Source organism: Vigna angularis, chromosome 4 (assembly GCF_016808095.1).
Source record: "Vigna angularis cultivar LongXiaoDou No.4 chromosome 4, ASM1680809v1, whole genome shotgun sequence".
In the NCBI taxonomy this organism is placed as follows: domain Eukaryota; kingdom Viridiplantae; phylum Streptophyta; class Magnoliopsida; order Fabales; family Fabaceae; genus Vigna; species Vigna angularis.
In genome coordinates this window covers 31174737-31318915 of record NC_068973.1, presented here as the reverse complement: position 1 = coordinate 31318915, position 144179 = coordinate 31174737, and the positions used below count along the sequence as shown (strand labels likewise).

At 32.4% G+C, this 144179-nt stretch overlaps 11 protein-coding genes across 18 annotated transcripts; 4 read left to right on the top strand and 7 right to left on the bottom strand.

Moving 5' to 3' along the window:
• Positions 1-4841: 4841 nt before the first annotated feature.
• On the bottom strand, positions 4842-11231 carry LOC108331742 (oxysterol-binding protein-related protein 1C). 2 transcript variants are annotated; one of them, XM_017566645.2, is made up of 10 exons: positions 10274-11231; positions 9836-10192; positions 8883-8982; positions 8137-8585; positions 7784-7939; positions 6728-6895; positions 6518-6658; positions 6041-6271; positions 5630-5743; positions 4842-5191 (listed from the first exon to the last, which is right to left on the bottom strand). In XM_017566645.2, exons 1-10 carry the CDS (start codon positions 10733-10735, stop codon positions 5003-5005), a joined length of 2367 nt encoding a protein of 788 aa, XP_017422134.1. In that variant the 5' UTR covers positions 10736-11231; the 3' UTR covers positions 4842-5002. The 2 variants fall into 2 exon arrangements, with proteins under 2 accessions (XP_017422134.1, XP_017422135.1); XM_017566646.2 differs by having other exon boundaries at positions 8137-8582.
• Positions 11232-26325: 15094 nt separating this feature from the next.
• LOC108330460 (uncharacterized) lies at positions 26326-27357 on the top strand. The gene is made up of 3 exons (XM_017564940.1): positions 26326-26593; positions 26747-26968; positions 27011-27357. Exons 1-3 carry the CDS (start codon positions 26326-26328, stop codon positions 27355-27357), a joined length of 837 nt encoding a protein of 278 aa, XP_017420429.1.
• A 16637-nt stretch (positions 27358-43994) lies between these two features.
• On the bottom strand, positions 43995-49322 carry LOC108330832 (biotin--protein ligase 1, chloroplastic). Of its 4 annotated transcripts, none has more exons than XM_017565403.2 (10): positions 49117-49315; positions 48742-49000; positions 48502-48563; positions 48248-48396; positions 47773-47893; positions 47424-47579; positions 46336-46381; positions 44874-44940; positions 44541-44617; positions 43995-44293 (listed from the first exon to the last, which is right to left on the bottom strand). In XM_017565403.2, the coding sequence occupies exons 1-10, from the start codon at positions 49238-49240 to the stop codon at positions 44251-44253; spliced, it is 1104 nt and encodes a 367-aa protein (XP_017420892.1). In that variant the 5' UTR covers positions 49241-49315; the 3' UTR covers positions 43995-44250. The 4 variants fall into 4 exon arrangements, with proteins under 4 accessions (XP_017420892.1, XP_017420893.1, XP_052733015.1 ...); XM_017565404.2 differs by having other exon boundaries at positions 49138-49310; XM_052877055.1 differs by having other exon boundaries at positions 49101-49233.
• A 2156-nt stretch (positions 49323-51478) lies between these two features.
• LOC108329914 (histone-lysine N-methyltransferase ASHR1) lies at positions 51479-59206 on the top strand. Of its 2 annotated transcripts, XM_017564296.2 has the most exons (15): positions 51479-51660; positions 51759-51913; positions 52056-52190; positions 53047-53101; positions 53214-53332; positions 53535-53623; positions 53707-53788; positions 54766-54826; positions 55059-55159; positions 55270-55360; positions 55568-55690; positions 55869-55975; positions 56515-56584; positions 56971-57034; positions 58760-59206. In XM_017564296.2, the coding sequence occupies exons 1-15, from the start codon at positions 51486-51488 to the stop codon at positions 58920-58922; spliced, it is 1590 nt and encodes a 529-aa protein (XP_017419785.2). In that variant the 5' UTR covers positions 51479-51485; the 3' UTR covers positions 58923-59206. The 2 variants fall into 2 exon arrangements, with proteins under 2 accessions (XP_017419785.2, XP_017419786.2); XM_017564297.2 differs by lacking the exon at positions 54766-54826 and having other exon boundaries at positions 51480-51660; positions 55055-55159.
• A 3509-nt stretch (positions 59207-62715) lies between these two features.
• LOC108330458 (serine/threonine-protein kinase MPS1) lies at positions 62716-66297 on the bottom strand. Of its 2 annotated transcripts, none has more exons than XM_052876665.1 (6): positions 66127-66297; positions 65852-66049; positions 64734-65773; positions 64310-64510; positions 63940-64101; positions 62716-63696 (listed from the first exon to the last, which is right to left on the bottom strand). In XM_052876665.1, the coding sequence occupies exons 1-6, from the start codon at positions 66209-66211 to the stop codon at positions 63121-63123; spliced, it is 2262 nt and encodes a 753-aa protein (XP_052732625.1). In that variant the 5' UTR covers positions 66212-66297; the 3' UTR covers positions 62716-63120. The 2 variants fall into 2 exon arrangements, with proteins under 2 accessions (XP_052732625.1, XP_017420428.2); XM_017564939.2 differs by having other exon boundaries at positions 64734-65710.
• Positions 66298-72097: 5800 nt separating this feature from the next.
• Positions 72098-74223, top strand: LOC108330871 (uncharacterized). The gene is made up of 2 exons (XM_017565456.2): positions 72098-72990; positions 73347-74223. Exons 1-2 carry the CDS (start codon positions 72318-72320, stop codon positions 73949-73951), a joined length of 1278 nt encoding a protein of 425 aa, XP_017420945.1. The 5' UTR covers positions 72098-72317; the 3' UTR covers positions 73952-74223.
• A 1291-nt stretch (positions 74224-75514) lies between these two features.
• LOC108331068 (pentatricopeptide repeat-containing protein At4g08210) lies at positions 75515-80223 on the bottom strand. 2 transcript variants are annotated; one of them, XM_052875809.1, is made up of 5 exons: positions 77687-80223; positions 77519-77573; positions 77302-77370; positions 76032-76790; positions 75515-75816 (listed from the first exon to the last, which is right to left on the bottom strand). In XM_052875809.1, the coding sequence occupies exon 1, from the start codon at positions 80072-80074 to the stop codon at positions 77996-77998; it is 2079 nt and encodes a 692-aa protein (XP_052731769.1). In that variant the 5' UTR covers positions 80075-80223; the 3' UTR covers positions 75515-75816; positions 76032-76790; positions 77302-77370; positions 77519-77573; positions 77687-77995. The 2 variants fall into 2 exon arrangements, with proteins under 2 accessions (XP_052731769.1, XP_052731768.1); XM_052875808.1 differs by having other exon boundaries at positions 75515-76790.
• Positions 80224-89513: 9290 nt separating this feature from the next.
• On the bottom strand, positions 89514-92282 carry LOC108330738 (ubiquitin-fold modifier 1). The gene is made up of 4 exons (XM_017565262.2): positions 92111-92282; positions 91920-92017; positions 90246-90278; positions 89514-89741 (listed from the first exon to the last, which is right to left on the bottom strand). The coding sequence occupies exons 1-4, from the start codon at positions 92176-92178 to the stop codon at positions 89677-89679; spliced, it is 264 nt and encodes an 87-aa protein (XP_017420751.1). The 5' UTR covers positions 92179-92282; the 3' UTR covers positions 89514-89676.
• Positions 92283-100199: 7917 nt separating this feature from the next.
• Positions 100200-102914, top strand: LOC108330581 (auxin transporter-like protein 3). The gene is made up of 8 exons (XM_017565071.2): positions 100200-100568; positions 100665-100850; positions 100939-101051; positions 101140-101323; positions 101446-101543; positions 101754-101961; positions 102096-102353; positions 102474-102914. The coding sequence occupies exons 1-8, from the start codon at positions 100413-100415 to the stop codon at positions 102666-102668; spliced, it is 1398 nt and encodes a 465-aa protein (XP_017420560.2). The 5' UTR covers positions 100200-100412; the 3' UTR covers positions 102669-102914.
• A 17222-nt stretch (positions 102915-120136) lies between these two features.
• Positions 120137-121173, bottom strand: LOC108330696 (glycine-rich protein 2). The gene has a single exon (XM_017565205.2). It carries the CDS (start codon positions 120973-120975, stop codon positions 120409-120411), a length of 567 nt encoding a protein of 188 aa, XP_017420694.1. The 5' UTR covers positions 120976-121173; the 3' UTR covers positions 120137-120408.
• Positions 121174-124719: 3546 nt separating this feature from the next.
• On the bottom strand, positions 124720-125507 carry LOC108330697 (uncharacterized). Its single transcript, XM_017565206.2, has one exon. It carries the CDS (start codon positions 125257-125259, stop codon positions 124963-124965), a length of 297 nt encoding a protein of 98 aa, XP_017420695.1. The 5' UTR covers positions 125260-125507; the 3' UTR covers positions 124720-124962.
• Between the last annotated feature and the right edge of the window lie 18672 nt (positions 125508-144179).

The window sequence follows — 144179 nt, the reverse complement described above, 5'->3', positions numbered from 1 at the left end:
TCGATCTCGCTTCCCAACGACACCAATGTTCCCTATCAAAAAGGTTGTCAACTCAAATACAAGAAAAAACACAGGACAACAGCTACAGCAACAAAATAATTAAATTTCAATATCATGTTATGTGTGACCAAACATTATTTATTATTGCATACTTCTCGGCTTATCATATACTGTATATCTATTCACTCTACACTACAATAAGGTTTTGTACCTTCTTTTTTCTATTCTTTTCACTCCTTTCATTATTGTTGTTTTCTACGCAAGGAAAGAAAATACCGTCGGAATTATTCTTTAAAAGTTCAATCCATGCAAATATGTATTGATTTAACAATGGCTAACCAAAATCATCATAATTTTTTTGGGTATTCGAAGATATTTTAATAAGAAATAAAGAAAAAAATCTTACAATTTGTTGAGACTTTGTTTGAGTTTACAAAATTTAACCCTTTGTTTCTACCTCGTAGTCCAAAACAATTAACCAATAAATGATAATGAGATTGGATAGAAATAAGTTTTATCATCTCGAAAAAACACTCATCTTCATCTTCAATACTTAATGAATATAAATCATTTGTTTCATTTTCATCTTCACTAGATAACGGTTATATCTTTATTGGAGCTTGTATTTGTTTTTTTAATGTTTTAATGTCAATTAATTAACTTTTATAATAAAAATAAAAATCATAACACAAAAAATATTACATTATCAAATAATATCAAAATGACATATTCTTGTTTCTTTAATAAAAAATATTATATAAATTTCAATTTAGAATACTAAATAATAATTGAATAAAAGTGAAATGATTATATAAAATATTATATAATTATACATAAATAAAATTTCATAACAATCAAAGTATCTATAATTTCACAAGCTTTAATAAAACAAAATTGAATAAGTTGAAAAATATTTTCAAAAAATTATATAAAAATATATATTTAAGTTTAATAATATTTCAAATGTTTATTTAATTTCTTTCTCTAAATTCTAATAAAATACTCTTTTATACATTAATAAATATTATAATTCATCACTCACAGATAATTTAGATATAAATATTTCATCCTAATGAACTTCACTTCAATACCATAACATATTATATTATAATAAATGAAGTAAAATATCTTTATATAATTAAGATAAATAAATTATATTTATGAGAAGAGTCAAAAAAATAATAATAAAATTATCAAAATAATATTTTACATGATAAAAATAAACAAAAAATAAAAAATAAGTAAAATTGATTAAATGTGTATCTTATAAACAATTTGATACACTATTTAACCAAATAGCACAAAGAATATATATATATATATATATATAATAAGATGGAAAGTACCTTTAAAGATCTTAGCAAATTTTATAAAAATCGAATTAATCAAAAGTTGAAAGATAATGAAAATTATTTTAACAAAATAAATTTAAATAATTTTTTAAATGAAATAAAAATTAAGGATCATATAAAAAAATATATGTTTTCTATATTACCTAGGAAATGAATTATTTACACAGTTGAATATTTGAAATTATGATATAAAAATATTTAATTATTGAAATTAATAATACATCATTTAAAGAAAAAAAGATAATCAAGATTGTATAAAAAAAATAGCTTAGAAATATTAATTAATTATTTGGATATAAAACAAACCAAACAATTAATATAAATGAAAAATGATGTGTAGCTAAAGAGAGAAAAACATTACAAAACTAAATATATACAAGTGTTTTAAGTTACTTAATGAATTATTAATACTTTTTTAAATTTAAATAGAGATGATATGAAGAACAAAATACATATTGAAAAAATATTAAAACGGAACAAAATAGATATGTATATATATAATTTTTCTATACTCAATTAAAAAAAATATATTAGACCATACGATTATTTATGTAAAAACGAGAATAATGCTTAAGGCTTAAAGTGAAACAATAATTTTATAAACTTAAATTAAACTCTACAGGTGTTTTAAACTTTATTACCATTTTTATAGTTTTATGAACTGGTATAATAATAATATAAACTTCTCAAGAACTGAAATTTTCACCTAGTGAAGCAATGACAAGAAAAAGAACATGCTCCAAACCTTAGAGACCAGAAAAGTCATATGTCGGGAAATTATGTACATTAGATTATATTTTGGAGTAAATTGTCGTAGTCAAATGTCTCAGACCCTCCACAAAAAAGTACAATACGAATATGAATGTATAAGGGAAATTTTTAACCTTTTCTCTTTTGATTTCGTCTGGAAGGAAGCTTATGGTGTTAATTGGGCTACATGAGCGTATTCATGACGTCACAGTGACACTCTTGTTTTTATCAAAATTAAAAGTTTGGGTTAAGTACTCATAACCTAAAATATAAGTTAATTAACAAAAATCTTTCATCCAAAAAAAGCAATTACTGTCTTCTTATATCACATACCAAAAATAACACTCTTGTTATGAAAAATGATTCTTTTACACCCATATATTTTTACATTTTTAATATTATCTTTTCTTATATTTTACTTTCTTTTAAAAAAACATAATTTATTTTTTTATAATTATTTTATTGTATGTAAAATAAATGTAAAAATGTGCTATATACTAGGATGATGTCTGATTAGGGGCCAACTTTAGACCCACATAACCATTACACTGCATTCATCCACAAAAGGGTCATTTCCTTAATTATATTTTACTAACATTTATGGGAAAATTTGCTTCTGATTAGTATTTTATTTAGTGTTTTGTTATCTATCTAGAAGTATACGTACATTTTTCGGTTACTTGTGTAATACATTTTATAATAACAAAATACATATCTTTTTTTCGTCATCATCTTTGACAGTTTTATTTATTACTATTACTTTTACCTTTGTGTTATAGTAATTCTTATTTATATATTTTTTGTTGTCTAAATATATGACAACTGTATCAAGTGGAATAATAAAATTACACTGAATAATAAAATTCATTTTCTAAATAATTCTTGCAATGCAAATACATTCCTAATTTAGACCAACACTCGTTATTTCATGGAAAGTTTGAGTTAATATTAGTAATGATATCAAACGAACAAGTTCAACTTCTCGGGAAAAGAATACCTTATCTGTGTTCTATTTGTACAATCAACATTTCATATTAATTGAGAAAAAGAAAATGAGTATATTCAAATACATAATGGAGTGAATTGTACTATCAAATGTTAAGAGTAAATTAATAGTAAAATATAAATTGGAATGTAGAAGAAAATGGAAGAAATATTAAAGTAGTGATACTCATCAATCAGTATCTAGTGTCGTGTTATTGGGCCTACTTGCTCTTATTATTTCCCCCGTTGTTGTACTAGTGTCCTGTACGTAATTACGAACCCAATTTTGGTCCATAAAATATTGTACATACCACACTGGGCCGAAATTCTAGGAATATCAAATTATTGTGAGAAATTATGTTGTATATTGTTTTTACATCATAGCAAAAATAAGAGATACGAGGAGAAGAGAGAAGTATAATTAAATTTATCTCGAAAGAAAAATAGAAAGTCATTTTATAAAGGAAGATTTTAAGAGAAAAAAAAGAGAATGTTTTTAAAACCTTGGGGAATATTCCATATTTACACAAACATTTACAGTTAAGAGATTGAATTGAGTTAATTTCATGTTACTGAGATCAAAATTATTTTTAATGATTGTGAAACTGAATTAATTATTTAAAAGATAAGTTAATGGCTTTTTATTTTCGAACTATATTCATGTTAAAACACTCTGGAGAGCTAATATAATGACCTTCATATCCTTGGAAGATTGAAATAAGGGTTCACTGAAAAAGAGAGTCAAAAAGGAAAATATCGATTAATAAAAGAGTTTCTTAAAGTAAAATCATTGATGTTTGAAATTTAGCTTTAAAAATATCTTATTTGAAGAACTTTCTTAAAACCCTCTTTTTAGTTTGAGACATGTACGATATTGTAGGAAGTGGGATTTTGTCTTGTCAGTGTAAATTGACTGGGACATAAACTCTGACAAGCACATAGGCCATCAGCATTATAAATTTGTAATGAACAATTTCAGCACAGGTCGCAATCTAACTTATCAGATTAAAAACTGTCCAACAAAAGCTGTCCATAAACTTTGTCTAAGTTGAAGGTGTCACCGGAGAACAGGTCCCATCTGTAAAAGTGCAGCACTGTTTCCCTTCGTCTACATATCTTTTCATTAAATTAGGTATCCTGCATTATTGTTTTATTTTAAATGCAGTTTCTCACTCCTACCAAAAATTTAAAAGCTTTGGGGCTTATTTATTCTAAAATTTTGATATTGATTAAACATAAATAAGGTGTCTGTAAAGTAATTTTAACCACAATTATATTGAATCGTGTTCACAGCGGAAGTGGTCATGTTTATTATTTACCAAAACAGCAATTAAGGGCACTAACTAAATAGCATGCATGGTCCATATATTATTATTATTGTTATTAATTATTGCCCCCGACTACCGTATCATATTCATTGATGGCTCGTTTATATAACTTCTTAAAAGATGAAACATTGTATAGTTTCCGGAAGAGTATAGAAAGTTAATAGGAATTCATAATCCTAAAGACACTGATGTTGGCTTTTGAAAATGGAGAAAGAGGTCATAAGTGATGGTTTATGATCTTCATGGACCACCTTTTCGTGATTTTGGCAAGCATTATAGTGTGATTAGGTGATTTATGCTTTAAGTTCTGCTTGCAATATAAGCTGGGGACATTTAGTTCTATACAGTTGTCCGAGTTGCAAAATTTTGATTCATTAATGCGTTACTGTGGATATGATAATATTACGTATGTTCCAAGTAACAAGGATTTCTGAAAATAAAAAAGAATTACATTATTACTGGCTCATATTTTCATCTGATTGGGTTACATGAATTTTTCATGGGTGCACATGACAGCGAACTGGCTCGCAGAAATTAGACACCCATCAGTAAAAAAATTGGGAAGAAAAAGAGAAAAAAAATGAAGAACTAAAATGTAATTTGACCTTCGTCAGAAATATGATCGGAAGAAGGAATTTGGCCAAAGATGTCAGGGCAGGAGTCCCAGATTCCTCTTTGTCGGGACTCCCAGTATCCTCCTACGTAACGGTATGTCCCGCTCGCCTTATCCTTCGCAAACCACCGTGGTTTCCAACCACTCTCTTGCATCTTCCGAGCCTGAATCACATTCAAACAATCAATCACTACCAAATAAGGATATCATAATAATATCTTATAGCCTTTCGTTTACTCTAATTTCCTGCCCACAAAGGCAACTTGACAATAATGAACATGTGATTTAGAGCTGATTGAGGAGGTATACTCAAAACTAGCAAAAATGGTAAACTGACCCCCTCTTAATCTCTTGTTTGATAATTTCTTACGAAGAGTTCTTGCCTAAACTAGAAAAAAGAAGGAAACAAATGATTGAAAAAAAAAATAGAAAAATTGTTCTGCACTCAGGACAACTAAAAACAAGTTGAACACAACCTACTTGAACTCTTTCACAAAGGGTGTTAGAATCATAAAAAGAAAACTAACGAGATCCCTCTAATTACGAGGCTGCAGGTGAAACCATAAAACCAAATGTTACAGTAGGTAAAATGAAGTTGGCACCTGGCGCTGCCGCTGCTCTAGCCGTAACTTTTCTGAATTTGCCATGTCATACTCCCCATTTTCCAAATACCTTTGGTCTGGCCTTAACCTTGAATCTGTAGGTGGCAACTTCTCCTATATAAAACCAAAAGGTAAACTAACAATCAATGTCTAACAAACGAAAAAAACACAAACAAACACAGATACACAACAATGTGCACAGTGAGATATGGGACTATTTTGTTCCTTCTCTTGGTCATACTTCGTGTTTGTAGAGAAAAAGTTAGTTTCCCCTTGTTATTGAAAAAACCAAGTGAACTCCAGTTAAAGCATACACAACTAAGCACTACTAGCAGCGAATAATACAGTGTTTTTCCTGGATTAGTACAAAGAGTGGTAACATAAAAAGAGAGTGTGGTAAACAAAACAGACCTTCAAACCAGGGGTCAGTTCGTTTAGTGTGATGGCAAAGCGAGTGAAGTTATATCTAGTGGGAATCTTGGGAGCCTTGCTTCGCTTCCAGAGCAAACGGGCATCTGACAAAGATTCATGACCTTTCCCTTTCCCGGTGTAGTCTCCATTAACGTAATACATGCTTTCATCCCATTTTCCAAACAAAGTTGATACAGTTTTTCCGTTCCTATCTTGAATGATACCATGAACCTAGAGAAACAGATAAATCACAATGAGAGACAACCCTCTGCAAAAAGTTTCATATATCTATAGTGAGAGGATAGATGAAAAGTCCAGTTAATAACCAAGACCTCACTATTTTCCTTAAAGAAAAATGACCGTACTGGTAAGACAACTAGGTTTTATACAAACCAAAGAGGAATGAAAATTTAATACCAAAGCTAAAGCATATGTTAAATGTGAAAAAATAGAATCCATGCAACAGATATGGAGCACCTGGTGAGGATTTCGATCAATTATAGATTGTTCCTTGAATTTCAGTTTACACGAGTACTCTTGGTTTCCCTGTATACGCATTGTACCATAGTGATCACAGTATAGTTTTCCCAATATGAGATTGTATATTGATGTAGTAACCTGAAAGAACAAGTCCGTTCAGAACTAGAACCAGAGCAGGATAGCAGTTGAACCAGATAATATATATACCTTACTCCACTGGAAAACTTCCCCATCATCAAATTCCAAAGTCAAAATACCAACAGGGTCAAGCTGAATTGATCGCCCCCAAAATTTGCTCTTTAGGTTGCTATCTCCCCAAAATTTCCAACCTGTACCCTCACAGTGACATGCTACAATCATAGGGTGATGACTGACCTGAGGGGAAGCAGAAATATTAAAAATTTATAATAGGTGACATAAATTAAAAAAATCCCAAGTGTGTCCCTTTTGTCGGACACCAAAATCTAAATTGCATTGTACTCATAGGATTCCATGGAACTAATGCACCCACGTTACATCTCTTATTCATGAAATAAATGATGCAGTTTTTAAAATTATGGTACTCCGTATGGGGAAAGCTGATCCTTTCTTAATTCAAAGCCATTGTCTGAAAGAAATTCAAATGAGTGGTTGGTACATACAATTTCATCAAATAAACCATTCAAATAACTAAGATTAAGACCACAAAAAGGGAAAAATGTACACACAGTAATTATCATGTTTGATACTTTGCTGGACCCACTTAACAAATATGTAAATTGGGTTGGAATATAAAGGAATGCTAAAGGGAGAATAGAAATTATCGTGGTTTTATGCAAATAACTACCCAAGTACTTGGAAACTTGCCCTCAAAAGCTAACTTAAATACCCAAGTCGATTGTGGGACTTCTTAGACACCCCATATACCCAAGTTCCTATCATAGCGCCGCCCCTAAAAGCTTATGTCATTGGAACTTTCAGGTACGACACTTCACTCAACTTCCTTTGGTCAAAACCCATGTGGACCCTTTATAGGTAGCCCTTTCTAAGACACGGTCTACCTCTTATGCCAATTATAAGTGCTCAAGAAGAGAAATTCATCCTCAAAAGCTAACTATTAAGGGAGAAGAATCAAGAACTCAAATACTACACGGGAGCATCCCGTGCTACCCGACGTACGACTTATTAGTCATCCCAAAACACCCAAGTTCCTATTAGATAACTTTGCTTAAGTTAAAAATGGGTAATTTGTTAATCACTTTACGGCAGAAGATTAGATCATACCTTCTCTGAGAAAAACCGAAGGCCTTTATCCGGATAGTGAGCCTCATATGTTTCCCCAAGTAATGGATTAAATGGTTTGCAAATTCTTCCTTCTGTTGCAGCATAGCCAGATACAGCAAAAGCCGCAACATAGAGAATCCTCATGAGGCTATTACCCTGGCATGGCATTTCCAATTGGTTAAAAGTGGTCAAAATGCGCCCAATATTGCATTGAACTAGCCAAAACCAAGAAAATGGAACTCAACACAACCCTGAAAATTTTCTCATATCAAATGAAACAATTATATTTAAGCACTCAGATTTGCCTTAATAGTACAGAGAAATAGAGATCTGTTAGTCAGATTCGGACTTACCCTTCTTCCCCATTCATATGCTTGGTCCAAGAGATATGAGTACTCCATTTCCTCAAAACACTTTTGTAGGGAGGAAAGAGGCTCGTTAAAATAAACAGGAAGGCAAACTTTTGTTAGATCCTTCCCTATATTATCCTTAATCATTGACCACAGACTGACTCCTTTCTCTTTTTCTACAGGGTCTGGCAATTTCTTACGCCGTTTAACACGAGGGTAATTGGTTCCAACATATCTAATCGAAGGATCTATGTCATCCTCTGATTCAAATGCATAGAACCCTTCATCATCTGAAGAGAAGGATGACATTCTATAATCAGACCCATTACTTTTAAAAGAACTGGACGACAGAATATCACGAGTATCAAAAAAGGCATTGTCATCATCGTCAGTTTCTTCCTCAGCAGCATCATTTCGATCATTGTCATCTTCAGATTCACTTCCTGTTCCTTCTAAATTAAAAATAGGAAAACAAATAAAAGTATAAAAGGCTTAGTTAGGGCATAACAATTGGTTAGCAGGTATGAGAAATATGCACTACAATTCGTTAATTTATAAACAACTATTTGATAAAACTTTAGAGAGAGCGAGCGATGGGGAGAATTTAGAAAAAAGCAATGGAAAGGAGGGGGCATCTTGTATCATAGATAGATAGAGATAGTAGACATAAATAATTCATGTTTGAAGAAAATGCATCACTAGAACAATGAGACATCTACACAAACGTGCTGCAAATGGAGAAGTCTTACCACTAAATTTTTCTTGCGCTAATCTTGAGGAAGCCTCTTCATCATTCCACTGTCTTTGGCTCTCATCAACTACTGTATTCTCCAGATCAACCTTTTCTGTCTACAATAATACAACATAGACTAAAGTTTACTAACACACGTGAAGATAAAAGATTTATAAAAATAAACCATCCATGTGCAAATTCAAATTGCAAATGAAACAATTTTGTTAAACAGCACAGAAACAGTGAATAACTTAATGGACTTAAATTGATAACTGCAACCCCTTATAATGCATTATTTGATAGACTTAATTAGAAAATATGTGAATAAAAGCATTCATCCTGTGAAGAACCTACCCAGTTCTTCACCCATGACACAATATAATTCCGGGTCACATTTTCTTAAAAGAAACTATGTTTACATTCACGAAGGCTACTTGCAGGACCCAAAACCTTAATCCATTCATATATATCTAGTCAGTTCAGAACACTTTAAAATTTGTAACAGCCTCATTTTAACTTGTATTAAGAGAAAGAAAAATGAACACGAGATGCATGCATATATCTCGAGAGGGTAACTCACTACAGCTCGTACAAATCTATTCAAGGAGCGTTCAATATGAACTTATATGTAGTAAGTTAGTAAGTTGAAGGTATAAATTTACGCCAGGATTCTGGTATGCATAACAAGGTCAGTAAAAGTCACAGAACAGCGAAAAGATCTTTGAAACTTTCATATACACTACCGACTAACCATAACCTACTTCTCCGATCAAATATTTATACTTTGGAGATAATACGATAACAAATTACACAACCTCAACTAACTATGTTACGGAGAATAGATTCACATTCCGAAGCGATAGAGTACACAATATTTACTTTGTATATCGTACACCAATTTATGGTATTCAACTTTCGACTGCACTACTTTGAATTGTTACGAAGTATTGGAGTTTTGATTAGACGTACCTCCAATTGGCGCAGAGTGTCGATGAGAATTGAGTGCTTCTGCTTAAGCAGCACAAGCTGGCTTTGCAGCGCCGCAAACTCAGTCCTCATGATTTGCTCACTGTCCTGAATAGTCCCCTCGCTCACTCCCTCTTCCATTAGCCGAAGTCTCAGTTTCTCCGTCGAAACAGTTACATTGTCCAACGGAGCCATCAACTCGCTGTTCGACATCCGCGGGAACATGTCCTTCACCGCCTGCAACGCCTCCGTCCACGACACGCGATCTTCATGCGTATCCGCCCTCAGGTGGAGCCTCTTCGTTCCCGTGAAGACCGAGAAGCGCTTGTCATCCGATTTGCTCTCGCGAATAGTCGAAACCTGCAAACTCAAGGCAAATAAATCTCGTCGAAATCCCTAATAATTGAAATTAAGTAAGGGAGGAGTAGAGCTAGGTCCTGCCTTGAGATGGATTTCCCCGAACGGCTTTCGCACGTGCTGGCAGGGATAGGAATTGCGGTTGCGAGTGATCCTGCGCATGGATTCTTCACCGATAACCATGGAGCCTTTCTCGGTTTCGGGATTCACGACGATCTTATCTGGTCCGTGAATCTTATAGTAGGAGAGAACGCCGTCTTGGAGTACAAACCATCGCGGTCGCCATCCTTTGCCGTAATTCACCCATTTGTACAGTACTCCGGAGATTCCGTTGCCAACGAGGTCGTTGATCTTCACGTCCACAGGCTGCTCCCGCTGACTCCCGCTGTGGCTGTGGCTGTGGCTGTGCTTGTGGCTGTGCCGCGGAGCCGAATCGGATCTCACGGCGGCGGCGGCAGGGAGAGGCGGCATAGGGAAGTCCGTGAAGGAGGGTTTCACTGGCGATGCCTGGTCGGAAATGGCGGACACGCAGCAGAAAGGATGCATGTAGAAGATTAATATCGATATCACTGCGGCGAAAGCGTTCTTAGATGGCGGCTGCGGCGGTGGACGACAGCGGTACGGATTGGGTGGAGGTTCATACTAAGGGCGATTAGGCAATCAGTAGTAGAAAGGGGTGAAGTAATTTGCTTGAGGCAAGAGGAAGATAAAAACGGTTATGAGGAGATTAGAAGTAAAATAGTGAAATAATAATAGTAATAAAAATAATAATAATAGAAATAAAAAATATAAATGAATAAAAGAAATATGTGAAGTGTGAAATGAAGAGGCAAGGTGAAAGTGAGGATTAGAATATTGGAATCAGAATTAGAATATTAAATAAATGAAGAGTGATGAATATTGGAGAAGTTAAGTGATATGTTTCTGAATGGAGAAGTTAAGGTGGGAGATGAGTAATGAAAGAGAGAAGGGTTTTTCCCGGTGAGATGAGGTGGCAGCAGGATATGTAGAGAGATAGAGAGAGACGAAAAACCGCTGGTCTTGGAATTGGATGCCTTGGCTAAAGTTTTTAAATATTATGAGGAGGTTAGTTGAGAGGTGTGATCTGCGATCATGATTGACTCTTCTCAAACACCTTTTCCCTCTGGATCCAGGGGTAATGATTGTCTGCAACGAGGATACAGGGGATAAGATGCCGCCGGCTTCATCTGCGGCTGACACGTGGACATTGACAGAAGGATTTGTGGAAGTTGATGAGTGGAAAAAATGCGTTGGAGTAAAGGAGTATGGCTTGCACGTTTTGGAGGGAATTAAATTCAGATTTAGATAACAGAAAAATGAAAAGAAAAGGGTGCCTCTGCCCAATCAAACCTTCAACATTTTCACTTTTTTAAAAAACAACATAAAATCTGGCCCAGCTACCAGACACCAGTATGAGCATGATATTGGTACGGCCATTTGTTTAAGTTTTGCAGGATATACACATAAAATATTAAAAGAAAAAACAAAAAGAAATCGATAATGACATAATGAAATTTGAATTATTGTGTGTTTATTGTTTGAGTGCAGAAGTATGAGAGATGGAAGAAAAGAGAAAAGGGTGAGACAGAGAGAATGGATTGATGATTTTAACAGTGAGAGGAAGTAGGAATAGGGGTAGGGATAGGAGAAGAGAAGAGAAAAGAAACAGAGTTGTATTGTATTGTATGAGGAAGGTACAGCATGAAAGATAGGTGATAGCCAACCTCCGCTTCAGGAAGTACTGCACCGTGAACCATGTCTTGTCAATGTCCACTATGCTCAATCTTCACCAACTAAACCTTTTTATCATATACTTCCTCTACAGATCAAAAATCACAAAACCAACCATACTTTTTATTTTATTATATTTATAAAAACAACAACATAATTAATTATATTTACTTACTCCAATTATAAAACAATCCTTATTTTTATATGATTTTTATACTTTCAATTTTTCCATCCTAGTAAACACAGAGAGTCTTATATTAATGAAAAAAGTGATAAATTAATATATCCAATTTCTTACTTATCCCGTGTTTAAAGGTAGGAAAAACAACTAACAAGACCAAGTCTAAAATTTAAATCAGGAGAAAGGAGAAAAATTAGAAATGAGTTTCTGAAACTTAAAATTGTCTTTTTTTTTCTCTTATTATTTTTTAGAAAACAGAGAAAAACACTATTTCAATAAAGATAAAGGAAATGAGTTCACTGAGTGTTTAATTTAGAGATGTAAATATGTTTTTTAACTGTATTAATGTATGTCTAATTAGATATGTTTTCTCTTGAATGGATACATTAATATCTCTTTGTTGGTAATTTTTTTATGATGTACAAACTGCTGGTTAGATAATAGGTTTATTTTACATTAAATATACAAGTCTTAACCACATAGGAGTACCATTTTCACAGAAAACATGTGCAACTTTCTTTTTCTATTTTTTATTTTTATTTTGTGTAAACGGATTCTCATATGTATAGGAAAAAAATGTTTAAATTACAAAACAAAAATTAATTTGCTGACAGTATTTTCTTTTCCTATATACTAAATATTGGTATCCAAATTTCATTGTATAAGATAAAAATTTAACTTTTATAATAAATAAATAAATTTAAATATATTAGTTATGTTATAATGATAGTAATGCATAGTAAATCATAGTTAATTTCTTAACAAACAACTGAATTGTGGTATATCATTTATATATAATTTTTTCATCAAAATTATCTCAATACGTGCACTAAGCTTAGAAACATAAAATTCCAACATTAGTTTTCTTCTAGTAGAGGATGATGAAGCTCCACCCTCTAAGATGTCCCAAAACAACTTTTTCATTAAATATAGATGCAGGTGTATTGCAAATCTGTGACACACCGCGTGGAGAGAGTCAGACATACATATTATGATTGCTTTGCATGATAAATTCATTCCAACCATGTAACTTCTACTTTCTATCATTACAAATTTAAGAAGTATAACTTGGATACACCTGTGCAATTTGTTTCATCCCACAAACTAATATGGTACAGTTTCTCAAAAAGTTTATAACATATAAAGAAACAAAGAGTCTCAACTTATTTCATACCTTATTTCTACAACAACTTTATGCTAATTTTTTATAGCTCAACATAATATTGAAAATAATACATTCATTTAAACCTAACTTTATGATCATCAGTTCAGATACTAACATTAATTATTTCAATTGAATTTTTTATTCATCATTTGCTGTAATGTTTTTTTATGGGTTGAATGGATCTAATAATTTTCTATTTTTGAATATTTAATGCATTTGAACTTAAAATTATTGACTATTTTGAAACAATAATTGAGCTCTTGATTATAAAATATATGTTAGTGTTTCTATTATTTTATTATGTTTAAATGGACTTGTGTTGGGAACATCCCATGGACACATCTTTAAAAATAATGATTTTAAATTTAAAATTATTATAAAACAATATTATTTTATTACATGGGTTAGATTATTAGATTTAAATATTAAAATTGATTTTATTTATGTTGCTTAAATTTTTATTTTTATTTTTACATTTTAAAATTCAAAATATGTTTTAGACCTTAAACAGCCTATTTCATCATTGTAAGATTGATCTGAACCAAATTTTATGGTTTCCTTTTAAAAGATGAACAAGTACAAATTAGTATCAAATTTTCATTTGACTCGTAAGTGGTTTATTTTGTTAGATTTATGCTTATTGTCCTTTTATTTATTTTATCAGTGTTAACATATATTCTAATTTTAAAATATAAAAGGACAGAAATATTAAACTTATTTAATCTAAAAGTAATATATATATATTTACTTGAAACATACAAGATTAAATGTACAAATAATTTTTTTTAAAAGAAATATAACAATCAAGGTACGATGACATTTTCAATCTAAAAATTTCCTTTATGTGCCTAATATTTTGTTTCTAAGCCAATTTAATTTTTTACATGTTATCCTCAACTTTAAAAACTTGAAGATGAGGAAGATTATAGCATCTAGGTCATGGTAGGTTCATAGTGTACCCTTTTTCTTCTTCAAAGTATATAAAGTAAATTGATTGATCTCATGTGACATGATATATTCATGCGCTGACATGACAAGTTTAATAGGAACACTTTTTTTTAGGAAGAGTTTATAGAAACATATGAAACACAGTTTAGATTCTTTAAATATGCTATACTTTACAGAAATAAAACTATAATTAAAAAAAAAAACAAAATGCACTCGAATGCATAATCTTATAATGTAAAAAGAAAGTATTTAATAATTATCAATTAAAGAATAATACCTTGGTATTTAAGACTTGAAGTTTTTTAGACAGTTAAGTACATGAACATAGAAAATCAATGAATGATTTGAAAAAATTTCCATAATCAGTCAAAAAGACTATGTGTGACCAAAATATCTCAATTTGTATAATGCTGGGAAAAAAACAATTGCATAAAAACAGGTTGCTAATTATAGATTGAAGATACAGCTACAGATAGTTCTAATTTAGACCAACCAAAATAAATATTTAGTGAAAACTTTAGGACTGAAGAAAAAAAAAACAATATTTGTTGAAAAATTCGGAGATGAATATTAGAGTTCAATGAATATAGGTTGATAATTGTTAATGGTACTTTAAGTATTCATTAAGATGAATATACATTTTAAAGAATATATATAATTTAGTTGTTCATAAGAAGAATGCAAAATATTATAAAATTTAACTTTCGTTTAAATTTATGAAATTAAAATAGATTATTTTTATTTTAACATATAGTAAATTTAAATTTATTTTTTAGAAAAAAAAATTATTTACACTACTATTTTATGATGTAATTTTACTAAGATTATATGTTAAGATCACTTTCATTTGAGGTAATATTTTAACGAATATTTTTAAGATATATTTAATATTTTAATAATTCATGAATATACTTAATTATACATGTGGAAATGTGATTATTGTAAGATCCTTGAAAATATTTGTAAGTTAGATACTAGATAAAAAAAAAATTAAAAAAAAAATAGTAAATAGTAAATTGTGAATAGTAAATTGTGAATAGTAAAAAGTGAATAGTAAAAAGAAAAAAAAAAATTATTTTTGGAAAGGATAAGTATTACACGTAGCTTTGAGATCAGAATTCACCAATTTGCAAATAAAAAATTATTTTTGTAATAGTAAAATGAATAAAAAAATGAATAGTACAAATGAATAGTAAAAATGAATAGTAAATTTTTTTTACTATAAATAGCCAAGGGGGGAGGCTGAAAATTTACACCAAAGAACTTAGAAAAATGTTGAGAGAAGAGAGTTGGAAGAATTTCTAATTGCAAAGGGGATATTCTGGAAGTTTTCAGAGAGCGAGGAGATTAAGTCTGTAATAGAGGTAAGGGAAGCCACTCCTATACTTTGCTTTTCTCTAATCCTAAATCTTGAATATGTAGTATTTTGTTGCTGTATGGTCTTGAATTTTGAATGAGAACATTTATTTGTTTCTTTTGTATTTTTGGAAGGACGAGAAGTTGTCTAACCGGCTCTGCCAGATTCAACTTCTTGTTTCCCCAAAGCTTTGGTTGTTTCTTATATCTTTATATGGTATTTTTGGAAGGACGAGAAGTTGTCTAACCGGCTCTGCCAGATTCAACTTCTTGTTTCCCCAAAACTTTGGTTGTTTCTTATATCTTTATATTGTATTTTTGGAAGGACGAGAAGTTGTCTAACCGGCTCTGCCAGATTCAACTTCTTGTTTCCCCAAAGCTTTTGTTGTTTTTTTTTATATCTTTATATTGTATTTTTGGAAGGATGTGAAGTTGTCTAACCGGCTCTGCCAGATTCAACTTCTTGTTTCCCCAGAAATTTTATTGTGTTATCTATTCTTTTTATTTCATCTTTGTGGAAGGATGAGAAGTTGTCTAACCGGCTCTGCCAGATTCAACTTCTTGTTTCCCCTGAATTTTTATATTAATATTATTTTGATGGTAAGGGCAACTAATTATTTTTGTATGAATTTATAAATATACGAATGTTGAACTGGTGTTCTCTTGCGAAACTGTTTTATGACTTTTATTATATTGGGTGTTATAACTGAAACTGTTAAATTGTACATGTTATGATGTGATGAATTTATTGAATGAGTTTGTTGGCTGAAATTGATCTTGTTGGAAGGTCTGGAGTAAGAGTTCTGTAATAGCTTATATATGAGTATTAAATAGATATACAGATACTGTTTGAGGTTGTTTTGAGAGGAAGTAAAAATATTAAAATTAGACATTTTAGATTTAGAGCATAAGACAACAAGGTAGATAAATTAAATAAATAAATTGATTAATTATTGAGGGTCTCCCTTTGTTGGTAGGATAGAGGAACCTTAAAAACCTGAGTTGGCACATCCCTGATCATAGAGCAGCCCTGGCCTGGTCCAGTCAGTTGTGACTAGTCATATGTGCTGGCGTCGAAGGTGAGTTTGATGCGTTCAGACATCTGGGTCCTCTCCGGTGACCAATTGGGGTAAAGAAAAAATCTCTACTAGGATGAAAATAAAATAAAACAAGTTGATTGTAGATGCATAATATTATCATGGTAAAAATTTCATATATATTTTATTTATCATTACATTGAGCCCAGACTTTAATATGTAGTTTCTACGATATGTTGATATATTTTGGTTGATCCATGATCTTTGTTTGGTGAAAATATGTTAAATTATACTCGTTATGGGCAAAATGAGTTTATAATATGAAGCATGATATATGGAAATATGTTTAATTTATTGATACCAAAACAGGTTATTATGAATTCATGATTAAAGAATGAACATGATTGAGTTAGGTGGATAAGAGGGTATGAATTGTTGGTTTTATGAAATGTTGGAGTGGATATGAGAAATCATTAATTATGAAATGATGTTTACTACCGGGAGTAGTATGTTCGAGTTATACCATGAGAGTTTGGTATGAGCAATGTAACACGTGAGGTTTATGAAAGCAGGCAGAAAGTGGTCTGACCATAAGGCTTTGACATAAACATATGATTCGTAAGTTATATAGAAGCAGGCAGAGAGGGGTCTGACCATAAGGCTTCAGAAAGTAAGACATAGTATATAAGTGAGGCTTAAGGAAGCAGGCAGAGAGCGGTCTGACCATAAGGCTTCATGAGTAAGCATGGTACACTTGTAAGATTTATGGAAATGGGAAAGATGATTTTGATAATGATGAATTAATGACATCGGAATAATGATATTTTATCAATTGTAGAAATACATGATTATAATATTGTTATTACAAGTTTAATGATTTTATGATATGGTTGGCTTACCCTTATTTGTTTGTACTATGATCATATAACTCATGTTATATGTGATTAGATAATGTTGCAGATGCGGTTGAAAAAGCTTAGAGATGAGAGAGATGCGGGAAAAACTTTCAGGGATTTTTGTAAAAAGAATAAATTTGTATTGGGAAGATTATGTTGTGTAAAACTTATAAGTTGAAATTTCAATGGTGAAGACTATATTGTTTAAAGTTTGAAAGTTTGGTATTGTACTTTGGAGTAATTGAAATAAAGTTTGATTATTTATATGAGATATCAAATTAATTTAGTCTCTACTATCAGTAATACCCTTTAAAATATTAGGGTGTTACATTTTGGTATCAGAGCAATGGTTTTCGAAAATATTTTGGGACTCTGGGGAGTGAAATTATTATTCTTAGTAAAATATCAATTGAGTTGATTCTTGTTTTATTGGAAACTAGACTCAAAGAGCTTCAATTTGACTACTCATACGCATATTTTGGACTTCGGGAAGGGGTCTAACTGAGCTGGGGGAAACGTGACAGTTTTACTATCCAGGGGCTAGCGTCCAACCTTAATTTTAGGTGTATTTTTACAAGTTGCAACTTTTTGGAGTGAGTAGGTTGTGTTCTGCACTAGGAGAACATTTTGGGACCCTTTGGAGACTTTCCTTCCATGTTTTAGGGCTGGAAAATGGTTTAGGATGGTCCATTGGTTGTTTATTATTGTTAAGTGCCAAGTGCATGGTTCCTTAGTTGTATAAGGCATCTTCTTTTAATTCCAAATCAGATTTGGAGTTTTGGAGGAGAGTATAGAGGTCCTTAGTGGGAGGTGAACGAAATCCTAAGTGTCCTAAGTGTCCTAAGTGTGGAGGCTGACTTGGTCTAGCAAGGAGGAGAGGAGTTGCTCTTTTTGAAGAAGAGTTTAAGGTGTTTTAGTCTTCATGAGGTAAGGGAAGCAATCTCAACTTAATTTCTAGAATTTTGTAGTTAGAAATATGGTTCCAATTGCTTGACTTTGATGAAGGGGAGCTAATCCTTTCTTGTTATGATCATGAATACGAATATGAATATGTTAAAAATTTGGTAATGGTAGTTATCTATTGACTTGTGTAAAATTTGGTTTTCATGATTATAATTTCTTATTTTCGAGTTACTGTGGTGATAAATTTCTTTTAATTGTTTTCACCGTTGGATTTAGCTAAAATTTTAATATGTGAATCCTAAGACATATTACTAAACTTTGACTGTTCGGATTTGAAAATAGAAGTCTGTACTTGGAGAAATAAATCCTATAAGTTTGAGTAAATTAGTTACCCCTGTAGTTACTAAGTTGTCTCAGTAAAATATAGAATTCTGACCTATTTGACCGTTAGATCAACCTCAAAATTTGATATCGAACCCCTAAGACATATTAATACATTGTGACCGATCGGATTTGCAATTGAAGGTCTATGCTTAGAGAAAGAAATTTCGAAAATTTGACATATTTGATGAACAATGTAATTCTGTTCTTAAGTTATAATGGTAACAATTTCATATATATTCCATTTACCGTTAGATTGAGCCCAAACGTTAGTATGGAGTTCATAAGACATATTAGGTGATCTTGACCGTTCAGATTTGGAATTAGTTGTCTGTTCTTAGAGGAATTCATTCCGTATTTTGAGTTTAACCGAGAACCACTTAAATTTCTGTCTCTGAGTTACCTCGGTAAAACCTTCATATCTACTTAGTTAACCGTTAGATTTACCTGAAACTTTAGTATGAGGTTTCTAAAATATAGGAACATACTTCGACCGTTCGGATTTTAGATCGGAGGTACCGAGTTAGAGATATTAATTTTGTAACTTCTCAGGGATCTCAATATTGCTTAATTTATGTTTTTGGATCATTTATAAAAAAATTGATGATTTCTGCCTCATTAACTGTTGGATTGGACTGAAAAGCTTACCATATGATCTAAACATGTTGTTGAATATGATTAGTTTTGGATGAGTTGTGGTTGATTATGAATAATTTGTTGAAATAATGTAAATGATGTTGGTTTGCGCTACCTTGGTAAGTAGGCGAGTAGATGTTGGGTCTGCGTTACTTTGGTAAGTAAGCAGGGTGATTTACACTACTTTGATAAGTAGGCAGGATGAGATGATGAATGAAGAGATAAAGAGAATGACATAAATCGGGCTACTTTGAAAAGTAGGCAGATTAACTATGTGCTACTTTGTAAGTAGACAGTATTGTCTTGCTGCGCTACTTTGGTAAGTAGGCAGAAGATCTTGTTTTATGCTACTTTGGTAAGTAGGCGAATTAATTATACCGTACTGCTTTGGTAAGTAGACAATAATGTCTTGCTATGCTGCTTTGATAAGTAGACAATATTGTCTTGCGGTGCTACTTTGATAAGTAGAGAGAATAACTTGGTTTGTACTACTTTGGTAAGTAGGTCGGATGAGGTGAAGTTGTAACACTTTGATAAGTGGAATAGTAAAATTGTTGAGCAATGATATTGTGATAATATGTTGAGTGGGTGTGCTTAACTGTATTGAATACTGTGGATGTATTATTAACGGATTGTGAATGGATTGTATGCTTGTTTCAGTTAGCTCACCCTATTGTTTGTGTTTGTGTATGTGAATGCAATGATCGTATAATGTGTCATATTATACGGGAGCATAAACTATTTCAGATGAATTAGCATATGGTTCTAGACTTGCTTAGAAGATGAGAAATCTGTGAAAAAAAAAAAAGAGACATGGGGGATTTCTAAATAAATATATTTTTAAATTTCAAACTGTGTGGAATTTTAAATTTAAGAAGTTTATGAACTGTGTGAAATTTTATTTTAGAAGACTTGTGTTATAATACAACACTTAATATTTTGTTGGTGTTGAAAATTGTTAAAGAAAAGTAATATATGCATTTTTGTGGAAAAATAAATTGTAACACTTAAATCGGGGTGTTACACTATTGGGTATCAGAGCAATGGTTTTCGAAAATCCATATCTCTTTTGTAAGTAATCTTTTGTTAAATAGTCTTTGTTTAAATAAATAATTTTCGAGGACGAAAATAATTGTTGTTGGGGAGATTGTAAGATCCTTGAAAATATTTGTAAGTTAGATACTAGATAAAAAAAAATTAAAAAAAAAAATAGTAAATAGTAAATTGTGAATAGTAAATTGTGAATAGTAAAAAGTGAATAGTAAAAAGAAAAAAAAAATTATTTTTGGAAAGGATAAGTATTACACGTAGCTTTGAGATCAGAATTCACCAATTTGCAAATAAAAAATTATTTTTGTAATAGTAAAATGAATAAAAAAATGAATAGTACAAATGAATAGTAAAAATGAATAGTAAATTTTTTTTACTATAAATAGCCAAGGGGGGAGGCTGAAAATTTACACCAAAGAACTTAGAAAAATGTTGAGAGAAGAGAGTTGGAAGAATTTCTAATTGCAAAGGGGATATTCTGGAAGTTTTCAGAGAGCGAGGAGATTAAGTCTGTAATAGAGGTAAGGGAAGCCACTCCTATACTTTGCTTTTCTCTAATCCTAAATCTTGAATATGTAGTATTTTGTTGCTGTATGGTCTTGAATTTTGAATGAGAACATTTATTTGTTTCTTTTGTATTTTTGGAAGGACGAGAAGTTGTCTAACCGGCTCTGCCAGATTCAACTTCTTGTTTCCCCAAAGCTTTGGTTGTTTCTTATATCTTTATATGGTATTTTTGGAAGGACGAGAAGTTGTCTAACCGGCTCTGCCAGATTCAACTTCTTGTTTCCCCAAAACTTTGGTTGTTTCTTATATCTTTATATTGTATTTTTGGAAGGACGAGAAGTTGTCTAACCGGCTCTGCCAGATTCAACTTCTTGTTTCCCCAAAGCTTTTGTTGTTTTTTTTTATATCTTTATATTGTATTTTTGGAAGGATGTGAAGTTGTCTAACCGGCTCTGCCAGATTCAACTTCTTGTTTCCCCAGAAATTTTATTGTGTTATCTATTCTTTTTATTTCATCTTTGTGGAAGGATGAGAAGTTGTCTAACCGGCTCTGCCAGATTCAACTTCTTGTTTCCCCTGAATTTTTATATTAATATTATTTTGATGGTAAGGGCAACTAATTATTTTTGTATGAATTTATAAATATACGAATGTTGAACTGGTGTTCTCTTGCGAAACTGTTTTATGACTTTTATTATATTGGGTGTTATAACTGAAACTGTTAAATTGTACATGTTATGATGTGATGAATTTATTGAATGAGTTTGTTGGCTGAAATTGATCTTGTTGGAAGGTCTGGAGTAAGAGTTCTGTAATAGCTTATATATGAGTATTAAATAGATATACAGATACTGTTTGAGGTTGTTTTGAGAGGAAGTAAAAATATTAAAATTAGACATTTTAGATTTAGAGCATAAGACAACAAGGTAGATAAATTAAATAAATAAATTGATTAATTATTGAGGGTCTCCCTTTGTTGGTAGGATAGAGGAACCTTAAAAACCTGAGTTGGCACATCCCTGATCATAGAGCAGCCCTGGCCTGGTCCAGTCAGTTGTGACTAGTCATATGTGCTGGCGTCGAAGGTGAGTTTGATGCGTTCAAACATCTGGGTCCTCTCCGGTGACCAATTGGGGTAAAGAAAAAATCTCTACTAGGATGAAAATAAAATAAAACAAGTTGATTGTAGATGCATAATATTATCATGGTAAAAATTTCATATATATTTTATTTATCATTACATTGAGCCCAGACTTTAATATGTAGTTTCTACGATATGTTGATATATTTTGGTTGATCCATGATCTTTGTTTGGTGAAAATATGTTAAATTATACTCGTTATGGGCAAAATGAGTTTATAATATGAAGCATGATATATGGAAATATGTTTAATTTATTGATACCAAAACAGGTTATTATGAATTCATGATTAAAGAATGAACATGATTGAGTTAGGTGGATAAGAGGGTATGAATTGTTGGTTTTATGAAATGTTGGAGTGGATATGAGAAATCATTAATTATGAAATGATGTTTACTACCGGGAGTAGTATGTTCGAGTTATACCATGAGAGTTTGGTATGAGCAATGTAACACGTGAGGTTTATGAAAGCAGGCAGAAAGTGGTCTGACCATAAGGCTTTGACATAAACATATGATTCGTAAGTTATATAGAAGCAGGCAGAGAGGGGTCTGACCATAAGGCTTCAGAAAGTAAGACATAGTATATAAGTGAGGCTTAAGGAAGCAGGCAGAGAGCGGTCTGACCATAAGGCTTCATGAGTAAGCATGGTACACTTGTAAGATTTATGGAAATGGGAAAGATGATTTTGATAATGATGAATTAATGACATCGGAATAATGATATTTTATCAATTGTAGAAATACATGATTATAATATTGTTATTACAAGTTTAATGATTTTATGATATGGTTGGCTTACCCTTATTTGTTTGTACTATGATCATATAACTCATGTTATATGTGATTAGATAATGTTGCAGATGCGGTTGAAAAAGCTTAGAGATGAGAGAGATGCGGGAAAAACTTTCAGGGATTTTTGTAAAAAGAATAAATTTGTATTGGGAAGATTATGTTGTGTAAAACTTATAAGTTGAAATTTCAATGGTGAAGACTATATTGTTTAAAGTTTGAAAGTTTGGTATTGTACTTTGGAGTAATTGAAATAAAGTTTGATTATTTATATGAGATATCAAATTAATTTAGTCTCTACTATCAGTAATACCCTTTAAAATATTAGGGTGTTACAATTATACAATAGAGACATACTTGATTGAAGTGAATTGTGAATTTTTATGGCATGCCATGAAAAGTCAATAATATTTAAGGATAATGTTAAGTCAATAATAATTAATCAATAACATTATTAATTATCAAAATAAAACTAATATCAATGTTACAAAACTAAATGATTGGTATAGACTATTTTACCATTCTTGTTTTTACCTAACATGCTTTACAAGTAACTCATCTAATCCTTAGTCTAATCTTCTTTAATTTCTTTTCAAACAAACAATTTCACCAGTACTTGTATAAAAGTCGTTTAATTCAATTATTGGATGTATATCAAATAGAAAGGAAAGATAATTAAGACTTATCAAAGTTTCTCTACAAATATTTATAAGAAAATAATTAATTAAATTTTATAATCGAATTATACACATACCATTTTAAAAAGTTAATCTAACCTTTTTTTTAAGTTGAGATACATAAAATTAAATTTTAGCTTATAAAAACAGAAAAAAAAAATCAAATGTGGTGTAAGTTATAAAAAATATTACACTATTTAATATCTTTCAATTAGATTATGTGTTTTTAAATCTCATGAAAGTTATTATTACACAAAAACTTTATAATAGTCTAAAATTATCTGATATTTTTTACACAAATCAAAATTAATGTAACGTATATGTATAAAATATACTAAAATATAAATTATTCAATCACTATTGCTGAATTTAATAAATTTTGACATAAATAACTTTAATGATGTAAAATTATATAATTTAAAATTATTGATGATGCAATATTTAACCTGTGTTTTTTTCACTCTTATTTCTCTTATTTTCATCATTTTTTATTTTTTTCAAATTCACCAAAATATAATTTATACAGATTTTAAAATAAAATTAGACTTAATTTTTTTTCAGACACCTAGTTGATGACTACAAACTGATTGTCAAATTTCTTTTCGTGAGAGCAATAACTTGAATGATGTTAATGATGGACAATTATTTATATGATAACTTATAATTATTATTATTATCATTCTAATTATTGACGTGCATGTGGTAAAGTTTATCCAACGTATTTTATTTATTAATTAAATATATGTGAGAAACTCATACATTAAATACTGCAGAAAGTATACAGCAATTTAAACATAAGTTATCTCAATGAATTTTTTTTTTCTATTATTCGTTGCATCGTAATTTTATTATTTTATTGATAGATATATGCTTTGGTCATTTTGAAAGAGTTATAACAATGAGATCAATATATAATAATAATGTAAATTAAATGTGCAAAAAATACTTTGCAGCTACACATTTAAATTTAGGAATTATAAGTTATGATTGGGTCTTATGTTATTTATGAAAAAATGAACATAAATTTGAAAAAATATTCTATCACAGCTGCTCTGATTGCTAAGGTATGTTTGGTATGGCAACAATGTGGGTCAGTAGCACAAGTTAGTTACAACAAATGATTGTCGTTGCAAAAACGTCATTAATTAAAGTTATAATTGTTGTGTGAAACCTTAATTATTGCAACAACAATGCAAAAATGTCAAAAGATAGCAAACTGTATATTCACAGTATCACAACTTTCTTTGTTACAACGTTGTTATCATAGCATAAACCATCTTTTTCATTCAAATAACTGACTTCTCTAATACATTTCCCTTTTTTTTCATATAAATAGCATTATTATTGTAACTTAACTCAATTCATTGTTTATCCACTATCTCAATTAATTATTAAACTTTCCTTTCTTTATTTATTTAATATATTTTTCCCTATTATTCATCTATCTATCTAGACTAACATGGTCCATTCATTATAAGTCAGTTTAAAACTATGCTTTAAGTTCTTTTAATAAAAATTATTTTTATAGATTATGAATAGTATTTCAATTATCATTAAATACAACATTTTATTATCACATTCCAAAATATTTAATATTTCAAAAATATTAACTGGTTATATTTTTCTGTCAATATTAATTAATATTATTTCCGGATCAAAGAAAGTTAAATTAGTTTTTAGTTGAAGTTAATGCGACTTTTTTTATTTTATTTATATCTATCGAGATTTGTTTTTTTAATTTAGATTAGAATTATTTGTTTGACATTGTCGAGAAAATTATTTTTTATTTACTTTTTGTCGATAAAAAAAAATTCATTGAGCTAAGATTGACAAAAATATCCTATTGAATAATGCGTATAAGAAAAATATATGCAAAAAATACACTAAAAAATCTCAATAACCTTCAAGTGAAAAAAAGAGTATGATATCCGTTAAGAAAATAGGTATAAAATGATTTTTTTTAATATTGACTAATAAATCATGACTAATATTAATTCGGAAATAATATTATCTTAATTAATAAATAAAAAAAGTAACAATATTAGCAAAAATAATCATAATTGACTTCACTTTTAAGGATTCTTTTATAAAAAAAATCTATATTGTTTTAATTTGGACCGAGTCAATGATATTTCAAACGAGGTTAAGCAATAATAAACTAGTTATAGTTAAACAAAAACATCTTAAATTAAGATAAGTGAACAATATTCTAATCTTAACTAATCAATAACACGGTATCTGATGTTAAGTTAATAAAATAATATAAAAATATAAATAAGAGAAAATATATCACGAAATCTTTTTATAATTTAAAATATTCAAATCATTTTCATAAATTTATTGAATTTCATATTCTTAAAAAAATCAGTCTAACTTCGCAAGTATTGAAGTTTGTTGTAATTCAAACTTACTGTTTTATTCGGTTTCCTGTTGTACTGTTACTGTTTTATCAGTCACGGTATCTCATGTATATAAACATTGTTTTCTTCTGTTATAAAATAATACAGTCACTTCATTCATTATGTTTAGTGCATAGCTTCCTCTCTACCTTCTATTCTCTATTCTATTAGTGGTATCCAGAGCCAGGTTGCAGAAACTTGGGGGTGTGCATTTTCAATCTTTCTTCACGGTGTCACTGCGGTGGCTGAAGGGTGTGGTTAAGACGGCTGAAGGTGGTCAAGAAGACAGTTCTTGGACAAGAAAAGAGAAGGTGTCATGGCTGATATTCCTCCCGCAAGCTTTCCTGTTCTCACAGATAAAAATTGGAACAGGTGGAGTGCACAGATGAAGGTATTGTTTCACTATCAAGGTGTCAGTGCGATTGTGGAAGAGAGGGGATGTGAACCTGATCTTGGTGGCATAGAGGAACAAAAGGAGGAGCTTAGGAGGAAAGATGATAAAGCTCTGTTTATCATCCATCAATGTGTGGACGACGTGCATTTTGAAAAGATTCAGAATGCAGCCACAACAAGAGAGGCTTGGGGTATATTGGTAAGATGCTATACCGGAGGAGAAAAGGTTAAAAAAGTGAAGCTTCAATAGTTAAGAAGGCAGTACGAGCACTTGTTGATGGATGATGGAGATAAAGTGAGTGAGTTTTTCAACAAAATATTGTCAATCGTTAATCAAATGAAAGGTTGTGGAGAAACGACTACAAACCTTATGTTGATTGAGAAAATCATGAGATCACTACCACAGAAGTGTGATCACATTGTGGTAGCAATCGAAGAGTCAAGAGACCTGGAAAAACTCAAGGTAGAAGAACTCCAAAGCTCATTAGAGGCGCATGAGATGAGAATGAGTGAAAGAAATCCTATTAAACTCAACGAGCAGGCGCTGAAAGTTCAACATTCTAAGAGTAATGAGAAAAATAATTTCAAGAAATGGAAATGGAAATCAGGAAAAGGAAAATGGAAGAAAGAAAGTAGCAGTGCAGAAGAACCAGATGAAAGATCTGATTCTGTAGAAAAGAAGAATCCTGAGAAGAGCTCGAAGAAGAAAGATGGAAGAAACATTGAGTGTTTTAACTGCCATAAATTCGGGCACTTTGCATATGAATGCTTCTCAGGGAAAGGGAAGAAAAAGAATAAGTTTCAAAGCAAAGAGGCTCATCTTGCACAGGAAGAATCAGATTCAAAGCCACTAATCCTGATGGCAATGACAACTACTGAAGGTATGAAGTCATTTGATAAAGGTTGGTATCTTGACTCAGGTTGCTCGAATCACATGACGTGCAATAGAGAGTAGCTGGTTAATTTTGATAATACAAAGAAGAGCAAAGTCAGATTTGCAGACGACAGCACACTAATGGTTGAAGGAATGAGTGATGTGATAATCAACAGGAAGAACGGTTCGCAAGCTTTAATCTCCAGCGTGTTGTTCGTGCCTGGTATGAAATGCAATCTTCTCAGCATTGGACAACTGGTTGAAAAGGGATACACGGTGATCATGGGAAATCATGATCAAGTTGAGTTGTTTGACAGTAATAGAAGGCTGATCTTGACCAGCAAAATTTCGAAGAATAGGATGTTTCAAGTAAGGTTAGATGTAGTAGAAAACTTGCAATGTTTGTCTACTGCCAAGATTGAAGAGAGTTGGTTGTGGCATCAGCGTCTCAGTCATTTAAATTTTAGAGACATGCAGAAACTTGAAGAAAAGGATATGGTTTCAGGTATACCCTGCATTTCTTTACAAGTTTATGCATGCAAGTCTTGTTTGGTAGGCAAGCAATCCAGGAATCTTTCAAGTCAAAGATAAAGATGCGTTCAAGAGAGTGTCTAGAAGTAGTACACTCAGATATTTGTGGCCCGCTTGAAGTTCCATCATTGGCAGGAAGCAAATATTTCATTGTTTTCGTGGATGAGTTTAGCAGAATGAGTTGGGTGTATACTATCAAGACAAAAGGTGAAGCGCTGGAGGTTTTCAAGAGATATGTGACTTGTGTAGAAAGAGAGAGTGGCAAGACTCTGAAGGTCTTAAGAACTGATGGTGGAGGGGAGTTTACCTCACGTGCGTTTGAAGAGATCTGTAAGAGCAAAGGCGTAACACATGAGGTTACTGCACCGTATACGCCCCAGCATAATGCTTTGGTTGAAAGGAGAAACCAGAACATTATGAACATGGCCAAATGTCTCCTCAAAGAGAAGAACTTGCCACGGAACTTGTGGGCTGAGGTTGTGTCGACAGCTGTTTATCTCCTTAACAGGTGTCCCACTAAGCGCGTTGAAGGAAGAGCGCCACTTGAAGTTTGGATAGGAACAAAGCCATTCGTGAAGCATTTGAAAGTTTTTGGTTCACTGGCGTTTGTTCATATCCCAGATCAGAAGCGGACCAAGTTGGAAGACAAGGGCGAGCCCATGGTGTTCGTAGGGTATCATGCTACTGGGGCATACAAGTTATATGATCCGATGAAACAGAAGATGATCATCAGCAGAGATGCGATTGTTTTGGAGAAGGAATCCTTGGCTTGGAATCATATGCATGCAAGCCCGGAGAAGACGCTGGTGCATGGAGTTACTGATGATCAGAAGCAAGAAAGGGCTGAGGTTGTTTCTGACAATAATACTGATTTGAGGGATGCATCTCAAAGACCAAGAAGACAAATAATAAAGCCATCCAGATTCTCTGATTTTGAAACTTATTCTGATGCAGTGATTGATGAAGAAGGGAGTTTGATTCACATAGCGCTCATGGCTGGAGCAGAACCAGTAGATGTGGATGATGCATTGAAACAATCGGTGTGGAGAAATGCCATGATAGAGGAACTCCACTCAATTGAGAAAAACAACACGTGAAGGCTGGTAGATCTTCCACCTGGAAACGAAGCATTAGTGTTAAGTGGGTGTTTAAGAAGAAGTTAAACCCAGATGGCACCGTTTTCAAATACAAAGCGCGACTTGTGGCCAGGGGATTCCTGCAAAGGAAAGGAGTCGATTTTGATGAGGTGTTTGCACCTGTAGCGAGACTAGAAACCATATGCCTGGTTGTGGCAATTGCATGTGCAAACAGATGGCTGATTTTCCAGTTGGATGTTAAATCCGCGTTTCTACACGGGACGTTAGAAGAAGAGGTTTATGTTCAGCAACCTCCTAGGTTCAGAGAGAAGAATAAGGAGGAGAAGGTATACAAATTACAAAAGGCATTGTATGGTCTACGACAGACACCCAGAGCCTGAAATAAGAAGATTGATTCATCTTTGACTCTTCACGGGTTTGAGAAATGCATAGTGGAACATGGAGTCTACGTGAAAAGGAATTCAGAAGGTAACATGTTGATTGTTTGTTTGTATGTCGACGATCTTTTGGTGACAGGATCGAAGATGGAGGATATAGACAAATTCAAGGAGATAATGAAGAACGACTTTGAGATGACGGACATAGGAGAACTTAACTATTTCCTGGGAATGGAGTTTACTCGTTCAGCAAGAGGGCTTGTTATGCATCAGCAAAAATATGTAAAGGAGCTGCTGGAAAGGTTTAAGATTCATCAATGCAACGCTACCCGAAGCCCTTTAGAAGTGAATGAACAGTTGAGAAAGGATGAAGCTGAAGAGGAGGTAAATGAAACAAGATTCAAGCAGATAGTAGGATCCTTGCGATATCTGTGTAACAGCAGATCAGACTTGACATTTTGTGTAGGTCTGATAAGTAGATTTATGTGCAAACCCAAGAAGAGTCATATGAATGCTGCTAAACGCATCCTGAGATACATCAAAGGCACGTCAACTGATGGCATATTGTTTCCTTATGGGAGTCAGGATAATGAGTTAAAACTCACAGGGTTTTGTGATTCAAACTACGGAGGTGATACTGTGGAGAGGAAAAGCACCTCCGGTTTTATCTATTTCATTAATGGAGCATCAATCTCGTGGTCATCTAAGAAACAATCAGTTGTTACACTGTCGAGTTGCGAAGCAGAGTATATCGCTGGGTGTTATGCTGCTTTCCAAGGAGTTTGGCTCAAGGAGTTGCTTGTTGAGATGAAAATTGAAATGGAGAGCCCAGTAAAGCTGGAAATGGACAATACTTCTGCTATCAATCTAGCCAGAAATTCGGTGAATCACGGGAGGAGTAAACATATAGAAGTGAAATTTCACTTCCTCAGAGACATGGTAAGTAAGGGGAAAATTGAAATTTCACATTGTAGAACTGAAAAACAATGGGTTGATCTGTTAACCAAAGCACTGGCTGGTGACAGGTTCGAATTTCTGAAATGAGAAGTTGGTGTGGTTTCTCTTAGTTAGTTTGAATTAAGGAAGAATATTAAAGTTTGTTGTAATTCAAGCTTACTGTTTTGTTCGATTTTCTATTATATTGTTACTGTTTTATCAGTCACAATATCTCATGTATATAAACATTGTTTTATTGACTTCATTCATTCTGTTTAGTGCATACCTTCTTCTTTACCTTCTATTCTCTGTTCTATTAGCAAGATCCTTTCAATATTTCTTTGGAAAATGAATTCTAAAACCTTTCGCAATTTACTTGTATGTTTATCAATGTCATTCTTTAATTTAACCCAAAAACCCACCTGTCAAATCCCAGTTAATGCACCTAAAACCCTGCTCAGACCATTTAAAACTCACTCCCAAACTCTGCAAACTGACGCCAGGTGTCAAGAATGGAACATTCTAAAATCAGTAGTGGAAGACAGGTGTCCGTATGAGAGTGCACGTCCGTTTTACCTTGGGAAGAAAAATGATTTTTCTAAAAACCTTCTTCCCACTCTCTGCATGCACCCTTCTTCTTCCTGAAAAACTGACTTTTCATTTCCTCCTCCTTCTCTCTAGAAACCTCTTCCTTCTCTCTACTGAAACTTACCCTTTCTCTTCTCCGTTCATCATTCAGAAACCATAGAAGTGCTCCCGACGCCGTAAGCTTCAATTTGGACCGAACAGTTTCAGAATCTGAAGCTGGTAAGTTTCTTCCCTAAGTTGTTCGTTCTTAGGTTTCCTGCAAAAAAAACAAGAATGGAACATTCTAAAACAGGTGTCAAGAATGGAACATTCTAAAATCAGTAGTGGAAGACAGGTGTCCGTATGAGAGTGCACGTCCGTTTTACCTTGGGAAGAAAAATGATTTTTCTAAAAACCTTCTTCCCACTCTCTGCATGCACCCTTCTTCTTCCTGAAAAACTGACTTTTCATTTCCTCCTCCTTCTCTCTAGAAACCTCTTCCTTCTCTCTACTGAAACTTACCCTTTCTCTTCTCCGTTCATCATTCAGAAACCATAGAAGTGCTCCCGACGCCGTAAGCTTCAATTTGGACCGAACAGTTTCAGAATCTGAAGCTGGTAAGTTTCTTCCCTAAGTTGTTCGTTCTTAGGTTTCCTGCAAAAAAAACAAAGTTTTGGCTGCATGCAAGGGTGTAGTCTAAGTACTTCGATTTTCTTGTGGTTAGATTTGATTGAAAGAGTTAAGTGACCATTGAGGGTAGAAAACGTTAGTTGGACGAGCCACAAATCTTGCGTTTAGGACAATTTGCTCACGAATCCAGGTAAGGGAAGCTTATTTGATTTAATTCGTATGTTGTGCTTTGTATGAACGTTCGTTTAAGTTGATTGCATGAATATGAAGCATACTGGTTGATATGTATGATGATGTTTGAAATGTATAAATGTGAATATGAGTTATCACTATGAAGTATGAATTATTAATGTGGAATTCTGTAAAGTATGTAAATTGATACTTGATATGAAGTTATAAGATATGAACTGTTATGTTGAAATGTGAGTTGAAAAATAGATGAAAAATCTGAATATGACATTCTCACTATGACAATGTACGTTCGTTATTGAACGGTCATTTACCGTTCGGTTTTCTAGTAAACTGTTTAAAATGGAATTCTTTCATTTGGAAAGATCTCTGGTCGAGAACGAGCGTCCTCCTGTAAAATACTAGGTTTGAACGATCGGCTCAGCCTAGTGGTATCCGGATGTCTGAAATAAAATAATAATATACTTATACCCTCGTACTTTAAAAGAAAAATTTGTAACGCTCGGTCTTATACTTAGCGTTCAAAATAAGTAGCGCTCGGTCTTATACCTAGCGTTCGTAATAAGAAGTGCTCGGTCCTACACTTAGCGTTCGTCCTAAGTAGTGCTCGGTCTTATACCAAGCGCTCGTATTATCGTATAATCAACCTTGATAAAATAGCGTTCGTTCAACTGTAATAATATATATTTCCATGTTCGGTCATTTACTGGCATTGGATTTCTGTGGGTGAATTAATTAAAATATAGTCTTTAATCCATTGTTTTTTCTCTGCATTGGATATGGTCTAAGACCTTCTTACTCGACTTATTTCTTAAGAATTGATTTAACTCAAGAGAGTTAGTTCATTTAACTAACTCATGTGGTAATTACCGTTCGTCACAGATTGCTCTAGTTTACTCAGTTCACTTCTTAAATTTAAAAGATATTCTCTTAGTCTTCTTCTGTACCGAACGGGAGAATCGTTGATCTCACTATTATCGTTCGTCCTCGTTCTTCAGAGGGCTGAACGTTCGTTATTTCATGTCCTTGTAACTAATGATGAAAATAGTAATAAAGTAAAGGATTATAAAGGGTGAACATTATTTGGAAAGAATATACGATTATGGAATTTGAACGAGCGTTCCGGGGAGGAACGACTCATGTATTGAATATTGGAATTGGTAAAGTATGACTGTGGTTATGCTAATGCTGGTAGTTCATCCTGATGTTCCGTGAGTACTCGTCCTCACGTAGAGGGGGTAGGTCATGTGTGGGAACGGCAGGAGGTCCTAGTCCTTAGGGGTACTTTGGATAGGGCTAACCTCGAGTGGCAGCTGTTAAGTGTATCCCAGTTACTACATCACTCGGGTGCAAGAACGCCTGTAGCTACACGGATTCATACAGTCCGGACAGTCCGTCTAGTGATAGATTTTGTATGATTATACATGTTGAACTATATGCTTGGGTGTTGTTTGGAATGTTTAATTTAAATGTTGATGTATGAATTAAATTACATAAGCTTACCCTTCGTTTTTCCTTGTGTTGTCTCTCGTCCTTGTACGTCCGTCCTGTCATTGCAATGATCATCCGTGTGGATGTGAGCAGAAGGCGAGACATTACTAGAAGACGTTATTGAAGAGGAGAATCTGGTAGACGTGGAAGTTAAAGCCGAGCCTTAGAGCTTTCGTTTAATTTTTAGATGTTAGCTTTTTAGTTTTTGAACGTTCGGTTATTTGATTTTGTAAAAACCGTTCGTCCTGAACTTCTATTATTTCTGAATTACTGTATGGAATTCTGTATTTAAAGCCTTTTGGTTTATGAACTCTAATTTTTAGTGTAAGACTGCACTGTGTGACTGTTAATTGTAATTAATTCTATCATATGATGATTACTGTATTTTGGGATGTTACATTACGCCTTACAGCAAACATTAACACTAATGGTATTTTCATAAAACAAATAATCGCAACTTTTTGAAAAAACAATAGGTTATCATATGAAACTATAAATTATTTTAAAAATTTTGGAAACATTATTTCTTGCTTTTAACAAAATAATATAATTGTAAAATTGTAATAAATAATGATTTAATTATGTATTAAGTCTTCCATTAACGTGAGAACTTTTAGTTGAATTCTTAATAAATTTTTTCTATCAACTGAATACTCAATAAATTTATACTTTTTCAATTGAGTCCTGCTGTTAAAAATTTCTAAGAGCATGATGTGGTTGACGTAATTCTTATTTTGTCATGTCACATTTCTTAACTGTTGTCACATGTCATAATATGACAATATAATAATTCCATTAGCTACTTAATTTAATAGGAATATTTAACATTAAAAACTCAATTGAAAAATATAAATTTATTGAGTAATTAATGAACTATAAAAATTTATTAAATAAATTTATTAAGTATTTAATGAACTATAAAAATTTATTATAAGACTCAATTAAAAGTTTTTAAATTTATAAGGATTTAAAATATAATTAAATTTAAATAATAATATTTTTATATTTAACATAATTTTATGTTCATGATTTGAATTTGACATATGAGGGTATTTGATAAAAAAGTTATTAACACTAAACCAAAAATATTATCGAATTTTTCTTAAAATAAAAATATCTTACGAAGGAACAAGCATTTATTTTTTATTTTGGCATTTGCTACCTTTGGATGAAGCAGTCACGCCTACCTGTTCCTCTTTCTATCTTCCTCGTTTGTGAAACGTTCACTACAAGACCAAACACCTAACGACCTAGTTTTATAAAACTAAATAAATAAATAAATACTTCTTTCAGCCGAATGTGTCAACCCTCCATCTCTAAACAATCTCCAATTTGGATAATTTGAATACTCTCTCTCTCTCTCTCTCTCTCTATATATATATATATATATATATATATATATATATATATATATATATATATATATATATATATATATATATATATATATATATATATATATATATATATAATATCACTTAAAATAAATGAGTTTTTATAAAATTAAATAAAAAAAATAGACGAAAAAAAAGGTGTTTTTTTAAAGAAATTGTTTCTATCAACCGCTTTATACTAACTTCTAAGTCACATGAGGGTGGTGGAATCTTATATATGTGTTAAACTTTTTAATTTTGATGGTATTAACTATCTTTTTTAACATCTTAAATATGTTTCTTACGACAAAAAGAATAAATAAAGGTAATCCATGTCGATAAAGGAGTAACAATCTACAAATACAAAACTCTTAATTAAATCTTTAGCAGCAGTTTGTATTAATATATAAAGAAAGATAAAGAATAAAATGATTCTCTATAAATATTTTTTATGAACATAATGATTATAAAAGTTAGAAAACATACGTGCTCAAATAGAAAGTGATGAATTATAAAAATTATTAACGACAAACAAACCTTCTCATAAGTAAAATAGACCAAATTATTTATATATTAAACTCTTTTCTAAGTTAGATGAACTCATTTATCTATAAGCTAAATATAACTATAGCTATTTATGTGAAAAATATAAAAAAAGACTAACTAAATAATAATGCAATAACTTAATAGCAATCACAAATATTAGGTAATACTTCACATGATAACCATTGTTAATCAAATCTCTGCTTATAATAAACAAACATTGCTATTAAATAATTCACAATATATAGAAGATAAGGTAAACCTTTATCATCTTTAATATAAAACTATTTATTATTTTCATTCTTTTAGGAATTTAATTGGAAAAAAATCAATAAAAAAATACGAATAAGGTATTTTTGTGTCAAAAGTATGTTAATGTTTAATTTTTTTTAATACTAATATTTTTCTATTATAAATTATGTTTAAGAAAAAAAATGTTTCCATTTTTTTTATTACTAATATATCTTTATTAAATTAATTAGAAAATTATAATTATGAAAAAAAGGACTTCAATTTTTTTAATACTATGTCTCCATTAAATTAATTATAACTTTATGGGTTGATAATAAAATTTAATTAAGTTATTAGTGTTTATTAATTTTTATTTCTATTAATAATTATATTTAATGAGTTAAAACTTTTTTCAATAAATTATAATTTTGTTTAGGAAAAAGAGAATGATTAATTATTTTATTCTCTTAGAATAAATTTTGATTTATATTTTCTTTTTTTATCTTTATGTTACTTTTGTTCTACTGATTTCACTTAGAGTGGTGTTCCCTGCACCTCACCTGTCTCGCTCTACACCTTCCAATTCACGATTTTTCCCTTCTTCATTTAATAAAATAATTTTTACAACTCTTCCACCCTTTTATCTTCTCATCTCCTCTTTGTCGCATTTCATCTCTGAAACCCTACACTCCTTTTCTTTCTCTCTTTACTGGCGCTTCTCCCTTCCTCCCCTCCTCCCTCATTTTTTACCATTTCTTTTTAAGGTTATCAAGTCAGGCATATGGAAAACTACTACTCCGCCATTGCAGTGTTTTTTCTTTGAGGCATTTTGAAGGCAATTAGAATGTTTTGTTAAAGGTGAGCTTTTTTTGAAACAGGTTATAAGGGCGGGGTGCCAAAGAGAGGCGATGGGGTTAACGCCGTTTGCCACATCAAACAAAAGTTAACGCCGTTCAATTTTAAGGACTAACAGTAATAATTTCAAAACTATGAGAACTAAAAACAATCAAAGTTTCGAGTAGGGACTAAACCTAAAATTGTGTGATACTTAAGGGACGAAAAACATATTTAACCCTAATTCTGCCACTGCTTCACTTATTATAGCAAGTGAAATATAAATGGTTTAAAATGTTATTATAAAAAGTTATTTTTCTACTAGTGTCGTTTTTTGTTAGTATGTTTTTCTTTCTATTTATATTGTTTTTGTTTTTATTTTATTTGTTGAATTTGTATTAGGATTAGAAATACATTTTTTGTGTGGTTTTGTTTTTGGGTATTTTTCCGTTCATGAGTTTCAAAAGTTTTTTATATATTTTAACGAGGAAGTAGAGTTTTTACTTGGGTTGAATTACATAATTATTTACTAAGTTAGAATTTAATCTTTTGTAGATATTGAAGATGAAATCTTTAATAAAATAAATAATGAATATAAGTTGGAATTGAAAAAACAAATTAGCTTTATGTGAAAAAAAAATAATTACGACGATTGAATATATAATTTTACATTAAAAAAATTCAAAAAGTAAATTTAAATAAAATGTCTCGTTTTTAAGTTTGTGTTAGACTTTCCACACCCTTAAGCTTTCTTCTATTACACCATCACAGTTTGATAGATATACTATTATTGAGATAATTTGATAATTTATTATTAATATGATAAATTTTAATTTATGCTATTATTCAACATTAACTCTATACTTTATTCAGTCTCTTTAACTCATTTTGATACTTACGAAAAGAATCCGCACTCTTTTTTGTGTGTGAAGGGAACATATATGTTCTTTTTAAAGCATATAAATATCAGAACTTCACTTGTTTTTATTTAGGTTGTGTGTCGAAAGGAACAATCATAACTATATCGATCGTTTATAATTATTGTTATTAAGGTAAGCATAAAATATCATGATATGAAAATAAATCACTGTTACTGTCATTTGAACATATATATCACAAAATTGGAACTAAAGGTAAAAGTTTAGGATATCTGAATAAACTATTAGCTGTATAAGATGCAAGTTTTCAGCACATTTAACTCAATATTCAAATCAATCCAAGGTCTCATCATACCATTCCAACCTGCAAGCAACAACCCACAATTAAGCAAAAGTTATGATAGAAGTTTTGTAAAGGTGAACTAAAAACAAAATATTGTCCCAACATTAATACTAAAAAAATGGACTCGTCATACAAAAAAAAAAAGTATCCAACAAAATTCTTATAAGTTGGTTCAACGTCTCATGTTATATTGAATGTGAAACTTTATTTGTCATTTTCACACGCATGTGATTCAATAAATCGCATTTAATTCAAATATATGCATAACTAACATCAAAATTTATTTAATGTGGTGTACATAATTTCAATTCAATTTATATAGACAAATGAAAACAAATTTAAAATAGAATCATAAGTTATCTGTAAATATTTCAATTACACAATTTTAATTCTATTAAAACTCCCATCTAAAAAGACCTGAATTATCTACAAACTTCTTTTCTTTGTAGAATCATTTGTTCTATAAAATTAAAAGGTAAACTAATTATTCAATTAATCATATAAACCATAATCAACATATGATTAAACATACATTAAGTCTATTAAAAGCCACGCATATCATTTTGAAAGACTAATATTAAATTGAAATAAAAAAAAAACATTTATTATTTGGTTTATTTATCAATTTATACTCTTTGATACAAGACCTATATATCAAATTTAGAGTATTATATGTTTAATTAAGTATTGATAACTCTTTCGCCTCAACTTAATATATACGTTTTCATTGGCTCTCATCACAAAATACATACGTCTATACGATACGACTATGTGTAGCATTAGAGTTTAAATATACCATAAAATCATTTACCATACATGTATACATCATTATAGTAATATCACTTCCGTTATTATTCACAATATCATTCAATAATACTAAATTCACACACACAAAAAAGAAGATATACTAGAAAGATAATCAAAGGGAGAGAAATTTAAAGTGTCTCAAGTTTCAGTTCATTTCAGTTTAGACAAAAAAAAAAATTAGTAAAGAAATTTTGTTTAAGAGTTAGATAAATAATAATTTCAAAAGAATAAAGAGAAAAAATAACAAAATGTATAGACAAATGAAAGAGCATTAAAAATAACTATAAACTAGGGTTATAAATAGCCCTCAAAAACATATTAGGAGGTAAATATTTATTTAGTGGATCGACAATATAAGACAAATTTATGTATATTTAATGGACTATATCTTTTATGAAAATCTATTTATTTTAAATTCATTTTTAATAACTAATTTGACCGAGTGTTTAACAACTATTGCATACATACACTTAAGAATTAAATTGTAAAATAATTCTAGAGGGTTTGATTGATCTCTCTTATAATCTTCTATTTATAAAAATAAATTGATACGTTAGACACCATATAATCATGATGATAAATAGGATAATCCTAGACATAATATAATAATGATAAATAGAATAACCTTAAAGACACTATAATCATCATAAATAAGATAACTCTTGACACAATATAATGATGATAAAATAGGATAAATATCCTAACAGATACATATGACTATATTACTCATAATACCTTATGAATTTGACAAATTTAATTGAATGAGATGTGATAGTTTTTTAAGAATAATTTCATGAGATAATGGTGTTGAACTAACATATAAATGCACTTCTCCACACAATTATAGTCAAAATACCCTATTTAAATGGATGGAGATCTTATGGGTGGCAAGAGTCTCTTATTTTTTTTAAACAATGCATTATGTATTCGACCATTTTAAATAATTATGCATAAAACTTTTTGATGGTATTAAACCGGTATCTTTAACCTTTTAATTATAATATATTATTAATTAATTTATCTTAAATTAAGAGTGAAAAACAGAATTATTAATTAATTTATCTTAAATTAAGAGTGAAAAACAGAAGTTTTTTCAGAGGAATAACGAAGCCATTAATTTTTGTAATAGCATGAGTGTAGGAAGATCTAGAAAGAGAAATGCAAACACAAATAAATGATAAAGGTTAGAGAGAAATATGCTTTAAGGTGTACCCAGGCGCAGAGGATCACAGACAAGTCGTTTTCTTTATGGAAGACATTGACCAAAGGCTCACTCAATGCACTGCATTCATGATATGATGACACGTGGCAGTCTCATGTCATTCTCCAGTGTCTGTACTGTATCTGTTTAACAAGTCATATTAAAGATTATTCATGTGCTTTTACTACTTAAAGCTGCTAGTCATTTTTGAACTTTCACCACCTAATAATATTATATTGAATTTTAAACCCCACTAATTTCAATTAAACCAGTCACAAAGGACACTGTTATTGTCATTATCACTAATCATTGTAACGAAATTCAAATCTTTAATTATCATGGTTTCACTTCACCGACTTCTACCTAAAGACGTAACAAGAATCGTTCATATATTTTATCGCTCAAAAGAATTTCCGTTTTAATTAGAATCGAAAGTAGATAAAATGATAAAATATTTGTGGGAGAATGATTACATGTGATGTTATAAAGTGAATGGGTGAAGAAGTTAAAACAGTAAAACGAAAAAGAGGTTAAGGTGCATAGGCGTACGTTTGGGTTTGTTCTGTTGTGTGTTATATTTTATGATTCGGGGTTGTGAGAGAGAGTAGGACAAGAACAATGGTGTTTGGTGGGTGGTGCAGGAGAGCTGCGTACGATGTTGTGTTCAGAAGACATAAAGCAAAGGAGAAAAAGGAAGAAGGGCCATATCCATGAAGATTGAAACAGTGTCGTCCTCAATTTTTGTGTTGTGTTCATTGCAGATTTCATTTTGTACCCCATGCCACCTACTTCACCTACCCTCAACTTACCTTATTTCCCTTCTCTCTTCTTCTCCTGTACCTTTCACACTCATCATTTCATTCCCAGTCAAACAATAAAAAACCATCATATCATAATTACAAAATAAACTATTTTATTTTTTTTATTTATTTAAAGTTCATTTCAACATTATGATGGAAGCAAGCATAACTAAATATCCATGAAATCTTTAAAAGTTTGTGCCTTGTTTAGTCAAGAATGAAAATAAATTGGAGGAAATGAAAACATGTTGTATTATTCATCAAAGTGGGGAAATTTCACACAGAAAAAAGATACAGCCGCAGCCGTAGCAGCAGCCTTTGTCAATTCCAGTGACGGAAATTATGTGGATTTAGAATAATTCTTCACATATTCCTTATCGTACTGAGAAAAAAATCAGTCAAGTTTGACTAAGTTATTCGGATACCACGCTATCCAATAGTTTTGGAATAAACAATGTATAGTTTATATAATCGAGTGTTAAATATCTTTTTAGTTGCGAGAGATTCCTTTTAGTTATTTTTTACTTTAATTTTGTTATTTTGGTTTCTATATTACTTTTTCTTTTCCTTGATTCTTCCGTCTCTACCAAGCAATGTCATGCATGATTAGTACAGAAAACAGAGTTCATATTTTATTTATATTATTTATTTTCTTTTCTTTCCACCACACACCCCAAATCAGGGGCTATACTTAAGACTTTTTTCATAATTAAAAGCCATAAACGTGGGCATAAAGGTAGGAAGGGTGAATATTTGGGTGAGAAGAAAAAATGCATGTGATATTCATCAGCAATTTTACCAATGGTATGAGGAAATAAATAAGTATTGGTGTGAAAAAAGACACGTTATGCAGAGTGGGTTTGTGTGATCTGAGAATGTCCCTCACAAGCATCCAGAAACAATAGTTTCATGTGACGAAATGGTCCAAAATGGTGTAATGTGCAAAAGCCTGTCACACTTCGTCTACCAAATATAACTGCACATTTGAATTCAATTTTGTATCACTCCTTGGACCCACTTTTCATTAGTAATATTCGTAAGACCCATTTTTCATTCCATCGTCGTTGCTTACTTGGGAGCATGTCTATGCCACATCTCAAGCTTACGATTTTCAATATACTTTGTATCACTTTTCGTCTACTGTTCTTTTAGCCCTCTTTGCCTTATCCCAATTCTATTACTTGGCTTTAATGATTCAGTTAATCATATCTACTTCGATAACGGCAAGATCATATTGTGGGTGATATAGAATATATGCATTTTTTTTACGTAAGATTAGACATGTGTTGAACCATGCTTAAGCTTAATAAAGTTAAAGCGTGGCTAAGAATTGGATTATAGTAATATATAATAAGTTGAGTAGTGTCTTATTTGGCGTCATAGTTGGATTGTTAGGATAAACTTTTCTCTGTTGAAGTCACAAGTGGTTTGGCCCACCAAGCCTGCTTCCCCATGTGATCATGCAAAGGATCTACGACTAATCTTCTTTTCGTCTCTTTTTCCATTAATCATATGCAATTATGATTCATGAATTTACTTACATGCTGCAGGCCCTGCCTGTGATCTCAACCCATATCCCTTTCCCTCTTCTCATGCTTCTCTCCCCCTTTCACTTTATTCAACTTCCTTTCATCCATTAGTGCCACCAATTCTCCTTCTTCACTGTCAAATTCCTACTTTCTATTATTCTCTAACCTTCCCAATCATTTCAAATTTCTCACTTCAGTTTTAAATACATTTGGTCACGGCTTGGTTAGTCAAACTGTACCGACTGACCAGCAAAATTGATTTTCTGATCTTAAATTTGAACTGAATAATGTATAAAAGACTCAAATAAGCCTCATACTTTTTCTGTACAATATTTGTGGTAGATATCATATAGATAAGATGAGTTTTCTGTATATAAATAGTTAAAAATTTTAATTTATAAATTGATTTTGTGAAATGTAAAATTTATTTTTTATTATAATATCAGAGTTATTCACATAAAAGAATATATTAGAAAAAACATATTATTCAACTAAAATAAAATAAATTTTTAATATATAAGTGGGTATAAATTTTTTCATTCAAGGTATTATTTTTCGACAGTAATCTTGTTCGAAATAATGTCTGGTATTAAACGCTTTACATATTTAGAACATTGGTTTATGAAGTTACTAGATTCGAGTCTGATAAAATTTAAAAAGACTAGAATTAACGGTTTTTTTTTTCTTGGAAATCTAAATTCAAGCTTACCATTGCCATATTTTTTAGAACTAAAAACATTCTGCAGACACTTCTTTACTTGAAATTTAATTGACAACTACATCTGTCACAGAGAAAGTTGTAAAGAGATATAAAAAGGTTGGATAAATATGGTATGATTATGTCAAGAAGGTAAAAAACCGTATAGGGGGCAATTTTCAATTGTGCGACTTTCACTTTGTGAACTGTTTAACCATTTTCATTCATATAATGATTGCCGAAGACACAATCCACATTCCATAGCATAGGTGTGGATCTAGACTAATTATTCGAAAATCAAACCAACCTGGAAAGCACAATACCATATTCACCTATAGACTTTCTTTTGTCCACGTATGTACACAGATATTCTTTTACATGCTCAGAATCTCCATTTTCCACAAGCTCTGATGAAAAGATTTCAATTCCAAACCTTTGGAATTGCGCCAAAAACCTTATTCCCGGGACAGCTAGTCTAAAATTAGGAGCGTCTGCACTGTTAATACTAATATTTTTATTACAAGTTTGAAGGTTAGTATATTACATATGGATGTGTGATCGTGACATATACCAAATTAGCAACTAATTTTCCTTAACCGGTGCTAAAAGAATTCCATGGGGCTCGAGAAGTGGTGACATGTAATAGATGCTAGCAATGGCATCGTAGAGACCAACACCCCGATTCACCTAAACGTGCTTTTTTGGTCCATGATTCACGTAAATGTTAAATAAGCCACGTTGGAAGAAGGCAGCAGCTTTGGTACTTATTGATATATTGTGGCAGATTGAGTTTTGAAAAGGAGAACAAAGAAAAGGCTGGAAGTTGTCACTAGCCTTTCAGCAATGACCAAGAGACGAAAATTGCGACTGGTAGCTTCTCTCACATGTCCTTTTGCTTCCCTCTGAGAATGACTCAACCTCCAATGATTTCTCACTGTGATGGAGACATTGGGAGTTGCATGGACATGCTTCATGCTTTATGGCCTTAACTCTCATATCGCCAAGGCATTTTGTAGAAAGTAAGGAAGTTTGTCCATGTGTTGCGGATGGTGTGGTGTCTTTCGTTCACTTACAGAAATACAAGCAAATAATGCCACCGATCCCGAAAGAGAAAGACCAAGTACACCTCAACCATTGAACGTGCCACTATAAAGTTCTTTCTTCGAACAAGCCCACCAAACACCCCACCAAAAAAACATGCTGAATATGATGGAAAATGGACCATTATGGATCACCAGCACAACATAAATGCAAATTCTCAACTATGACGACAAGTACTATGTGGTTACATGATACCCGTATGTGAGAAATAAACGCCATCATAAATGGGTAACCATTACTGTATAAAGGCAGTGGGAAAAGTACTGCATGTTTTTATAAGGAAAATAGATTTGGCATTATGGCGAATGAGTCCAATTTCAAAAAGCGACCGATTTTTGAAAGACAGACAGTCAACACATCTGATTAAGCATCTAATTCAAGCACACTTTATTTGGAAGCAAAGGCGATTATTGAGCACAAGTATGAATCATAGAAACGGTTTTTCTTTTTCCTTTTTCAAATCATTTTATAGCTGGCGATGAAGGACCACCATACTCCTTACAAATGATTGACTAAAGCAATCATGAACTAGGCCCTATTAAGAGAAGAAAAAAAAATTACTATTTTGGTTGCAACTGCATGATGTTTTTTTACGTGCCATGATGTATAGAAAGATCTAGTTTGACCGGACAAGGAAAGCGCATCACAAGTTTGACGGAAAATCACAAATACAAATGGGGTACAAAAGTTCTGAAGTTCTGAAGACAACATACATTAAACAAATATGGTTTATTGGAAAATTCTTAGCTCTAAAGACAAATCTTCGTAATAACATATACAAAGTTGTAGCCTCTTGTGAAATGTGTCAAGGAATCTTGTTCAGTCGAGTTTTCTTCTGACTAGTCCTTTGAAAAAGTCAAAGCTGAAACACAGTAGAAAACAATTTTCAATTTCAATTGATAATAATATCAGGTCATGCAATCACGTAATTTGAAACGTCAATTTCATTAATAAATGTGCCCGGTGAAATTTATCACTGTTTTTGATAACTACATGTGTGCTTCAAATTTCAAAAGCTCAAAGGCCTAAACTGTCGATTTTTTTTCCAGAAGCGTTTTTGTCACAACTTAATCATGCAGATAGAAGAAAATGGTATTTTGTTCCATTACCTATTACCATCAGGGTGGAGCTCACACATTTGATTGTCATCACCGACAGCTAATAAATATCCAGATGATGTCAAACCCTACGCATACAATAATAGAAAAATTACTTTACAGCAATATGACAACTGAGTTAAGCCATCAAAATTACCATTGGAAATGGTTGACAGATAATTTTCATATATTACAATCTTCCACTTGATCTAACAATTTCGTTTCTGAAAATTACTAACCCTTTCCACTAAATAATTAATCCATAAATTATTCATTCTCAAGGTACAAATTTTAAGTGTTCTCTAAGAACGGTAGTTCAGGAAGAATAGTTTTCATCTGACAAACCTGAATAGTTACGACGTGCTCGATCACTTTATCCCCATTCTTTTCTTGTACAACAACTCTCTGTCCACTGCACACAACATTTTTGAATATATAAATGACTGCACACCAATAAACCGTCCCACATTAATGCATAAAAAGGTTTTGTTTTTCCAATTAAAAGCTTAAACAAAATGAGGAATACTACAATATGTTTAACACTTCATTTCAGCTGCTAACTAAAATGAATAAATGAGTTTAGCTGTTAGTGTTATCTAAAGCACAAACTTTAACACGGACACCAGGCTCAAGATAGATGAAGACATTTCAACACAATTAAAGTTAAAAATTACAAGACACCAAGACATACAGATATATAATCTAAAAATGGTAATCAAGATTTGTGTATTATATTAAACTTCCTACATAATTTCCATCACAAAAACATAGCGAGAGAGATTTTTTTATATATTTTACATTCTATGTCGACTTTTCTGATTTTCTTTTCAAAAAGTATAAATATTTTATTTTCTTACAATACTAATGTTCTCAAAGTTTCCATCCCGAGGTATGTGTTGGCTGATGAGTTCAAGCTGAAAGAAAATAATATAAGTGGACCCTGGGAGTGTCAAACACACGTCATGTAAGTGTTAGGCAAGTGCTGATGCAGTAATGTCTTGCGTCTCAAACAAGAAGAGTGTTTCTGCTTTATGATCAGTATTATGACAATGTTACGGATTCCGATTCACACCTTCATGATTAAAATAGCCACAAAGTATCAAGAGTAAAAGGAAGTAAAACTTAAGTTTATGATGGTGATTAATTGCTAGTTCTAGTGATTTGAATTTCAAAGCAAAAGGATAAGAACAAAATGATGATAAAGAAGATAAATAGAGACATTTTATTCTTTTTTTCTGGGGGGACAGGTAGCAAATAAGAATTGAAGACCAAAAGTGACGAAATACAGAAAATAGAATGAATGCAGAGGTCCCTCATAATTCTATTGTGTAAAAAATAGTACTCTTGGACAAAGAATCATCAGAACTTCTATTTAAAGCTAAGGTGCAGTGGAGTCAAGGGCACTCTTCTATGTATAAATATTAATGATAATGACTTCAAGCTAATTATGCAGCCACACACAATGGAAACTAATTCACTGAATGCTAGGCTAATCACTAAACTTTCTTCAAAAAAATAGTCTACAGAGTAACGATGATTCTCTGATTTTACCAAAGGCAGAGAAACAGGGAATTCAATCACCTAGTTGTTAGCATACTTCAATTTTGCTACCCTAACTTGTCCTTCAACTTTATCCATGCCAACAAGCATCACATTATTTGTCTTATAACTCAAGGCATTACCAAAAAAAAGATTCAAAGGCAATTACCAGAAAACCAGCCAATTCTCTCCTAAGTCTTGCAATGAATCCTTGCCAATAAAATAAAATAAATCAAAACTACAGGTGAGAATTTTTAAATTAAGTCACCTGTGCAACCATGTCTTAATATAGAGCTCCTCTAGGGTCTGAAATCCTGCATTTAACAAGATTTTTCAATCTCAATATTACCTAACTAATAATCAAAATATTCGGTAATGTAGAATAATGGGTGCTTAAAATACGGTAAGTTGAAGAAAAGTCTAAAGTCAGGAAACAGAGTAATGGCATTATTTTAACTTGAAAAACACTGTTTTGATTGTTTATTTTATTTTATGTGATATTATTTTGTTTTAATAAATGCCTATTTTCTCTTCCATGGATGTATGTGAGATCACATAGGAAACATTAAAGTGGTCCATCAATTAAAAGCGCCATTAGTTTTAGAATAGATCTTCACTGATAATGTTTTGTGAGTGTCTATCTCCCTTTTCATAGACATTCCCCAGAGACAGTCACATGAAAATCTAAGATGGAGGGATCCATTCTCATTAGTTTTGTTCTTCTAGGAGCCAATTTGATGTCACTTCAATAATGAATTTGTTGGCATAAGTTGCATTGAATTTGATGCATTTGTAAATGAAAAACAAACCTAAGGAAACCTTAGGATCATGTCGGGCCTAACTCTCTATGTCATGGGTACAATCCATTAAAAGAAACAGTAAATCTTCAAAAAGGGGAAAAAATACCCAGACAAAAGAAAAATAGAGGCTCATGGAGTTCTGCACTTGCAATGGTAAACCAGTAAATACTTCTCAACTATATGCATCACTGTTGCATCCTATTCCCTATGTATTACTCTCTTATCTCTTGTCTGTTTCTTTCCCACAATATAAATTTCCATAACTTTCTTCCCTTCATATGACTTGTAGTTTGATTAATTTGGATATAGAAAGGATAGACTTAGAAGTATAATCCATTGTGATCGGTGCACAAGGATGATAAGCATAATTCAATAAGTTGATTCAGATTGGTTAAATTATTTTATTCATCCATGGGTTTTTCAGAGAAAGAGCATGATAGAGGAATGAAAACAGGTACAAGATATTTACACAATAACCAGAATTGAGGTAAGATTTCAGAATTCAGATATGAAACCAAAAAGCAATATCAAACAAATCACTTAACTAGTACAGTACCTTGATTCACAAATAAACCATAAAACTCCTCAAATTTGTTAAAAAAGGCTGCTAGAATATCTTCTCTTTGAAATTGGTAAGCTCCTGTAGACAACTCTTTTAGAACTGTATTTAAGGACGTTGTTGGCTTCTCATTAATAACATTCAAGCCTATTCCTGTGAACACATGAGATTTGTTATGATCATCTTCATGAGCCTAAACTTTAAAATCATTTTACTCTTATCCAAATGACATTAAGGAAAATCAAATTCTCCACAGAAAACAAGGATTTCAATAGACAAAGTCAACTATTTAAGTACACGAGACAGAAGTTCAATCGGTCAATACTAGTCAAGAATAATTTATTACCTGCACTAACGTTGAACTTCTTTGATTTATATGTCGAGGTGCAAAGAATGCCTCCAACTTTAGAGCCATTTAAGTAAAGATCATTTGGCCACTTGATTTTAACATCTATGCTGGGTAACCCCTGGAATGGAAAGTGTTGGAATAAAACGTATCTAAGTGCGCACACAATCCCAAACAATTGGAGAACTTATTAACATTGTGATAAATCATGCATGTTGATTTGGAATACCGCCAAAAACAAAGTAAACAATATTCTTACTGCTGTTATTCGCAGAATCACATAAAGCACCATCAGACATCAGTCTCCACAAAAGAATTAAAATTTTCACTTTATTTAGTCAATAACATCTGCACATTTGTTTGTGCAAACATAAAATAAACCTACTTAAATTTTTTAACCTTGCTACAACATTCCCTTATCAAATTCACTACCAAGCCAGGTGTCAAGTCAGTACTTCGAAAGTAAACCACTTACATTTTTGTAACAGATATCCTTCACTGCCTCTGTGATAGCAAGGGAAACCACATACTGAACTAAAGGAACGACTCGTCCATCCTCCATTTGCAAAGTAAAAGAAAACATAAGGCAACCCGATGGAGATTCCCAGACATTCTTAGACCGACCTGAGAATTTAAGCGCTCAGGGCAGCTTTGACTTTAACTAAAATAGAAGTTGAAAATGACAGATAATCACACACAACAACACTAAATGTCGTATAAATATCAAACCTCGTCCCTTGGTCTGAACATCAGCGACACAAACTGAACCAATGGGAAGCTCACAAAAGTTTCTGAACAAAATAAGAGTGCCAGATTTAGGAAAATAAGTTCTTATAAATGAATATGGATGATTAGAAAATGCGAAAAAAGAAGATGACAATACATTATTTTAGGCACAACAAAGTCATTTTTCTGCTGCCAAAGCATTGTCTAAAACACCGAACAAAAGACTAAAACTGCAAAACATACTGTGAAACGATATCTTGTGTTGAAGTTAACTGAGGGGACCAGATGAGAAGCCTGCCAAATTGATTGGTGGAAAGAGAATCCATAAAGGAGTGAATTTTAAAAGACCGTTGCATAACAGCTTTATCTAGCTGCGAATGCAAAACGAGGGAGTATTCTCCATTCTCGGGGAGCTTGAGAGTGTTACTGGTTTTTATAGCTTTGGCAGTTTCATTCTCTGCCAATGATTTCCCACACAAAACCAGCAAACTGCAGTCCAAAGCTGATTAAAAACGGAGAAACAACAATTTCACTTTCAATATTCAGGCTTTACACGATGAAATTGTTAAGTGACAAGCGAATTAGTTAACTGATCATTGAACCTTGAACATAAACTACCATAACCCTTGAAGACCGAACCTGAAGACGCCATGAACGAAGATGTCGAAAAGCGGTGGTTGTAGAGCCTTCTTGTGGTGGCTGATAGCAACGACGCTGTCCACGAAGGGTTGCGCAACAGCATCAACGTTTCTTCTGATTTCAAAAAGCGTTACCCCAAGTCGGAAAAAACAAGGTGGTTCCTCTTCTATGACCGGTTGCAACTGCATGGTTCTGTTTTTTGCATTTCAGTCATCAAAACTTATGAAAATTGCAAGAATCCAACGTTCCCTCTATTACTGGATAAAATTAATCAATTGTTCTGAATTTCTTTTAAGACTATTTCTTACATATAATAGTGAAATATTGTATATATACACATATAGGACCTTTTATAAAATTTCACAAACGAAATATAGTAAATAGTCATTCTAATTTTTAAAAATATTATATTGTTGAGTTGAATTTAGAAAATCTGTAACTAAGAAATATTTAATAAATTATTGTATGTTTGCGCTCTCCTTTTATAAATAGTTATATTCAAAATTTTCAATAACTTTCAACTTACTAAAAAACTCAATTTTCATCCCTAAACTTTTTTCTCTTTATATTTTGCACTTTTACAGACAAATAATAAAAATAAAACAATAACATTGTTTGATTTTTTTTTTTTTAAATTGTTTATCTTACCTACTAGACTCTCTGGTTTATAAAAGAGAAAGAGAAAGAGCTATTTAAGTTATCAATAAGTAGTTTTACACTGAGACATTCTAACAGTGGGAGTCGATACCAATTATAATTTAACTATATATATATTTTTTTAATTCTTTAAAATATTTTTTAAAGATAAAATCATAACAAAATTTTATACTTACGTAAAAACATTATGTTAAATTTAATAATTAATTCTAACTATGATATCACAACAAATTTTAGAAACATTGACACTCAACCATTTTTTTTATGAAAATGAAATATAGAAAAATAATCATAAAAATGAATTGTTGTTCCCTTTAAACCTCAATTTGGGAACTTGTTTTGGTGTATTCAATAATCTCCCTTACTTAGGAATTGAGACTAATGACAATTTAAATATATTTTTGTCCTTCAATTTTTTAAAACAATTTAAGGTAAAATCATAATAAAACTTTAAGTTTCAAAACGAATAATATTTTGCATGTAATAATGGATCATAATAATGTTATATCAACAAACTTAAGGTGGTCAAAACATTTGTTTCGAGTATGTTGAGTAGTCTCACAACACTTAGGAATTGATATAAGATTAATTTAAATACACAATTTTTTTTCAATGACAAAATTATGACAAAGTTTTGAGCTTAAAAACGGACAAGATCTCAAATGTGAAAATTAATTATATGGATACTATTTCAATAGAGTTAAGATTGAAACATTGACACAATTTGTGAAAATGAAAACGAAGTCCTAAACACGAACCCTCGTCTCTTTAGCCTTCAATCAGGAGGAATGGAAAAGTGGTTTCAAAGATAAATACTCGTTTCACTTAGACCTTAAATGATGAGTTTGTTCTAATACTATTAAATACTCTCACATTGTTCAAAAGATTAAGGTTAGTGACAATTTTTGGATATAAATTTCTTATTCAAATCTTTGAATTGTCTTTTTAAGGTAAAACCACGACAGAATTATAAATTTCAAAAGAAACAATATCTCAAATATGATAATTGATACTATAGATGTTAACTCAACATGTTTAAGATAAAAAGAATTTTACAGATCAATTCAAAAGATGACTTTGAACCCAAATTAAATGTGGTCAATCCATTTTTTTGTCATAAATTGACTTGTATAATATGATTATACAACGATTAAATGATCATAGTCAACAAATGTAAAAGAAATACTTAAAGAAGATTTAATATTTGGATTTCATAAATTTTGTGAACCTTTGAGCATATTGCAGTAGTGGTACAAACCATGAAGATAAGTCCTTGGGCATGTTTTATCTCTAAAATATCATCGGATCTATTGCTGTATAAATATTCGCAAGCTTATATCTTTAAAGTTTGAGATAACTTTATTTATCTTCTTTACAATAAAATTATTTAGGATATTCATAATTTGATGATTTTTTTAACTCAATCTTATCGATCTAAGCTTATATTTGTCAATTTCTTTGGGAAAAAAAAAATCTAATTCGCTTATATATATATAATTTATGATAATCCAAATGATTTATGGTCAAGAATTTTTTTTATCCGTAATTTATTTAATAAACAAAATTTTATTGTTGTTTTGAACTTGGAGGGACGGGGCACGAAAAAGATTTATGCAAATAGTGTCAGAATAAGGAGTAATTAGCAATTTTGGAAATTTAAGAAAGGTTACCCGCGGAACGAGTTGCAGGTGATGAATAACCCGAACCCTCTAAACCAAAGGGAGGGGGAAAAGAAGAGCGCAGAGGTACCGTCCTTCCACCCAGCAATGGAGAATTTGCAAAGTGCTCTTAAAGATTATAGCTTATCAGTTTCCACCGTCCCAGAAAAGGGTCGTTCTCTCTTCGCTTCAAGGGATTTCTATCCAGGTCTCTCACTCTAGTTCCAACACCTTCTCTCGCTTCATTCATTACTTGTTTGAGTTGAATGAGTTTAATCAATGTCAAATGCGTCGCTGATGGTGCAGGGGATGTGATTATAGGCCAAGAACCTTACGTTTGTGTTCCAAACAACTCCTCACTTTCCACCCCCAAAAGGTGTGATGGATGTTTCATTACATCTGATGTCCTTAGAAGGTGCTCACGTTGCCATGTTGCATACTATTGCGGAACCGCATGTCAGGTCTTGTTCTTCTTCATCATCTCTTCTCCTTTCACTGATAGGTTCAGTTCCTACAAAGTTTGATTCTAAATAATGCTAATGGGGTTAATAATTTATTTGCTCTATCAGTGTAACTTTCGTTGAGTTTTTTAATGCTGTTCAGAGGTCAGAGTGGAAGCTGCATCGCCTTGAGTGTGAGGTCGTCTCAAGGCTTGACAAGGATAAGAGAAAATCTGTCACGCCATCCATACGGCTGATGGTGAGACTTTACCTACGGAGGAAGTTGCAAGATGATAAGGTATATAAAAAGTTAATATTTGAGTAATGTATTGGTGCACGAAAGTCAGAGCTGCTTGTTACATTATGAAATTTAAATCTTACCCCATTTTCGTTGTTGTATGGAATATGTCTGGGAAGTCAATACAAACATTTATTAATGCAATGTTATAAATGTGAAGTCTTTAACTGAGCTAAATGACTTTGTATGGTTCATGGACTCAGCCTCTCCTAATGGTTGTTGTTGTTACCAAAATGCAAATCTTATCGTTTTCAGTAAATTAAATGCTGATATCAGTTTTTCGAAACCTATTTTCTTTTTATATTTCCAAAGACCATTATATTTTGTGTGTATATATATATATATATATATATATATATATATATATATATATATATATATATATATATACCTGTCATTAACTTGTATTCTGGAAATATGCTTGATGCTCTTGTATTCTCCCTGGAAATGGAGGCCTTAGTTATGGGCTATATTATTCATTTAGCAATCACATTAGCTAATGTTACAATCCCAGAAGATTAACGTGTGGAGGAAGTTAGTTCAAATATGACTGGAGCTTGCTTCATTAGATACCAAAGAGAGTAATTATGGACTGTTATGCTTTATAAAGAATATGGTAGAATGTTAATATTCGTTGCTGACTATTCTGTGGGATACTTAACTTCCTGGTTTCTTTCATAATTTCTATATTCAGTTGTACTAATATGAATTTTCAACCTTGCCTTCAATGACTTATCCTTAAAATTATTTTCTGTGGCTATGAAATGTTTCTCCCGTTTATTCAGAAAGGATTTTTCAACCCTATTCAACATTGACCAGCTTTAAGAGAGAAATTTATTATTCGTTCTATTGCTAGGTCACCCCAAGCACTGCTATGGACAACTACAACTTGGTGGAGGCATTAGTGGCTCGTATCCTTTTTATTACTATTTTTACTGAAAGTGTATTGAAATGAATTTAGTTTTTTCTCCATTTTCGTACTTTTCATGATGATTGTTCTTTTTAACATTCACTTTCATGAAGACATGTCTGATATCACAGAGGAGCAGCTGGTGCTTTATGCACAGATGGCTAATCTTGTATATTCCATATTGAAATGGCCGGAAATCAATATAAAAGAGATTGCAGAAAATTTTTCTAAGGTCTTATGATGCTCCTATACCTAGATCATTTGATATAATTATTATAAACTGTTCTCATTTAAAATCACAAGCAGCACTCTCCATGACAAATAAAAAAGGTTTTGTTCATGTGGATTTAGACCTACTTGTTTTAGACATAAGATCCTGTTTGTGTGAATTTGATTCTGACGATGCCATTCTAAGCTCAGATCTAATCCTGCAGTTTGCATGTAATGCTCATACTATTTGTGACAATGAGTTAAGACCTGTGGGAACAGGATTGTATCCCGTAATTTCCATAATCAATCATAGGTAACCACTTATTCTACAGACTCGATATATGTATCTATTATCCTATTTGTTGGTCGTGTTCTAATCTTGGTTTTACCATATAGTTGTTTGCCCAATTCTGTGTTGGTTTTTGAGGGAAGGTCAGCATTGGTACGTGCTGTGCAACATATACCCGCAGGTACTGAGGTAAGTGTTTCTTTTCTAAATTATAAGTCAATTATAATTTGCAATACTTAGTTCATTGGTTTGTAGAGCAAGCAATGTCATTTGAGTATTATTTATAAAATCTCAAAACAAGCTTGGGCAGAAAATTGGGATTTTAAGCATTTTGTTTCATGTCTTTTAGCCTCTTATGTATTTCTGTGAACATAAACTTCATTCTTAGCTTTATATATTTTCTGTATGTCTCATATTATTGTTCTCTAAGTTGTGTCCACTTTTAACTGGATTTTTTTTTGGATAACTACATTTTGACTGTAGATGTAAATGGAAGCTAAACTATCATAGACAGAATTGTTATTTCTATTAATCCATTGAAAATTTAAGATATGTGGCTTTTCTATGTTAATTAATACTAAAACTCAAAACTCATGCAGCCGTTTTTTGGAGGAAAACTAGGCACCTTTAAGGTAATTTAGTCTTTCAAGATTTCCATGTAGGTGTGGTATCAATAAGATGGTCAGTTCAAATCAAAGATACAAACAAATGTGTGCATTTAAATAAATGGTTGATTTTATTTTGTTTTTTGATAAATGATAGGTTCAAATGGTTAATGATGATTGTTAGATATCTTAGATTATTAGATATCTTATATTTATCTTTTATTTTCAATTACTTATCTTCTGTTATTTTGTTATTATTTTTTAGTTTGTATTTTAGGCTTAGTGCATATTTCCTTCATTATAAATAAAGTATCCTATATGTATTTTCTACACAAAGAAAATTAATTTCATACATAGTTTTTCACTATATTCAATAATGATAACTTCAACCTAAATATGGGTAAAGTCAAAATTGTTGTCAAACTTTAAGTACCACTTCTGGCCCCAAATCCCAATTGTTTTGTTGAATCACCTTTAGCTTGCTCGAACATCAGACAACTTTGCCTTGACACTGCTTCCTGTTTTAATTTGTTATTTTTGCCACTATTTTATCTTGTGCAGAACTGGCACCTACTTAACTTCACAGTTCTTAATTATTTCCACAGTGAAGCAGCTGTTCAATGTTTGCTACTCTCTAACTCTGCTAAGTTTTCTGGACTAGAACATACATTTCTCTAATGGACTTGATTGACAGTTGCACCTCTTGTTTTTATCTTAAAAACTTTTTGGATGGGGTAGATGTCATGTCATATCCACTAGATGACGATAGTGTCAATTTAAAATTACTTGAAGATGTTGCATAATATATTCTTTTCCAGATCATGTTCAATACAATTTTCTGTGTTTTAAGGTAGTGATAAGTTATATAGAGACTGCTGGAAGCACAATAACTCGACAGAAGGCTCTCAAAGAGCAGTATCTATTCACTTGTACATGTCCCCGCTGTTCTAAAATGGTACTTGTTAAATTAATCTGGGATATATTTTTTTAGGCTTTCATGGCTTATTACATTTCCATAAAATTGGCATGCTTTTATTAGCTAATTCAGTCTCGTTAGTTTTGAAGGGCCAGAAAGATGATATACAAGAAAGTGAAATTTTAGAAGGATATAGATGCAAAAATGAAAAATGTGGTGGTTTCTTGCTTCGAACAACCGGTAGGTAACCCGTGGCTGTAATAAGTGTTCAAGTATCAGGAGGGGAACATTATAATGTTCTACTGATTTTGAAATATGATGGTACATTTGTACATCCTCCTCTTTATGAACAATACTTAGATCAAGGATAGACAACCAACCTTTAAGGTGCTTTTATGTCTTTCTTATCAATGACCTTGGTTTGTTTTTTATCTGCTAAAATTGAAGATGGGAAAGGATTTCAATGCCAAGGTTGCCAACTAGTTATGGGCAAGGAGGAGATAAAGGAAATTATAACTGAAATTGAATTGCTATCTGAAGAAGCAGCTTCTAAGTCTTCTTTCTCTTGCAGTATCCTTTAATGTTTCTATTAAAATATATATAATTGCCGTTGCGATTGCCTAAACTTTTCTCCTTTTGTATTCAAATATTTTTCTTTCTCTTTCTCTCCCTTGTGGTGGCCTTGATCCATGTGCACATAAAAGGGATTCCTAGTTGTTCATGATGTCAAATCCTTGACTGTATATAGGTTATCAAGAAGTTATTTCCATTTATAAAAAGATTGAGAAACTGCAAACAAAGCTCTATCATCCTTTCTCAATTAATTTGATGCAAACTCGAGAGAAGATTTTGAAGGTAAGCTCCTGCTTGTCGTTCTTATCTACTCTACTCTTTTTCCTTTATTAATATATCTTGCTCGATGATATTGATTATCAAACTCAACTTTGAAATACATGCTTTAATTAGTACAATTCTTATGGAGATTTCTTCAGTGAATGCAGATCTTATTTTTGACTTTTTAGTAGAAACAAATTCTCTTGCTCTTTTGTGGTCACTAAATTATATTACACACTAATCAATTAATATGGATTGATATGATTTATATTCTGTTTTGGATGACGCTGCACACAGTATACCACACTTCATGACAAAAGGAGCCTACCTCCTTCGTGTATATCCAAAGTTTGCTTAATTTATTAATAGACTCATTTAATAATTTATTAATTAAAACCTATGCCTGTCTTCTGCTTTTTTTTTTTTTTTATCATTGCATGAGGAGCATGTTTCCACATGAAAAAATGAAGACTGGACTGAAACAATAGTCCATTGAAGCAATACTTTATGTTTGAACTCCAGATAATAGATCTAAAATTTTGACAGTTTTTTGTCTGCAGTCATTAATGGAGCTGGAACACTGGACTGAAGCTTTAGCATATTGCAAATTGACCATTCCATTCTATGAAAGTATGTTATACCGGACTTGGTGGATTCACAGTAAATGACATAATAATGAGATTCTGTAGTTGCTCTTCAATTTTTTGTTTCCATTTTATTTTTCATTTATTCCGGTTGAATGAAAAGAAAAAGAATATTCTTACTTATTGTTAACAATAGTGACACATGGTACTCTGGAAGCAAAGCAAATAAAATCAAGGTTGTAATTTAGGTGTTAATACTAATATCCATTTCCTTGTCAATTTACATCAAGTCATCATGTTTGACACAAGGTTGTACATGGTACTCCCTAATACATTTCAATTCCATCAAGTCATCATGTTCTGATTGAAGAAAAGTTCATAATATGTTGCTAATACTAATATCCATTTCCTTGTCAATTTACTTTACTGCAGAAGTGTATCCATCTGTTCACCCTCTGCTTGGATTGCAATATTATACTTGTGGAAAACTAGAATGGTAAGCATCTGTTATCTGTTTAACTGAGGTTTTTGTTAAATTATTTTCCTTAGTGAAAGCATTTGTGTAAATAATATAGAAGTTTCTATATACATATGCATAACATGTTAGTTTTATCAAAATTCAGATTTTACTTAGGATGGGGATCAAAAGATTGTAATTAAATCGTAAGGCTTTACTAAAAGTGTAAAACTATGCTTAAACTTATATATATTCATACAAAATGATGGAAGCAAGGAAAATAACCTCTGAATCACATCAATCAATGAAATATGAAAATTCATAAGCTTATGAACACAACCCATAATTAGCCACATAGTTTTTTGTAAGAAATATAAGTTCATAACAAAGCACTATAAAGTCTAATTCTGTGAAACACTAGAAAATATCAAGTGTCCAACTCTTCCTAGACAACTAGTCTGCTATATGCTACCCCAATCAGGATGGTCATCCAGGAGCTTCAAAGTACAAACCCAACATAAGAGTGCACACCAAAGAGAAATTGAAGCTGCAAAGTGTCCAACTCTTGAAATATTGTATCGGGCATAAAAAATCTAATGAAATTTCCTCTATTAGCTTTCTTAGAGTTTCACTTAGTTTTACTAGCAGCCACCTTGTATCACTTTTGGTGTTTGAATTTTCTTGTTCATTTTTAGAGGTTTTAGGTTGGAATGTTCATCGGAAAGGTTTTAGAGGTTTTAGGTTGGAATTGTCTTGAGTGGATAACAAATCTCTAGAGAACGATTCCTTAAGAATGATTGGATGTGATCTCAATTGCCAAGGTCCAAGGGTAACATCCGAGATGCTTGTGAGTTTTGATTATATTCAAATCAATCTATTGCTTTGGTTGAAGTAGACGTTTTAACCACTGATATTATGACTGTTGTAAATACACGTTATTTGTAATGTTGAATTTATTTTTTGATCTAGTTTGAAAGAACAGCAGGAGCTAGGTTAAATATCTATTGAAATAACAAACTAGCAACGATATTACTTTCTTAGAGACTTGCTTCTACAGATTATTCTGTTTTGAAATTTAGAACTACAAATTACTTTAATCATTCATCACTCACCAATTGTAGTTACAATTGTCTTATGGTGGGGCGGTGTTATATTATCACATTACAGCTAATCACTTTGTTCGGGCATGTTGACCTCCAGTTGAAGTAAAGTAAATTTACCATCCCTCTTAAAAATAGGAAAGTGCAAATAATTGAATTACTAGTAAATTATCTTTAAGTTTTGTATACTTTCCGTTTAAAAGCGAGTACTCAATTGATTAAGATGTTAGTTTAAAGCCCGATTTGATGAATAATTCAAGAACTTGGTTAGCCTGTTAATTTATATTTGAAAACTAGTAAGTTAACTTAAATAAAAAAAATCCAGGCTCATTAGATTCTAAGTTAAGTAAAATTAATTGTTAAAGTAACCGAATTATAAAATAATACAAAAAGAAACAGAATTTTTTGTAGACAAATATTTTTTCAGGAATTATAACTTTCATTTCTTTATCTAAGTAATAAGTTCTTTAAAGGTAAAATATTATATTGAAAGTTAAAAATTGTGAATAGGCGTAACTAAAGAGTCCGAGGGTAGCATAAAATTAAGAAAAAATGAAGTTAGAAAAGTAAAGATATAAAACGGTAAGGATAAAAAAAGGCTATAAGCTAAAAAGGAAAAGAAATGTATTTTTGTTGTTGTATGAGCTTAATTGTTCTGAAATAGGTATTTGGGAGAGACAGAGGAAGCTGTTAAATCACTGACCAAGGCGGTGGATATACTACGGATTACTCATGGCACAAATACACGTTTCATGAAGGACCTCTTGATGAAGTTGGAAGAAGCCCGTGCTGAAGCCTCTTGCAAATGGTCCTCCATACACTGCTAGAATAACAACTTTCTCCTGCTGTTTGTACAAGCTACCAAATACATGGATGGCTTGCTTTCCCTTATTCCAATATTAATATTGACCAGAACGATACCTTCTAATGGAATGTTAATTTTGTATGTTGGGATGGGGGGAGTATACTGCTCCTTTTGTTTGTTGCAGTTTACTTTTTTCATTTGGAGAATCATATCGAATCTTCCACTCCCCCTTCACCCAATGTGCATTCTCCTGTAGCACCAAGAAATGTTTTTAGACATGAAAAGATGTGGAGTGGTTTTGGTAAATCTAGATGCGTAATTTGCTTATTTGAATACTGCGGAACCCGCACTTCTGTCTCAACATTATTTGCGCAAGATTTTTTGTTAAATTGATTCACTAACCCATTCTGAATTATAATACATACCTAGTAAAGGATAAGGATAATGATACTTTCACAACATTTTTTTGACAACATTTTAACATCATTTACGTGTCATTCTGTTATTGGTCCAAAATTATTTCGCAATCAATAATAATAATTATAAACACCAGCATGGATCAATTATGTAGATGATATTAAAATATTGTCAAAAACATATTGTCAAAGTATTATTATCTAAAGGTTAATGAGACGACAATGATTGTTATGTTAATTATGCGATTTGGATCTAGCGCTAGATTAGAGGATGCAATTTCTTTTATTTTGTCTTAACTACGTGACCACTTGTTTGGTAAATATTATCCTACTTGAACTTTCACACCAAAGTATCTTGCTACTCTAATAACGACACAAAAATCAATTGTAAGTGTTGAATATAGTAAAAAATATATGAGATTATGATAGGAATCTGGGTTAGAAGCCTAACACGCTCACTCTCTAATCACACTCTAAGAATCACACACAAGAATGAGTAAAGAAACATATGATATTCACAGCAAAAGAACCAAGAATACAATCTAGAATCCGGGAGCTTAACCTCCCTCACCAGGTTCAAAATCGGTCTATACAATGCAAGTAATAACTCCCTAACTGAAACTACAAAATAGGTGTCTTATATAGACATTTTCCCCGCCCCATTTTACTACTCAGCAGTTAGGTATTCTTCCTTATTTTTCTACTCTTTCTCTCCTTTCATATACTTTCCAAGTCCTAACATTACTCCCCGCTGCGGAACAACTTTGTCCTCAAGGTTGAAACCGGGAAGCTTGATCTCATGGCTCCTCTTCATTCTCATGTTAACCCCACTAGCTACTACCTTCCGATTTAGGTCTGGCGGCTTGGGTGGTGGCAATTCCTCCTCCAAGGACTTCCATTCTTCCTGCCTTCTATTAGCTTCCAGCATTATGGTCACCTCTTTAGCCAATGCTGGATCCCCTTGGATCACCACCTCCTTTTCTCCCTGCCTGAAGGCCATGGTAAGGTTCCCCCAATTGGTCGTTACTTCCCCCAATTTCATTAGCCATTCCACCCCTAATATCGCCTCTACTCCGCCTAGTTCGAAAAGATAAAACTGTTCTTCAACCTCAACCTTCCCCATTTTCAGTATTACCGCATGCATAGCCCATGGGTCCTCCTCTTCTGTCCATCCCCTAGGCTTACATGATACGGCCTCGTCGCCTCTACCTCCAAACCCAACTCCTCGACCACCCCTTGCGATATGAACTTGTGGCTTGCACCACTGTCGATCAATACGAGCACGATTCTCCCCTTTATCTCTCCTTGCAACTTCGTCTTCCTAGGCTGTGTTAATCCTCCTACAGAGAACGAGGAAAGTTCCATCTGCCTCTGGTCCATGTCCGCGTCAGTCTCTTCCATATCCTCCTCTTCATCCTCGCCCAATATCACCACTCGCAAGCTTCGTCTCATCAAGAACTCCGGGTAGGGTAAGTTTCTAACACCCCTCCCCTTGTTGTCCCTACCCCCGGTCATCCCAGTCTTGTCCGGCGTCCCGCCCTGGGGTCCTTCCCTCTTGACTGACCCGACGCTCTCCGCTCCCCTTGTCTTTCCCACACTACTCTGATTTGGTTCAACTCTCGCCACCGCACCTCCTCCGCCTACACTCCCGCCCCATTTGTTTAATTGTTGTTAATCGCTCAAAGACCGACCCTCTGTTTCGAACCCCAAACCTTATTACCAGCACATCCTTCAACCCTTCCCAGGATTGGTTCCTGGCCTTCGTTCTCCAGGCCCGGATCCAGTATCCTGCACTCCCTTTCATACTAATGTATGCTAATCGCACTTTCTCCTCCTCCAAGACGCCTTGCACTTTGAAATTTTTTTCCGCACGATTGATCCAATTAAGTGGATCAAAACCCTCGAAAAGGGGCAATTCTACCTGTTTTCGCCACCTACCGTGACTTTCGTCGCGCTCTTCGTCTCTCTCTCCCTCCACGTCGTCCCGACGATCCCTCCGAATGCCATTGACTGACCCTCGGCTCCCGTCGGAGTTCTCCATGACCCCCATCAGTTCTTGGATATCTTTGCGCATCGCTATACAATCTTGACGATTCGCCGCTGATTCCGCCTTCAAGCTGTCCACAACCATCTCAATATGTTTCAATCGTCTCTCCACCACGTTCATTCTTCCTTCAATTTGGTTCTCCAGAGCATGTAACTTCCCGTTCATCTTGTTCTCCCTCCGATTTGGATCCGACAGGTCGGACCACTTTGTTAGGAATCTGTGTTAGAAGCCTAACACGCTCACTCTCTAATCACACTTCAAGAATCACACACAAGAATGAGTAAAGAAACGTATGATATTCACAACAAAAGAACCAAGAATACAATCCAGAATCCGAGATCTTAACCTCCCTCACCAGGTTCAAAACCGGTCTATACAATGCAAGTAGTAACTCCCTAACTGAAACTACAAAATAGGTCTCTTATATAGACACTTTTTCCGCCCCATTTTACTACTCAACAGTTAGGTACTCTTCCTTATTTTTCTACTCTCTCTCCTTTCATATACTTTCCAAGTCCTAATAGATTAATTTTTTTTTATGTTAAATATGTTAATAGAGTATTCTATTTATAATATAATAAATATAGGTGAAGTATAAAATATAAATAAAAAAAAATAATAAACTAATTAAAGATAATAGATAAAGATAAGATATTTATCTAAAATATCTAATAATATAATATATGTAACACTCCCCTTAAAATTGTATGTACCAAATTTGTTACAAAAAGTAATTGATAAATATTTAGTGAAAATATCTACTTCTACACTTGGTGACACTAAGTTGTTAATAATTTGCGAAGACGACATAGAAAACAAAATATCAATCTAGAAAACTTTCCTAAGCAACAAATATAAGAGGTTGTTGAGAGCGCATAAGAACTCTAATAAAGGTGTCGTCAAAGGCACAATGGTCGCTTAACTGAAACAATCAAAACTATATGATTGTCAATCAAAACTAAAACTTCGTAACACAGATACAATGACAAAGGCAACAAAAATTTTAATATAAAAGAATCTAAAACTCTAGATAACATATTAAAAAATGGACTTTGAACTTAATTCAAACTCTTCAAAACCGACTTATAAAATAAAATTTGAATATATATATATATATATATATATATATATATATATATATATATATATATATATATATATATATATATATATATATATATATATATATATAAAAGTACTAAGATTATAAAAGTAATGATATTTAAGGCCCATTTCCTGTTAGCAACAAGTTGAAAACCCGTATTGAGTCTTCCATTTTTTAAGAATCCAATTTGACAAGTTCCATTTACTATTTTTTTCCAATGTACATTATTGTGTTGCATCAATAAAAGTTTTTAACAAAAATCTATACTCAATTCATTACTTTGGCGCTTTAGGAACACCTAACAAAATTTATACATGTCCTGTCCTAAATTCACTTGCTACACATTTTAACCCACTCTGAATAATGGGAAATACATACAATGCAACCTAGAAGACTACCAACCCACGAAAAGTCCAAGAAAATTACATCAATGAAAATACGAAGACTTCTTCACACCTGCACTTTAGGAAGGAAGATACAAGGAAAGAGAGAAAGCGATAAATGAGGTGAACGATGTTAAGAAAAATATACGAGATGGGAGTGTAAGGTGAGAAGAAAAGTAGAGCATGGAAAAACTGGGATTGGAGAAAAATAACGAAGGGACCAAAAGAATTAAGCACCCACTGACCATCGCACTAGCTTCCCTCATCACCTACTTGTTTCCAGTATTTCTCAAACGTTCATGCAGCTGAATACACATATCTGACATTTGGGACAGCAGTTTTAGTTGTTGATCTCGTGAATTTAGTGAGTGAGTTGTTTTGTCGACTGAATCACTTAGAAGCCGTTGGAGCTGACTACACAGTTCAGATACCTCTGGGTCATATGTACAAGTTTCAGAAATATGTTGTAGCAATTTACAGCTATTATTATCTTGGGGCATAGATGGATGAGATGGTACAGGTGGAACAAGAAAAGGATGTTCCAGTAGCTGAGGTATTCTCCACCTTTGATTGCGGTCCCATGTTAAACACCTCATCATAAGATCCAAAAGCCATGGGTTTGAAACTGGTTCATACGTAATTTCATGATGTGGATCTGTTATGACCTTGAATTTGGCCCAAAATGTCTTGTAATCAGAAAAAGGCGTTCTCCCATATACCATTTGATAAAGGATGCAACCCAGGGACCATATATCTGATGACCGGCCACACTTTATGATGTTTCCGTTCGCATCAGTCTCATTACACATAAATGCCTCTGGAGACATGTAACTAAGTGTACCCACCTATAAGAATTTAACACAGTATAAGTTCAAATATAATATTTATGGTTAGTTTGGCACCACCTTAAAATTGGGATAAAAGTTCAAAAAATTTCGTATAATCTGTTTTATTATATCAACTATATGCAATAATGCACACCATTTAACAATGCAAGATAGACCTGCATAATGAAGCAGACTAAAGCCTCAAGGTATGCATCTACCAAGTGGATCAAAAGTAGAGAAAGCGGTGGAAATAAGCATCACCTGTGAATCCCGTTGGATGTTGGTTGTGTCATTCATTATTGCTTTGGCTATACCAAAATCAATTAGTTTTAGGGAACCTTTGACAAGAAGGAAGTTAGCTGGCTTCAAGTCTGAGTGCACAATACGTTCCTCATGAATAGTGTTGACAGCTAGAAGAATTTGCTGCAAAAGGAGTCAAAAGAATAGCCTAAGCTAATTTACATCGACAGATATAAAAAAAATAATTCCAACTTCCACGGAAAGAAATTGATGAGTAAAAGAACAAGCAGTCCATAACCATATAATGGCAAGAACAGGTAACAAGTTTGAAAGAACATCATTTCAAATCTATGAAGTAATATTTACAAGGAGACATAGTAGATTTTTAAACCTGCCAATAAAATCGAAGCCAGTTCTCATCTATGGTCCGGTGGCTCCCATCCAGTTCCTTCCACTTCTGAGACAACATGTGAGCCAAATCAATTTCTCCATATTCAAGGACCATGTATATACATCCATCATCCTTGACCCGGCCATCTCTATTACTTAAAGAGCCTTTCATAACTTCCTCAAGCAATGCCTTGTCTGTCACCTAATCACAAAATTAACTGATTGAATAAAAGTAAAATACACCATAACATAAGTAAAAAAAACATTTTCCGTACACTACAAACACAAAAATCAGCTCAAAATAAAATCATTTTATCTTTATATAAAATCCAAGGGCACAAAAAATGAAGAGATATGAAGAAAAAATAGCTAAAAGCAAAAACAGTAAAGTATCCCGTCAGAAAAATGTCATTGACGAATAGTACCTCATAATCTATGAGCTGTATGATGTTATCCTTTCCTTTCAGCCTATTGAGATACTCGATCTCTTGACAAAACCCAAATGCAGTAGCATAATCACGACCCTTGAGCTTGATCTTTTTAAGGGCAAATATCCTACAGTCCGATGAAATCACTTTGTGTACCTCACTGCTTCCACCACTACCTATCTTGCCAAGACGTTGGTAAAGCTTTCCATTAACTTTAAAAAACAAATCAGGGTCATAAGTCCTCTTACGGGGAGCTGATGCACCTTTACTACTTCCAATCTTCTCTCGCTTTTCTACCTTAGAAGACTCCAACTTCACATCTGAACATGTGGTTGTGGATGTGGGAGGTAGTACCTGCGGTTGTATAGTGGCAACATCCACAGCCTCTTTCCCTTTACCATCATCCCAAGTATATTTAGAATTGCCAGATTCTTTCAAAACCCCCCCTTGTTGCTCCGTAGATCGACTGCTCTCCTTAGACACCAATTCTGCATCACCAATACCAAGATCAGAGGCCGGCACTTCAGCTTCTGCTCCCCGATCCACCAACACTCTGTTGGTTTCCTTTTGGAAAACATTTACTGATTTCACAACCCCTTCAGTTACAGGACGAGGATTAGCATTAACCTCCCCAAAAGGCTCAGCAGTCACATTTGAGCCACCGTCTAGATGCGAATGAGAATATCGTGTTGTTGAATTTAGCATAGGCGCCGAAGTTGAATGAACTGAGGTTGTTGTAGCACATGAAGGTCCCAAAACCGAAGAGTGGGTAGCTGGCTGACTCAAAAAGCTACTGAATTGCTGCAAATGATCCTGAGTAACCACACTTCTCTTTGGCAACACGGAACTCACTCCACTATCACATCTCAAACTCGCGTCAAAGCCAGCCTGCTGAACATCCCCCTTCTGGTTGCATCCTAGCAATGATGATGACGACGATGCTTCAATTTGGTTGCCTTCAACCCACTCCATTTCTGCGAATCCAAGCGAACCCATGTGAGACGATAAATTCTCCAACTCATTGGTGGCCTTAGCATCTGTAAAAAATAAATGTCGCCGGAAATAACAGTGACGTGTTCAAAATAGAAGAGGACCATTATATAATAGCACTTTACCCTGCGCAGTAGAATTTGTGTGAACTGAAAATTGATCTTTCTTCTGAACGTCTAGGTTTTGGGAAGGGACGAGGGCGTTGAGTGAGACATTGGAAGAAGCTTGTTCTTGAGAATTGGTGGGGTCGGAGGGTGTGTTAGATAGCTTTCGTTGTGGAAGTAGCGTGCGCCTTGGCCTTATGCTATTGGACTGCATTGAACCTGAAAAGGAGAAACCCTAAAATTGATATTTGAAATGAGTTGAATGAGTGAGTGCGGACTGAAAGGGGATTACGGACCGAGTGGACGGTGTCGTTTCAAGGCGGCTTGAACGTGGCGGAGGAAGTCCGGGGAGGAGGAATCCGGGTTAGGCTTCCCATCCATGGAGCAGTCTCCACCGCATTTCTATTCGCTTCTCCCTTCAATTCCCCAACAACACCCATTGCATTGAAATTCAATTTTTCCTTTCGCGCTCCTCCTTCTCTTCCATGGGCCCGCTAAAACAGCGTTCCTTTGGGCTTGTTACTAACCATCTAAAGTCGGGCCTGCTCAAAGCCCAACCACTACTGTGTTCGAAGTGTTTCATTCAACACATCTAAAAATTCCATTTTTAACCTTCTAACATCTCAACTACACCTCCATCTTCGTCACGTGCCGCCTCCTCGCCACTGCCCTTCTTGACGACCCCGCCAACACCTACTTCGCCCTCCTCTCCTAACACTTCGTCCCTCTCCACTCCTTCATCCTACACTTTTAACATTTTATCCTGTACTTTCAAAAATTTCATTTTTAACTTTCTAACATCTTGCATCTTCAATTTTTTTAAAAGATTTATTTTTTAACTTTAATAAAAATATTTTTATTTTCTTCTCTTTTTTAATAAAGCCGCTTGCACCACATTAATAATAATATAATTTATTTTAATTTAAAATTTTAAATATTATTTAATATAATTTTATATTTTAATAATTATCAAAATATAATTTATATTATAATAATATTTATATTAAAAAATAAAAATTAAATAATTAAATAATAATAAAAATTAAAAATTAAAAATGAAGTAATAATAATATAAAATTTGATTTAATATGTTAAAATATATTAAAATATTAAAATAAATTAAACAATTATTAAATTTTAAATAGAAACAAAAATTTTAAATATGCTAACGTTTTGTTTTTTATTTAAAATTTAATAAATATTTAATTTAATTAAAAATAATATTATTATTTATTATATTTTTATAATTTAATAATTATTAAAATATGATATATATTTTATAATTTTTAAAAAAAAAGTAAAAGTAAAAATAACTAAAATAAAAGTAATAATAATGAAAATGAAAATAGTGTTTAAAATCACATTATAAATATTTAAATATATTATATTATATTAAAATATTAAATTAAATTAATATTAAAATAAAAATTAAAAAAATTAAAATTTGTCAATTGCATATAGAAATCCGATAATGTATTTTAGGGATATCGATATCCGATTAAAAATCTTCTTAAAATTTTGTTTTTTATTTAATTTTAATAATTATTTAATTTAATATTTTAATAGAATTTATTATATTTAAATATATTAAATGTGATTTTAAATATTACTTTTATTTTCATTATTATTATTTTAATTATTTTTATTTTTATATTTTTTAATAAAACTATTATAAAAATATAAATTATATTTTAATAATTATTAAAATATAAAAGTATAATAAATAATATTATAATTTTCATATGAAATATTTATTAAATTTTAAATAAAAAACAAAACTGTTAACATATTTAAAAAATATATCTATTTAAAATTTAATAATTGTTTAATTTATTTTAATATTTTAATATATTTTAACATATCAAATCAAATTTTATATTATTATTATTATTTATTTTTTTTATTTTTATTATTAATTTTAATTTAATTATTTTATTTTTACTTTTTAATATAACTATTATTATAATATAAATCATATTTTGATAAATATTAAATATAAAATTATATTAAATTATATTTAAATTTTAAATTAAATTAAATTATTATTAAGGTGATGTAGAGTGACTTTAGTAAGAAGGAGAAAAAATAAAAAAAAATATTTATTAAAGTGTTTTTAATAAGAAAGAGAATAAAATAAAAATATTTTTTATTAAAATTAAAAAATAAATCTTTTAAAAAAGTTGGAGGTGCAGATTGATATGTTAGAAGGTTAAAAATAAAATTTTTGAAGTTCTAGATATATTGAAAGTGTAAAACGAAACACACTGAGCTTTAATATCAGATTTATTGGACAATGCTCTCTCCGAACAGAAGTTTTACTTCCTGCACTCTCACAATTTCTTCGTGCACTTTCCAAATTTTCAAAATGACCCTTTTTATCATCTGTTATATGATTTTTCGAATTACATATTACAAAAATTTGTTGGTAGAAGTTGTCTGAAATTTTTGGGATATGATTTTCATAACAAACCTTTTAAAATGCATATAATTGTCCGAAACACATAAAATGTATTTTGAAAAAAAAAAAAAATCGGAATGAGTTGGTTTCCACATTTTCTCTCTACCTCTTTTCTTCTTTCTTTGTAGCAGCAGTAATAATGGAAACCGTGGTGACAACGACAACAGTTATGTGATGTAATAATAAAAGCTATTTTAGTATTTTTTTTTTTACAATTAGTGTAGGTACATTTAGTAAGAGACAATAGTCCGAGCAGAGACATGAATCTGGTTGGTGATGTGTAGCAATCAAGAAAGTAGATGAAGCATATTTTTAAAATTAACTACGTTATTTCGATTGTATATATCACAAATAATCATTTTGTTTAGTTCAAAATCATAGTTTCAAAATTATTATTTACATTCAAATCCATTGTGACAAAATATTCCAATGTCAGTTTTTGTAATCAAACCATTCAGTTAAAAATACAACTAAATATTCTCTTTTCCCACTTCGTATCTTAAAAAGAAATTATTAGAATTTGGTATACTCGTAAAATTGTCATAGTTGTTTTTAAACTGTTTTAAAACTTGACTCGTTAAGATTATTAGGTATTGTTTCGGATGTGGGAGTCGAAGTCAACAGTTCACTATTGTGTAAGTTGTTAACTATTCAAGTACTCATCTCATAATAACTTTGTCTTTATTCCGTTATGCTTAAGATTACCTACACAAAAATATTCAAGTCTCAAAGACAGCTCAAGTTATTATACATAATAAATGTCATCATTTATATTTTTGTATTTATTTATAAACTTTATAATGAGTTTTATATTAGTAACCATTTAATTATGATCAAATTAATAATAATTATATTTTATCTTAAATTGATCGGTATTACTTCTATAAACTGATTATTCCATCGATAATAATACATAACTATATTTGTTGTATGAATAATCGTTTGGATCGTCCGGTCACTGGATATATACATTATAATAACATCATACTTTTTCTATATCATGGAGCCTATTTAATTGACATAAGTATATAGTGTTTTTTTATTAATACTTCTGAATATAAGTAGACTGAGACCCTTGCATGATTTGCAATTCGAGCTCTGGAAACCAGAGAGAATCTTTTGAGCTTCACCAACATTTGTTTCCCATGGACTCATGCACTGAAATTTTTACCAATTTGTTCTGACAACTTTGTAGGGCAACTTGATTTGAAGCGGAAAGAATCAAAATTCAAAAAAGATACACAACTACTAGTTGAGCCATTGCTTAGATTTGGAGCCATTTTTTTCACTCAAAATCTAAACTTTTGCACCGTTATAACTCAAAATTGGTTGTGCTAAAATCCCCATTAGCAGCAACATAAACAATAATCAACTCAAGACAATATAACCATTACTGCAATATCACGATCAATAGGTCATAAAGTATAAACGTTCTGGAGTAGTAAAAGCATACTTCGTAAGACAACGTTAGTTTGAACTTTGAACCACTCACTCAGTGGCCCCATCAATCAAATATCCTACTATTTTAGTTTGCCATATTTGGTGGTTCAATTGTCTGTGGAGAGGACAAAAACAATCAAATCGCTGCTTCCACGGATTTATGATCTGTCTGTTTTTCAAGGTCCTTTTATTGTCCTTCTCTGTTGATCACATCAAATTTCGTGCTCTCTTCTTCTACATTGGAAAAGTTATGGCATGGAGTTGGAGTTACAATATTCTTACTCTACCACACTTCTTAACCATTAAATCCTCCTTACCCTTTTCTCATTTCTTTAGCCAATGGATGTGATGTGCTGCTCTCAGATTAAGCACTTTATCTGATGACCAAATACCTTTTTAAATTAGACATTTTTTTGTACTACCATGTCTTGCCCTTCCCCATTCAGTTTTTAGTTTTCCGTTTAAAAAATGTTAGATCACTTTATCTGACATATTCATTTCACGTGGTCATTTAAAATTTAAAACACACTTCGTGCCTCGTTGCTACCGTCTCTGTAATTTGTGTTCTTACGCAAGACCTAAGTTACACATTAGAAAGTTCTCATCCTAATGTCTTACAAAAAGAAACAAAAATTAAACCATGTACGTGACATGCTACCTTCACAATCTCAGTAAATAGTTGAATATTCCAAGGTTGATAGCTAGATTTTTAAAATTTTCACGGCATGAGAACGTCTCAGATAGAAGTTTTTTCTTTTAAGATTTTCTTATTAGTAAAAATATTATTTTAACATGAATTTTGCAAACATGATTTGTTTGAAATTGGAAAAGTTATAAGAAAAACTCTCTTTGAGTTTAAAAAACATTTGTAAATCTCACATGAAAATAGTGATGTTATTAATAAAGAACCGTTGGATGAAATTTTCATATGCAAACTATAAAATAGTAAACGTGACTCACCAATGGGTATGTTTTATGCCAATACGCTTTTTGCCATACATTACGAATTATTAGTATGTTTCATGTTTATACAGGGCCGAGTTCTAGTTGGAATGGTACAATTAGGGTTAAAAGAATAATTTTTTCAAAGTTTTTGGGGGAAATTACTGATTTTTATGTTAGTTAAAGTAAGTGGCTTTATTCCATAGCATATGGGGTGGCATGATTTTGAGGCAGAAAGGGAATCAAATGAGCAGCTTTTCCCTATATAAGAGGTGCCATTATGGGGTAATTAGTGGAATACCTTGCAAATGGTGCAATGCGTTTAGCCCGAAAAAGTCCACCTTCTTGAGCTCAGAATAACGACAAAGCCTAATTAATTATCAACTCTCTCCCCATAAACTTGTGCTGGGTTCGGGTACGGAAGCAACCAGTTGCTACTCTTGAATCCATTTTCTAGCTGTGATGCGTAAATGATTTTTGTCCTATTCAGTGGTATTAATCAGTTATCTATTAGTAGATCTGTTGAGATATGTTCTGTGTCAGCGGTTATGGGAGATTGATTCAGCCAAGGATTCTGTCTCAAAGCCTAAACTAACATTTTCCGAGGTCAAAATGTTCACTCAATTATATTCCAATCATGTTGAGAAAGGGTTTCAGAAAGCTCATAAACCATGAGAGTTTCAACTTCCAAATACCGATGCGTTCAAGAATTGTGTTAGGCCTACTCACAAATCAGTGATGGAAGAAATGCGTATGTTAGAAAACTGGAAAGTGATAGATCTCAGTGGAGGGCAAAGACAACCTAGTTTTTACACCAACTTCAATGATACATTGCATTATTATCTTAATATTAGGGCCAACATGATCTACTTTCTATTGAAACATGATGTTCTGCTGGACAAAATAATGGAATGGAACGATTTTTTTATATTAACCGATTGCTGAGTACCTCCACCAAACAACAGAAGAATGGAATTGAACGTGTAATTCTGGCAAATGTCTTTTGAAGTTTTTTTGGAGGGTTTAGTTTGCAAGAGGGGACCATTATATCAGCCAATAATACAAATGTAAATTTCCTAGAATTTTCATCTGATGAATGATTTGTGTTTCATATCTTTGCATTGATGACTCGAGCCAAGTCATAACTACTCAGCAGGGACATTGGAAGCTGATAGCCCTAAAAGGTTAATTAAACTGAAAATTTTGGTGGCAGCAATTTAAAGTGTTTATCAAAGACTAAACTCTGATTTACATAAAGAATGAAATCCAAGTAGTTTAGTCGCTGTAGATATTAGGCAATAAAGATGGTCAGTTATGATATTCACAAAATGTTTGCATACAGAAGACAGGCACAACATAAAAAGGCGGGGGGACCCGTTGGCCAATAAACCCTTTACTTTCCCACTATTTAGAAATAAAAAAGAACTCTTCAACCTAGAAAAATCAATGGTGAGAGATGCTCATCATAAAGTCATATATCTCCCCCACGGGAAGAGAGCCACAGGTTCTTCAAAGCTAAATGACTTGAGAGGCGACTTAACACTTTCATTCAACTCCTAAATGACTCAAATTCAGAATCTTGTTCTAGTTCCAACCTTGTTCTAAAGCCATCATTTGTAAGCTCAAGAAACTTCCATCCTTTCTACAATGAGCAAACCCAAAACCCAAAGAAAACCAACCATTACCAAACATGTCAGCCAAAACCAAAACCAAGAGCTACAGAAAACAGAAAAACAACCTTCATGGGTGGTAAGAGGCCTGTTGGCTTGTAGGAATGTTCAAATCCAGCAACATCAGCAGCAGCAGCAGAAGGAAGCAAAACCACCTCCAGAAGCAAAAGATCATCAACACAGGAAAAAACAGGAACAGAGAAAGCTGCAAGAGGAAAGAATCCCGGAAGATAACAGCAAGAAGTGCAAGAAGATGAAGTGCTCAGGTTCGCTTTGTAACAACACCAAGATCACGGCAAAGCCGGACACATCAACCCCAGATATCCACAAGAAAAGGTTGTTTCTAAATGGATGCAACAGCAACGATGCTTCCAGCAGATCCATGAAAGCACCTCTTACCGAACACAATGGACCCGTTTCAGCTTCTTCCTCTTCATTGTCAGCATCTTCCAATTCTTCTGGCGCTGGCTCTTTCAGGGGAATGCCATTCAGGAGACTTTCCGGCTGTTATGAGTGTAGAATGGTGGTAGACCCGGTTCTAGGCTTCACTAGAGATCCTTCTCTCAGGAGTAGCATTTGTTCTTGCCCCGACTGTGGCGAGATCATGAAAGCTGAAAGCTTGGAGCATCACCAGGCAGTCAAACATGCAGGTATCGTATGATGTGATGCTTTCAATTTTCATTAAGAAAATAAGCTTTTCTCTGCATTTTTATTTAAGTTTTCAGTGTGTTTGGTCTCACATGTATCTGATTCTATGAAGCTAACAGGTGTAGTTTCTACATTGTAAGCATGACATATATCTCATCTAATTTTTTCTTCAAAACTGATATTCATAGGTTAGTTTTAGTGTAATTTGCTTTATTTTCTTGTTCTCTGGGATGAAGTGTGCTTATTTATATAAATGTTGATGTGTTTGTCACTTTATCATCTATGATTTTAATGATGATACCAATGTACCATGACTAATGATTTACCTACTTTTTTTTCTTCCGGTTACCAATTTCAGTTTCTGAACTGGGTCCAGAAGACACCAGCAAGAACATAGTTGAAATAATATTCCACTCCAGCTGGCTGAAGAAGCAATCTCCAGTGTGCAAAATAGACCGCATCCTCAAGGTCCACAACACCCAGAAAACCATTACCAGATTCGAAGAATACAGAGATTCCATAAAAGCAAAGGCCACGAAACTCCCCAAGAAACACCCACGTTGCATAGCAGATGGCAACGAGCTACTCAGGTTTCACTGCACCTCCTTCGCGTGTTCTCTAGGCCTAAACGGGTCCTCCAACTTGTGCAACTCCGTTCCACAGTGCAACATTTGCAGCATAATCAAGCACGGGTTCAAGGTTACCGGAGGGAGCGGTATCTTGACAACGGCAACGAGTGGGAAGGCTCACGACAAGGCGTGTGTGGATGAGAGTGAAGAGAAGAGAGCAATGCTGGTTTGTCGGGTTATAGCAGGAAGGGTGAAGAAGAATGCAGAAGGAGGCATGGAGGAGTATGATTCGGTTGCAGGGGCTGTTGGGGCTTATTCCAATTTGGATGAGTTGGTTGTATTCAACCCAAGAGCCATTTTGCCTTGCTTTGTTGTAATCTATAGTGGCTTTTGATGATATGTGTTGTTGGATTGGGGGGTGAGTGAGGTCACAACTTCCTTTCATATATCAGTTCCTTTGCTTTGTTAGCTCTTTTTAAGTTCTAGCATCATCTGGTTGATTATTTCGTTGGTGCTTTATGGGGGGAGTATAGATCAGTCTCAGATCATTTTTGTATGTGTTGGCTGGTATCACTGACTCTCCAATCCATGGCAGATTTAATCAACGACTGTATATTACTATAACAGTTATATATTAACCGCATGATAAGCCTTTATTTTCTGTACATTTAGCTAAGGTAAGACTTTTGTCTCATTTATTGTATTTCAGATGACTATTAAAGAAGTGGCTTTCCTTTATCCATTCAATGCATATACTGACAGAACCTATACGTCTTACACGAGCCATCAAGTTTTCTTTATTTATCAGCTTTATAATTTTACTCCATCAAAACTTATCTAAAGTAGAAAGATATCCTACTGAGAAAATTAAGCCTTGTTTAAACTTGTAATTTTTGTGTGCTTCTTCCACACGTTTTAAACTATTTATCCCATGATTACATTTTTGTTGAATGTTTCTTGAGCATAATAATAGATACTTAATGTGAGAGAAAACCTCTCTCAACTGTTTCTGTCTTGAAGTCGGATGAGAAATTGATAATTTTTTTAATAATCTCATCACAACATGAGGAGAGCTCAACAATCTTCTATAGCCTCAACGCTCAATTTTTCCAACGATAATAAAACAAACGGTCTGAAAATTGAAAGAGAAAAGAAGACTTGATAGACAATGTTCTTGAAAGTCTCCAATTATTCTTGCGAACTTTATACAAACGGTCTCAGCATTCGTCTATCTTTATATATTTTTGTGAACTTTACATAAAGGTAAGCAAGTAGAAAGCATTTTATAATTTAATCCGTTACTGCAAAAAGGTTGCTTACATCTACTACACTCATATCATATCTCACTTAGTGGAAGCCCCATAAACCCTTTTAGTGCAGAAAATAATGGTCAGGGTCAAAGGCCAGGTCTCTACCAGGAAAAAACAGGTCAATGCAACAACGAACACACTCCAGAGACAAAGGGCACTTCTAAAATAAGATAACATAAAATCTTCGGCACTTGCTTCTTATTGAAACCATATTTATTTTGGCTAACTGTTTTATTGAAGTGCTTGTTTTCTCTTTAAGTTGAATTCTATAACACTTCGTAATTCTTATAATAGCTTGATATACGTAGTAACATTTTTTAAGTGCGCTATTATAGTATTATTATTAAAGTTGATTGAACTGAAGTCCCTCACACAGACAAACACATGTAAGGAACATTATAAGGAAATAAGACGAGGAGTAGAAACTCCTATGACATCAGCTAAGAACAAGTAAGTCCTTCACAAACGGTTTAATAAGGGTCGCGCGTATGATCTAGATTTGTGTTTTTTTTTTATTAGAAATGTAGATTTGTATGGTGTAGTGCGTTTCCATCGAATCCGGAACAAGTTGACTCCTGTTTTGTACTCATTGTGTTATGATTAAGATCGCATTGGCCATCGTTACTCAAATTTAAGCAACTCGGCGTGGGCTTAACAATCACCTCACCACAATGTCAAGATAATTGTGAATATTATAACACAGATCACTAAAAACTGTTTTCTATGGCGCACTAAGCCTTGACAATTATCATCTGCCACGTTATGATGTACCCACCTGGTCCCTGTAATGCTTGTGGCTAAAGAAGTCTGATTGAGTTTGGTTTACTCACTACTGCAGAGTGACCAGCGACAACTCAGCTTTTTTTGATAGCAAACAAATATGGCGCGAAAAGTGTGGGCAGGAAAGCATTTGGGCGTGGTAGTTTCGCGGTAATTTTGGCAGTGTTTCCTGGTTATTGGGAACAGTGAAGGAATCAGAACTTGACATGCCTTGCTAAGATCGAAACAAAAATAAAAGCTAGCAGTAAGAAGTCAGAAAAAAGTAGAGTCGGGAGACAAAAGTGGGTGCGATGATTGAGAAAGAAATGAACATGGCACGAGAATAAATTCCATAGAAGACTTCAAAAATTAAAATCCATGTAAGACTGTCACAATGTCACTCACTGCCACTAGCATGCAGTAGAGACTTTGCTCAGCAATGACTCGGCCTTATGCAGGAAGCTTACAGTGAGTGATGATGAGGAGGTGGGGTTCACCATTTAATCTTCTCTTCTTCTAATGGGACCTACCCATGTCCCTAGTGTTAGGCACTGGTGATGATGGGTCGTTCATGTGGTTTGGACTGTATTGCAGTTGCTGACTGGATTCCCAAGAACACTGCTCTCCAAATTTAGATGCCCCAACTTCTGTTCAAACTTGCAACTCATACCAAGCAGCCTCGACTCATCACGGAGGCTTGGAAAGACCAAATTGGTCCATGACATATTTCCAATCAGGGCCAAGCCTAATACATAACATGGAACATGAATGACCTTCAAGTACATAAAACGTAAGTAATGTAAGTACTACGAAAATTAGCGGCTTCAAAATTGTTACACATCAAACTTTGAGCAGCATTTTACTTTTGTTTCCCTCGGACTAGATAGTTAGAATTCACCCTCCCTCTAATCATATAATCCATAAAGTGGAAGACGTAGCTTCAGAGGTTCTTGTCCACCTCCAACATATTATTGCTGCTGCTTAGTGGTGTCTCGATCTGTCCTCACTCGAGCAATAGGACAGAACGAGAAAAGACAAAAAGAAGAAGAATGAGAAAGTGATGATGTTGGCCCCCAATGGCATTTCCAAATTACAGAACGATTCATTCAAGATAAGTCAACTCCCAGCCAAATATATCTTCAACTTACTGTTCGGAAAGACAACCTAAAAGCATAAAAATTGTCAGTAAAATTTAGGAGTTATTTATACAGCATACTACATTTCTTTTTATCTATCTACTTTGGAAGATGATGCATATATTAAAATTTGTAATTACTATTCCCATTTATCTTATTTTTAACTTACTATATAAGCAGATAACACAGACATAATTTTATTTCAGAAGTGGACAAATGAAAAGAAAAAGAAGTACACCTAAACCCGATAATCATTAATGCATTGTCATTATCACTTTTTTGTATTTAATATAATCATAATCTTAAATCTCTCTTAGAATTATTTATTAAGAGAAAATGAATTATTACACTCAAATGACAAATAAAATGAAAAATGCTTGCAACAGACTCTTTATTAATCCATTCTCTTAAACTCAACACTATAAAAGAGGCGTTGGTTTATAAATTAAATTGACTTTTAGATATCTAACTAATAATGAATTAGCAATCCATTCTCTAAAATTCAACACTCAATAATAATTAATATTGGCCAATGTTACCGTAAGCTGAACATGTCAAGCCGGTAAACCGTGCTAAAAGATGAGCTTAGACCTGAATCCTGATGACTTCTGCCAAACAACAATTGATATAGCAAAAGAATTCAGAAAAGGTTTAGTTAATTACAATACTAATGTACAAAATGTTATGTAAAATTAAAAATTACATAAAAGGTACTAATTTAACTATTAGAATTACAACAAATTTTCAGACACTTACAATTCAAGTGTCATGGATGACTCTGATACCTCTGATTTTAACCAAATTTGAGTTCCTTAAATGAAATACGGTATACGAGGTTAATTATATTGTAGTTAGTATAAAACTGAAATTGATTAATTAAAATTATAACGTCTTAATGCTATTGAAAGTTCACTTTGTATTTACCTTTTTAGTTTGTACCTTTGTTGGGGAAGGAAAACATTGAATGTGTGAAACCTCATGGCAATAGCAAGCATGCAAAGGCTTATCGGATTGAACTGCTGCGCACGTTATACTTAATTTGTATTCTTCGTTGTAGTATTTCTAGTATCTTCCATCCAAAATTAGACACTTCCGTGCTTTTACCTTCTAATTGAAGTCAACAAAACGTAAAGAATGTCTTTCACCGTACAAACTAACAATCATTGAGTTGTCTGGAAATATAGAACGAGCGATTAAGCTAGTTGAACCAAGCCATTCACATAACCAGCTTTCTCAACTAAAGATCTCAATCCAGCTTTTTCCAGCCCCTTTTATACCTACTTTTCGGACAGTTTCTCGTACTCTGCTTAAATTATCCCACATTCCAAGTGATGCATAAACATTTGATAGCATTATATACACAGAAGCATCTTCAGGTGAGGTAGCAAGAAGATGCTCAGCAACAATTTTTGCAAGATGTCGATTCTTGTAAGTTCCACAGGCACCAAGCAAGGAACACCATATGGTTTTGTCAGGCTTAAACGGCATGTCATTAATCAAGTTTATTGCTTCTTTAAAACGTCCAGCTTGAGCTAATATATCAACCATACAATTGTAATGTTCAGGGCATGGTGTCAATCCATGCTTTGTTTCAATAGACTTAAATATAGTCCATGCCTCTTCTACTAGGCCTGCATGTCTACATGCAGAAAGAACACCTATAATGGTGATTTCATTTGGCTTTGTACCCGATTCAATCATCTTATGCAGAAGACTAATTGCCTTGTCTGCTCTTCCATTTTGTGCACATCCCACAATAATCCCAGTCCAACTCAAGGTATCTACTTCGGAAAGACAATTAAATAAAGTTAAGGCATCCTCAATCTCACCACATTTTGCATACATATCAGTAAGAGCAGTTGTAATAACTCGCTCTGATTCATATCCCTTCTTAAGACAAAAAGAATGAACTTGCTTGCCACTTGGAAGCAATGCCAAACTTGAAGAAACTTTCAGAATAATTGAAAGGACAAAATGATCAATCTCAAGATCCAAATGAACCATATCCATGAAGAGGGAAAGAGCCATTGTATCTAGACCAAATCTAGCACAACCAACAATCAAACTAGACCAAGCCACAACATCTTTATCTGGCAACCTTTCAAACAATCTTAATGCATTGTTAATATTGCCTTGTTTTACATATAGATCAATAAAAATGCTTCCAATAACATAGTCTAACTCATAGCCACTAGTGATGACCAATCCATGCACTTGAGATGTCAACCTCAAGTTTTCAAAGTGGATGCAGACCTTTAAAGCAACACTAAAGGTATAGGGATCAAACTGTGCACCAGAATGATGCATATGAGCAATCATACTGAGAGCCTTCCACCAATCTCCATTGGCAACAAACCCTGAAAGCATGGAATTCCACACTGCCAAGCTTTCAGCAAGAGGAGAGTTCTTATGAAATATATTCATTGCTTCATCCAATAGCTTGCAATTCGAATACATATCAATCAATGCTGATGTACAGTAATAGCTACACTCAAACCCTGACTTGATAATACAACAATGAATCTGTCTCCCCACAGTTAACTTGCCAAGCAGACTACACGCTTTGAGGGCACATGGAAATGTGAATGCATCAAGTTTAAGGCCCTTCATGTGCATCATAGAAACAAATTGTAATGCATGGAAGCTAGAAGTATCTGCAAGACCAGCAATGATGCTGTTCCAAGACACAATGTCTGGTTCTGGCATTTGATCAAACAGATCCAACGCATCCTTCACAGAACCCTGCTTGGCATGCCCGAGAATGAGGGTGTTCCATGAAGTAGAATTTTTACACGGCATGTCGTAGAAAACTCGTTTTGCATCAGCCAAGCTTCTACATTTGACGTACATGTCCAAGAGGGCATTCATCAGAACAGTGTCACACTCTAACCTTGCCCGATATACACGTCGGTGAACCAACTTGCCCGATTCAACATCACCGGCGACTCCACATGCCTTGAGAACCGCTGAGTACAAGAACTGATTGGGTTGCACTGTTTTAGATTCCAGCATGTGGTTATAGAGTGTGAGAGCATCTTGGGGTCTCCCGGAATTGGTGAGTGCAGAGACCATTGTTGTGTAAGAAATTATGTTCCTGTGAGGCATATCGTCGAAAAGGGTTCGTGCATCGTCAAAATGGGAGGATTTTGCGTAGACAGAGATCATATTGTTTAGGAGAAAAACGTGATTGAAAAGACCAAGTTTTATTATATGGGAATGAAGTGATTTAGCATGTTTGATAGCTTGAAGCTGCCCACAACAGCGTAAAGCTAACTGGATTTGGTTCAAATCCATTGCTAATCCATTGTGCATTGGATTACCAGTTTTCGCCAAAGAATAAAAAAAAAAAAGGATATGAACTCAGTCAATCCTTTAAAAAATTGAACCTTTAAGGTTTACCTTTCAAGATGCTTTCGAAGCACTAAACAAAATCTGGATGATCATTTAAGGTGCATTATGACTTATCAAAACATTCAAAAGAACTAACAACATAGAAGAAATATTGACTTCCTTTCAAGGTGCTTAAAGAAGACAAAAGGTAACTAGATCGACTATTGACATTATTAAACAAAAGTAAAAGGTAATCTATAATAACAAAAGGATAAAGATAGAACTTTTGTAACCTTATACTATTTTAGACTAAGGTCAAAAAGGGACTATATAATATTAGGTCCAAAGTCTTTATTGAGTCATTAGGTTAATTGTGGATCTACTTTTTAATGTTAGTAACATTTGAAAATATGAAAAAAAGTCACAAAACAAAACAGAGACGTTTAATGGTACAAATTAATAAAGAGTTTTTTATATAAGATAAAGACGGAAAATTCAAGAGAAACTTTTAATGGTAGAAGTTAATAAAGAGTTTATATAAGGTAAAGGCGAAAGATTCACGAGATCACAAATTTGAATTCTTTAGCTGATCAGAATTTTACCTTCCGGATACTGGTGTTTATAAGAAAGCAAGGTTTTTTTTATCTGAAAACAAAAATAACAGGAAAATATATTAAAGAAGAATATATGGAAGGAGAATAATAAAACTTATTTTATTGAATCAGGAAACATTATAATTTAAAATAATTATTTACTAACAATGAGTTCGTAGAATTAAGTCATTAAATATAAAACTAGGAAAAAAAAATTAAAAGGTAAACATGTTTTAGGTTTGAAGTAATTTTTTAACACTCTTCCTTGTTTTAGAAGCTTCAAACACCAATTTTTTTTTCTTAGAAGCTTGAACCTGTAACCTAAAAGTGGTTTTATAAATAAATCTGCAAGTTGATTTTCAGACTTGCAATAAATCAAAGTCACAAATTTATTTTTCTGCACTTCTCTTAAAAAAAAATAATTTGATGTTGAAATGCTTAGTTTTCCCATAAAATACAGGATTATGAAAAATAGCGATAGCAATTTGGTTGTCAACAAAAATCTTGGTACTTTTTTTTTGCTCTAGACTTAAATCCATTAAAATCTTTCTTAACCATACAACTTGATTGACTGCAACTGTTGCTGTAATAAACTCAGTTTCTACAATGGATTGAGCCACAATTTCTTACTTCTTTGAGCTCCAAGAAAAAACACTTGATCCAAGAGTAAAACAGTAGCCTGAAGTACTTTTCATATCATCCATAGAACCTCTCCAATCACTATCAGAGAAACCTGCCAGCTTAAATTCTTTGCTCCATGTGAACTTAACACAAAAATCACTTGTACCCTTCACATACCGAATCACTCTTTTGGCAGCCTTGAGATGCAATTCACTTGCACAATGCATGAATCGAGACAGAATACTTACAACATTAAAAATGTCAGGCCTTGTTGTCGTGAGGTACATCAAGCAACCAATCAAGCTCCTGAAATATCCTTCATCAACATTGTTAGCACCATCTTCTTTGTGCAACTTCTTCTTTTGATTCATTGGAGTGCTTATTGCCTTGCATTCTTTCATTTGAAATTTCTTTAGTATTTCCTTTGCATACTTTTTCCGACATATGAAAATTTCACCTTGCCCTTGCTTGATCTCCATGCCAAGGAAGTAGGACATAACTCCAAGATCTGTCATTTCAAACACCTTCATCATCTCCTGTTTGAAGTTTTGAATATGTTTTGTATTGTTTCCTGTAACTAGTAGGTCATCAACATATAATGAAACAATAAGAATGTTAGTGTCATTGTGCTTGACATACAAAGTTGTTTCTGATAGACTTTTCTCAAATCCAAAATTCAACAAATATTCATCAATTTTACTATACCAAGCTCTTGGGCTTGTTTTAGACCATAAAGGGCTTTCTTGAGAAGATAGACTTTATCTTCCTCACTTTCCTTCACAAGTCCTTGGGGCTGCTCAACATAAATTTCTAGAATACCATTTAGGAAGGCTGATTTTACATCCAACTGGAACACTTTCCAGCTCTTTTGTGCAACTATTGCAAGGAGTAACCTGATTGTGTCCAATCTAACAACAGGAGCAAAAGTGTCAGAATAATCAACACCAAAGATTTGGGCATACCCTTTAACCACCAGCCTAGCTTTGTGTTTGTTGATTGAGCCATCAACATTAAGTTTGTTTTTAAACACCTACTTAACTCTAATTACCTTCTTATCTTGAGGCCTATCCACTAGGATCTAAGTTTTGTTTTTCTCTATCATTGATAACTCCTCCTCCATTGCATCTATCCAACTTTGATCCTATTTTGCTTCTGCATAGTCAGCAGGTTCACATAAGACAATATTGCACCTTTCATAAACATCTGAGAGTAACCTTGTTTCTCTCACAGGAGCATCATCCACTGTTTGATTCTGCTAGTCATCTTCTTATTCTTCAAGGCTTGAACTAGAAAACTTGAGTTTCAGTTCTGCCATGTTCTGACCCTTCTTTTCTGCATCATCCAAGTTCAACTCTTCATCCTCCATGAAGTGAACAACCCTGCTAACAATATAATATTCCCGACTAGAAAATTTTATAGGCTTTACTGACAGAACTGTAGCCTATAAAAATGTCTGGTGAAGCTCTCCTATCAAGCTTGTCACGCTTACTCTGTGGAACATGAGTGAAACACAAACAACCAAATACTTTAAGAAATTTTAGAGATGGTTTACAACCATATCATGCCTCAAATGGTGTCATTTCTCTCACTGCCTTTGTTGGAAGCCTGTTTTGAAGAAACACAACTGTATTTGCTGTCTCTACCTAAAACCTTTTTGGCAAATTCTTCTCATGCAACATGCATCTTGACATCTCCATGATGTATCTATTTCTACTCTCACTAACTCTATTTTGTTGAGGTGTGTAAGGGGATGTAAGCTGATGCTCTATGCCTGAATCTTCACAAAACCTGTCAAATTTTGCTGAAGTATACTCCATCCCATTATTAGATTTTACAATCTGAATTTTGTAGTTGCTTTCATTCTCAACTTGTCTTAAACTTCCAAAAAACTTGAGCTACTTCTGATTTAAACTTCAAGAAAAAAATCCAGCACATCATGGTGAAGTCATCAATAAAGGTAATAAAATAGAGACTACCTTTTAAGGAAGGTGTTCTGTGAGGGCCTGAAACATCCGTGTGGATAAGCTGCAATTTGTGAGTGGCTCTCCATGTTGACTTTGGGAATGAATTTCTTTTTTGATTTCCAAATTGACATGTCTTGCATGTTGGTATTTGATCATTAAGTTCTGGAAAATCAGCTGCCATTTTCTTAGACTGCATTTTCAACAGCCCTTGTAATGATAATGCCCAAGCCTCTTGTGCCAAACTTTTGTGATGTTCTCCTTGACAGGAAAGGCAACTTGCTCTTCCTCCAATGGATTTAGAGCAAAACTTTTTTCTTTCATTTTGATTTTGAAAATTTCTTGACTAGTTGCGTCTCTAATCAAACAAAACTTGTCTTCAAAAGAGACTTTGAAGCCTCTTTCAATCAATTGGCTAACACTCAACAGGTTTTGTCATAGGTCATATGGTTTGTGCAACCACTATAAATCAGCCAACTTCCATTTTGCAAAACAGGTGGCCACAAATAATCGATCTCCGTCCTCCTCTTGTTCAACAACTTTAGCTTCTTCCTCTTGTGATTGATTTTTCTCATGCATATGATTGTTTCATGTCTCATGTGATTGTACTTTATGCATTTGGCATCTGGTCTCATCAAACATCTGAATGGAGGGTGACCCATTTTTCCACAGTGTTGAAAATGAGAATAAATAAAATGCATCAATCAAAAATAACAAACCTAAACTGATTCCTTAAAACTAGGAAAATAAATAAAAAAAATAAAACAGAATTAGAAGGCAGACATGTTTCCGTCCGCAAGCAATTTTCTAACATATACAACAATCCTAAGGGTTGAATTTGCTCTACTCACTCTTTGTGATCATAAGATGTCGTTCTGTGGACAAACAACTTATATTTTGCTAAAACGTTGGATTCTAAGGAGTGATCAGTTTTATGCATGTTGGAATAGTTTGCACTGTCAAAGAATAATTTTTTAGTGATTGACAAGTGTCGTTTTCTTTTATTGATAGGAAGGCTAAGATGGTTGCTCATGTCTTTATCTGTTGATTATTTTTTTTTAGGTTTAAATGAGTTCTGTTGGCTGGTATGTTGAATTGAATAAAAAAAAGGTAACAAATTGACCTCTATAAAAACAAACATTTGACAAAAAAATCATTGTCAAAATAGTTAATATATAAACTGATTATGTTTTGATTATATATAAAGTTTATTTTCTATTGTTGTGAGTTCGACAACTTTATTATCTCAGTCACATTATAATAGGATTATCATCTTCATGAAACAATACTAATGTGTCGACCCTAAGTTTAACGGAATGCATACACTCCCTCCTGGAATGCAAGTGCATTGTTTCCAGTTCGCACCTTCGCACCACAAATGTAAAATACGAGAGAGTTACTCTCATTACCACCCCATCTTCTTCCTACACCTTTCCAATTTTTTTTTTTAAATTTTAATTTTACCCTTTTTACTTTTACCTTTACCTATTTTACTTTTTATTTTTTAAAACCCTAATCCCCTTTCACTTTCACTCAGTCGCAAGCTCCCACCTCCCACTCTCACTTTTTCTCTTTCTCTTCATTTTCATTTCCGTTAACACACCATTCTCCATTTTCGTCGTTTCTTCTTTCTTTCTTCTTTGCGTTGGTGCGTTGAGGAAATTCGCATAGCGCACCAGTACCTGTGCGCTGAGTGAATAACATCAGCTGAAGTGCAACAGTTAAGAAAATTCGCACAGTGCATACACACATGTGAGTGGAGCGAATTAATGAAGTTAAGTGACTTAAAAAGACGTGACAAAAAGACAGAAAGGATCTTCTGACACACAAACAGAGCACGAAAAATACTGGAGAACTTTAGGAGACGCAAAAGAGACACTTCAAGACATCAAGACTTCACTTTATGCAAGGAATTGCTGTAAGAAGTACGTTTTAGATGTCTAGGAGAGGCTAGTTTTTTTGTTCATTGGAATTGGTTGTATGACAATACACTAATGTAATTTTCCTGTGCAATATATGTGACTGTTCTTGTACTTTTCTTGACTTGTTTATAATTATACGGAAGTATAATTACTGGGAAGTATTTTTAGAACATAAACGTAAGAAAAGCAAAGTAACTACGCTAGGAATAACTTATGTGTTTTTGGTCATTCTCAACATCTGAAATTAATGCAAAGTTATCTGTTAAATTAATTAAGGAATTAATAATTTAGTAGATAATTTTAGAACTTGTTTTAATATATGAAATTAATGCAAAGTTATCTGTTAAATTAATTAAGGAATTAATAATTTAGTAGATAATTTTAGAACTTGTTTTAAGGAATTAAATCAAAATACGTTTATGTGAATGCTTGAATAGAGAATGTATTTTGTTCAGGATGTTACTCTAATGTTAGTAAAAGATCTTTATTCCAATTTTACAATCTTAGATTTTTACCTTGTTAATTTCATGCTATTTTTCAAAGTTGAAATCAAATGTTATTATCAGTAATTGATTTTGATAAATAATCTTGAAAGAATAACATGACTCAAATTTCCTTGGGAGAACGATAGTTTACTTATTCACTGTATTACTTGTAACGATTTGATATACTTGCCAAAAAGTTATCAGTGGTGCGTCGTTCGTAGCAGTGATGGTTCATGGCGGTTCGTGGCGGTGGTGGTTCGATCTGGTGGTGGTTTGTGCGTTTGCTCTCCAAAAGGTTAATGGTTGTTTCCTATTCTTGTATGCGATGATAGATTGTTTTTATAATTGCAATAATTATTAATTAATCATGTGTTAGCTTAAGACTCCTGTTTTGTAAAAGAAAAACAGTTGGCTTGTTTTTTCATTTGAAAAGGGCGTAATTACTGTCAGAAAAAAGTATTGCATAGTAGGTTTCTTGCTTACACAATGACATACCCAAGCATTAAAAGATACATAGCAAGAGTGGAATTCGTATCAAATGAATACCAAATATTGATCTAAAACATGCTATTAATCTTTAGTTCAACCACGAAACCAAAACCTTGTTGAGTGGTAACGCAGTATTGGTTCCTATGTTTCAGATGCCATTTTTCTAATGTTTGCCGTACGAATGAATCAGGAGGAGCTTCTTCTGTAATCTGCCAAACAGACACAGTACAAAAACAAAATGAAAACAGATGTTCACATCCGTTTAGCATATTTACATAAGTTATAGTGCTGACTGTGGAATGCATTCATATAAGTGGGTGGATGTTGGTAAAAGTTAAAAGCAGAAATTAGATATTACTGAAGGAAAAAAAAATGAGGAGATGCAAAAGAAATAATTCTCAAAATACGAAATATGTACAAAAATAGTTATGTGCCAGCCCACGAGACCCAATTACCCCCTTCTTGTGTGACAATACGGTTTTAAAATTCTTTTATTTTTATCAGAATAACAAAAGTAATTTTTAATTGACGTATTTAGATAAAATTTTGTTTTTTATTATATAAATAGACAAGTCATGGACCATACGATTTTAAATAAAAAAAAGTCATACTCCTTTACACAACTTTAAATAAAAAAAGTCATATATAAAAAAAGATAATTTAGATTAATTAAATTATTAAAAAAAATCTTTACCTCTTCACCTTTTTAATAATTTAATTAATCTAAATTATATCTACTTAATATAAATTAATAAAAATATAATTTAAATAACATAGTTTTAATAAATATTACTTAAAATTAATTAATTGGCAAAATTAAAAAAATAATTAAATTAAAACATAATTAATACTATCAAATATATATAATTCATTATATTTAAAAACGTAAATTATTAATTAAAAACATAAATTATTAATTAAAAACATAAATTTTAAGTTTGCTAACGCGCGTACGCCTGTTTTTCAGTTGGTACATTTTAGCAATATGTACCAGATTTTAGTAGACAAAAATACCCTTATATATCATGGATTATAAGTTTTAAGATTAAGGGTATTTTAATAATTTTCATTCTCAAAACTTAAAAAAAAAAAAAAAGAAACCCCCCAAACCCTTACTCACCTCTCTCATTCCTCTCAATCCTTTCTCTTTCATCTCTCTCACTTCAACCTTTTCTCTGTCATCCCTACTATAGTTCCAATTGAAAAAATCAGAAACATTTGCCTTTAAACAATTTGCCTTTGTAAAGAGTTGAGTCATTGACATATTCACCTTCAGGCAAATGTTCATTCAAGATCTCTTCAATTTCACCATCTTCACTAACCTCTCTAATTTCATCATTTGCATATGTTGAATCATCATCTCTAAAAAAACCCTCCAGGCCAATTACCAATTCTTTTGAATGTCATTATGCTTGTGAAAATTAGATAAAATTATATACGACAAAAATTATAAAATGAAAACTCATTATAAAATCATTTTTTGTAAGAAATTGTTTAACAATGAATGTTTATGACTTTTTCCAGGTCAATTAACAATTCCTTTGATGTCATTATTCTTGTGAAAATTAGATAAAATTAGATAAGACAAAAATTATAAAATAAAAACTCATTATAAAATCATTTTTTGTAAGAAATTGTTTGTATTTCTGATTTTTTTCATGTCAATTACCAATTCCTTTATGCTTGTAAAAATTGGATAAAATTATATAAGACAAAAATTATAAGATGAAAACTCATTATAAAATCATTTTTTTGTAAGATTGTTTAACGACAAGTGTTTTTGATATTTTTAATTGGAACTACAGTAAGGATGACAGAGAAAAAATTGGAGTGAGAAAGATAATTTTTGATTTTTTCAATTGGGGCTACAGTAGGGATGACAGAGAAAAGATTGGAGTGAGAAAGATGAAAGAGAAAGGGTTGAGAGGAATGAGAGAGGTGATTAAGGGTTTGGGGGGTTTCTTTTTTTTTTTTTTAGTTTTGAGAATGAAAATTATTAAAATACCCTTAACCTCAAAACTTAGAATCCATGATATATAAGGATATTTTTGTCTACTAAAACCCGGTACACATTGCTAAAACGTACCAACTGAAAAACAGGCGTACGCGCGTTAGCAAACCCCATTAATTAAAAACATAAATTCTTAGTTAAAAATGATTTAGATTAATTAAATTTTTAATTAATAATTTATGTTTTTAATTAATAATTTATGTTTTTAATTAATAATTTATTTTAATTAATAATTTATTTAAATTAATAGTTTATGTTTTTAATTAAAAATTAATTAATCTAAATTACTTTTAATTAATAATTTATGTTTTTAAATATAATGAATTATATATATTTGATAGTATTAATTATGTTTGTAATTAATTTTTTTTTTAATTTTATCAATTAATTAACTTTAGAATAATATTAATTAAAATTATGTTATTTAAATTATATTTTTATTAATTTATATTAGGTAAATATAATTTAGATTAATTAAATTATTAAAAAAGTGAAAATGTAAGGGATATATAACTTGACTTTTTCATTTAAAGTCATTTAGTCTCATGACTTGTTTATTTCTGTAAAAAAAAAGTTGTCTAAATACGTCCGCAATGCAGCTGTCTATTTCCATAAAAAATATTATCTAAATACATAATAAATTCAAAATCACTTTTGCCTGTAAAAAAACCAATTCTTCCTATTCAGGAGTAATAAAATATGACAATCGCAGCACTTGTACGAAAGAAAACGACAATTCCTCCCATTCCCCCCTTTCTGATACGGAATGTTACATTGTGACAAGGCCGTAGACAGCTACATTCTGGTACGAGGTACACATGGACAGAGATCTCATGTTAATTTTTCAAAATCAGGGTACTATGATTCCTTGGCAGTCACTTTCACTAGGCATAGCTTCATCATACAATATGAATACCAAGTAAAGGAAATTTCAAAAACCCTGGACTGCAAAGCGTGGCTATTCAACGGTAGTACAACGACAACTGAGTAATGGATGTGTTTGAAGGTCATGTATTTAATAACCCATATTTCACTAGTGCATTCCCAGAATAAAAAAATAAAAAAAATTTCAACCTGAATCAATGTTGAGGGTCTCCTCATCAGTAGTCTTTCTTTAATATAGATTTATTTTTGAAACCCAAATCTGAAAAGCATCACAATCAGCGAGTGACACGTACTACCTCGAGATACAAAATCGATGGGATTGCACGGTGATTTATCTTAATTTAACATCTTTGCTATGCTTTCTTTCATCGGGGAAGGGGTGGTGCTTGAAAGCTGTCCAAAAGTAATTGGCGGACCAAAACTGACAGAACTATAACTATAGAAGATAACATCATTTCCCCAAAATTTATATCATTACATAAAAAAGAAAAAACTTCATGAAGACACCTTTGATCTCAAGTTATAGAAATCAGTAACAACTGTATTTATTGATTGTTATGAAGCTACAACAGTTCATGTATTTAGCGAGAAGGATAAATCTCAGACACCCCTTAACATCAGGCACCCACCCTATCACGCGGAATCAAACGCAATTCTGAACCATGCTTAAGGAAGACATTGCCTGCAGAGATCAATATATGCAAGTCAATGAAAGATACCAACTACCATAAACCTATATATAATATAACTTTATTCAATGTTATAAGTGTAACCTTTCTACAGGAACCAGCTATTGCAACTACAAAAAATGTGAATTAAGAAATCGCAACATAACTATTTCATGTATATAATGAAATTTAACCATAAATACCATTACCATAGTGATTGCAAAAAGTACTTAATTTTTAAATGACTTTTACATTGTAACAAAAAGTAATTTTTAATTAAAAGGAAATAAGTCCGTTTTTTTAAATAAGTTCATCCAATCATAATAAGTGATTATTTTATTAAAAAACACTTTTTTTCTAAAAAATAGTTTTAACAAACCGACCCATTGTTTTATTTATCCTTGTGCAGTAATTTTTTAAAGAGAAAATTGTAGCGGTAAAACATTATTTGTAGGAAAAGATGAAGATTGTTCAAAAACAGTGTAAAGTTAAAGAAAGATGATGAAGTATTGCTTTACCTGCGCTCTGCTGGGGATTTATGCCAACACCATCTGCATGCATTCAAAGCAAGGAATATGAGTGGCAAATTTAAGATGAATATTACCAAAACAAGATAGGCTATCAAAGTGAAAGGCTGATAGCCAATAATATAACAAAAAAAAATACTCTTAAATTCGTAGTTCTTCCGTCGTTTGATTAATGTAACTAGTTAAAAAAATATACTTAATGAATAGTATTAGACTCATAGTAATGCAACAACAAACGCCAAAACAATCACAACATACGATGGGATCACCAAGTCAACTCAAATAACTAATTTGACAACAAACCCAATTAAATCTCAATCCACTGAACTTCTTATTTTTTAGAAGGGGAAAGGTCTCATTTGCACTGCTATTCCAGATTTAAGAGGACAAAACAGCTGAGTTGATAGAAGATAAAAAGATCAGATATCTTGTCAATATGTTGCCAATGTGAATCACCTTAAAATTGAATATGTTTACCACCAACTTAACTAGTAGAGAATATAATAAAACCTAAAGACTACAATATTCAATCAATTCGAATTCAAATAAACAAAAAAAATAAAAATTTAAGGGGTTACTAATTAAATTACAACACCAAAAGTTAAAATATTACATAGATTATAAATTACCTCATAAGATCACAAATTTCAAAGGGTTTATTAGTTACAACATGCCCTGAATTACTGTAATAAGTCTACATGAAAGAACGGGAAACAACTTCAAATATGTGCTAAACTATAAGCCAGACACTACTTAGCCCGAGAAGCAGACAACACCCTCAAGAGTGAAGCAAACAAGGTAAGGAATGAGGACAATATTTTGAAGCTGACATGTAGAAATTTTTCATTACTCTAATAATCACAGCATTTTCAGCTGCATTCAAAAGGCGGTCTCATTCAGTAAATACATAATTGTCTTCAAAAAGTGGCAACCTTTGCTGATTTAGTATCTAAAATTTTGCATGTATGCAATAATTCATTTCTCAACTTTAAAAAATAGTCTTTTTTTTCATGGAGTTGACCGATTTTGAGGATTAAATTTGTCATAAAATGAACAAATTCGGGATTAATTATTATTATATAGTGTAAATTTACAAGGATCAAATCAACACGAATTGCAATTTTCCATATCAAAATTGTATTAGTTCGGATGCATACAGTACAAGTTGCCTCGAAGTCTATAAATTACTTAGCAAATCAGTTTTTCGTTCATGCAGTCGACCAAATTAGAGGAGTCTTTACCATGACATTGGTAGACCAGGAAATAAAGTTATACAAATTTCAAAGGGCTAAATGAACATGGATTGCATTGTTTAAAGAAAAAATTGTGTATTGTCTCGTATAAAATTGTTCTCTCCTTTTACTATGTTTCGTATATATTTTATTAATACAAACACATTAAAAAATAAACCAAAATAAACAGTACTTTCTTAACCCAAAAACAGGTCCAACTGTGGCAAAGTTTTGTAATTCCCCAAAGGCTGAAACAACTATAAGGAATGAAAAGCAATTATCAAAAGGAACCCACAATGTATTCAATTTTTCACTTTTGCACAACCAAAGCATGATTTTCAATTCGCATAAAAAGCTAAATATCCTAAAACTTGAAACATCGACATCACTGACTAATAAAAAAAAATCGATCTGACACAAGATAATTAATTACCGTTGGTGATGATAGCGCTGGTCTGGGGCGGGACTTTGAATTCTTCCGCGGCAAATTTGAGAACTGCAGTAAAAGGTGCAGCCTCAGGAACGCTAAACCTGAAAGAAACAAAGAAAATCGTAATTAGGGAAATAGGAAATTTGGGGAAAATGTTGAGAATTGAGAATTGAATGAGCCATATAGATACGTACACTTTGAATGGTAGCTTTGGATCGGACGTCAGTGTGACTTTGAAGGAAACCTTTCCACCGCCCGCCATTTTCCCACTTCCGATTAATTCCCCTGTACCAACAACACCCTCCTTCACCCTTTTGATATTATTCAGCGTAGTTTTCACGCACTTGTCGTTTCATTTAAAACGGCGTACTGAGGCTGAACGGGGAGAGAAGCCATTCTTAAAAAAAATAATAATACAATTATTGAATTTTCAATTACCCCAATTTGAGAATAATTTTCATATATTTGGTAAGAAAAGAATTTTTTTTGCATTTTATGAATATTCTTAAAAGATAATTATATATATATATATATATATATATATATATATATAGAGAGAGAGAGAGAGAGAGAGAGACGAATAAAGATACATGGTAGTTCCTTTTGTTTTTCTTTATAGTCAAGTCGTGTGGATTTTCGATTTTGTTTTCTTAAATTATCAATTCTGTAATAAGTAGCGATCAATATTTAGCTCAATATTTACATATTTAAAATATAAATAAAATATTTTCTATTTGTAGGACATAAATATAAGCAACTAAATAGAAACTAAGAATGTCAATACTTTCTTAAAATAAACAGTAACAAATCATCATCTAAGATGTGTAAATTTATAGTGTTATAATTTAATTTTCAATATAGCATTTTAAGTCATTTGCCAACTTTATACAGTGATTATATTGTGCTTTTCCATTATTTTCGTATTAATATATTCACACAATTTTTAAAGTCAAATAAATTACATAATTTATATATTATTTTATTAATAAAATACGTGTATTTTTTATATTTTTAAAAAATCTAATCATTAAATAAAATTAGTAGCAATTTGCAAGTTCGTTTACCAATATGTATATCATTGACTGTTGATTAAAAGAAGTAGCTTATTGGGTAAAAGTAAAGAAAAATAAAAAATATTTTAATACAATAATTAATTGAAATAATAATTTAATTTATGAGCCATAAAATTGAGGAAACTGCATAATTATGAAAAAAAAACGTATACGAATTATATTACTCTTGATAACAAAGTACATAATTGTTATTCTATTATGGACTAAGTTAAGGGCCCAAACCCAATTAGCTAAGTCGCAATGTGGTAAGTTCTGATTTTACTACACACACCTGTGCATACCTACGTACTTGCCAAAGCCACAAACACATGAGAGAGGGGTACGTCCACAAAAAAATAAGGTGTTTATTTTTTTTATTAGGAAATAACCTTTTTACATTTACAAATTGTTTAGATATGAAAAGAAAAAGAAAAGTACCTATAAAATAAATAAATGAGAAAACTTTAAGTAAAAATACGTACGGTTTAAATTGACGAATTAAAAAAAATCATTTTCATTTATTTGGGTAAATTGAATGGTAAAGAAAAAATGACTTGTGCAGATACAGGAAAAAAAGTTTTCTATTTAAATTTTGATTTCTAAAGGAGAGTCATCTACAGTGAAAAATGTCATGTGTACAGTAAATTATACAAAAATAAAGAAAAAAAAACTAGTAAAATATATAAAAAAATGTTATGTAAAGTATTCGACAAATAATAACACAAAAAATCTATTATTACGTAGATCCACAAATATATGATCCTCTTTCAGTTTATTTTCTTTCCATTTTCTCTCTCTGTTGCTAGAGTATTACTAGAAATGTTGCTAGAGTATTACTAGAAATGTTGCTAGAGTATTACTAGAAATGATGATTAGTGAATAAAAAAAGGAATGGAGAGTGATGTTTACTAATCGAGAAAACAAATATTCAACATGAAAAGAAAAAGTCATAATCGAATTAAATTTTTTTTCGAAAAGTACAGTTATATTATTAAACTAATCATGAAGTTGTTAACATATTATAGTTTTTTATTAAACATGTCAGTTAGTTATTGACGTTAATTAGTTGTTAGACAATTTAGATGATATTTTTCTGTATATTTAGTGATTTATTCGTTTTAATATAGTTAATTGTTTTTTAAGATGAAAATTACATTAATATTAAAAAACATGGAAATTAATGAATACTTATCTATTTTATGTACATGTTGGTTAATTTGTTCAATCGATTTACCTGTTAAAATACTTGGAGGTTCAAATGAATGTTCGATTCAAATAGAACATAATAAATGCAATAGGTTCAAAAATATTAAATGTTTTACCTACACATCATATTTATAAGTCTTTGGATAAACTTTTATGTTAATAACAATCTAAAATGGTTTAATTATCTTTTAATCTTATTTAACATAATAATCCCACAATTGACATAAGATTTATCTTTCTTTACAATCGCTTAGCCTGGACAATTGAGCACGAGACTTGATATCGACCAACAACAAAGCTTGATCCTAATTAGTATAACTTTATTTCTTCCTATTTCATGCGACATGTATACTAAGTATGTTGTCTCATCTCTTCAATTCTCTATCTCAATTTTCTTGATTATAATTGTGTGATTTTATATGAAGATTATTAAGATGGATAATAAGATAGAATTTTTCTTTATGAAATTCAATTCATAATAATCTAAAATAAGTTTATTTCAATGAATTTATCCCAGACAAAACTGAACTGCAAGCTTCGCTCCACTGTAGTAGTTCACACAAATCATGAGCAGGAAAACCACCATTACAGAAACCATCATTGAACCCTGTACACTTGCATCAAAACCCTATCTCGCAAACCAGAAGCAAACCAGGAAGCTCATTGCACCCTTGAGTAGCTATGAAGCAATGAACACCACGAAACCCCCGTCCAGATTGAGGGATCTAGATCCAACTACTCTTGTTGTTCATCATGTCGTTCCTGTCGTAGAAGGTTGTGTATGGGTAATATTGTTTCCTTTAATTTCTTTCTTTTTATTTTCTCTTTTTAATTGTATTGAATTATCTGTTTAGTGACAATGAAATCTACATTTCTTGAATTGTGTAAATATGGGGAATGAGTATGGGTGTGTGGTGATTCGTTGTGGAATTTTCTTTGTTTTGGTGAACATTTGCTAAATTGAGTGGTGATGGATTGATGATTCAATTGTTTCCTCTAGGATTTTCTATGTTATGTTATAAGGAATGAAGATGAACCTGGATGTAGAAAGAAGAAGCAATTGGTTGATGAGTGGAAGAGAAGCCTCTAGAGGTGAAAACCATGAGGGTAAGATGATGCAACTACGATGATGGAGACATATCCATGTATGATACGTTTTATGGAGGATGATGATATGATGAAAATGGATGAAGGTTTTGGTCCCTTATGTATTATGAATACTTATTCCATCACGCTCAATTTATATAATTTTGTTGACATTACATTACAGGCTAACCAAGAAAGCTGCAAGATTATCGAGAGATAACAATCTTAATTTGAAAATTTCACAATAAAACCTGGATTCTTTTTTTGACTTTTTGTTGACAATGACTTCTAAATTTATATTGGGTTATATTTTTTCTGAATCTAGGCCTCTAGGAAACACACTTCGAGGCCAGAGGCGACACCTTTAGATTTTGTCATACGACCCCTATCTAAAATTGATGCAGAAGAGATTAGAGCTCGGGCCAAACAAGCTACCTAAGACTAGTAACATATGAAGGTTGGTGTATTTTTTAACTTTTATGATTTTTCTAATCCTATTATGATGTGTTGTAAAGTGATGTCTTCTTAAGTCGTAAATATTTAAACATAAAAGTAATAATCATAGTTTATATTGTGAACTAGTATGGAATTTGGAATTTAAGAGATGAATGTATGTATGTTATTTTATTTCTTTATATAATCTTGAAACTTTGTTGTTATTTTTATTGTATTAGTTGTTCATTACATATGAATAAAAAATTACAGGAGCTAAGAACACCTTAAAAGAGGCAACTTCATGCTACAAAATTAAGGAGGGTCATGGAATTCAAATATTTGTAAATTATGACAAGGACTCAATATCATGTGATTATTGAGTTGAATTTATTGATTTTTCGTCTTATGATCAAATGTATTAATTGAATATATATTGTTTAAGATTTCCATGTTAATTGAATGGATAAGAAAATGGTAAAATAAAAAGAATTTATAAAAAAAAAACTTACTATGACATAACTTACATCACCTCTCATAATAAAGTTTAACGTCTACTTACTAATACCAATTTTCAAATGTTATAGTAGATTCACTTACTATGACATGTTCTCAAAATACATGTTATAATAAGTTTACTTACTATGACATCTTGTTAACATTTTGTCATTGTGAATTGAACTTATTATGACACGTAGACAAAAAAGATCATAATAAGGATGATTTATTATGATTGTTACTCGTTCACGTGTCACAATAAATTAAACTTACTATGATAAGTTTTTGATACATAATAGAAAATATGAATTTTCTATGACGCCTACAACACTAAAACACATGTTATAGAAAAGTCTATAACTATAACACTAGAATACTTGTCATAAAAAGTTTTTTTTTTTGTAAGAGTGTGTTTAAAACATTTTTCAAAAAGGTTTTTTTATAGAAGAACTACTTTATATCACACTAATGAACAATTTATTTAACTAATGATGAATTCATATAAAAAATCAACATTATATTGGATTTAAAATCTAAAATTCACGAATTTATAATTTATTATATTATTATTTTTTTCATTTTTACCTTATATTCACTAGAGCAATGAAGGACTATTGCTTCGGTCGTTTTGGGTTTATGACCGTTGTCACAAAACTTCGGTATATTCAAACGAGGTAAAAAGTCCGGATTTTTGACATCGGTTCAAAAACCGAAGTAAAAAACTTATGATTATTGCTTCGGTTCTGGTTTGAACCGAGGTCGTAAACCCTTAAAAATAATTAATTTAAGGGTTTATGACCTCGGTTGGATCCCATAACCGCTGTTTAAAGTATGTTTTTTTTTTAAAAAAATTATTTGTTTCTCCAAACATTCCATAACATATATACATGAACACAAACCCAGAAAGAAACCTGTAATCTGAAATTTAAAAAATATTTGCATTGCAAATCTTAAAAAGACTCTAACTTTCACTCCGGTTAAACATTTTCTAGTTTTACAAAAAAATTGTTTTTTTTCAAACTTTGCAAAACGAAAACATCAAAAACTTAAAATGAAACTAACCTTGAACGTTGAAGGTGGCTTCTGTGATGAAACAAAACGAAGTAAACATCCAAAAGATCACGTGTGTACAAAATTAATCGGTAAAAATGAAAGACAATGGTAGAGAAACAATTAATCAACGAAAAACGAAAGAAAAAAATGAAAGAAATTAAAGATGATGGTTTGGAAGGCGTGGAGAGACCAGCAGCGGCGCAAAGGAGTTTACAAATGTTTCAAATGTGCAAGAGACTCGTTTGCGAAATTTAACCCTAAAAACATGTTATTACCTCGATTATTTTTTTAACCGAGGCAATAAAAGTCTATGGCCTCGGCTCTATAAAGAATCGCTTCCTAAACCCTCTAAAAAAAATTCAGCTATTTTATGCTTGGTTCTCTAAATAACCGAGGCACATACCTTTGCGCGATAATTACGAAAATGCCACCGCCTATTTTTAGGTATCATTTCTTTTTGAACCGAGGCATATACCTTTGCGCGATAAGTACAAAAATGCCACCGCGCCAGTTTTAGGGATCAGTTCTTTTTGAACTAAGAACTGAGGCATATACGTTTGCGATAATTACAAAAATGCCACCGCACCATTTTTTGCTTCGGTTACAACTAAACTGGTGTCAAATGCGTGACTTAAAATCCTTATTTTTTACTAGTGATTATTTAACACGTGTGAGTGGTATAAATCTTTTTATACGTTAAATTATTATAGATGAAAGAAACTTAACATCTTGTTTTGAAGATTTTGATCAAATGAAAAAGTGTGCACAATATCTTTGAACAAATCTCTTGTTCAGTTCTATTAGTGAATTCCCGTACACGCACTTCTTCTCTTTGGATCTGACGACAGTGCTGCATGCTGTACTCAGACATGTTCATCTCATAATGCACAAAATGTTCTTAATTTGATGGTTAACACTGAGAATCGATGAAGCCATGCAACAAATTTCAGATCTCAATGTTTAACAATTCCACAATTTCACAGTAATTAATGTTATCATTGAGCACTTAGTGGCACGAGGCACGGCTTTTTTTGCACGTCCTATGAAGAGAAAGAAAAAATGAAAATGTGATTGATGATTATAATGATAACATAAAATTTAGAAAAGGGGAAAAAGTTGATGTGTGTAGAGAGCAAGTAGCGAAGTCAAAGAGGGTGTTTTCCAGGCTTTTGAAGCTTTTGGTTTGTTTATTGGTCCCTCATCGTGCAATTTATGTAATCCGAGTCAGAAATCAAGAAAGAGTGCTGCAGTGACCTTCTCCTGCCATGCCTCTCCTCATGCAAGGTGGGGTTAACAACCTAACTATTTCCTCTCTTTAAAGTAATCATCAATGCCATCACCATCACCATCACCATCAATTTTCACTCTCTGCAAATTAACCACCTTACCCAATCTTTATCATTGCTTCATTTTATATAATCCTAATAAAAAATCATATCAAAGAAACTCTGACGCATATGGTTTTCATGATCAAAGCCACTGCCAACCATTTCCTCATAAAATTCAATCATTGCTCATGTAGGCTGGGAAATTTACAGTCACTGCATTATGAGCTACTAAAGCTTTTGCTCACTAGTTTATTCTCAACTCACTTTTTTATTTTTCAGTTTATTTCGCAGTTATGGCCATAATATGCAACCGACAAAGTCCATTGAACCAGTACAAGCTATCAACTTTTAGTTTTTGCATCAAACACTTATTATCATTATTACAATTAAGCATTGCACAAATATAAATCAGATTTATCATTTTCAATCAATCTGACCAATAATACACTGTACTGAGAAATGTGCTGTTAACATTGACAGTGAAGATTTTCTGAATTATTTTAACTTTTTGCTTTTATACTTGCAACTGATTCGCAAACTCTTTTATGAAATAAATCGAGACTAACATCTTATTTTGATGATTATGTAAGGTCTATCAAGGATAAGTTTCATGTAAACTACATAAATACTAATAATATTTAAATTAATTATACAAGAGATCGACATTACTTTTTATCCAAAAACCGACAATAGATTTTTCATCTTTGTATATTAGCAAAAGCTTTGACATAAATCATTGGGTGAATTAAAGTTAATTAACCCACTTCGAAAAATTATGTACGTTTTGAACTTTTAAGAAGAGAAGAAAAGAAAAAAGTTTGAGTTTTTAGTTCATCCAATAATAATCCAACAGTTCTCTGGTACTGGGCCTAATGGGTTGGTAGTTGTTGGGCCATCCTAAAAACTATATATTAATCAAATCTGATATAACGCCCATCTCAAGATAGTTTCCTCTTTTCATTTTCCTTTTTTCACCACTTTTTGACTATAAGATAAGGATGTCATACCTAAAACCTCAAAATTAGAACATATCCTTGCTCTTTAACAGAGTAAAACCTGTCAAAATATTCATTAAAAACTATTATTTCACGAATTATTTCACTACTTTATTTATCAATGAGTGTCCAAGTACTCAAAATTAACAATGGAAAAGTTTGAATAGAGAGAATTTTGATCTATGTAAGATACTAGGAAGACATTACTCTTGCAATGGCCCAAGTCTGCATAACATTTATAAAATCTAGCATAGCTCATGACTAACGAAAAAAGTGAAAATGAAAAGGAGAGATGGGGTTATGTTATGATGATAGAATTTTCCTTTAGTAAAGCCAGTTGGAACACGTGTGGTACTAATCATGATTAGCACTAAGCCCCTCCAGAGAGCAATGATTCATTCCATCTTCAACACTCACAGTAGAAACTTTTCCAATCTCCTTCTGCATCTTTTTATTGCTTTTATCTCTACACTCATAATCAATGAATGTGCATGGGCTAATGATCTCTGAGATTTGAGAAAAGAATAGAGCAATGGTGGGCCACCCGCTCGTGCACTGCAGCTAGCCATGGCCCATCAGAGCCTACAAAACTGATGATGAAGTTGAACCTTCATAAAGGCAATTGGTGAGAGAGAATTATTAAGGGAAAAGGCTGATTACATGTGAACTAAGCAAGGTCCCCACAAGTTCATTCATATTCAGTACCTTGCTGACAAAAAAGTTTATATAAGGAAAGGGAAGCTACACAAGAATGTGAAAGGGTGAATTAGAACAAGCTCTTCTCTCCTATATATCTTTCCTCACTTAGTCTGTTGTCTTCCCCACAACACTTGAAGGGAGATAACAATGGCTTCTGAGAAGGTTGAGACTGTTGTTGCAGGGAATTACCTAGAAATGGAGAGGGAAGAGGAAGGTTCTAAGTCTACAACTGGAAAACTATCTAGGCTCTTTTGGCATGGTGGCTCTGTCTATGATGCATGGTTTAGCTGTGCTTCTAATCAGGCACTTGCTCTCAAAATCACCACTTGTGTTTTTCCTATATTGAAGCAAAACATTGCAAGGGTCTCATAATTTTCATGTTTGTTGGATTTCATTTAGGTTGCACAAGTACTACTGACACTACCATATTCCTTTTCACAACTGGGGATGGTATCTGGAATCATATTTCAGCTTTTCTATGGACTGATGGGAAGCTGGACTGCTTACCTTATCAGTGTCCTTTATGTTGAGTACCGAACCAGAAAAGAGAGAGAAAAAGTTGATTTCAGAAACCACGTTATCCAGGTAATTATAGTCTCTCTTCCTTTTAATGAATCGATTTAGTGCTTTACCTTAGATTCTTCTAATCTTGGATTCTTTTGACCGTTTCCAGTGGTTTGAAGTGCTCGATGGACTTCTGGGGAAACACTGGAGAAATCTTGGTCTTTTTTTTAACTGTACTTTCCTTCTGTTTGGATCAGTAATTCAACTAATTGCTTGTGCAAGGTAGGAATAGATCACGGTATTGAATATATGATCTTCATGTGTATGTACATTATCAACTAAAAAATTACATATACATAAAATTTTTCAGCAACATATACTACATAAATGATAATCTGGACAAGAGAACTTGGACTTACATCTTTGGCGCATGCTGTGCAACAACTGTGTTCATCCCTTCTTTCCACAATTACAGAATCTGGTCATTCTTAGGGCTCATGATGACCACTTATACTGCATGGTATATGACCATAGCTTCCCTTACCAACGGCCAGGTAAAGGACTCTATTTATAAGCCTCATCACCATCATAAAACAAATTATATAACGAATGCATGTCATGTATTATTGTTGTCAATCTTCTGTGTTTTTCGATTAATATTATATTGTTTCTGAAGGTTGAGGGCGTGACACACTCTGGGCCAACCAAATTGGTTCTTTACTTCACTGGGGCTACCAACATTCTCTATACATTCGGTGGACATGCTGTTACAGTGTGAGGACTCGAAAACTATGCAAATTGTTTTAGTTATAATTTAAGGGTTTCTTCCAGTAAAGAGTAGCTTGATGTGTGAGAATTAACCTTGTCCTTGCTTTTAACTTGTATTGGGATTTAAAAATAATTATATTGTCAGAAAAAAATTGTATAACTTGATGGGATATGTGTATATGAATCTGACAAACATGTACTGATTCTATATTGTAGGGAAATTATGCATGCAATGTGGAAGCCACAGAAGTTTAAGATGATATATCTGATCGCAACCCTATATGTGCTGACCCTAACTTTGCCATCAGCAGCTGCAGTTTACTGGGCATTTGGGGATCAGCTTCTTACCCATTCTAATGCCCTCTCATTGCTCCCAAAGACAGGCTTCAGAGACACTGCTGTCATCCTCATGCTCATTCATCAGGTTATACTTAGATAATATCCTTACTATTAAGCATTTATTATTTAGATTAAAAAGTAACTTATATGTTGTACAAGCTTTTGTCGTCTTATTTGAGTAAGTTTTGCAGAGTAATTATGGTTGATTTACTCTTGCAGTTCATAACTTTTGGATTTGCTTGCACTCCTTTATACTTTGTGTGGGAGAAATTCATTGGGGTGCATGAGACCAAGAGTTTGTTCAAAAGGGCGTTGGCTAGACTTCCTGTAGTGATTCCAATATGGTTCCTGGCAATCATATTCCCTTTCTTTGGTCCCATTAACTCAACTGTTGGATCTCTTCTTGTCAGCTTCACTGTTTACATTATTCCTGCCTTGGCTCACATGATGACCTTTGCTTCGGCACCAGCTAGGGAGGTTAGACATTCACTTACTCAGCTTAAAGTCCACCTCTTAATAAGTGTTTTTTATATGTATACATGTCATGCTAGTTATACATAAAGTAATGATTTTTTGTTTGATTTTGGCTGTTAACAGAATGCTGTGGAGAGACCACCATCAAGGTTAGGAGGTTGGGTAGGATCGTACTCGATGAACGTGTTTGTGGTGGTGTGGGTTTTGGTGGTAGGATTTGGGTTGGGAGGATGGGCAAGCATGATTAACTTCATACACCAAATTGACACGTTTGGGCTATTTGCAAAGTGCTATCAGTGTCCCCCTCACAAGGCCTAATAAGTAAAAGTAGCTCTTCTAGTTTCTTGTGATACTTTGAGATCATACATGCGTGTAAAGAGATTGGCTTTTAATTTGTACCTTTTTCTTTTATTCCAATTATTCTCCTTTATTTTATTTTTTTATTGTAAGAAGCCAAGTCTTTTGATTGTGTCAGCTAAAGGTGCGATGGCACATCACGGCCACCCCCTATACGAACTTACAGATAGAATTTCGTGTGCTGATTAATCATTTCTTGTTCTGCAACTACCTTCCCATATGCTATACACTTCATCTGTGTCCCTATCTCTCTCTCCCCTACGTAGCTACAATAAACTAAAACAAGTAAATCACTCCAAACCAACTTTTCCTGTTTTTGTTTCAAAGGAAAAGACTGATGGGAAAATGTGAAATTTACTTTTTCATTTTATCACTATACAACAGTATATAGGTGAAGTTTAAACCTGTTAGGTTCATTTTATACATAAAAACTTACCTGTCTTTAATATTTCACAAGCATTTCTTTTCCATTAATGAAAAAGTACAGCTACTTTGAGGTTTTGTTAAGGATCCATAAGGACAAGACGTAAATGGAAATTGCATGCAAGATGAGGTGATTACGGTGTGAATGTATCATCTCATCTCATCCTATAATCTCGGAATAGCTTTTGTGAAACCCTTTGCTTGCAAAATGGAAAAGGTGCTTTCTCTTGGACTTTTGATTGGGTAGCTAGCTAGTGTCGTGAAAGGTGAAACGTGAGAAAAATATTAGGCAGCTCTAAAATGCAAAATCTTGCAAATAGTACATGATGGACCACAAACTATTCCATCATACCTATCATTATGCATCAACAGTATTATTAGGGCACCTATCACTTAAACTCAAATTGGCTTTTGCCTAATTTGATTTATGTTCTTTGTGTGCTATGCCAAATGACAAACATAATGACCAAAGAGCAGTTTCTAACTTTACCAACTAGTTATTGTCTTCTTCTTTTCAGCCCTTTACAGGGTATATACATTGATTGCGTGAACTCATCACATTTTCTTCACAGGGATATATTTCATATGGATAACTACAAATTAAAGAAAATACACTCAATAAAAATTTACACTCAATAAAAATTGAGTAAAGTTTTCACACATATTTTGTTGTCATTATCTATCTATACACACATAAAAAATAATACAAATAATAGCGTCGATCGTACTTTCATTTATGTTATTGGCCTATATATTGAGGTAAAAACTATTAATATGTTATCATTTCACATAATAAATTGATCATGCTTATTGAATTATGTCTTCTCTTGTCTTTCTATCTCTTCTACCTATTATTTCTTTATTTTTTTTATTTATTTCTTAGCATTATATGCAAGTCAAAATATTAAATTTTTCAAAAGCATTATCTAAAAAAAATTAATTATGTATTAGTTATAATTAATTAATAATAACTATAATAATAAAATTATTAAGTGTTGAATGAAAAATTATAACTTAAAATAGTCATGAGATTTGACCTTTTGTAACCTACTATACAAAATAATTGATACCGCCTAGAACAAATTTCATCTCAACAATTATCCGTGAATGTCTTGAATATATAATTAATAGTTAAAATGTAATTCTTTATAGTTAAGAGTGACTTAACATATATGCAATGGTGCAATAGTCAATATTGATAATATTTTTTAATAATACAATCTATTGTAATAATATATTATTATTATAATTATTATACTACTATTATAATTTTTTTTAAATATATTAATTATGATAATTATAACAAATTAAAATAATATTGTTGATATTAATTTTATAGTTATGATTAATATTTTATTATAAATTATTTTAATAAATATTAAGTGAGATGATAAGTATTTTGATAATAATAAAATTATTATTATTTTATAATAGTAATAATGATTATATTATTTTATTTATTATACTATTATTATAATAAAACAAAGGTAATATAAAGAATTACGACTTCCATAATATTTTAGCATATTATCCAAACATAATTAATTATAATTTTTAATAATAATAATAATTTTATTATTATAAAAAATTATATTATTATATTAATTTAATTTTTATTAGTGTTATTAATTTATTGTAGCTAACATATAATTAATTTTTTAAAATAATGTATTTTGAAAAGTTTTAATATTTTCACTTACACATAACATATATATCGGATAAAATTAAATTTATCCATACTTATACAAAATGCTTTATTGAGAAGGTAAGATTCCAAAATCAAGGAAATAAACTAAAAATCTTAAACAATGAATAACGCACAATCCTTTATAATGTTTATAATAAGAAAGTATTAATGGAAAATTATAAAAGGGTGGGTCGTGGTTTGATTAATATAAAGAAACTCACAGTGAAGCCTAATTTGTTCATATTGTAATATTTTTCTATGTCAGATTTTACATATTAGATTGTTGAGTTACCTCTCGTTGTGACAGTTGATTGATTTGGTTCCCGACATCTTGAATTTTCAAATTTTATTTTAAACTACATCTTTAAGTTGATCAATATTAAATAAAATACTATAAAGTAATTCAATTGACTGATTTATATAATTTATTAGTAAAATTGAAAATTTTGAGAACCTGGGTTAAAAAACAATAGAAAGATTTAATTGAAATGATAATAAAAAATATAATAATATTTTGAAACATGTTTATTATTTAAAATTTCTCAATAATCATAAGAATAAGAATAACGTTATATGTGTAATCAAGTCAAAGGTTTATATGAAGCAACCGAAACGAACAAAATGGGCCTAGTTATAAAGGCAATGGGCCCAACTCGTTGTGGGCCTACCATATCGTCCTTGGTTTTGTGCATAAAGTCATCTATGATGATGAAGAGTGAATGGGCACAACGTGAATAAAAGTAGATAGCAACCTCATCCACATGCACTGCTATATTTTCCTTTCAAATCCGAGTCTTCAATGAAGATTAGGCTTGTTCAGTAGGATTTTTCTAGGTTCCAAAGGCTTCTTCTGAAACTATTTAACAAATTTATAATTCCTAAAAATTTCGAAGTTTTTTTTTTTAAGTTTATAGGAGAAAGTGTATTCTTAGGAAGAGATTAAAAAAAGTTGAAAATTTTGTAAATATCCCTTTTCTAAAAGTGCAATAAAAGAGAAGTATAAAAAGATGATAGCTTAAACTAGGCATATAGTGATATGAAGGTCTAATCCAATAAAAGCTAGAATAAGTGTCATTTGTAGTAATCTGAGAAGAAGTGAAAGCACATGGGTAGAGATGTAATAGGTAGTTTATAGGCTTAAGACTATGAGGAATGAGAGAAGCAGAAAATTTTGTCGCATAATAGAAAAGAAATGAAATGAAGGTAGTTTGAGAAGAAGGAGGATGAATGGTGGGGATAAGCACAAGTTCACATTTTCTCACAATCAACTTTCCAACTGAAGGACTGTCACGTAGTTCTCACAGAATGTTTTAATTATTTTTGCTGTGGCCTCAGCGAAACGGATCATTGAATGTGGTGATTCTAGAATTGGTGTTTGCTTTTGACCACACATCTAATCAAACTGATGTCTAAATGGCTGGTCCCTATTCCTTAAGTGCCAACAATAAAAGCCACTTCAAAAAAGAAAAAGATGCATGATGAAAATAAATAATATTTATTTTCCTAGAAGGTAATAATAAAAGAAATATTTACTATTAACTGGTTGAACTAAAGGTTACTGAAGTCTGAGTGAGTTGATTAGAAGATTGGTTTGGCAACGATAAACACAAGCATCCAAAGAGTAGTGGTTAGAGGTTTGCAAGTGTTTTGGAGTTGTTGGGATGCAAAGAGGGATCAAAATGTTGATGAAAGCCAAGCATATCAAATAGCACTTCGGGACAACCCACACATGCGTGGGTTCCAATTATCACCTTGTCACCCAGACACAATTTTATGATGCGATATCAGATATACACGCGTTACCTTTATACTATGGGTAAAATTAAAACCTTTCACATTATCAAACACACTTTCACTTTTATCCAAGTCATTTTAGTAAAACATTATCTAACTCCGAAATCAGTTACTTTTTCATATCAAGATACAACACTAATAGTAAGACATGTTTATGAGATGTTTTTTTTTTTTTTTTTATAAATTAATTCATGTTTCACTCGATAAAATGTGTGTCTTGTTGTGTATGAGATGCCTCAAACTTTTTAGTAGAAGAATGGAAGTGAGGATTAATATAATGCATTTGCAAATGGGCGTGAGATTAATTAGTGTGGTAAAGTCAATAATTGTTTTTTGGATATGATAATAAGTGGGAATCACGCTTAAAATTGACTAAAGCGAAGCGGCAAGAAGAATTAGATGGGACTTGTATTGGTTTGTAATAATATGAAGTTTTGTATGTTGCTGATTGTAGAGTATGATTATAATGATTTGGCAACTACTCACACGTCGCAATTCTTCATAATGTGGACACTGGCAAAATGATCTTCAAAAGCTTCCAATTCAGTATACAATCAAACAGGATTGGCCCTACTTTTCTATCTCTCAGTTTTCAAGGGAAGAGAAACTTAGTGATAGATATTCGTAGAGTGATGGGTCAATGGTCAAAATTAATGCCGATTGCCATGTGGTGTGGTGTCCGTATTGGTCAAAAGTTATATCTATTTTATTTATTATTGCTCCCACGGGACTGTGAAGTTTGGTCATTGTGTAAGTAATATAATTTGATGCCCCCTCCATCTTTTAAAGCCATCAAAGGTTTTTGTGTATTGATATTTCGTCTATTAGGAAGCACTTTTCCCACCATCATAATAATGCAAATGATAGTGGAAAAGATTCGTGGAGAATATGATATGTTTTTGTTCCTATTTATACGTCTAAAATACAATCCTTATGGACATATATATGATAATAATTTTAGATGATTTATTATACTGAAAGATTGTTTGGTTAACTACAGACCGAACAATCAATTTTCATTGAGACATAAATAAATTATCATTAAAATTGGATCATCTGAGAGTAGGATTAGTCAACTTTTATTGAGACGTACAAATAAACTATCATCAAAATCGGACGGTTAGAGAGTTGGATCAATCAATCAATGGTTAAGACAATTAATTTTTAATATTGAACAACTTAGAGATAAAATGTGTGATTACTAACAACCGTAATTAAGTTGTTGTTAATAAAAAACCAACTTCAAATTTTATAAATATAGGTTTAAGATAAGAAGGTAAATGATATAAGTTTATTGTATTATTAATATCTAAACTGTTGAGCTGATATTGACATCGAAATATCTTTTACAAGTAATCTCCGAACTGTTTGGAGTAATGATTACGAAACGACTTAGTTAAAGACAGTTTTGAATCCATAACTTACAAAACGATAAACCATTAATCTAAAAAGCCCAACAACATTTACATTGGTACTTTTATTTAGCTACAAGTACATTTAACTTAAAAATAGAGTAATGATGAATACACGTCCTATATATATTTTTTAATATATGTCCATAGAAGAGATATAGACACAGAAAAAAGTAAAAGAAAAAAAAAGTTATATATATATATATATATATATATATATATATATATATTTATATATAAAGATGAGTCACACAAACAACTTCTAAAGATTTGGTTTAAGTAGACCCACCTTAAATTTAGAGAAAAAAAAGATATTTTGAAAATAAAGCTATATAATAAGCAAGCCTGATTTTAGCCTTCCTAATTTATTGAAATGAAGACCAAAAAATTAAATGTTGCCACAAAAAAAAATCAAACATATATTTACATGACTTACAAATTTAACTTTTAATCAAATTGAATTATAGCATTAAAAAATGGATGAATTTCCCATTTCTATAACCTTTCTTCTCCTTTTCAAATCACATTGACAAATAACTTAACATGGATGAAGTGTTTTTATATTCTTGTCCACAATGCTTGCATCATGTGCGTTTTCACCACCTTTTTGACCAATTCCATCAAATCATCTCAAACTTTAGATTTATCCTTTATCCAAATTTCTGCTAGATGGGACACAATTCTTTATTTAATTTATCATTAATAGTTTCTGATTCTGTCCTATAAATATAATTCACCATTTTAATTAGTCTAAAAGCTAGGGCACTAAAAAGCATCCAAAAAATTAATCATAACTAATCATCACAAGTATTCACTATATTTCTACATATGAATTCATCCATAAAATATTATTTAGAGGAAAACAATTTGACAAACTGGTGTGTAATGTAGTTTAATTGAGAGAATGTAAAATTATACAGAGTTCAAACACATGGTTAGAACTACTTAGAAATATTTTAATTTGCAAAATGCCTTATGTAAAGGAGAACATTTTTATGCGAGGTGTTAATTATTAACATATTTTAAAATTTTAAAGTTTAAGAAGGGTTGAAAATAAGGGGATGATGCTTTGTATAAAATTAAAGAAAGTGTTAAATGTGTGAAGACTTCAATGGAAAGTTAAGAAAATTTTAAAAATGTGTTGAAGAAGCGCACTTGAATGACACAAGTAGTTCTTTTTTTGAGGTTGGATAAGATAATTAGATAGAATGTAATATAGTTTTTGCCCGTTAAGTAATATAGTTTATATTCGTTCCATTATATATGGTTTACAATCTAGTTGAATAGTCTACTCGTAAGTTTATTACGAAGTGATACAAAATAGTTTAAATGATGTCAATTCTCAAATTGAAACTTATTTGAGTAAATCATATCATGTTGGTTATGATAGGGTGTATGCAGTGTTTGATTCAATTTTTTGTTAAAAATACATGAGTCAAACATAAAATTTATAAGCGGTTCGGTTTGAATATAGAAAAATTCGAATCAAAACAAACCAAGGTTTTATTTGAATCATACTACTTGTAGTTTCATCATATAATTTTTCATTAGTCCATTTTTCAATTTTATCTTTTTTGACATGATGATTTAATATTATATGTGATGAATAATTTCATTCTTTACGCTATTATAATTAAACATTTATTGTCTATGCTGTGTAACACTACACTTTTTTTTTTCTTTTTCTAAAATCTATAGTTAACATAAATTTCATAACTTAAAATAAAACTTTATTTTTATTTTATTGAAAATTTCAATAAAAAAAGAATATTATTTTCCAAACAAACTTTATTGAAAAATAATAAGATAAGACTAAAAGATTCTTCCAAACGTCTTTTAATATTGATCATTTTTTCTAGTGTCGTGCATTTTTCTCAACACATGCACTATCATATGTACCTTATAAAATATGATCATCGCAAGTGAGCACCACAACTACCAAAACAAATAAGAAAGCTAACATAAACAATAGTTGTCATAACCATAAGTTTCACCGTGTTATAAGTTCGAAAATACTTTTCAATAAAAATCATAAACTCAAATAACATAACATACAAACACATATGTTGTCTCGTGCTCAATGATCTCAGTGTAGAGATTCTCAACTACAACTCATGCATATAGCTTACTAGCCATTCATTCACCATAAGAGCTAGAACTCCTTACTACTTCCAAAGTCTTATAGACAAAGTTCAATTCCCATTGCTATCTTGGAAAGGCTTACGGAAAATTTCACCAAGTGTATACCACAACGTAGAGTTACCAAGAACCCAAGACAAAATGTCACCTCTTGTTAAGAGACTTAAACAAAGTTTTTCAAAAAGAATTTAAACAATCTTCCCTATCAATAATCTTCCTTGTCCATGGAGAGTTTCTCACACAACATCAATACACCACCAAAACTCATTATATATTCACAATTCACGAATAAGATACACAAAACAAATTTAAACAAGTTTAAACATGTTGAAACAATTTAAACAGGTAAAACAGTTAGCTCCCACTACATCAATATTCAACCGTTGAAACTAAAACCTTTTAACATTCACTTTAAACTAAGGAGTCATTTTCTAAAGAACATAAAATTTATTCTTAACATATTAGTTCTTATAAAAACTATACAAAATGGTTAGTCAAACAAAATAAAAATAATACAAGAAAACAAAGATAAATAAAATAATTAAAAGATCAAATAACAAAATAATGATAAATGATAGAAAGAAATAAAAGTGAAAAAAGCTAAAAATAATAATAAAGAAAACAGGTTAATTCCTACTTTTTTTTCAAAATAAGATTCATCATTGGTTTTATAAATATTATTGTTATCGATTTCTTAACTAAGATTTCAAATTAAGTAATGTAACTTCTCAATTAATTTGTTGGTGTCTTCAATTTTAACTTGTTAATTAATTATTACTATGTATAATGATGTCTATTATTTTACCTCTTATATAAAGTAAGAAGCTAATTAACCAAAGTAATATCTTGATTAATTCTAATAAAATTTTTCACCTTTAATCAAAGTAACTCATTCAATCATAAAGTTTCAAAATTTAATGAAGTAATTTCTTAATTAAAATTAAAAATCCTTGGACTCGTATGATTGTTATGTTATGTAGATTTAACATTGTGCTAACTTCTACAATGTAAAAATAATTTCTTTTATTTGATTAAGAAATAAAGACAAAGATAAAAATAAATCACAACAATAATCGAAAGACTAAATAAATATATATGAAATACCTAAAAAATACTAGAACGGATGTTTTATAATGTTATAGGAAAACTTTTCGAAAAGGAGATAGTTTAACAGCGTTGACAAGGACTAAAAGATTTATATAAGTTGTTAAACGCTTAACTTGAAGGTTCTATTTAAACTACAAGTTCTCAAACAAATATTTTTCAATCATCCAAACAAATTTTTACAGCATTTTGATAAAGCTAGCTCTTGATAAAAATAGTGTTTAGTGACAAGAGCTTTTATAACGGTTAAGATAGTACGCAACTGCAAGGTTTGAAAGAAAAACATTTAGCAAGATTAAAGTAATAAACACATAGTTATTTTTATACTAGTTCACTCCATCAAGCTACGTCCAATTCTCCTCTAAGACCTCTTAGAGGGTTCCACTATAATCTTCAACAAGATTACAACTGAGTATTCTCACAACTCCTAGTATCACCTAGTCAATCCAAGTAACCCCATTACTTTGACTAGAACCAAGTTTCACCCACTCTTGATTGTGCAGTATTCTCACCACTCTTGGTATCCCTAGATACTCCTAGTTTAGTTTCACTCACTCCTGGTTTCCACTAGACAAACTCGTCCAACACTATAATCTTCAACAAGATTACAACTAAGTATTCTCACCACTCCTAGTATCACCTAGTAAATCCAAGTAATCCTCGTTACTCTAACTAGAATCAAATTTCACCCACTCTTGTTTTGTGCAGTATTCTTCACCACTCCTGGTATTCCTAGACACTCCCGATATTTTCTCAATATACTGTCTAGTTGAGTTTTACTCACTCTTGGTTTCCACTAGACAAACTCGTCTAGCTACCATTTAACCCCACCAAGTTAAGCGTTAAGTGTTTGAATTCTCTTCAGAATTTGCCATCAAACAAATCACTTACAAGTCCTTCAACGATTACTTTCGCATAGATGATATGTATACAATACAATTCAATCTAACAGAATCTTAGTGTTTTCTCTCTTATTAAAACAATAAATCTTAGAGCGTTTTTCTTTTTCTTTGGAGCTTTGTTTTTCTTCTCAGATATTTATTTTTTTCGTTTTTGTGTGCTTATTCTCTTGATTTTTTCTTCGACATTCTTCAATATGTAGGCTTCAAGAAAATGTTCATTAGATAATACTTTGCTTTGATCTTTGGACCTTCTTATCCTTGTCGTAGGTATCAACCGTTGGTTAAAGTCAACTTGTCAGAGCAAACATACTTTTTCAGTTCTTTATCAAAAGTAGCTCGTATGAACTTTCTAACATGACTTTTGATAGAGAGAACATTCCGTGAATGTCTTCTTTGTCTCTAATTTCCACTTCTGATTTGTATGTGATGGAGCAGGTGGATATTTGACATAGGTAATATGCACAAAATAGAGTAGATATACATGTACGCATATATGTCATTATTCTTATTACTTTTGTTGTTTTGAGACATTGTGTATTTAATGGCATTTAATGCACGTTCATAACAACTATAAGGTCAAATTTTCAAATTTTCATTACTCAAGCAACATTTGATTGTTTAAGCATTCTAGAGAAGATACCTAGCAATTCATGAGAGCTTGTTTACTAAAAAAGTCATTTTATAAATCACGTTTACTAAAAACATAATTTTATAAAGGCTTAAATGCTTACTTCGTCCTCATGTTAAGAGGTGAATTTATATTTAGTACCCGGTTTTAAAAATGAAGACATTGGGTCCCTATGTTATGAAAAGTATATGAATAAGGTCCACAAAGAAAGAACAAGTTCAACAAATTATCAAAGAAAAAGCTGAACAAGAGAGAGAAAAAGATAGACAGCAGAAGAGAGAGGAGAAAAAGTACAGCCACATCAGCGTAGACTTAACGTCGTTGTTGTCAACTTAACGGACAGGACCTTATTCATATACTTTTCATAACATAGGGACCCAATGTCTTCATTTTTAAAACCGGATACTAAACAGAAATTCACCTCTTAACACAAGGATGAAGTAAGCATTTAAGCCTTTTATAAATCATAGTGAGAGCTTGTTTAGCTTTGTTTAACAAATTATAGCATGAATGCGTTTAACAAAACTATCATTCAACATGTTGACACATTTAGTAGTGTGTCTGCTCATGTACTAGCGCGTTTACTAAAACTTTTCTCAAAGTATTTAGATTTCACAAAGTTTTTTCATGAATCGCTTATCTTTTAACTATATTGTTTTTCCAAAGATAACACTTTGACATATGCTCATTTCGTTTATTGTTGTTTGTTAAACTTCAAAACATATGAGACCGTTTAGACAGTTTAGTCTTATAGACGATCTTGTTTTAACAATATATTCCATCTAACCACAAAATCTAGTTAAAAAATTATAGTAAAATCAATCTTAAAGGTTTCACACTTCATGAATGGTAAAAATAATATAAAAGATAGAAGAAAATAAAGAGAAAGATGCAAAAGAAGAGAGAGGTCGAAATTAGGTCCCATAAAGGATTTCCAAGATTTCCTAATATGTTTCCCTGAGTCTCTTCATATAAAAATTTGTCTAAGCTTTGTTTCAGGCTTTTCTATTATTGTAATATTACTTTCTGATAATGTAATATTCTTCAATTATTTTCTAAATAAATCCAATATCTTCAAGATATATTTGGTTGTTATGGAGATTTAAAAATATTCAAGAAATTTTTCCAGATTTCAAAAGATTTGACAATTATTATCTTTTGATATTTTTTATATAATTAAATAAGATAATTTTTTTAAAATATAAAACAAAAAATATGTAAAGATATATTTGTCCCAAATTATCTTTTATCATAAATATTTTTGTATTATCAAAGCCATTTTTGTTAAAAAAAAAGGAAAAATCACAAGGTCCAATTTTTGTTATCCATTTTATTTTCCTGGCTCAGCCAAACTTCTTCACTTTTTCATATTTTTTTGTCTTCTTCATGCAATGTTTGGCCCAACGTTTTGTGGTTTCAATTATTTGTTATTCTTTTATTTATCCTCAAGGTGTCATAAAGTTTTAATCAATTTGTTTCTACACTTTCATGAGCTCAACTCAGTTGCAACTACACATCAAAATATTCAAAGAATATTTATGCAACTAAAAAACTATTTTCAAAATGTTTTTGTATTTCATGCTCAATAAATAAAATTATAATAAATTATAATTAAAACAATCTTTTAAAGCAAAAAATCCAATTACAAACCTAAGATTAAAAGCTAAATGATAAATATGCACTCATCACATTTCCTCACTTATCCTTTTGCACTATTGTACAAAATTTTGTAATTTCAAAATTTATTCCAAATCAATTTTCATATCAACATTAAACCAAAGGAAAAGAACTTCACTAGAAACTAATAAATTTTCTAAATCAAGTTGTCTTGAAACATGTGAAAGCACATGAAATCATCTTTTGAATTTACTATATGAAATCAAGTATGAAAGAGGTCACTCATGTTAAAATGTATATTCTCTCACAATTGTTCTCTTAAGTGTTTAGGATTATGTTTTCACTCAAAATACTCAAGCAAGTAAACACTATTATAACATAACAAATTCTAATATTCACATGGAAAACATGTATTCAAAGATAACAAAGACTTTTCAAAGATTTTGGAAAAGCAAATATATTATTTTCTTTGTGCTCTTTTCGAGGAAGCAATTATTTTCCTTTTCTACATTTTGTTTGTCACTTTTCTTTTTCTTCTTTTTCTCCTTTTTTTTTCTTTTTTCACTTTTTTTTTCATGACTCTATCATTGCTCGTTTCTTCCTTTTGTCATTTTTATTGCTTTGGGTGAGATATTCACCCCACATTTTATGCATCAGTCATTCCTAACATAATCTATTAGCTTCTTCTTTCTTTCTAAGGTAGAAGGGAGAACATGGTCTTTTCGTTTTAAGGTTTTGCAGTGAGCTTAAAAACAAGAAAATGAGGTTTAAGACAAGGGAATGTCAATGAATTAATATCAAGGTAAACTTATTTGGCCAAGTAGCTAAAAATAAGAAATGTCACAATCGTATCAAATCATCCATATCTACCTAAGTTGCAAAACAAATAATCAAGTTACATATCAGAGTATAAACAAATCATGAGCAGGTTACTCAAGAAAAAATAAGAATGATACATGAAGATCCATCCATCACAGTTATGCTTAAAACTCACAATGCTAAAAAAATTTCGCAAAAGATTCAACCAAGTAATTATCAAATTAACTCAATTAATAATTTATAACTATGAATCAATTAACCAACTTCTAATCCATTCAACAATCCATTCAACATAAAAGATTACTTCTATTTCAAAATTATGAAAACTCAATTTTTTGAATCAATTTCTAAAATCTAATGTCAATATATTTTATTGAAAACAAAAAAATATTTTGGATAAATTTCTTATAAGTCATTGTTTAAAAGTTTCACCAAATAGGAGAAAAACACATGTAGTCACGGTAGATAAACTTAAAAATCTTGTCTCTCCTTACCAAAGTTTTCCTTAGTTAATAATTCACAATTTCCTCAACAAAAATAATAATTTTTTTAAATAAATATAGAAACAAAAATTAAAAAACAGGAAACAAAAACATATATCCTATCTACAAAAACAAAATCACAATTCTAACTATAATGTACATATATTTATAACTTTCTTTTTTGTTTATCAACATATGTATTTATAGGTTATGACATAAATAATAAGTAACCTCTATTATCTATCTATGATAACAAAGCCTTGCAATATTACACAGAATTTAAAACATAAACATAAAATATTGGTTTTCTCATACTGATTAATTCATGTAATATTTTATTTTGCTTTAATATTTTTTCTCAGCTAATAATGTAACATTGTACAATTATAACAAATCGTCCTTCCTCATTCATATCTTAAACATATTATGTTAATATCTCATATCTTAAAATGTTAATCTTCTAGTTTGGTTTGATTCAATGAGTTGATTTCGAAGTGAGAACTTATAAATCAAAATAAATTGCTTGAGATAGTAAACAGAATTATCATTCAATTTTTTTTATCAACAATCCTAAGAAATGACAGATTCCCTCCAATTTTTCAGGTTAATTGATCATGATTTTCTCAACTTTTAATTTATGATATTTTTAAGATTCCAATTACAACGGTGATTTCAAAATCTTCATTTAGTAGTATAGAATCTGTTTTCTCCTTTTTAACCTACAAACTTTTATTTGTATTTGTAATTCGTTGTAGAGTTATGATCAAGCTATATCTTATCATATGATAAATTAATGTTGATTTAAAAAAAAAAATTTGCAGTGAACTAATTTTTGTAATTAACTTTTTCTTATTGTAAATTACATATGAAATAAGTTGAAGAGATATAATTGTTTTCCAAAACAAACAAGTTTAGTGGAGAGTATAATATCTATTTTGTGCAATTTGTAGTTTTTCTAAACACAATTAGATATTTTCTCTAATTGAGTGTTACCTTTTACCATATTTTTGAAATAAAATTATAGTATGTGATCGAACCTTTTATCAACTATCTTGGTGGTTGTGTTTTTGGTTATGTTTTCTCAACCTTGGATGAGTTTTTAGTATATTATTATTTAAAATTTTATATTTTTATGAACAATTTTGTGCCTTTTAATGGATCTTTGTGGAGTTTTTTTTATGAACCTTTAATAATGTTTTTTTTTTGTAAATTCTAAATATGATCATAATATATTCATGAACACAGTTTGAGAGTTGAGACTTAGATGACTAATATAGAATTTTGCAGATTTTTTTTTTGTCCAAAAATATTTTTATTAAAATTTTAATTTTAAAAAGAACAAATAATCTAGTGTATGAAAAAAAAATTCATATTTAGACTCTCATCTGTATAGTGAATAACTGTTATGTTGTGTCCTAAGTATTTTTATACAATTTTTTGTGAAGTCTCAAATTAATTGACAATCCTAACTGTTCTGCTTAAAAGCTTTTGAGATGCAACAGTGTAAATATGATACAACTTATGGATTTTTTATAACTAGATTTCTTTTGATAAACATTTATTATAAAATAAATTTAATGATCTAAAATTAATTTACGAATTTTTTTAAAAAGCCATACATATATATATATATATATATATATATATATATATATTATAAATACTACTCTGAAGATAAAATAAATATAGTATATAAATAAATATAAATTACACAGTGTTATAAAATTCAGTACCATTTTGTTGGTTTCTCTCGGCAAGATTGAATTATATAATGGGCCTACGAGGAAGCATATGATATTCTCAGCTTAAGACCCAACCAACTACAGTTCAGGTAATTAACTTAAGGTTTTCTTAGTATTGAGGCTTTACTTTCACTTATATAATAATTCTAACAAATTTAAGGGCACAATTAACCCAAAACAATAAAAACCAGCTAAACGTATAGTATATAAGAAAAATTTACAACTTTTTTTAATAACTTGATAACCATGAAATTCAAATCTCCATCATTACACCATAACAAAATTCTGACATTATTTTTTACAATTTGTTCCCATTATTTCTTTTATATTTACTCAGAAAAAACAATACAACAATTTGAAAAAATATATAATCGATATTCTCGTTCATGTTTAAATTATTTATAATTCTTACTATGATTTTACTATTATTTCTTTCTCATTTACGGCAAGTGTGTAAAAAGTTTAGGAACAGAATAATTATATAGTTAAAAGAAATAGAAAAAGAAAACCACTTTACACTGTTGTCTAATCATAAACTTATGACAATTTTATAGAATTTTACCATAATCATTTTAAAAACCAGACAAATAGTGATTTTTATCCTTTGAGTAAAGAAAAGTTACTTTAGCAATATAATAAATTCTAAATATAATAATTAATCTCACCAACAATGTATAGTCATTAGTCATAATTAATTTCTTCAATATCTAAATAAGCATATAAATTGGCAGAATAGCATTATAAGAACTCATAATTAAAATAGAAAATGAAAAAGAGAGTAAAAAATACACAGTAAATAATGATATAATTTTAATAAAGGAATACCTAACATAAATAAGTTTAGCTTTTTTAAAATATTTTTTGGTGAGAACATAAATAAATCATATTACTAAGAAATGAAAGAAACAATAATAAAGCCATTGCTGGATTATATAACGTCAGGCTCCAAAAATTCTAGTGCCTAAAGCGTGATGAAATAAAAACATTCAAAATTCTGAACTAGGAAATATTAGGTTACTGAAATGCATATATGATTAAACCCTACATTTTAAGTTCGTTTCTTTCATCATTTGACAAGGAATTACGTATTGTCCCGTTTATATTTCACTGACCCATTATACATTGAAGTGCTCAAAAAGCAAAGGTTCGTTCAGTCACAAACTTCGTATTTGATAAGATCGAAAGCGACAAAGTGGACCTGATATTGACTTTCTTTTCAGAGTTTGATGTTAATGGTTAGAAATGATCAACCACAAAAAATATTAAACTTTTGAACACGAAAATCGAAGCCCACAAATTTGCTATGATTAGAATAGTAAATTTCTCAATTGATACAAAAGTAAAACCCAAAGCAATAGAACAATCAATGTGCATTTGAGAACAATGGTTGTAGGATAAGAAGGGAGAAAATGTCACCGTTCTCCAAAATCATGGCCACAGAAACAGATGAATCCATAGGAACCAGGTATTACAAAGAAAGCCATAAATTCAAAGTGATGGACAGAAGAAAAAGAAAAACCAGGATTTCGATTATTAATGGATATTCACAAGCCACTCAAAATTATCCAAATACAGAATGATGACACCTACCTATTATCATAAGCATTAAACAACTAAAGATCCATTTTCGAAGAAACAACAAGAGTTAGCATAGTTGAAAATACAAAAGAAAGGAAGATGCAAAAGAAACCATCAGAATGCATGACGTAGGACAACACATCAACCTCTAGTTAACCTACATTAACTTTTTCTTTTGGTAATCATACAACACGGGATTAAGCATATCTGTCATGATAATTAACCACTGATCTGACAATTAAATATCCTTATTAAAACTGTGATGTAGCATAATACTTCTAATAAAAAGTTCAAAAGACATGATTGTGGTTTTAAGTTGGAACACAAGCTGTCGTCACTGCAATATTAAAGTTGTAGTTGTGGCAACTATTTTCGTAACCAAGATGGAGACTGCATTTATTCACAACTTTTCACAGTATTAAAGTTTAGAAAATGTCTGCCAGTAAAACCTTTAAAAAGAATAAAACAATGCCTTAAATGAACATATTAAAAAAAAAAAGAACATCCACAACATTTATTATGTTCATGAATAAAGATCAGAAATGACAATATATTATCCACACACAAAACTAGAGGACAGAATAGACTACTTATCATATCTTTGAAGGTAGGACCACTGCATAAATGTTCGCTTCTTATCAGAGCAGTAGGATCTTGCCTCACAATATTTGCATGAATTACAGATGAAAATTAAACTTCTTTCAACCAACTTTTGCATATCCTTCTTTAGTAGGCATATCTAGGGGAAAATAATCCGCAAGAAATCTAAGAAATAAACCATTAATTAAAGCACAGTTTCTTTGAAGTGTAAAAGATATATACGTAGCATGAATAATAGATAAACTTACAATATGATTAAAGAGCACCCGCTCAATTTACAAGAAATTATTAGTTATAATTATTTTATTTACTTTTACAACAATTACATTAAAAAATCATTAATACGAGTTTTGATAGATTCTTAGTGTAAAATTGTTCCACGCCCCTGGAAAATACAGACAGACATATAAAAGCACATAAGTGAGAAGCTGAAATTTGCTTGGAAAGTGATCAGAATGGCAGGACTGCCACACAAATATAGATAGTTTGAGGACAGAAAATAGAAACGAATGCAATGTTTTGCTGAATTAATAAATTGATTAAATTAGCCATTAGTTATGGCTTCCCTTGCTTCATATTCAACGGAGGAACAACCATAATCACTTCATCAAAAGAACCGCATTAGATGAAACAATTAGCAAAATCTGCAAAACATATTAGAACAAATGCCAATGGCTAGAAACCAAAAATAACAGACCCATGCAACCAACCCCAACTAACAATAGCAGACTCATAATATAATAGAAGAAATCATAATTCATAGACCCCACATTCTCACTCATTTAATTTCCCAACGTTCGGACATTCCCTTGCAAAATGCCCTTCTTCCCCACAGTTATAACACCCTCCTCCACCACCGCCGCCGCCGCCTCCTCCTCCACCGCGTCTCCGTATCCTACCATCACCACCTGCACCACCACCACCACCACCCTGTCCGTGGTAACAATCCCTAGCCAAGTGACCTATTCTTCCACAATTATAACACTCAGGTCCTCCTCCTCCACCGCCGTAACCTCCTGCCCCTCTCCGGCCGATCCCTCCACCACGGCCTTCCCCTCCGCCGTAGCGTCCTCTTCCTCTCCCGCTCCCACCGCGAAAACCTCCTGGACGGCGAGATCTAACGGCGGAGGTGACGTCGACGGCCATGGCACGGCCGTCGTCGCCGTAATCGAGTAGGAACTCGACAGACTGGCCCTCGGTCAAGGAGCGGTAGCCGTCGGATCGGATGGAAGTGAAGTGAACGAAGAGATCTTCGGAGCCGTCCTGGGGAGTTATGAATCCGAAACCCTTCTGCGCGTTGAACCACTTAACGGTGCCCGTGGATCTCCGAGTTTCGGCCATGGGTCCTGAAGAGTTGGAACGGAAGAACGGAATAGAAGGTTCTAGAAGAACCTAGAAGTTTCCCTTTTGGGGCTTGGGAAAGCTTAGGACGCTGAATTGGAGGGAAGAGCGAGGTGCGGCGATTGTGATTCGTCCATTCCCACGGAGGCGCTGATGTGGTATTGTATGTATGGATTTTGTGTCAGTGGAAAGAAAATAAAAGCCATATATTAATATAGTTAGGTGGGACCCATCCTCATCCTACTTGCTATAATTTCACACTCTCTTTTATCCTCGCCATCCACTTCCCATGCTTTATCCCAACACATTATTCATACCCCACCAATATCTTCACTGTGACGGTTTCTTTTTGGAGAATATAAGGTTCGCGAAATTTATCAGATCGTAATAGAATAATTATTTATTCTTTCAAAATAATATTCTCACGTTCAATTATTTTCTGGGCAATTTTTTTAAATGATTATAAATATAAAATTGGTAAATTGTATTTGTAAAGACAATTTCATTTTAAAGCTTATTTATAAGAATAGTTACAGGTAATCATTGTAAATAAGACTCTTATTTGTGTAATTAATTTTCCTGATCTGTTTATGTACTTGCATACCAGTTTTAATTTTTATTAATATGAGATTTTGATCAATAAAATAATAAATTTAGTTAAACTATTTTTCTTTAATTTTTTATTTAAAATCTATAAATTAATAAAAAATTTAAAGAAGAATATTCCAACTAAATTTATCATTAATTTATTATCAAAATCTTAAATTATTAAAAGTTAAAACTCGTATACCATAAAAAGGTAAGTACATGTACCATAAACATATTATGAGAAATTAATTACACAAACAACAATAAAATTGTTTCTTTATGAAATTATAATAAAAATTTATGAACAAACAAAGTTAGAGATGATTGTTTCCTTATGAAATTACAATAAAAATGTTATGAAAAGATAAGTTTCTGTATGATAAGTTATTATCCCAAAATATAAACCATTACTCATCAAATAGGATAAGTAGTGATCAACTTTTAACTATTACCACACAATCAAATTTATATTAGCTTTACATCTATGTTCTTGTTTAGTATAAGTGATTTACTCTTTGGAAGTTAATTCAAGATGATTTGTAAGGATTGTGGATATTTAGATTGAATTATTTGTGATACAAAATTTAAAAGAAAAAGCATCGTGAAATGAAAAAAAAAAGAGTGAAGGATATTTCAATATTATTTTGTAAAACCAAGTTTAGATTTGAAGAATTTAACTTTTGTAATGAAAGGTTTTAAAAAAATTGAATATTAGTGACTTTTCACGGAGTCAAAAAGTATTGAGAGTAAGCCAGAGATATCAAGCCCTTCTTGGCATAATTCATAATGAAAATTAATGGAGCTCTTTACATTCCAAAGGACCATGAATGGAAGCAAAGTCTATCATTCATATCCCATAAATTCATTAGGACAATTTTCCACTCCTATTTTTGCCAATGGAAAATTTCTTTTTGGAGACATAAAACAAGTTGATTCATTAACTAATTTTTTTTTCGTGGGATCTGCTGCTTTTATATTTATTACATGATTATGTAATCTTAACTATTTTAAATTTAAGATGCTAACAATTAAATAACTATTGTTTCATCTTTACCTGTTGGAACATAATCATCATATAAAAAGAGAAGAAGAGAAAACAAAAAACATAACATACATAAGACTATCTAAACATAACTTAGACAAGCAAACTATTTATGTATGACAAAAATCGATTGTTCAAGACAAATGCAGTCAAACAATCATCTAAGATATCCCTTCTCAAGCCGAGAGTGGAGGTTTATCATTCCTAACTTGGAACATATGTTGTAAAAATTGGTTGGAGGAAGGGGTTGATGAGAATATCAACAAACTAATTGGTTAAAAAAATAGGTAAACACTTGAAAATATTGGCTAGCATTTTTCTTTAAGAAGATCAGAATCAATCTTTGTATGTTTTATTCTTTCACGAAAGACCATTTGAAGCAATGTTGGTAACGAGTTAATTGTCATAAGAAATAGTTGGTGTTCATTCACATTGTAGATAAAAATATTGTAGAAGATAAATTAACCATTGAACTTGGCAAGTTATAAAGGCAAGATCATAATACTTAGTTTCAGAAGATCTTCTTGATATGATAGGTTGTTCATTTGATTTCCATGAGATCAGAGAACTTTTTATGTAGATTAGATATCTAGTGACAAACTGTCTAATGTACTAGCAATAAACCCAATCAAAGTTAGTTAATGCTTATATCTGAAGGAGTTAGTAGGCTGAAAAAATAATACCTTTTTTTGGAGGAATTTTAAGTAGCGGATAATATGATAAGTGACTTGTGCATAAGCATCAATAGAAGAAATATATCAACTGAGCTTTTGAACAACATGTGATATATCATGTATGATGTTGTTGAGATAAAACAATCTTCCAATGAGTGTTTTATATTCTAATGGATCTTGTAATATAATTTCCCCGTCTTTGGATATGTCTAATACATAGGAGTGGAGGCAAGTTTAGTTCCAAGCATATCTATATCATAAAGAATATCTAAACCTTATTTTCTTTCACAGATAATAATACCAACATTATTACATGCTGATTTTATTCCTAGCATTTAAGGTTTCTATTGTCTTTGTTTTTAAATATCATTAAGAAGTTTTTTTATATTGAAAATCTCATTTGCTGAAATGAGACGAGCATAATCGTTTATCTAAACATCAATATCCAAAACATTATAATCAAGCCGAGTAAAAAAAAAATTGAAATTTTTACAAATAGTTTTCTTGAAAGAGAAAAATATAAAGGCCACGAAAGTCTTAGCTGTAGCAATAGTCTTTTTGGAGCTATTTTCCTAAATAATACAAGAGTCAGGGTAAAAGATAATCATAAAATTATTTTGATTAACTTTGATACAAAAGTAATATTAAGATTGAAAGAAGGAATCTAAGAACGTTATGAAAAAAAAATATCAATTAACTTAGTAGTTCCAAATTAAAGAGCCAAGGTTCAAAGACCATAAGGTAATTCTATAGTAATTGGTTTAACACATACAATATGAAAAATAATTCTTTGTTGAAACAACATGATTCTTAACACCATAATCTATGATCAAAGTAATATCGAGGAAATCCATTCTTTAGTTTTGAAATACAAGTACAAACAAATCAATGTGAACAGTATCCGAATTCTGAAGGTTGTGTTATGTATATCGTTAATAGTTATGGTGAATTGGTTATTTGGAATTTCCATAGCCAGGTGGAAATTTCAAGAATTTATCTTTCTTGACGGATAACAAAGGAAAAGATTTTTGAGATAAGAGTAAAAGATCAAGTAGAAGAATGTGTGAGCTAACGTTTCTATATTGTTCATTAAGAACACAGAGAACTCCATGACTTAATTTTCAAGTTTTCTCTTCGTGATGATATCAAATATGCCACAAGAACATTTGTTGGTAGATATAAAAAGAGTCTGACATGAAATTTTCTACCTCATCCTGTATAAACCTAACTTTTAAAAGAGCGCAGTATCAGTTTAATCTCTCTATCTTAAAGAAAAAACTTCTAATTTATGGCCTATCATGCATAACAAGTAATACAATCCATCCAAATAATAAATTGTGGTTTGCTTAGAGATACATCGTGCACACTGTAACACTTGAAAAGACGTGCTCTCATACCATCATAAAGAAACCATAAGACAAGAAAGAAAAGAAAAGAAAATGAAAAGGCCGAAAAGAAAAATTATTGTTATTAATATTGAAAGTTTACATAACATGACACAACACCGAAATATCTATAGAAAAAGAAAAAGGGAAAAGAACCATATGGTCCAACAATACAATCCAAAAAATACAAAACTCCTTCATACTATCCAATCATAACTTAGATCATAAGACATAACTTATACAACAGACCATCCAGGCAAAATATGGGCATGGACGCCGTCTATGATTGACGGCGAGATCAAACGGCGGGGGTTACCTCGCCTGTCGTGGCAGGGGTTACCTCGCCTGTCGTGGCAGAGGTTACGTCGCCGGTCGTGGCGAGGGTGACATCGACAGCACTGGGGCGGCCGTCGTTTTCGTAAACGATGAGGTACTCGACAGACTGACCGTCGGTCAAGGAGCGGTAGCCGTCGGATCGGATGGCAGTGTAGTGAACGAAGACATCACTGGAACCATCTTGGGGAGTGATGAATCCGAAACCCTTATCCTGGTTGAACCACTTAACGGTGCCCTTGGATCTCGGAGTGTCGGCCATGGGTGCCGAAGAGGTGGATTGGAACGGAATAGAAGGTTCTGGAAGAACCTAGAAGTTTCCTTTCGGGGTTTGAGAAAGCTTTGAACGCTGAATTGGAGGGAAGAGTGAGGTGCGGCGATTCTGATTTGTTCATTCCCATTATATTATTGTTTAGGAGGACCCATCCGTATCCTTCTTGCTGTAATCTCACTGTGTTACAATCTCCCCATCCAATGCCCTGCATTGCCTTATCCAAAGCACATTATTCATACCTCACAAATATCTTCTCTGTTTTTTATAATATATTTTTAAGCTCTTTTTCTTTTGAAGGAGCGTAGGCCCAAAGCAGAGTAAATGGACAACTACCTCACTAGGACTCTTTCTTTTTGGAGAATATAAGGTTGGCGAAATTTATTAGATTGTAATAGAAAAGTTATTTATTCTTTCAAAGTAATATTCTAATCTTCAATTATTTTCTAGGAATTTTTTTTAAATGATTATAAAAATAGGTAAATCGTATTTGTAAAGACAATTTCATTTTGAAGGAATATATTGAAGTGATCCCAAAGTTAAATATAATAAATAATCAAGCAATGATAATGCATGTTGCTAGCAAGGAGTTGACCATTAGTTACCCATTTGATGAGTAGATGTTTTACATTTTGGACTTATGACTCATAAAGAGTTATCTTTGTTTTAATATTTTTGTCGTAATTGCAAAGGAAACAAGTTCTCTATCTCTGGGGAGTTTCATGGAATGAATTAGTGATTTTTCACTAAGTCAAAAGGTTGATGGTGACCTGAAAGTGAGTAAGCTTCAGAGACATAAAACAGGTCGGTTCTTAATCAATCTTTTTGAGTGGGATGGGATCTCTTGTTGTTCTATGTTTGTTAATTGATTCATTTAATCCTAATTATTTCAAATTACGATGAAATCACGGTTATTTTGTCTCTAGATGTAGCAACATGACAACAAGAATTTACCCAAGCTGCTGGACTACGTTTCATGTCTACTCATTTAGCAGTGTTTGGCATTCTTGGATTAAGATGCTAATAAATTGAAGTTTTCCACGTTCACCAATGGGTCTATTTGTTGTAAAAAGCTGACAAAATAGTATTTTTTGAGGCGTGTAGAGTCACTGTCCTTGAGGACTTATCCGCGGTGTATTACACAAGTCTCCCAAGATACAATAGGAACTTCTCAGAATTTTTTAGAATCTCAGAACTAGCAAAGATCTCTAAAAAGAGTATAAAAACAAACCCAAAATATTTTTAGAAGAGGAAAAGAGCTAAAGGATGAAACTCAGAAGAGAGAAGAATGAGAAAGACTGAATTTGGTGTGTTTTGGAATAGAAGAAGAAGAGTTCTCTATTTATAGAGCTAGGAAAGAATCAATTTAATAAAAGAAATTAAAAACCATAAAATGTTTTAACGTTGCAGCAAATAAATTATTTAAACGTTGCTTTTAAAATTCTAACGTTGGCAATTAAGAAATGTTAACATTGCACGTTTTCATATTTTGCAATATAATAATAATATATTATAACAATCCCCCACATAGTGCAAAATAGAGTTGAAAGAAAAGTCTTTGATTCAAATAGTTCAAACATTAAAAGAAAGATAAAAAACTTTTATTCTGGGTCTCATAGGATGTAATGCATCAGAGCTGGTATAGCAAGCTATAAAACCAGTCTTAGATTGAGATACTTAACATAGTGTAGTTGGTATAACAAGCTATATGAACCAAAGACACTTGACATGTGTTAGAGGTTTCTCAATCACAATACACCCCCACAATCCTTGTTGCTATCGTTGTGTTGCGCTTAATAGGTCATGCGCGTGCCCGGTATTCATGAGTGCTCTAGAGATCATGTCCAGATCTCATGCAAGCGGCCCCACTTGACACTCATATAGGTGATTTCATCAAGTGTATGCTACAAATCATACACCACCCATAAGGAATATGAAAATCATTAAAAACTTTGTTTAAGCTAAAATTCTTTCACCACATAGAATTTTAATAACAAAGTTTAGCCTCTCAATAATGCAGTCTCTAGCACTTTCACACACACCATAGGAAGGGACATAATTGATTAAAATCAATTTAGTGTTATCAGAACTAACAAGTGACTTGTTTTTACCTATATGAACCTTATTCATGAAATCTCCAATCACAAAGGTTGGGTTACCATCACTTGTTTATTGGCAAGTGGCTTAAGTCTCATTCCCCTTGACTTTTCTAATATCATTTGTCTTCCCAGGGGTTTTGTCAGAGGATCTGCTAGATTTCGTTCTAACTTCACATAATCAATGGAAATAGTTCCACTCTTTAGCAGCTGCTTCACCAAATTGTGTCTCAATTGAATATGTCTATTCTTTTCATTGTAATTTTTTGTTTTTAGCTATAGCTATTGCCGATTGGCAATCACAGTGTACTGACACCGATGGGGTTGGTTTCATTCCTAGTGGAATGTTTGCTAAGAATTTTTTCAACCACTCAGCCTCACTACCAGCCATCTCAAGAGCGACAAACTCATATTCCATTATTGATCTTGCAATAATTGTTTGTCTGACTAATCTCCTTGTGATCGCACCACCCCCAAGTATGAATACATAACCACTAGTGGATTTTGTCTCATCTGAATCAGAGATCCAGTTAGCATCATTGTACCCTTTTAGTACAGCGGGAAATCCACTGTATTCAATGGCCTAATCCATTGAACCTCTTAAGTATCTCATAAGTCTAACAAGTGCATCCCAATGTTCCTGATTTGGATATTGAATGTACCTACTCAGTCTACCTACTACATAAGCAATATCAGGTCTAGAAAAGCTCATCAAGTGCAGTAAGCTCCTAATTATCTAGGCATATTGAGGCTGAGACAATGATTCTCCTTTATTTTTCATTAATTTAAAATTAGCATCATAAGGGGCACTCGCTAGTTTTAAGTCATAAAACCCAAACTTCTTAAGAAGTTTCTCAAGTATTGTTCTTGAGATAGTAATATATTATCTCCCTTCCTTATGATTCTAATACCTAAAATCACATTGGCTTCATCCATGTCTTTCATTTCAAATTTTGATCCTAGAAATAATTTAGTTCTAGTGACAATCTCGTTGCATGTACCAAAGATTAACATGTCATCCACATACAAGCATATAATGACACAATCACCATTTTCAGATTTAGAGTACACACATTTATCAACATCGTTAAGTGAAAAACCATCACAAAACAACACATTATCAAGTTTTTCATGCCATTGTTTTGGTGCTTGTTTCAACCCATACAAGGATTTTAAGAGTTTGCATACTTTATCCTCTTGACCAGATACAACACACCCTTCAGGTTGAGTCATATAAGTTTCTTCCTCTAAATCACCATTCAAAAAGGTTGTTTTAACATCCATTTGATGTATCACTAGTTTATGGATACCTGCTAGAGCTAACAACACTCGAATAGAGGAAATCCTAGTCACAGGAGAAAAAGTATCAAAGTAATTTATGTTGGGTTTTTGAGTAAATCCTTTTGCTACTAATCTTTCCTTATACTTCTCTATAGATCCATCAGGGTGATACTTTTTCTTAAAGATCCATTTACAACCAATGAGTTTTGCTCCTTTAGGCAAATATACTAAAGTCCAAGTATTATTTTTCTGAATTGATTCAATTTCAGTCCTAATGGCATTATCCCATTATTTTGCATCAGGAGCACTAGTAGCTTCTATAAAGCTTATTGGATCATTATCAACAAGATAAGTATAAAAGTCATCCCAAAGGAAGTTTCCTTTATCTGTCTTTTACTTCTTCTTAAATCCTCATTCATGGTATTACTATTATCATTATCATCAATAGGTTGAGACATCTCACTAACCTTTAAGGGAAACACATGTTCAAAAAGCTCAGCATTTTTCGTCTCCATTATAGAATTTATCTCTAGTATGTTACTTTTAACAACTAGAAATCTATAGGCAGCACTATGTTCAGCATAACCTAAGAACATACAATCAAAGATTTTAGATTCTATTTTCCTTTTCTTAGGATCGGGTAACATCACCTTAGCTAAGCACCTTTCCACAACTCATAAGGAGTTTTACCAGTTTTCTTATGGGGTATTCTATTTTGTAAAAAACATGCAGTAAGCAAGGCTTCTCCCCAAAGGTTATCAGGTGCACCAGAACTAACAAGCATAACATTCATCATTTCCTTAAGAGTTCTATTTTTTCTCTCAGCTACTCCATTAGACTCAGGTGAATATGGTGGGGTCACTTCATGGATAATTCCTTCTTTAACACAAAAGTCATTAAAGAGCACATACTCACCACCTCTATCTGATCTAATCCTTTTAATTTTCTTATTCAATTGATTTTCTACTTCTGCTTTATAAGTTAAAAACACTTCAAAGGCTTCATCTTTATGTTTGATTAAGTAAACTTTGGTGTATCTAGAATAATCATCTATAAAGGTCACAAAATAATTTTTACCTCCTCTAGACATGGTTTGTTTCATATCAGCTAGATCAGTATGAATTAACCCTAATAGCTCAGTTTGGCGTTCTACAAAAAAACATGTTTTCTTTGTTAATTTAGATTCTACACATATATCACATTTACTACTTTGTTTATCATGCATATTAATCAATCCTAGTCGTTGTAATTTCAAAACATAAGAGAAATTCACATGTCCTAATCTAGCATGCCATATATCACACGAGTCAACAATATAAGTAGAAGAACTTGATTTATTAATATTTTCAGAAACATTTAGAATGAAGAGTCTTTGATCACAATATCCCTTCCCCACGAAAATATTATTTTTTGTCATAATGATCTTGTCTGATTGATGGCACATGTAGCACATCACTCAAGGCCAGAGTCTTTCCAGATGTAAGTTTGAGAAGAACTTTTCCTTTTCCCAAAACAGGACTGGTCCTGGAATCACCGAGGTAGACGTGTTCTTCTCCATCCCCTACACTAGTGTAAGAGGTAAAGGCATTTATGTTTGCACAGATATGCCTGGTAGCACCAGAGTCTACCATCCACTTGCTAACATTAGTCATCAGATTCACTTGAGAAACGACCGCAGCAATAAAGTAATCTCCTTCGGCTATATTGGCCATAGGAGGATTGTTGTTTCTCGCTCTACGCCTGCACTATGGTGCATGATGGCCCGACTTCCCACATACGAAGTAATTTCCTTTCTTCTTAAAGGTGAGTTTAGATTCATTGAGACGAGATTTAAGAAAATTATTTTTCCTTTTGTGATCAGATTTGTATTCGTACCTTTTGGGAGCAGGTTTTACTTCTACCATATTTGCTTTCGCAGATAAAGCTTTGGCCCTTGTAGTAGCAGACTCCTTCATGTTGGTATCTTCAATTATTATGTGTGTAATGAGTTCTGGTAGAGACATCTGTTTGTGTCTGTGTTTCAACTGTTGTTTGTAATCTGTCCAGGATGGTACAATTTATCGATCAGAAGTTTTGAAACAAATTCATCCGGTAGTAGAATATTTTCTGCTTTAATATCTTCCAGCAGCATGTGGTACTCATTGATTTGAGTTTTTATGTCCTTGTCTTTAATCATCTCCCAACGTTAGTAGTTTTCTATGACGAATCTTTGTCTGACGACATCTTCGGCAGTGTATTTGAGAATCAACAAGTCTCAGATGTCTTTTGCTTCCTTGTAGGAACAGTACACATCGAACAAATCATTAGAAAGTGCATTAAGCAGAGTGTGTCGGCATACCTTATTCGCGTAAGTCCACTCTTCAACTAGTTTTGAGTTTGAAGGAATAGTGGAGTCGGGCTTTGGAGATGAAAGAGCAGCAACAACTCCATACATGTCTAAAAGGCTAGACACACGTTCTTGCCAACGTCGGAAGTTCTATCCAGAGAAAACCTTGATTTTTGACACGTTCGGAAGCGATTTTGCGAAGACTGTCTGGGTTTCGGAAGCAATGGTTTGGCTCTCTGAAGGCATGTTGTTGATGTCAGCCATAAGTCTTTAATATTGTTCTAAAAAGCTGACAAAACAATATTTCCTAAGGTGTGTAGAGTCACTGTCCTTATAGGACTTATCCGCGGTGTATTGTGCAAGTCTCTCACGATACAACAAGAATTTCTCAGGATTTCTGAGGATCTCAGAACTAACAAAGATCTCTAAAAAGAGTATAAAAACAAACCCAGAATATTTTTAGAAGAAGAAAAGGGATAAAGAATGAAACTCAGAAGAAAATAGAATGTGAAAGACTGAATTTAGTGTGTTTTAGAATGGAGGAAAGAACTCTCTATTTATAGAGTTAGGAAAGAATCAATTTAATAAAAGAAATTAAAAAGCATAAAATGTTTTAACTTGCAGCAAATAAATTATTTGAGCGTTGCTTTTAGAATTCTAATGTTGAGAATTAAGAAATGTTAACGTTGCGAATCTAACGTTGCAATACAACGTTTTCATATTTTGCAATATAATAATAATATATTATAACACTATTTTTCTATTTGCTAGATGCTAGAAAATGTTTGATAAACTATGAGGGTCCTTTAAAAACAAGGACATTCCCCTGATGTAATTTTTGTTTGTGATATAATCCAATTGCATGAGTTGATTTTTGTGTGCAGCAGTCACTCCCTTTTAAAACTTAGTTCTTTATCCTTGTTTGCTAGAAAACCAATTCGATTACTAGTGAACAGAATGATATCTTGCACGCTGATTTTTATTCTAGAGAGAAGAGTAAGATGTACTGTAACTTGAATTATTCAGTTAAACCAAGTCTTTGCCTAGCATTTTGGCTTATATCTGCACTGAAATATATTTTTCTCTCTTTTATCTAGACAATCTGAGAGTATCATAATTTTAATCAGAACAAGTTAAAAGTTGGGACAGGTTATGTTCTCGAGGGATGGCAATATACATTCTTTAAGCACGCACAATCTATGTGCCACACGGTTGAGTTTGTATCTTTATCCTTCTTCGTTACGGAATATTGGGTTCTGATCATGATACTAATTGTTTCGGTTGTGAGGTGAGTTACTTTAAACACTTTCACAATTTCTCTTTCAATGTCGTCTGGTTGTTTTATTGGGTCTCAGTTGATTGTCTGTTCAGAAACTTAATGAAACAATAATAAATCTGCATGTAAATCATTTATCTCTTACTTTTGATCTATATTTATAATTTTAATTATTAATTTCGGATTAGTATAATTTTAATTAGAGTTCAATTCTAACTTAATACCTCTAATCATTACTTATCCTAATCTTTATAGGAACACCTGATTAGAGACTTCCGACCGTCTATCCTCAACCGTCTGGTTAGGTTAATCACAACGTGGCTTTATGGTCGTCCCATACGGTACAGTATCAACTGCCATGATATATATGCACATGTCATCAGTTACTGATACTGTCGAGCGAGAGATTTTTCAGGTACTATTGAGAACATTCTTTGTGATTTGTGCTATATATTTGTTTCTCTGTCATTTATTCGAGAAGTTAAAGTTGATTATTTTGCTAGCGCATGCCTCTGGTTTCCTTTAATGATCGATCATATACAGGAATTTGTAATTCAGATTATATGTTTAAATTTTTCAGAGCAAATTCATTTTTATTCTTTCACAAGGTAACGGTAGCTTGGTGGCTTGTTTTCGGCAGGATTCAGCTCTACTACACACTCTTTAATTCCTTGATCACGCAAGTTACTTGACTAACTTTAAAGATTTACGAAACATATCTGAGACATACTGATAATGCAATGTTGCAACCTCTTAATATTTTCTAATGTCATAAAACAATTGAAGGAGTTGAAATGCACTGGCAATTTCTCCATTCTTGCAATCAATATGTAAGCTTTATTGAGAAAGTCAAGTCAAACAACTTTAATAGCTTGCACTTTCATCATTTTGTCTGTTGCTTTACGGTTATATTCTATGCACACTGTATATAAGCAACATTATTTTTCAGTTTAATAATACAGACTCTATTCTTCTTAATTCTTATCTCATCTTTCTCCAACAGAATTGGTATCAGAGCGAGGTTACGTGGGAGCCTAGGGTTGCGTCTCAAGAAAACCAAGAACACAGCGTGTGTAGGGTTTGTTGGATCTTGAAGCAAGAAGAATGGCGCGGAGTGATCTTTCCACTGCAAACCTTCCAATACTCACGGATAAGAACTGGACGAGATGGAGCACACAGATGAGGGTGTTGTTCAAGTTTCAAGACGTGAGCGACGTTATTGAAGGTGATGACCGTGAGCCCAGCGAGGGTGCAACTGAAGGACAGAAAGCTGCGTTCAAAAAGAAGGATAACAAGGCTTTCTTCATCATTCACCAGTGCGTTGATGATGCCCACTTTGAGAAGATTCAGAATGCCAGTACTGCCAGAGAAGCCTGGAGTACACTTGTACGTTGTCACACAGGAGGGGAGAAGATCAAGAAAGTGAAGCTTCAAACCCTTAGAAGACAGTATGAGTTACTGCAGATGGAGGACAGCGGCAGGGTTGGCGAATACTTCAATAAGGTACTCACTCTCACGAACCATATGAAAGGGTGTGGGGAAGTTATCAATGATCTGATGATTATGGAGAAGATCATGAGATCGCTGCCACGGAAGTTCGACTATATTGTGGTTGCGATAGAAGAGTCGAAGGATCTCTCAAAGATGAAGGTTGAAGAGCTTCAAAGCTCGCTGGAAGCCCATGAAATGAGAATGGCTGACAGAAACCCAGCCAAGAACGATGAACAGGCGCTGAAAGTGCACCACTCCAAGCATGATGAAAAGAAGAAAACCAAGAAGTGGAAAGGGAAACGATCAAAGGGGAATTGGAAGTTTGATAAAGACAAGACTGAGAATGGGTCTACGTCAATGGAGAAAGGTGGAAAGGAAGAGAAAAGCCATCATTCAAAAAAGGATAAAAGAAACATAAAATGTTTCAACTGTAACAAGTACGGGCATTTTGCATCAGAGTGCCATGCAGATGAAGGGAAACAAAAGCAATATCAGTCTAAGGAAGCAAATGTCGCTCAAGAGGATTCAGATTCAAAACCTCTAACTCTGATGGTGACAACGTCAGGTGAAGGCTCCAACTCTCAAAACGACATGTGGTATCTTGATTCTGGGTGCTCGAACCATATGACATGTCATCTGGACTGGCTGATCAACTTTGATGACTCGAAGAAAAGTAAAGTCAAGTTCGCTGATGACAGTACCTTGAGAGTTGAAGGCATGTGAGATGTTGTGATTAGGAGGAAGAATGGATCGCATGCTGTGATCACAGGTGTGCTGTTTGTTCCAGACATGAGGTGCAATCTCCTAAGTGTTGGACAATTGATCCAAAAGGGGTTCAAGGTAGTGATGGAGAATGACAAAGTCGAACTCTTTGATAATGATAAGAATCTGATCTTGAGATGCAAGATCTCCAAGAACAGAACCTTTCAAGTCAGCCTAGAAACAGTTGAAAGTTCTGAGTGCATGGTTTCTATGAAAGTCGATGAGGAAAGCTGGTTGTGGCACTTAAGATTTGGCCATCTGAACTTTAAGAGCCTACAACAACTCAACGTGAAAGAAATGGTTCATGGTTTGCCCAAGATTGCATTACCAAGAAGAGAGTGTGAAACATGCATTGCTGGGAAACAGACACGAAAGCCCTTCAAAGCGGAATTGAAGATGAGAGCAAAGGCCTGCTTGGGAGTTGTATATTCTGACATTTGTGGTCCAATTGAAGTGCCTACAGTTGCTGGGAACAGGTATTTCATCACGTTTGTCGACGAATTTAGCAGAATGATTTGGGTTTACTTACTCAAGGCGAAGAGTGATGCACTTGAAACATTCATACGCTTCAAGACACATGCTGAAAGGGAAAGCGGACAGCTATTGAAGATACTGAGAACAGATGGTGGAGGAGAATACACGTCTACGACTTTTGAAAGTCACTGTCAGTTGAATGGAATTACACATGAGGTCACTGCCCCATACACTCCTCAGCATAATGGGCTTGCTGAGAGGAGGAATCGAACAATCTTTAACATGGCAAGAAGCATGTTGAAGGAGAAATCACTGCCACGGAAGCTATGGGGAGAGGCAGTCTCTACAGCTGTTCACCTTCTCAACAGGTGTCCCACGAAGAAACTAGAGGGTAAAGTGCCACTTGAAGTGTGGAGCGGTGAGAGACCGACAGTTGGGTATTTGAAGGTGTTCGGATCACTTGCGTATATGCATGTCCCAGATCAGAAGAGATCTAAGTTGGAGGATAAGAGCAGAGTTATGGTGCTCATCGGATATCATCCCACTGGCGCGTATAAACTCTTTGATCCAATTGAAGAGAGAGTCACCCTGAGTAGAGATGTGGTGATCATGGAAGACAGATGCTGGGACTGGAATCACAAGCGTATCAGCTTGGTGAAAGCCAGAATGGCGGAAGGTGAGGACAACCCTATCGCAGTGGAGTCAACAACAATGTCGGAGGACAGGCATCATGTTCAATGTGATGAATCTGATAGACCAAGAAGGCAGCGAGTGCAACCGCAGAGGTTTGACGATTGTGAGATCTATTCAGACGCACAGATAGGCGATGAAGGGGATTTGGTGCACATGGCTTTGCTGGCTGGGGCAGAACCCATAAACGAATCTGAGGCGTTGAAGGAAGCTGTGTGGCGGAACGCTATGATGGAAGAAATCGAATCCATAGAGAAGAATCAAACCTGGCAGCTTGTTGATCTCCCTGTTGGGAAGAAGAGTATTGGAGTAAAATGGGTGTTCAAACGAAAACTGAAGCCTGATGGATCGGTTTCAAAATATAAGGCCAGACTTGTGGCTAAGGGTTTTCTCCAGAGGCAGGGACTGGATTTCACTGAGGTATTTGCTCCGGTGGCACGAATGGAAACCATTCGACTAGTGATAGCAGTGGCATGTGCAATGTGTTGGTCACTGTTTCAACTAGACGTGAAGTCTGCCTTCCTGCATGGTCCGTTGGAGGAAGAGGTGTATATCCAGCAACCACCAGGATTCATTAGCAAAGGAAAGGAACATCGTGTATACAGGCTGAGGAAAGCGTTATATGGACTGAGGCAAGCCCCTAGGGCTTGGAACAAGTGCATAGACTCGTTTCTGGTGAAGCTCGACTTCACTAGATGTATTGTTGAGCATGGTGTGTACGTAAGAAGAGGCAAAGGAGAAGATTTGATTATCATCTGCCTGTATGTAGATGATCTGCTCATCACTGGATCAAACCTTACACACATAAATGAGTTGAAGAAGGTTATGCAGCTAGAATTTGAGATGACAGATATGGGAAAACTGAGCTACTTTTTGGGCATGGAGTTCACTTATACTGAGGCGGGTATGATCTTGCATCAGAGGAAGTATGTCAAGGAGTTGCTGGAACGATTCAACATGTCTGTGTGCAACCCAACACGAAGTCCAATGGAGGTGAACCTGAAACTGGTTGATGATGAGAACGAAGCTGATTCAGAAGAGACATTGTTTAAGCAGATTGTAGGTTCACTACGTTTTTTGTGTAATAGTAGACCAGATCTCTCATACAGCGTAGGGTTGATAAGCAGATTCATGAGAAGGCCAAAGAAGACGCATATGCTTGCAGCGAAAAGACTGTTGAGATATGTCAAGGGCACTGCAGATTTTGGCATATTATTTCCATTCGGGAAGCACAACACTGATGGAGGAAGTCTAAAACTCATTGGGTTTACTGATTCAGATCATGGTGGAGACTGTGTTGAAAGGAAGAGCACATCAGGCTATTTGTTTATGCTGAATGGTTCTCCCATTTCGTGGTGTTCGAAGAAACAACCCGTGGTGGCTCTGTCCAGCTGTGAAGCAGAGTACATAGCGGGTAGCTATGCAGCTTGTCAGGGGGTTTGGTTGGAAGAAATATTGAAGGAGTTGATGATTCCAGTAACAACACCTCTGCTGTTGAAGATAGACAACGTTTCTGCAATCAATCTCTCAAAAAACCCTGTGAGCCATGGTAGAAGCAAGCACATTGAGGTGAGATATCACTTTCTCAGAGATATGGTAAACAAAGGAAGAATAGCCTTGACCTACTGCAACACTGAAGCCCAGCTAGCTGATATTTTTACGAAGGCAGTGAAGATTAACAGGTTTGAGTGGCTAAGAAAGGAAATTGGAGTTAGGACCAGTGCTGTGAGTTTGTCTTGAAGGGGAGTATTGAGAAAGTCAAGTCAAACAACTTTAATAGCTTGCACTTTCATCATTTTGTCTGTTGCTTTACGGTTATATTCTATGCACACTGTATATAAGCAACATTATTTTTCAGTTTAATAATACAGACTCTATTCTTCTTAATTCTTATCTCATCTTTCTCCAACAAGCTTAACGTGGTTGTCAGTAGTCAAATGAAATTGTACAAGTTCATTCACTGTGAATACTAAATCATGACCAAGTAGATTGTGGAGTGTAAATTTACTGTCTTTAAAGATTTATTTATAATGTGTTGTACAATTTCTCTAAGAATAAAACATGAATTTTTTGAGCTTTTCGAAGATCTCATTAATTTAATTGTAATGTGTTGTATAAATATTCCAAGAATAGAATACTCAACATTATTTCTTTTCATAACAATTTTTTTCAACTTTTCACACTAATGTTAAATTAATTTTGAATGATAATACATGTAACACATCATTCATAGTCAGAGTCTTCCTATATGAGTTTTAGAAAAACATTTTCTTTTCCATAATTGAAATTGTCCTGAAATCATTGAGATGCACATGTTTTTCTCCATTCTACAGAATAGCGGAGGAGGTAAAAGTATTTTTGTTTATACATGTATCTGATAGCGCCACAGTTTACCACTCATTTGTTTGCATTGATCACAAGATTTATTTAAAAAATGACCACAATAATTGTATATTCTCCGTGACTATATTCTCTTTAATATATAAATAGAAGCTTATACTCCCCTCCAAAAAAATATATTCTTGAGCCCTCTCTCCACTTCTCTTCTCTCTTTCTCTTTTTCTCTCATTTCTATCTATTCTTAAAATGAATATATTCTACCTAAGAATCAAAATCAATATATTCTCCCTAAGAATCAAAACCTAATCGAAGAGTCCTTTTGTAATTGAATATTGAATAATATCTTGATTAATACTTCATTGTCTCTATCCGTAAAATTAGGCTTTTATAAGACAACAATAAGATCCGTTAATAATTGAAGCAATAATTTAAAAATGTTTTAATATCTATTTTGGTCCCTAGTTTGGGTCGTGCGATCAAAGTGGTCCTACCCTTTTTCGAAAGTTCACTATTGTTCCATATTTTGTAAAAACTGTTCAAGTTGGTCATTTTGGCTTATGGCGTTAAAAATACTGACGGTTTAATTGACTCCTTGGCTAAAAGTGAATGAGTTGTGCACTTATTGATTTCGTGGCAAGGTGAGGTGAATTAACTTGGCAACGTATGTGGAAATGTTAAAAGTTGAAGATATTGGATAAAAGAAAAGGGTTAGGATTCGTGCAAAATCATGTGTAAAATCGGAAGCCCCAATTATAATTTTCAAAATCAGAATCTCAATTCACAATTCACAAAATCATGTGCAAAATCAGAAACCCTAATTGTCAATTTACAATTCACAAAAAATCAGAAACTCCAACTCTCTTCCCACATTTTGGCAATCATCACCCCATCGTTGTCTTCTTCTTCACCTCAAACACCCACAACCAGAAAAATCTCACTTAAAGAAGAGGAAGAAGGTTGAACAATAATTAAGAAAAAGGGCCGGTGGTAACGTTGGTGGAGCTCCTAGCCAACGACACACCTTGGAAAAGATGCAGCAATGTCGACGATCACGTCTGGCTCCGACGCTAACAGCGAGGCGAGGAAAGTGCAGCCGTGGGTGAAGGTGGTGTTGTTGTGGCCTCTCGCAAAGAAGATGGAGGTGAGTGTGGTAGGTTTCCTTTTCTCTTTTGTTATGGTTGAATTGGAAAACGAATGAAGAAAGGTAGATTATGAATGCTGAAATGAGTTGGGTTTTGGAGGGCAGGATTCTTCCCATTGCACCTCCAACAAATCACGAACCCATAATTGAAGACCACTTTCACTAGATTCTTGAACCCCAAATTGCGAATGGATTTTAACCTAATTGTAATCTCATTTAAACCTCAGTTAAATCTTTTCCACGTCATTCAGTTTTATTTTTAAAATTTATACCTCAATTGATTTTAATGTGTCACTTATTACAAAATTGGATACCCCATTCACTTTTGACTAATGGGGCAATTGTACTGTTAGTGTTTTTAATACAGTAAATCAAAATGACCAATTTAAACCGTTTTTATAAAATATGGGACAATATTGAACTTCCAAAAAAGTTAGAACCACTTTAAACACATCATCCCATACTAGAAACCAAAATAAATATTAAACCTTTAAAAAATAACAAAGTTAACCATATTCAATGCGTAATAAACTATCCAAACAATAATGTCTCTCTGGAAGCAAATCATATCTCGTTCCTAAGAAATTACATTGCAGAGATATATAAATAGGAAACCTCTTAACACTATCACATGATCATGAGAAAACTGGCGAAAAATAAAAAATATTATACAAAACAATTATACTATAAATCTGTATTAGATACGTGCAATCCATTTGACAGAGGTTCTCCAAAAAAGATCAATACATTCCAAATACTTGTAGAGAAGCTTAAAACATGATAAGTATATTGAACAAAAACTAAAACTTGAAGAAAAGGCCAAATAGTATATAACAGAGACCAAAGTTTTCATACGTCTAAGTAAAATAACAATTGGGGGACAATGTCTAACAAAACTGCAAAATTTTCCAAAACATCATAATAGACAAATCATATTTAAAAACAAAAATTTCTACTGTTAAAAAAACATTCAACTTCGAAGAAAAGTAAAAGAGACATTTGGACAAAGCAAATGATTTACTGTCCCAATTTCCCTCCCAACAACCTCCAACCTCTTGTTCAAAATAATGAACTGCAACTCCAAACTCTTCGCATCGAGGTTCTTCTTTTGAATAAGTTTATTTTCTACCATTTTATCTTTAAAGCAATATGTCTTGTTCTTGCTTGTGACTTTTCTACTTCTAGGCACCCTGAATTTTTTGTCCGAGTTCCACTGAATCAGGTCAGGAGCACAGTGGCGGGAAAGGGAAAAAGACCGGAAAACCAACCTTCAAGAATACCTTCTGGAAAGCACTGAAGAGTAAAATGATAAATTAAACAGAAAAACCTAAATAACATAAATACCTTAGACAAGGGACGGGTGTCACAATTTAAAGAAAAACGAAAATTAGAAATGGCTTAAAACCATGTTTTCAACTAGATATAATAGGTTAACAATGATAGGTTAACAATTTTTTTAACAACTTTTTAACAATAAATTATGTGTTATTGATTCCTATATTTGAAACGGACCAATTACAAGTTACCACATAGACTTATGTAAAAAAAATTGTCAAAAAAAGTTGTTAAAAAACATTTTCAAATGAATATATCCATAATATAAATGAAATCCTTACTTTAATAAAAAAATATTAAATATTATATTAATATCACTTGAATAATATTAACTCTTACATTAATATTATTTTAATAACGTTAGATTTTATAATTCTATTATTTTATTTTTAATTTAATAAACATCTTTATTATTGTGAAGATCTAGAAAATGATATTTTAGGAGTGGTAGTGAGTTAAAAATAATGAAACTCTATTATTTTAATATTTAAAAGGTTTTAATATAAAAAGAATTGTTATAAACGAGTTTCATTATTTTAAAACACACAATCTCTCTACAAACCACTTTTTTAGAGTCTTCTGTCTTCTTTCTAAGGGTTCTTACACCTTGTTCATTTGTTTGAAGATCAGAGACCGCCTATGTAATAATCGTAGTGAGATCTTCAAATCTAACTGATCAGTTTTGATAATATGATATGGTATGATTTAATGAATTAAAAGAGTATGCTTGTTGAATTTATGTTGTATCATGGTATGTTTGTGTGAATTTGGTTAGGAAACGCTTTGTATGATGCTAAAAGAGCTTGCTGAAGTTGATTGTTGAATGTGTCTATTTTGATTGTTTGAAATGGTGAAGTTGATGTCCTAGTTGGTTAGAGAATTTTTGTTGAACCTTGAGGTAGGGAAAGAGGAGAGTCTTTGCATGTTTTTGAGCCTTAAATTGGGGGTTTTGGTAGTGAGTTGTTAATTAAAGGGTTGGTTAATAAGTGAATTTTAAGTCTAAGTCAACCCCACAAAATTGGCTTGTAAGGTGAGGTTTGTACCCACTTATATACTATAAATTGACCTTATCTCTAATCGATGAAAGACTTCAATAGTATGCAATGTTGTGAAAGGTTTGTGAATTTGATTATTATATGAAATTAAAATAAAGTTGTGAATATGATTATGTATGAGATGTGATGGTGATCAAATAATATTTGAGGTGTGAATTTCAAGTATCATGTGAGAAAGGAATTCAAATGAGGAATATCCTATGTTGGTTATGTTGTGTTATGTATTGAAGTAGGGGCTCTGGGACTAGAGAATGATCTTGACACTCTTATTAACCCCATCTCATGTAGAGATAAGTGATTATGTCATGGAGAGTAATAGGAGGTCCTATTCTATGGTAACTAATTTTGGTTATAGATGTTTGACAAATTAACCTTAGTGTATGAAATTATTGGTGGTGGTTGAGGATGTGGTTATTATTATTTCTAAGCAGGTTGTTCCATCATACATGGGTGCAGGTTCCCCATGAGTCCGACATCAATGCATCTATCCGGATAATTTAGAATTTTGAAGATCGATGAGAATTATGTTATGTGTTGTTTGATTTATGTTATGTGTTTTTAGCTTACTCTTGCTTTTGTGTATGTTTTTTCTTTTGCGATTATCACCTTAATGGTATGAGCTTAGAGAGAGATGTTCTTTACTGTTACTCCAGCGAGAAGTGAGAGTGAAACAATTGGAAAGTCAGATGATTCTATAAGTAGATCTTGTCCATTCATAAATTTATTTTCTTATAATAATTCTATTATCCTATAATGTAATATTTCATTTTAGTAGTATTTTAGCGATGTTAGAATCATTCTTTATATAATGTTTATAAACACTTTTGGATTTTAGTGAAAATATATTTTATGAACTATTTTCTTTTAAATCTTAACAAAATAAAAAGTTTCATAACATATGTAAAAAAAAGAAAATTATACACTAGTAAAAAATCGCATTTTTAACTCGCACATTACGCTTCGATGTTTTTGAAACCGAAGCGTATCAAAACGCGGTGGCAGTCTCGTAATTTTTAAAATAGTATATACCTCGGTTGTTAAGCAACCGATGTCTAAAAATAATATTGCCTCGGTTGGCAAGGTGAACTAAGGCATAAACCTCACGTGGCAAAGATACTGCCTCGGTTGGCAGATGGATCGAGGCATATGGGCTTGGATTGGACCTTAAAAAAGCAGTCAAGAAAACCTAGCATCTACGACGAAATTTTTCCCCAAAAACATAGCACCTCTCCTCTTCTCCTTTTTCTCTACGATGTGCAATGGCAGTGAGAGCGTGCGACAGTGCGGCGAGAGAGCGGCGATGATGTTGCAATGGCGGAAACTCTTTTCTCATGGAGCGACGCGGCGGCGGTGGCATGGTGGCAATTAGCCGCGTCTCTACGCATTCTCATAAGCCAATTTCTCTCGAGAGAGTGCATCTCCTCATTGCCAACCTCCATTACAAATCCACCTCTCCTCCACACTGTAAGTCTAGTTTCCTTCACAGATCCAACATTCTTCTTCCATATTTTGCCTTTCTTCAGCCTTAGCAACCATAAAACCACTTTTCTACCGATTAAACTTGTTTCCCTCTGTTCATTCCTCTTTTTCACCGTTTAAAACCTTGGTTCCATCGAATCGGTCAAGATAGTGTTTCTACATGTGGATGACGAAATGGATTTGGGGGTTCTGCTTCTTAGGTTGCTCTGCGGCTTTTGATTGCTCGCTGGGAAAGAAGAGAGAGAAAGAAAGGGAGCATCTTGATGGAGTGGTTGAAGCGTCCCCGGTAAACGTTGCTCCAATCTCCGCCAGACTTCAATCCGCTCGGAGAAGTTGTCGGTGGCCAACAGGATCTCCTCCACCGTATACTAACGGAAGGTGCAACGTGTCCATATTTGAAGCCTATTGGAGAGCTCCGATTGCACCTCTGTTAGGGGCTTCTGATTAGGGTTGAAAATTTGGGTTGTTAATGCAGGTTGGAGTTTGGGTGCCACTGGTTCGTGATAATCAGAGGATTTGGTAAAGAGAACGCACTGATGGAGTTTGGGTGCCACTGGTTCGTGATAATCAAGCCACATATTTTTTTTTTGTCTCAAAATTGTGTTTATGTTTGTTTTCTTCCTTCTGTCATTCATATGTTCTTTCCTACTTTTTTCCAGCACAATCATAGGTTATGTTTATATGTACATTATTTGTTAAGTTTGTGGCTTCATTGAATAGTGAGAACTCAGCATCAAGTTTCATATGTGGATGATTTTCCTTTTGAGTATCTTATCTTTATATTTTAGTTGTCAATGTGTCGCAACCGGAATCGCGACGGGACGACGATCCAATAAAAAAGAATAAATTAATGGTATTGAAAAAGAGATTTTGGAGTCGCCACCATAGTTTATTCTGGAAAACTACGGAAAAACCATAAAATGATAAGGCATGGTCAAATTGAACCAGATTCTTGGTTCGGGAGTCGGTTACGCGTAGGGAAGGTATTAGCACCCTACAACGTCTGCCCTGAGGCAGTACCTTTAACTAAATGCGCGAATATGGATGTGGTTTTCAAAGTGTTTAACTTTCCCTTAAAATAAAACTCGAAAGAAACAAACAATATTTTTTTAGTTTTTTTTTTGGGCCCGACAAGGATTGACCTTGCTCCTACGTATTCTCATTC

Bases quoted from the DNA above. Each gene is read 5' to 3' on its own strand.
- LOC108331068 (XM_052875808.1), bottom strand. From the start codon at position 80,074: ATGCACAATGGATTAGCAATGGATTTGAACCAAATCCAGTTAGCTTTA.
- LOC108330697 (XM_017565206.2), bottom strand. From the start codon at position 125,259: ATGGCCGACACTCCGAGATCCAAGGGCACCGTTAAGTGGTTCAACCAG.
- LOC108330458 (XM_052876665.1), bottom strand. From the start codon at position 66,211: ATGGATGGGAAGCCTAACCCGGATTCCTCCTCCCCGGACTTCCTCCGC. The intron at 64,511-64,733 runs GTACTATTCGTC...TTTTGTGATTAG, and splicing joins TACAGCTCATAGATTATGAG to GTGACAGACAAGGCATTGCT. The intron at 63,697-63,939 runs GTGATGCTTATT...AAATTCTTATAG, and splicing joins ACATCCAACGGGATTCACAG to GTGGGTACACTTAGTTACAT.
- LOC108329914 (XM_017564296.2), top strand. From the start codon at position 51,486: ATGAATAACCCGAACCCTCTAAACCAAAGGGAGGGGGAAAAGAAGAGC. The intron at 53,789-54,765 runs GTAAGTGTTTCT...TATCTTGTGCAG, and splicing joins ATATACCCGCAGGTACTGAG to AACTGGCACCTACTTAACTT. The intron at 55,160-55,269 runs GTACTTGTTAAA...TTAGTTTTGAAG, and splicing joins GTCCCCGCTGTTCTAAAATG to GGCCAGAAAGATGATATACA.
- LOC108330696 (XM_017565205.2), bottom strand. From the start codon at position 120,975: ATGGCCGAAACTCGGAGATCCACGGGCACCGTTAAGTGGTTCAACGCG.
- LOC108330581 (XM_017565071.2), top strand. From the start codon at position 100,413: ATGGCTTCTGAGAAGGTTGAGACTGTTGTTGCAGGGAATTACCTAGAA. The intron at 100,851-100,938 runs GTAATTATAGTC...GACCGTTTCCAG, and splicing joins TCAGAAACCACGTTATCCAG to TGGTTTGAAGTGCTCGATGG. The intron at 101,544-101,753 runs GTGAGGACTCGA...TCTATATTGTAG, and splicing joins GGTGGACATGCTGTTACAGT to GGAAATTATGCATGCAATGT.
- LOC108330738 (XM_017565262.2), bottom strand. From the start codon at position 92,178: ATGGCGGGCGGTGGAAAGGTTTCCTTCAAAGTCACACTGACGTCCGAT. The intron at 92,018-92,110 runs GTACGTATCTAT...TGTTTCTTTCAG, and splicing joins CCAAAGCTACCATTCAAAGT to GTTTAGCGTTCCTGAGGCTG. The intron at 90,279-91,919 runs GTAATTAATTAT...GAATGCATGCAG, and splicing joins CAGCGCTATCATCACCAACG to ATGGTGTTGGCATAAATCCC.
- LOC108331742 (XM_017566645.2), bottom strand. From the start codon at position 10,735: ATGCATCCTTTCTGCTGCGTGTCCGCCATTTCCGACCAGGCATCGCCA. The intron at 10,193-10,273 runs GCAGGACCTAGC...TTGAGTTTGCAG, and splicing joins TCGGGGAAATCCATCTCAAG to GTTTCGACTATTCGCGAGAG. The intron at 5,744-6,040 runs GTCTGTTTTGTT...GGTTTTATATAG, and splicing joins AACTGACCCCTGGTTTGAAG to GAGAAGTTGCCACCTACAGA.
- LOC108330832 (XM_017565403.2), bottom strand. From the start codon at position 49,240: ATGCTGTTGCGCAACCCTTCGTGGACAGCGTCGTTGCTATCAGCCACC. The intron at 47,580-47,772 runs GTAATAAATTAT...ATGTGTTCACAG, and splicing joins GAAGTTCAACGTTAGTGCAG to GAATAGGCTTGAATGTTATT. The intron at 44,941-46,335 runs GTGACTTAATTT...TGTTGTGTGCAG, and splicing joins ATTAAGACATGGTTGCACAG to TGGACAGAGAGTTGTTGTAC.
- LOC108330871 (XM_017565456.2), top strand. From the start codon at position 72,318: ATGAGCAAACCCAAAACCCAAAGAAAACCAACCATTACCAAACATGTC. The intron at 72,991-73,346 runs GTATCGTATGAT...TACCAATTTCAG, and splicing joins CCAGGCAGTCAAACATGCAG to TTTCTGAACTGGGTCCAGAA.
- LOC108330460 (XM_017564940.1), top strand. From the start codon at position 26,326: ATGGCTGATATTCCTCCCGCAAGCTTTCCTGTTCTCACAGATAAAAAT. The intron at 26,594-26,746 runs GTATATTGGTAA...ATCAAATGAAAG, and splicing joins CACAACAAGAGAGGCTTGGG to GTTGTGGAGAAACGACTACA. The intron at 26,969-27,010 runs GTAATGAGAAAA...AATGGAAATCAG, and splicing joins GAAAGTTCAACATTCTAAGA to GAAAAGGAAAATGGAAGAAA.